Source organism: Astatotilapia calliptera, chromosome 23 (genome assembly GCF_900246225.1).
Source record: "Astatotilapia calliptera chromosome 23, fAstCal1.2, whole genome shotgun sequence".
NCBI classification, from domain to species: Eukaryota; Metazoa; Chordata; class Actinopteri; order Cichliformes; family Cichlidae; genus Astatotilapia; species Astatotilapia calliptera.
The window spans coordinates 37592958-37736768 of NC_039323.1; the positions used below are offsets into that span (position 1 = coordinate 37592958).

The following is a 143811-nucleotide window of genomic DNA, read 5'->3' on the forward strand; positions in this document are numbered from 1 at the left end:
GTTTTGTGTCTCTTTATGCTTTTGTTTTGTTTATTCTGAGTATGTATTCTGTTGTGATTTGCCATTTGTTAGGTTTCTGTTCTGTGCTTACCCTGGTCCCACTTCTGTGTTCTGTCTGTCTATGGTGTCACACTGTCTGTTTGTGAATCTGTCTGTTTAGTTCAGTGTCTTGTCTGGTTCTCTGTGTCTGAGTTTCCTGTTTTATTCTGAAGGTCCCCGTCTCATGTGAGTGTGTTCAGGTTACGTTTCCCCTAACCCGTCAGCTCTGACTTCTCCCAGCTGTGTTGCCCTCCTGTCTCTCGTCCCCTGATTACTGCTGTGTGTATTTAAACCCTGTGTGTTCTCCTGCTTGTTGCCGGTTCGTCTGTGTTCCATGGTGTTTTGTTCCCCTCTCTGCCCCATGTGTTCTCGGGTTTGTTATTTAGTTTTCCCAGTTTAGGTTTCTTTAGTTACTTGTCATCCCTCACTGCCTGTTTGCCATTACACCACCTTGTAAATAAATGTCACTCGAATCATCAGTCATCGCCTGCATTTTGGGTCCTCCTTTCCTCCAACACCACACGGCTCGCCTCGGCAGCCGTGACAGGAAGAGTGTCTGACAGTGTTACTAGCATATACAGGGAGTGCAGAATTATTAGGCAAGTTGTATTTTTGAGGAATAATTTTATTATTGAACAACAACCATGTTCTCAATGAACCCAAAAAACTCATTAATATCAAAGCTGAATGTTTTTGGAAGTAGTTTTTAGTTTGTTTTTAGTTTTAGCTATTTTAGGGGGATATCTGTGTGTGCAGGTGACTATTACTGTGCATAATTATTAGGCAACTTAACAAGAAACAAATATATACTCATTTCAATTATTTATTTTTACCAGAGAAAACAATATAATATCTCCACATTCACAAATATACATTTCTGACATTCAAAAACAAAACAAAAACAAATCAGCGACCAATATAGCCACCTTTCTTTGCAAGGACACTCAAAAGCCTGCCATCCATGGATTCTGTCAGTGTTTTGATCTGTTCACCATCAACATTGCGTGCAGCAGCAACCACAGCCTCCCAGACACTGTTCAGAGAGGTGTACTGTTTTCCCTCCTTGTAAATCTCACATTTGATGATGGACCACAGGTTCTCAATGGGGTTCAGATCAGGTGAACAAGGAGGCCATGTCATTAGTTTTTCTTCTTTTATACCCTTTCTTGCCAGCCACGCTGTGGCGTACTTGGACGCATGTGATGGAGCATTGTCCTGCATGAAAATCATGTTTTTCTTGAAGGATGCAGACTTCTTCCTGTACCACTGCTTGAAGAAGGTGTCTTCCAGAAACTAGCAGTAGGACTGGGAGTTGAGCTTGACTCCATCCTCAACCCGAAAAGGCCCCACAAGCTCATCTTTGATGATACCAGCCCAAACCAGTACTCCACCTCCACCTTGCTGGCGTCTGAGTCAGACTGGAGCTCTCTGCCCTTTACCAATCCAGCCACGGGCCCATCCATCTGGCCCATCAAGACTCACTCTCATTTCATCAGTCCATAAAACCTTAGAAAAACCAGTCTTGAGATATTTCTTGGCCCAGTCTTGACGTTTCAGCTTGTGTGTCTTGTTCAGTGGTGGTCGTCTTTCAGCCTTTCTTACCTTGGCCATGTCTCTGAGTATTGCACACCTTGTGCTTTTGGGCACTCCAGTGATGTTGCAGCTCTGAAATATGGCCAAACTGGTGGCAAGTGGCATCTTGGCAGCTGCATGCTTGACTTTTCTTAGTTCATGGGCAGTTATTTTGCGCCTTGGTTTTTCCACACGCTTCTTGCGACCCTGTTGACTATTTTGAATGAAAAGCTTGATTGTTCGATGATCACGCTTCAGAAGCTTTGCAATTTTGAGACTGCTGCATCCCTCTGCAAGATATCTCACTATTTTTGACTTTTCTGAGCCTGTCAAGTCCTTCTTTTGACCCATTTTGCCAAAGGAAAGGACGTTGCCTAATAATTATGCACACCTGATATAGGGTGTTGATGTCATTAGACCACACCCCTTCTCATTACAGAGATGCACATCACCTAATATGCTTAATTGGTAGTGGGCTTTCGAGCCTATACAGCTTGGAGTAAGACAACATGCATGAAGAGGATGATGTGGACAAAATAAGATAAGATAAGATAAGATAAGATAAGATAAGATAAGATAAGATAAGATAAGATAACCTTTATTAGTCCCACACGTGGGAAATTTGTTTTGTCACAGCAGGAAGTGGACAGTGCAAAAGTTATGAGGCAAAAATTAGAATACAATAAGAATAAATACAGTACACAACTGTACAGAATAGAATAAAATAAAATACTATATACAGTAGAATAAAATAAAATAAATATACAATAAGATAAAAATAGAATACAAATACAAATACTATATACAACTGAGTAAAAATACAACGATGACAGAAAGGATTATTGCACTTGGTATTATTGCATATGTATGGATGTGTGTGCTTGATCAGTTAAAGTCTTTATTATGGAGTCTGACAGCAGTGGGGAGGAAAGACCTGCGAAATCTCTCCGTCCCACACCGTGGGTGCCGCAGTCTCCCACTGAAGGAGCTGCTCAGTGCTGTCACAGTCTGCTGCATGGGGTGGGAGATGTTGTCCAACAGGGATGACAGCTTAGCCGCCGTTCTCCTGTCACTCACCACCTCCACTGGGTCCAGAGGGCATCCTAGAACAGAGCTGGCCCTTCGGATCACCCTGTTCAGTCTCTTCCTGTCCCCAGCAGAGATGCTGCCGCCCCAGCAGACCACACCATAAAAGATAGCAGAAGCCACAACAGAGTCATAGAAGGTCTTCAGGAGTGGGCCCTCCACTCCAAACGACCTGAGTCTCCGCAGCAGGTACAGCCTGCTCTGCCCTTTCCTGTAGAGGGCGTCTGAGTTATGAGTCCAGTCCAGTCTATTGTTCAGATGAACACCAAGGTACCTGTAGCTGTCCACAGCCTCAATGTCCATACCTTGGATGTTCAGTGGTTGCAGTGGAGAATGCTTGTGCCTGCGGAAGTCTACCACCAGTTCCTTGGTTTTACTGGCGTTGATCTGGAGGTAGTTCAGCTGGCACCAGTCCACAAAGTCTTGGGTCAGACCTCTGTACTCCTTGTCGTCCCCATCAGTGATGAGGCCGACTATTGCAGAGTCATCAGAGAACTTCTGCAGGAAGCACTGGGTGGAATTGTGGGAGAAGTCTGCAGTGTAGATGGTGAAGAGGAACGGAGCCAGAACCGTTCCCTGTGGGGCCCCCGTACTGCAGACGACCCTGTCCGACACACAGCCCTGAGTCCTCACATACTGTGGTCGGTCGGTGAGGTAGTCCAGGATCCAGGTAGTGAGGTGATGGTCCACTCCAGAGTTCACCAGCTTGTCCTTTAGAACCGAGGGAAGAATGGTGTTGAAGGCACTGGAGAAATCAAAGAACATGATTCTCACAGTGCTTCCAGCGGTCTCCAGGTGAGCGAGGGAACGATGTAGGAGGTGAATGACGGCATCATCCGCTCCAATGCCAGGCTGGTAGGCAAACTGAAGTGGGTCCAGTGATGAGCTTATTAGGCGCCGAAGCTGAGCCAGGACCAACCGCTCCAGGGTCTTCATCAGGTGGGATGTCAGAGCCACCGGCCTGTAGCTGTTGAGGTCCTTGGGGCGTGAAGTCTTTGGCACTGGTACAACACAGGAGGTTTTCCAGAGCTGTGGGACTCTTCCCAACCTCAGGCTCAGGTTGAAGAGGTGCTCCATCACCCCACACAGTTGGTCCGCACAGGACCTGACGACCCTCGAGCTGATGCCATCTGGACCCGCTGCCTTCTTGCCATTAATCCTCCTCAGTTCCCTCCTAACCTGGGTGGTTGAGAGAGACAGGCTGGAGCCTTGTGTTGAGTGTGTATTGGATGCTGCAGTTGGGGGTGGGGGGGAGTGAGCAGGGTGAATAGAGGAGGTGTGAAGTGTCTGAGGTGGAACAGCAGCAGTGGGGGTGGGTGAGTCTGCAGCCGATGTTGCAGACTGCCTCATGGCTGAGTCAAATCTGTTGAAGAAATGATTCAGTTCATTTGCCCATCTCACATCCCTCCCAGGCAGAGAGTTCTGCTGTTTGTGGCCCGAGATGGTTCTGAGGCCTCTCCAGACTTCACCAACGTTGTTTTGTTGAAGCTGGTTCTCCATCTTCTGCCTGTAGCTCTCCTTCCCATTCCTTATCAGTCCCCTCAGCTCTCTCTGCACCCTTTTCAACTCCTCTTTGTCTCTGGATTTGAAGGCCCTCCTCTTCTGCTTGAGGACGGTTTTAATTTCTGGGGTAATCCAAGGTTTGTTGTTGGAGAAACACCGTACAGTCCTGGTAGGTACGGTGTTATCCACACAGAAGTTTATATAGTCAGTAATGCATGTAGTAAGGCTGTCGATGTCCTCTCCGTGGTCATCACAAATCACCTCCCACACAGTCGACTCAAAACAATCCTTAAGAGCCTCCTCGCTCTCCTCTGACCATCTCTGTACTGTGCGGGTGGCTGGTGGCTCCCTGCGCACTAAGGGCTCATACACAGGGACAAGGTGCACCAGGTTGTGATCAGATCTGCCCAGGGGAGGGAGAGGTGATGAACTGTATGCCTCTTCTGCATTGGCATACAGTAAGTCCAGTGTTTTATTGACTCTGGTTGGGCAGGTCACATACTGGGTGAAGGTGGGCAGTGTGGAGTCCAGTGAGGCATGATTGAAGTCCCCTGATATTATGAGAAGGGCTCTCGGTGATTGTGTTTGCAGTCTGCTGACCACAGAGTGGAGAGAGTCACAGGCTGCATCCGCGTTGGCCGAGGGGGGGACATACGCTGTTATCGCGATAACATGCGAGAACTCCCGGGGCAGGTAGTACGGACGCATGCTAACGGCTAACAGCTCAATGTCTCTGCTGCAGAGTTGCTCTTTTACAGTGATGTGCCCAGGGTTACACCATCTGTCGTTCACAAAATACTCATTTGCCTAATAATTCTGCACTCCCTGTATAATACTTTATTTACCTTATATAGCAATAAGGAGGTCAAATACAGTGATAACGAGGTAAAATGAGGTCAGGTTATAAGGGTGCACAGTTCAGTTAAGTCCATAATATCACATGTTTTGCTATCTCATGTGTGTGTTATGGTTCCAATGTCCACTGGAAAAATTTCAGGCCATTTCCAAGCAGCCTGCCCTACATACATAATGTTGTTGATTGTTTTTCTGATTTTAGGGATTTTCATGCCATTTGGTCACTTTAGTGTCTGAAGTGGTTTGGTTTAAGGCCAAATAGCAGCCACGTAGTCTTCCTGTTTGTTGTATGTGCTAGTACATGTTCAGTTGATAACAGACTAAGTTAAGATGCTGACCTTTGCAAATGCTTCAAGTTTTTACTTATGTAAACATTTAGCTCGACGCCCTAGCCGCTAGCAGAGCTGTACACTTTAACACCAATTCACAGGAACACCTTGACATCAATTAAACCCTCTTATTATGTAAGGGGGAAAGCGCAGTTTATTTATTTCTGATTTCAGACAAAGTTATTTATATTATATACATGGTATATAATATAAATAACAATGGCTACATTGTATATTGCAGACTTTCCCAAATTGTGGGGCCCAGGGCCATTGCAGGGGGGGCGTGGTTTGAAAAGGAAAAAACAAAACAAAAAAACAACGCTTGGACACTGCTAGCACAGGGCTCCCACACAAACGCAAAGCAGGAGATGAAGCATCGCTGAATATGTTTCCAAACCAACTTCATTCTAAGCCAAAGACTAGAAAATATGGTGAAGCGAACATTTTTCTTGTAAAACAAAGGGGGGCCTAGCAAAAAAAGTTTGGGAACTACTGGTATATTGTATATACCTTACCTTATTTAATCCTTTTTCACATTCTGAGTCGAAAATGTGGCTGGATATTGGCTGAAGAGATCAAAACTGGCTTTTCAAGCAGTTTTTTGTGTAAAACCAGTTATCTGGAAGAGTGGGTCCCATTAGCTTACTTAATAATCGTCACAAAGTGTGAATACCTCTATGAAAAAACAGCTTTTTACACTTTATGCTCTACAGGCTTCAGTTAGCGTGTTAAATGTTAAAGTTCTTGAAAGCACTATTAGAAAAAGGCTGAACAACTATAGTTTGTGTAGAAGGTTTGACAGGAGAAAGCCTCTTCTCTTTAAAAAGAACATGGCTGCATGACTTGAGTTTACAAAGTTGCACCTGAACAAACCACAAGAATTCTTGAACAATGTCCTTTGGACAGACCAGAACAAAGTGGAGATGTTTTTTCATAATGCACAGCACCATTTTTAGCAAAAAACTAACAAATGCTATTGCCGCAAACAACACATTCCAGCTGCTACGCATGGTGGTGGAGGGGTGATGATTTGGGCTTGTTTTACAGCTGCAGGACCCTGAGCATCTTGCAGGCACTAAGTGGACCATGAACACCTTTCCTAAAGTGAAATGCAAGGCCATCTGTCTAACAGCTAAAGCTTGGACAAGCACAGCAACAGATCTACAACAGTATGACTGGAACAAAAGGGAACAAAATGTTGCAATGGTCCAGTCAAAGTCGAAGTTTCAATCTGGTTGAAATGTTGTGGTAGGACCTTAAAAGAGCTGCTCATATAAAAATGTCCACAACCCTCAATTAAATGATGCAATGTTGTAGAGAAGATTGGGCCAAAATTCCTCTGCAGTTATGTGAGAGACTGATAAAGTCATACAGGAAACAACTGCCTCATGTTTTTTGTTGTTATGTGGTTCTACAAGCTTTTGAATCATAGCATGATTTGAAGAAGCAATAGAATGGAATAGAAGCAATAGGCAGAAGCTGAGAAGGAAGGAGAGAGAAAGATCACAAAGGGGAGTTTTTATTAGACTCTGTTGGGCTTGTTTTGATGGGGCTAGTAAAAAGACAGACTGTCCATCAATCAGCATTTTTGTCCTTCTTGCTCTTCTAGAAAATCACAGAAGTGAAACAGAGGCCTTATCGTGGTTTTATAATCACATATGGCATGTGTGCACATGTGCATAACGTTTCCACAGTCCAGAGAAAGGCTTGTCAGACAGGCGAGGCTTGATGACAGAGTGTTCTTCCAACAAAGCCACCAATTAAGAATCACAACTTTAACTGCTCGACACATAAAAATGGATATCAGCGGTGTTATACAACGACCGATCCATGATTGAGTTACACATGAAGCCGGAGACACACAGCTGTGTAACACATCTGTGTTTACAGAAGCACAGACAGCCTGTGAGCACTGAGATTAGCAGGCTGTAGGAGGGAGATGAACATGCCACAACAGTTTGGGATGACGTGCTAATAAGCGACAGGAGCAACCATCCAATCTAATGCGGAAGTCCTCACAGAGAGAGTTTGAATTGTTGTTTGTCGCCTCTGCCTGGCTTCCTTTGTGTATCATTTCTGTTTTCACTTTTAACATATTATTCGCTGCAGCAAGACTTCTGACCAAAACATCTAAGTATTCACATGTGACACCGTTGTTAATACAGCTGCACTGGCTCCCCATTGAATTCAGTCCTTTCAAGATTCTCGTACTGACTTCTAGAGCTCTTCATGGACAAGCACCTGCCTACATCATTGAACTTCTTGTCCCCAGCAGGCTCTTAGGTCATGTAATCAGGGTCTACTTGTCATTCATCATACAAGGCTGAGAACTAAGGGAGACAGAGCTTTTGCCACTGTGGCTCCCAGACTGTGGAACTCTCTCCCACTGAGCTTAAGATCTCTGGACTCAGTAGCTTCTTTTAAAACACATCTTTTTAGAATTATGTGATCTTTTATCTAGAAAGGTGTTATATAAATAAAGTTTTACTTATTTACTATTTCTTTCAGTTCTTTGGAACAGTATTTTGTCCTAGCTACTGTTGACGTACTATTTGAATTAGTCATGACATATTTGTTTTGAGGTCCCTAAAATGACAGGTTTCCTCTGTGCATGCCAGACAACAGCATATTAACATGATGTACAGGTTTGGAGACATGCCGGGCTTCACTTGGCCAACTGACCTAGAACAGAGGCTAAAGATATGATTTGAGTGGAATAAATATCTTTTTTTTTTTTTGTGGAATGAAGAATCTCTATATACTTAACTTTGACATTTGTTTTATTAAAATTGATTCGGGATACATTCAATGATTGTGCAGTTTTTTTTGCAGATTCGTGGGGTAAGATTTGAACCCAGGCCGGCCGCCCACTCATCCCAGTGAGCTAATCCGGTGCTACGCTTTTGCAGTTTTAATTAGAATGTGTGACATGCAACAAACCGTCGATCAGATGAATTGTGCTGTGAACTAACAGTACCTTCGGCTTTACCTTCTGGATCCGCATGTTTACACCAGGTGGCCTTCCTGACGTAAAGCTGCCATTCCTCAGGGCTTGGGCCTGGCACTAGCTCATGATCCCCGAGACCTCACAGTTTCAGACCGGGGGATCTGTCACGTGTAGGGTAAATGTGTTAACCACTATAAACTGTAGTGTGAAGGAGTTAGTGTTTATTTTATGAGGAGTGTGACAAGCCACGCGGACTGGTTCTACTTCTGCTTTTTCCCAATCTTTGTTTAATCAGCCACTTACTCACCTCAGTATATTTACTCTGTGTCGTTTCCCCCTGTAGTCCCCAGATTGTCTATTTATCACTGACTTGTTGAGTAGTCCAGTAATTCCATGTGGTCATTAGGATTCTTCACCTCTGACTATTTCCTGTTCATGACCTCTATGTTTGCCTGAGCATTCTGGTGTTTTTGAGGTTTTGTATGTTTTCTTGTATTTCTGACTCATCCCTGCCTGTTCTAGTTGCCTCACCTGGCATAAGAACATCTTTCATTCATCTCTAGTTGGCTTCTAAATCCAAAATACACAAAACTAAAAATGTTTTTTCTTTCACACTGTAGTCTGTTATTTGAGTCTTTGCTATGGGCCTGGTCATAACCAACATTTTACTCCTTTACATATCATGATCTGATCTCAACCAGTTTACACCACAAAACACACCACAACAACAGCAAGTGAGAGACACAAACATATACCATGCATCACCTCTTCCTCATAACAGCTCTTAGCTGTGGCTGCTGGCAGGACTGTTTTTATTGTCGGTGGGGAGGAAACAATGCAACGTTTTGACAGTAAGTTAATATTGTCTCAGAGATAGTGAGAGAAGAGCTGAAAAAAGTGACTAGTCACAGAGACAAGTCGTTTGACTGCAACATTAAACAAGAGCAGCCTTTGACTCCAGTTCTCTACCAAGGTTGAAACTTTTACAGAAATTTACTTATAAATATGAAAGTTAGAAATTATAAACTACATATTCAATTCAATTCAATTTTATTTATATAGCGCCAAATCACAACAAAGGTCGCCTCAAGGCGCTTCATAGATACAGAGAAAAACCCAACAATCATATGACCCCCTATGAGCAAGCACTTTGGCGACAGTGACATAAAAACAATACTTTGTAAAAACCTAGACTGGATACAGACAAGATATACTGTAGATATCTATTAGAGATCATATGGCGTCCAACTTTGCCTAGTGACAATTCACAGGGGCCCCTCTAATCAGCATTTGTCAGTAACAGGTTATATGCAACTGTTGCTACATAGTGTAGTGGTTAACACATTCAGTTGGCAAGTGAAAGGTCTTTAATGTAATTCCAGCTGGATACAAATCCCCTGTGGTTTTGCATCAGGAAGGACATCGAGGTAAAACTCTGCCAAATCAAACATGTTGACGTACAAGTTGTGGTGACTCCTTATGACAAGGAAGCAGTCACAATAATTTTTTTTCTACCTTATATGTAATCTGAGAACAACAGTAGGTGAAACATTACCTTGTATATATCTGAAACCACCTTTATTTCAGGAACAATGCTCAACATCAAGACAGCTGTAGTCCCCAACTACTAACGAGGTGAGATTATCTGACTCCTGGCCACGTGCCCTCGACTTGGCCACATGTCAGCCAGCAGAGTGGGATATTAATTAAAGCTGAATTTCAAAGGAAAGGAAAGAAATAATATGATGCTCGTGGACATCACATGATTCAAGTGTTTCTCCTCCATTGTTAAGGCTTGACTAGTAGCTTTTAGCTATTTAGCGTTATATTTATTAGTATTTCCGCTCATCACTGTATTGCTTTTCGATATCCTCTTTCTCTTTTCAGTTTTCTTTTTGTCAGAAGTCTGAAGGAAAAAAATCATCTTACACAGAATCAGTGAGAGAGAATGGAGTTGAAGCTAGTTTCAGGGAGTTTTTTAAGTAACAGCAGTAAAGCTGCCTCCTTTAGTTAGTCCCTTGTCTCTCAGTCCGGCAGTTAGGTCCTATTTTGCATCCCACACAGCTGGCAGAGCAGGACATACCTGACAATTCATCACCTCTTCCTCATAACAATACAGTTTCATCAGTGATTTAATTTTGTCTCATAGCTAGTGAGTGACAAGCTGAAAAAGTGTCTAGTCATGGTGACAAGTCGTTTGAGAAAAGATGAAAAGCAATGGCATGCAAAATAAGAAAGAATACTCTGTAACATTAAACCAGAGCTGTTTGCGATTGCTTTCCTCTGCCAAGGCTGAAACTTCCCTCTAATATGCATTACTTGGACTTGTAGTTAGAACCTGGTCTAATGTCCATTTCTTGTGTTTCTTGGCCCAAACAAATACAAAAACAAAACAAACTCGTTGCTTTTCCTTAGTAGTTTTTTCTTAGCAGCTGTTTGACCATAGAGGCCTGATTCACACAGTGTCCTTTGAACAGTCGGTGTAGAGAAGCGTCTGGGCTCTGGGCTCTAATCTGAGGTGCTGCTAACTTGCGAGTTCTGAGGCTGCTGACTCAGATGAATTTATCCTCAGCAGCAGAGGTGACTCTTGGTCTTCCTTTCCTGAGAGTCCTCGTGTCATCCAGTTTCCACGTAGCAACTGCACTTGGGGACACATTCAGAGTTTCAGCTATTTTCTGAACTGACTGAGCTTCAGTTCTTAAAATATTGATGGTCTGTCGTTGCTCTTTACTTAGCTGATTGGTTCTTGCCATAATATGATTTCTAACAGCTGTCAAATAGAGCTGTCAGCTGTGTACCAACCTGACCAGTGTTGGGCAAGTAATCAGTTATAGTTATTTCTTCAAGTAACTGAGTTACAATATTATAAAAGTAACAATTACCATGAAAAGTAACTATTGTGTTACTTTAAAAATGTTTAAAGAACTTGAATCTCCTCTTAATGGAACTTGCTAAAATACTAAATTATAAATTACTAAACATACTTGAACATACTAAAATATATATTCAACTGTTTGTTATAAAACTGAATATATAGCTGAAGTAAATGGCCACAGAAGGAACTAACAGGAAACTATTAACTATTCAAATGTTGCTTTGTGATAATGTGAAATAAAACACCAATCAGATCAATTTTAATAATTGTAGATAGAATTAATTTTCTATTTGTAATAAATAATACAATAAAACATGTTGTTTTAGAACATTCGATATTATTGCACATCAACAGGATGCAACTGGCTATCAATGGTTGTTAAATTAAATTATGCTTTTAAGCAATGTAAACTGTCACAGCTTCAGACATCAGTGGCTGAACAAGGATTTTCTTCCACACAAAAGTAAAATAGCTGAAGTGATTTCAATGTAATACTGAGAAAGTACGTGCACTGTATAACATAACCAAGGTATAAAAATGTAAACAGGTAATACAAATGTAAACTCCATGGCTGTCGTTTGCCATTGGCAGTCCAACACAAGTCACACAAGTGTTGTTCTCACAGTAGATGTCTGTTAAAGTGACCTGTTTTAATGTCCTCTATTTTTTTTAATATAAAGAATTCTTATTTGTCACATCCCCAACCCTTTACAGCTATTCATTAAACCAGTGGTTATGTCTCAAAACAATGAGCTTCTCAAACTTCTCATCAGAGAGCCTGTTCCACTTTGGAGAGAAGACAAGCTTCCCAAGGCTAAACAGTCTCTCTGCCGAGGCACTGGAAAGCGTGGCTGCGCTGTATCTTAGTGAAATTTTCTTTATCAGTATCAAATAATATTATCTTTTACCAGTAGCAGAAGTGTCAGTCATCTCATCTTCAAAGGAAAAAAAGTCTCTGTGGCTGAGACTGTGCTAAGTTGGCGTGTTGAAACACCCTAAAGGTGGTTGAAAATGACCAAACTTCCAGATACAGATGGACAAACTGGTGATAGCTAGATATAGTGGTGGTGGACAAGAAGAGAAAGACGACCGTAATGATGAATGTAGCTACAGTATACCGAGTGACAGCAACATCTGGAAATGGTGACATGAGAAGAAATACCAAGGGATGAAGGACGAGCTAGAGAAGAGATGGGAAGATGTGGAAACTGAAAGCAACAGTGGTAACAGCTCTCAGGGCAGTAACGTCCAAACTGGGAGAGTGGCTCCAGCAGATTCCAGGATCTTTGTCCAGGAGACCGCAGTCCTAGGACCCTAACCCTATAGAGAAAAAGTTAAGCCACTTTACCTCAAGGTTTTAAAATACAGACCAATCTGAATTAAGCAAGTTTTGACCCTAGGTTTTTAATTTTGCTCGTTTGTGGTAGGAATAATGTTCTTTTCATTTAAAAAGTTCACTGCTGAGAAATAACACTGAACAGGTACACTTGCTCATCCTTAATTTGAAAAGTTAACTAAAAAAATCATAAAATCATCAAACAGAAAGCTAACTAACTCCTGGAGTCTCATTTTAATGTAAACCTGTCAAATTATCACCAAATATCTGATTCATCTCATATTACCCTGTATTATAAAAATTAATGGCATTACTTAGCAATACAAAAGACCCTTCCACTGACTGAAGAATGAACACATGTAGTTTCAAAAGGAATTAATGGAAATAAATTTACTTGCTGACATATAGATATGCCTTCACACAGGAAAAGCTCATGAAAATCTCTAAAGGGCTTAGAAAGTAATGCCGCACCCAAATCCACTGCAGCAAGTTCACACAAGACACAGATGTATAGGTCACATATACAGATCAACTCAAAATCATAACTCACAAAGCATACTGCAGTCTCGTTTATTAATATAAATCTATCAAATCACTCGTGATTTCAAGGAAGTTATAATGTGTCAAACAGAAGGAATTACGGCCATTTTTAGCTACAAAATGCCACAGGAAAAATATCGTTAGAGAAACCCATTTTATAAAAAAAACATGCGTTACTTAGGAATACAAAAGCCTCTTCAATTGAAATTGCACAATGAACATCATTGTGCAATTTCAAAAGGCTTTAATGGTATTAACCCTCTCAAGGCAGGCTTGCAGATTTGCAACAAGTAAAAATTAACAACCTGATTACCCCACATACATATTTTATGAGTTTTTTTTACTCAGAAGTACCACTGCAGGTAGTCTTTTGTGCATTAGCAACAAAAATTTAATTTGAGCCTGAGAGGGTTAAACATGCTTTCTGATATATCGTCTCCCCTTTGCACATGAAAAACTCACGAAAATCTTAAAGCCTGAGAAAACAGTGTGCCACTGTTTTTCCAGAACATCGAATCCAACACATACAAGACGAAGATCTATACGTCACATATACGCACCAGCGAAAAATCTTAAGGTCACAAAAAATACAGCTAACTAGCCGGTGCAGTCTCATATTTTACTATAAATCTATCAAATCATAATCACATAGCTCAAATTAAGTAGCAATCTAAAGGTCCAAAAGCGTAAATTTGCATTTAAGATTTCAAGGACGTGAAAATACCGTGCAGTGAAAGTTAACTACAAAATGCTACAGGCAAAATGTCGTTACGCAACCCTGTTTGAAAATATAAATGATGTTCCTTAGCAATACAAAAGACCCTTCCACTGACTGAAGAATGAGTGTCAATGCCTAGTTTCAAAGGGATTCATTACATTTAATTGCTGACATATTGCCACACCTTGACACATAAGAAGCTGATGAAAACCTCTAAGTCTTAGAAAACAGTGGCACACCCTAAAACCACTACATCAATTCCCATACATACATGACGCAGACGCATATGCAGATTATTTGTTCCAAGCCTTCTTCCCCCACAGTGACTGCTTCTCATCTGCTGCTCCACCTCCTGCACCTACACCTGTGATGTCCTCAGTATCCTCAGTGTACCGGAGGACAGGATGAGAGTTTAACTGTGAACTGGGAGCCTGCAAAACTCATATGGTGTTTCTACGTTTTGTGGCTCTTTATTCAGATTAATTGCTCAGGACAACGACAAACAGCAGAGGTCTAGTGCACCTGAATGATAGAAGCTCCGCCCACTTGATCCCTGAGTATATTTTGTCGCTCTCAGGCTGCTTTTTACGGTTCAGCACCTGGCAAGACTACAGAGAGACGAGTGTCAAGTTACAACCGGTAGGTACAAGACATTTATTCTCCTGTGCAGGTGTATCTGTGTGTGTGTGACTACATAGTTTCACTTGGAATAAATGATACTCTGATTTTGAAGCATTTTAAATATTGTGTTAGTTTTAGTCATGTTTTAAGGCACATCTCTAAGTCTTTGCGTATATCATATTTAAAAAAATTAGATGCAGAATAATTTAAAATGATGTTTAACGTGTGTTGAAAATTTGTTTGATTTAATCTCAGGTGAAGCAAGGATATTAAACCCAATATTTCCATTTCCATTTCCTTGTGATATGTAAAAGAAACAGTGCAGCCTTATGAAAAGAAAAAAAGCTGAGTCATTCTCAGCACAAAGGCATGCTTTGCATACCCCGTCTCTGTCTTATAACTTTGGATCACATGTCCTGATGTGGCTTTATACTAAAAGTGTTCATGAAAAAGTCTTTCATGGAGTGGCCACATGTAAAGCAGGTTGGTTTACACACATGCTTCCAGCACTCGGATTTTTCATGCTTCTTTTGTTGACGGCTTCCGTCTGCTGCTCAACCACAATCCCCACGCCCACATGACACAGCAAAATATCCAATTATAAGGTGTCAGATTCCCAGCAACAGTAATGTGATGGAATTATACAAAATCAGCACCTGAAGTTTGACGCAGATACAAAGAAACATCTTTGAAAAGAGGTTTGAGGGATTTTGATGCTATGCTAGTTAGCATGTTGTTTTTAACTCTGTGCTTTAACAAAGTTAAGCAGCTTAGCCATGCAAAGGGGTTTTAACACCTATAACTGATCTGTCTAACATCCATGTCACTGAGGTCTCACACTTCAGCATGTTAATGTTAAAAATTAACCCTCACCACCAGCCTCCCTCCCATAAAAAAGAAAGAAATAGCTGTTTCCACAATATTCAGCTTATTTGTATCTATCTAGGAGTCGGTTAACAACAGCAACAACATGCTATTGTTTTTCTGTTCAAACACTGCCATAAATGGCATGGCCACCTGCGTGGTCTATACATCAGTCTATAGAAGCACATCTCTGTGTGCTTCTATAGACTGATGTCATTTGCGTTAAAGTGTGTATGTTATTTGCAGCCCCTATTTAGCTGGATGGATTTTATAAAGCCTGCCAAAGGTGACCACAAGCCTTTCTTGTGATCCTACCACAGTGCTGAGGCAGCTACTTGGATTTGGCACATGTGGTTTTCTGTCATCACCATTTGGAACTTTGGCTTGCATTAAGTCCTTTTGATGTGTTGTTGGCAAGAAAATTAAAAAGAATAACTGAAACCAGTAATGCGGGTTGAGTCCAACCCACCCACCCACCCTGAACTGTATCAAACAATGGCCAAGATCCCCGTGGTTCAACTGGATGTCAATGACAGGAGGACAACACTGATGCTGTTACGTGTTTACGAACCTTGGCTCTGTTAAGAGTGACTTCTGTAACTAAAGGGAGGCTGTTATGCGTTGTTCTTAATCATGTCCCATCACAGAAATGTGGAAAATTTCAAACACGTCTAATATTGTGTAATATAGGTAGCTTTTTATTAGCATGTTAGTTTTTCATTTTGTCAATCGCGCCAATGAAGTGTGCTTGCCCAGTGTTTGCAACCATATGCTTTATTACAAGTAGTTGTAACAACCAACTGGTCACAAAGAGGCTGGTCATGCAACACCCTCCCAACCTCTGTGCAAACACTTTCTATTGTACGGTCCACATAGGAGGCAATCTGTCACCAAACAAAGCAACTCGACCTGAACGCACTCCCAGCCAGACATTGTCATATAATTGCCATCTTATTTATAAACCCAGACAGATTTCTAACACAGTGCAATTAGTCTGAGTCAGTCTGCACTGATAAGCACAACTCACGCGTCTTGGCTATAGGGCACTCAACTCAACTGCCTGCCAGCTGGTTGCATTCGGACTTTAATCTTATATAAAATAATATTTTACAGTTAAATTGTCCTGCATCAACTACATCACTATTTGTGGGGAAATTCTGGTTTCTGTTTCGAACTTTAGATATAACTACGTTCATCCAGATTTCTGAAATCTGTAAGTAGTTAATGTGAATTACTGTTTATGCAGATGGTAGCAGAATTGCAATTTTTGCTGATTTATCACAGTTAATTGCAGTATTATCACAAACAGATTGCAACCATCAACTTGAACCCTTTCAATTTCACACCAGTAGCAGACTGGCTCTACCTTATTGCCATTTTCCTTGCCATCTTTGAAAGAACCACTTGAAAGACAACGAGAATACAAGTTCATTGCATTCAGTGTCAGTAATTTTGGTCGTGCTGTGACCTCCGACCACTGTTTTCCTGACTATAGCATTAGGTTGTTGCGCCACATTCCCTCATGTGGCACTAAAGGGAACTATAGCTGCAACTATGATTTTAACCATCTCACGTCAGATCAACAACTTGCTCTAACAAACAAAATCAGCATGGCAATTGTCTCAAATGTTTCTGTCCAAACGCCTCCTCGCTCTGCCCTGTTTTCCTGTACTCTGGTTGGTCAGAGACTTAAAGGGCCTCTTCACAAACTTCCCAGTGCAGCAGTGTGGCACTCCAAACCCCTTGACCAAGGTGCTTAACCTCAATTAAGTCTCTTTGCGTCCAGGCGTATAAAACGGTCGTCGATGGAATTCAAACCCCTCGCCAAGTCAGCAAAGAAAAGAGTAATAAAATAATAAAAAATCAGGTTGCAATGGAAGCAATGGCCTGTGATGATATAATTACTTCGCTGGTACCCTGCAACTTTTCATGTGCACAATAGCGAAGACATGTCGGGTGCAAGTCACCAGGAATTAATCAAGCTATTAATTTTTTGCAGGCTTTAAATAGCAGCCTCCATCCAGTCAATTCATGAACCTGCCGCCAAAGTTAGATCCCCACAGAGTTTTCTTCATATCTTTAATTCTTCACAGGGATGGAAAATCCGGGCCTTTTCATTTGCTGTCAGTGGTGTCAGAAGGGGGGCTTATTATTTGATGTTTTGAGATAATCCATCGCTACATTCCTCTCTGGGGCAAACTCGGTCCAGAGTGTGAAGGTCTGGCAGCCTCAGCCAGATTAGATGGATTAATTACTCTATAGCTGACTTGGTGGCTGAAGGCTTTGCTTCCACACTCACATCTATCCTCCTTTTGCAAAGGAAAAATAAACAATAACCCATTACCTTCAAACTAGTTCAGCTGTATCACATGTTATCCAGGCATCTTGTATAAAGTGTAATGTATGATGTAGTGGCTACTCTGTCTTTGCTCCCTCAGTGTTGCATTTAGTTTCCTGGATGTCACACTGGCAAACCAAAGTGTTAAAATATTCAGTTTACACATAAAGCCTACTGTTCTGGATGCTTGAGGCCATTTAAAGTAAATAAGTCATTATGAGTCCAACATCCTGACTTATAAAAGTCCCATGATATGATCATTTAGCCCCTGGTTTCAGGCTCAGTGCACAACAGGAATCCGGGTTTGTTTAGCTCTCCTAGATTTCCCTGCGAGCCCAGTTCATCCCAGGCAAAGGGCTGGATGGGGGAAAGAGAGACAGGGTCGTACTCAGTTCTCTGTAAAATTATCCACACGAACAGCGAATTAATTAATCAAGTACCATTAAGGCGCTACCTCGAAGGCTTAGTGAGACTTCACATCTGCAAAACAGGTAAGCACAGCACGAGGAGGAAGTGATGTTTGCCTGAGAATCATATGTCAAAATTATTTTGGAAAGTCATTAACAAATGAATTTATCAACCTTTTTAGCAAATAACTGCTTTTAACTAGATGGCTTTATCTTGCTGAGGGCTTATTTGACTATTTGGGATATCATAGGTGTAGGTGTTCCCCTGCTGCTATTCAACTATTCTGGGGCTACATGCAACACTTTGAATTGTTTTTCTGGATAAAATGTCTGAAAATGTGGGCCACAATCCTCAGTTTTAGATGAAGCACACTCTCTCAGATCTGACTAAGGTTTGCAAATTAATGTCTAATTTTTACACAGTGGACTCAGTCTGAGTCAGTCTGCAGTAATGAGCACAACTTGCATCTCTTGGCAATAAGTCAACTGGTTGCCAACATGTGTTGTGTTTATACTCCCGTATAACTAGGAAATGCCTGTGTTATTTTGCTGGTATCTGTTCTGTAGCAACTACACCACTGTTCATGGAGAAATGTCAGATTTCTGCTTCAAATCTATGAGATTCTGGCTGGAATCTCAATGTCAAAAGTTAATGTGAATTTTTGTGTATGCGGGTGTCAACAGATGGCAACAGATTTGCAGTTTTGGAACTAATTGCCAATTTGACCCCGTCTGAAACTAATAGCTGACTGATAGCCAACTGCCTCTGTCAAGATGCACCAAAGTCCCTTTGAAGGCAGGAATTCACTGAGTGGTTACAGACCTGGTCCTCGTCTTTGACGTAGCCATTTCAGAGGCGACAAGATCAGAAGTCCATTGCACAAGTTAGTAATAATTTTGTCTCCAACCACTATTTCCCCCAACTTTACTGTAGCATTGACTGACTGCACAAATGTTCTTGTTTACTGTAGACGTTAAATAAAATGGTTAATTTAATCTAAAGGCTAATTAACTGTAAGTAAGTACTGCGGAAACCTCTGGTTCTAACGTTGTCTTGTTATTCCTAGCAATGATTCTTAAAATGTTAGCTGAAGAGAAATTGTTTGCATTTGAACCTCACAAAAACACCAAAATATATAAAAAATATTTCCAGAAGCAGTTATTTAAATCCAAGAGGCTCTTGATTACATATTTTCTGTCAGTGGAGTGTTGCTGCCAGTGGTGAAGCAGAGCCATCTCTGCATTGTTGCTTTTTTAAAGCCAGACCACATTTCAGCAGGTTTGAGAAAGAAGGTCAGACGGTATTATGAAGCAGAAGCTGGGATAATTTACATAAGAAGAAAAACAATATGGAAAAAATCTGCAGGTTGCATATGTTAAATCAGCTATAATAGCCACTGCTGTCAGTGATCCCAACTCTGGGCCCAATTGTTTTGTGCTGCTGTTTCGCACAACTGTCCTCTCAGACAAGAAACTCTCAGGAGACGGATACCCTCTCTACTTTTAAGGTTGGGCTTAAAACGTTCTTTTTTGATAAAGCTTATAGTTGGGTTGGATCAGGTGATCAGTTTTTTTAATCCTGTTCTTGGCAGCTTTTGCAAATACATTAATACAATGTCTAAGGCAGGACAGGCGGGGGAAAAAAGGGGGGAGCCAAGAAAAGCAAAATGTATTGCCAAGTGCCCCTGTGAGAAAACAAACACACAACACCTCAATTGCAAACATTCAAAAATGCATACATATGTTACATAAATCAACAGTCTCCTTGTGGTGCATGTGAGAGAGAGAGTGTGGAGTGTTTGTATGTGTGTGTCTTTATCACGAAATGCACTTGAAAATAAGGTTGGGAAGACACAATAACGCCCCCTAGGAGCCAGAGGCAGGTGGAATAGGATCTGGGAAAACCGGGCCATCCACAGCCCCCAAGAGTACTAATGACCTAAGACCACTACTCTCTGTGATGCCTGTGCACCCATCTCAGCAGAAGAAGGAGGGAGGCCCTAGATGGGGTGCCCACGTCCAAGGGGTGGGCATCCCAGAGGACCCCAGGTGATGGGCAACCAGCCCCGCTATAGGCCTGCCACCCTGGTAAAAGCCAAGATCATGGTCCCAGGGCTCCAGGCGCCCAAAAACTGCCCGGTGCCCAGCATAGCCACCCCCCGTCAACACGGAAGAGGTAAAGCCACCCTGGACCACCAGAGGACTGGGTCAACAACCACGCCAGAACATCCAGCCACGCATCCCAGTACCAACAAGTACCTGCATTCCACTGAGGGGGTAGCAGCACCCAGCGGGGAGTAGTGGGGAGGAACACCACCTAACACCAGTCATCCACTCAAGTGCAACAGACACACACAGCAAAGTGACAAGAAACACTGGCCTGGATCTGGGACAAGCTGCACCTAGCAACGGATACTCCCTCACCTGGACACCCCACCCAATGAGCCTGTGGGCAACAAGGAGCACCCAAGGCGCAGACTAGACTTCCCAGCTTCATGATTCATCAATTTTAAATAATAGCTTATACATTTTTGTATTGCAGATATTTAATAATTTTGTTATCCAGTATATTTCCAGACTCAGTTGATTGTGACTGAATTTTTCCTGTATGCATGATTTAAGTTGCTGATATTCAAAAGATGTGTTGTTGCTGATTCCTGCCTTGTATAACTTGCTTTAGGTTTTTTGTCCCTTTTAAATGCCATGATTAAAAATTTAGTATTTCCTTTTTCTGACAAATATCTGGAAGCGTTCAAATTTGGCCATGATAGGTCTGGGTCTGTTGATTTCCCAAACGATGGACACAATGGAAGCAGATGATTTTAATTCCATCCTCTGGGAGTTTCAAGTGGACGCAGTGCTCCAGGACAGATTTCAAAACACAGACTGGAATATGTTCACCCACACAGACCTGGACCAGTACGCCTCATCTGTACTGGATTACATCTCCAAAACCACAGACAGTGTCACCACCCAGAAACGGATCACCATGTACCCCAACCAGAAGCCTTGGATGAACCGGGATGTTCGTCTCCTCCTGAAGGCCCGCAACACCGCCTTTAGGTCAGGAGATGCACACGCCTACAGTACAGCCAGGGCTAATCTAAAGAAGGGCATCAAAAAAGCCAAACACCATTACAAAAAGAAGGTAGAAGAACACTTCTCTAACTCCAACCCCCGACGCATGTGGCAAGGACTCCAGACCATTACAGACTACAGGACCACCAAACCCTCCCCCGCATCCTCTGATGTCTCCTTCCTCAACGAGCTCAACAACTTTTATGCTCGTTTTGAGTGAGGGAACCCCACAACCACAACCAAAGCAGACATGACACCAGACCACCAACCTCTGACTCTCTCCCCCACCGATGTAGGAGCGGTGCTGAGCAGGATCAATGTCCACAAGGCTGCAGGTCCCGATGGCATCCCCGGGTGTGTTCTCAGAGCGTGTTCTGGGGAGCTTGCAGGAGTGCTGACAGACATATTCAACCTGTCCTTTGCCCACGCTGTGGTACCGGCCTGATTCAAATCCACCTCCATCGTCCCGATACCCAAAAACTCCAACCCATCTTGCCTCAATGACTACCGCCCAGTAGCACTCACCCCCATCATCACTAAGTGCTTAGAGCAGCTGGTCCTAGCACACTTCAAATCCTGTCTCCCCCCCACCCTGGACCCCCACCAATTCGCATACCGCCAGAACAGGAGCACAGAGGATGCAGTCTCCATCGCACTGCACTCTGTCCTCTCACACCTGGACAACAACAACACCTACGCCAGAATGCTGTTTATAGACTTCAGTTCAGCATTCAATACAATCCACCCCTCACAACTCATCAGGAAACTGACAGACCTGGGCATCAGTTCCCTCATCTGCAAATGGTTACTGGACTTCCTGACCAACTGCCCCCAACATGTCCGGCTGGATAACTGCTGCTCATCTACAATCAAGATGAACACTGGTGTACCACAAGGCTGTGTGATGAGCCCTTTCCTCTACTCCCTCTTCACCCACGACTGCAGACCTGCTGATGGTTCCAACACCATCATTAAGTTTGCAGATGACACCACGGTGATTGGCCTCATCAGTGACAACGATGAGGCCGCCTACAGGGAGGAGGTGGATCGTCTGGCTGAGTGGTGCGACACAAACAACCTACTGCTTAACACCGAGAAGACCAAGGAGCTCATCGTGGACTACAGGAGGAATGCTGACCCACATCCACCCATCCACATTAAGGGGACGGCTGTGGAGCATGTGAGCAGCTTCAAGTTCCTGGGAGTCCACATCTCCGAGGATCTCACCTGGACGACCAACTGCTCCAAGCTGGTCAAGAAGGCTCACCAGCGCCTCTTCTTCTTGACGACTCTGAGGAAGAACCACCTGTCCTCAGACATCCTGGTGAACTTCTATCGTTGCACCATCGAGAGCATCCTGACCAACTGTATAACAGTCTGGTACGGGAACTGCTCTGCCTCGGACCGGAAGGCGTTGCAGAGGGTCGTGAAAACTGCGCAGCGCATCGCCGGAGCACCACTTCCTGCCATGAAAGACATCTACAGGAAGCGGTGTCTGAAAAGGGCTGGGAAAATCATCAAAGACCCCAGTCACCCATCACATGGACTCTTCACCCTCCTGCCCTCTGGGAGGCGCTACAGGAGCCTCCGGACTAAGACCACCAGGTACCGGAACAGCTTCTTCCCCACAGCTGTCAGACTCCTAAACTCTGCCTCCTGACATCTGACCCACGTTAACACATGGACTGAACATACACACACACACAATGGACAACCGTACCCTCAAACACACAATAATAACATGGACTGAACCACCACTCACAACCACTAGCACTTTATATAGCCTCTGTAGGAATTATATCTCACTTATCTTAACTGCACTACTGTATAGCTCTGTGTAAATAATCATTCTGTACATTCGATAATTTTTAACCCTACAACTGTTTACAACTTGCATAGTTCCCATTTCTGTATAGCTGTATATCTCAGATTTCTGTAAAGTTATTTATTTCATATTCTGTATAGTTTTTCATATTTATATCCTGTTCATAGCCTGTACATAGCTTGTACTCACTACAGCCTGTACATACTTATAGTTATAGAATATTCACAACATACTTCATACCGTGTACATTATAACATACCATAATAGACCCATTTCTGTAATATACTCACATATCTATATTATTGCTAATATATATTGTAATATATCTATATCACTAAAGCACTTCTGGATGGATGCAAACTGCATTTCGTTGCCCTGTACCTGTGCATGTGCAATGACAATAAAGTTGAATTCTATTCTATTCTATCTGGGTGAAGTGACTCATAAGGATCTTCTTCTGCCTTTGCTGGTATTCCTTAAAGCACCAAGTTCTCCCTCATGCTGCGGGCCTGGAGCTTGATGACAGCTTCCTTGAGTTTTTCGTTTGCTTCTGAGAGTCGGGTCCCTCATTGAGGGATTTTCATTGACTCTTTGAGGGTGGCGTTTTGAGCGTGTTTCCAACTGCTGCTAGCTGAACTCAATGGACTCATGCAGATCCTGAAAATCTTTATGCAGGATTTCCAGGAGGGACAGGCGTGCGTCAAAACTGGACTATTTTTTTTATCTATGGACACCAAAATGTCAACTATGTCACTGTTTTGTGGAGAAGCTGGCTCCAGTGAGTCTTTGAGGTGGCTTAGTTTCGAGGACGGCTTTCCTTTGCTGCTGGAGGGAATCGGCGCCTTGTTATCTGGTTTCCCCATAACAACATGCTCAAAACACTCGTCAATATACTGCTGCAAACTGTCCAGGTCTTCTTTGCGATCCTCCGGAGTGGTAAAGTTGGTTAGAATGTGAGCATAGCTCTTCTCACTTACCTGACTCACTTATCTGTGACCCTTGCTTAGTTATACTGCAGTAGACCTAGATTACTGGGGACTTACCATGAAGGACTGAGTGTTTCTTCCTCTGTCAGCTCTTTTCACTTAGTATGAGTTTATACACCACTCGCCATTTAATCATTAGTTATTCTCAAACGGGCTCTCTTCTGCAGCCATGTGCTGTCTCTGGTCACAGCAGATGGTTGCCCCCATATGAGCTTGGTTCTGACAGAAGTTTCTTTCTGTTACAAGAGATGTTTTCCTTCCTGCTGTCACCAAGTGCTTGCTCATATAGGTCTGTCTGACTGTTGGGATTTCTCTAGTTTGTTGGGTCATCACCTTACAATATAAACCGCCTTATGGTGACTGTTGTTGGGATTTGGCGCTATATAAATAATTTGATTCTTAGAGGGAACTACTTTAAGCGCTTAGAAATCTCCAGGAACAATTATGAGCACCAAATAATCCAGCCCACCACCAACCTCAGAGGAACCCACTATAGTGTGGACATAAGGCCATATGTTACACTCAAATGATCCCTCTTTTATGAGGTGTGTTTTTAACACAGGTTAAAGAGGAAAGGGTATCAGCCACAGGAATGCTTACCTATTTAAAACATGGGGGAGCAGAAGATCTCGACCGCATCGAGTCCTTGAAAATTCCACTTTGACAGGGTTCAAATGAGGCGAGATCACCGTTTTAACTTCTTCCAGTGTGACTGACCTGAAGGTTAAAGCGTTTGTTAACGTGTCAGACTGGAATGCCTCGGAAAAATAGAATCACTCTCAAAAAAAAAGAATTACACTCACCTTTCTGGTCTGCTAGCTGGAAGACTGTAATCACATAGATGGACTTGTGTTGTAAAACATTCGGATTAAGAAAATGGATCAGTTACAAAGAAATTCTGTCAAGAAAAACCTCATTATTTTAACTAAATTTGGTTTATTAAATGTTTTGTAAGCTGTCAAAGTCAATCTGCATTGGTTTTATTTATGGAAGCAAGTGATTATATCTCGACTTTATTTGACCAATCAAGAGGCACAGTAGAGATGGTGCTATTCATGTCTGCAGGCAGGAAGTGTTCAGTATATATATACATTATAATATTATATATGAGATTTTATTTTTGATTTTGTGTAGCTTGTATCTACCTTTAGCCAAGGCTTTGTGAACATTAATCCTTTATCAGATCTACCAAAAATCCAATCTTAACCCTATTACATTACAAACATACAGCAAACTTAATAAGCTGTATTTATACCAACCATTTATAATAACCTAATTCAAGAGTTCTTCTAGAGTATGTTTGTAACTGTTTCTCTGAGCCAATGATGATCACACATAGTGTATTTGTACATCACCATGTGACCGACACCGTAATTTAGCTCCAGTGAATGAGCAGTCAGATATTAGTCAGATACCTGTATAGGGCACCTTTTGCAGGCACTACGTCAGCAGTGACTACAGCTGGGAAGCCCAGCGAATCTGACACCTTACATTATCAAAGGATCTCTGTTTACACTCACAATATGCGCATCAGTTACACACCCAACACAAACGTACCTGAAACTTCAATACCCATAATTCTTTTGTATTTGCCTGCCATGCAGTCCAAGTTTTGTTATTTGTCTTCTGTCAGTGTACGGGACATTTCCAGGCTGCAAGCTTTTCACACAGAGGTGTTTATTTGTGCTTTGCATGGAACTGTTGTGAGAAAAAAATCATCCTAAAATATTACTTTTTTCTTTCAGTCAATGCTCCCACTCACACCAGTTTAGGTATCTTTAATACCAGTAGCTACCTCTTTATATCTTTAACTTTTAGTTTTACATATCTAACACTGGCCCTGAATTAGGTCCCAAAATGTTTTAATTATTTTTTTAGTTGCTGTTTTTGTTGTTTTTGAAGTTGTTACCTGTGCTGCATGCGTGTAATATGAGCAACCACTTTACAGTACTTGTGAGTAACGTGAGCAACTGTCTCACTGTAATTATGATTGCATGTGTTTTGGACAGTTACCAGGTTTATATGAGTGCTCGGATTGTGTTCATAGGAAGGGCTCAAAGCAGACGGACCCGATAATCAAATTGTGTAATGTGAGCAACTACTTTCCTGTAAAGCCCAGGCTTGTGATGCGCATACACACACACTAACACACACACACACAAAGTGGCTGTGTATGGGTTCACTCTGACTGTGTTTAGTGGAAGGGCTCTAATCAGATGCCCCACAGTCACGATGAATCTGTGAATTTTTCATCCTTTCTTTAATCAGCCTTTTAAAAAAGCCTGGAAGTAAGCTGCAAGAGTTTCACAACGCCTACCACTGTACACTATATCAGTGACCTAGTGCCCTGGATACAAGACAGCAATAAAATGAGCTATAAAGCATTTAGAGCACAGCTATGCCTCTATGAGTTGCATACCTGGGCTCCACATTCTCAGAGGCCACAGGTTTGCCGGTGACTGTATTGAAGGACCCTTAACTTTGGGCTTTTATTTGTCCCCTTGGACGCAAAGAATCTGGAGGCTGTGTGAGGGGTGCAAGCATGTAGTTAAGGATTTTCTACATTGTGTATGATTGCCATGCTTTTTTTACCACTTCCTAACTCTTGACCTTTGACTTTGCAATTTTCTTCAGGGAATTTCTTTAACTAATGAGGGAGACTGAAGTAAACTGTCAGTGCATTATTGTGCTTTTTATGTTTTACTTTTTATAATTGTAGCTGAAAACACAGTGATTCTGAAACGGGGTTAAATGTTTGAGTAAGAACTTTATTAGGTGCACCTTGCTTGTACTTTATTGGACCGTCTGTTCCTTCAGAACAGCCTTAACTCCTCATGGCATAGATTCAACAAGCTGCTGGAATCATTCCTCAGGGATTTTGGCCCATTTTGGTATCATACCATCACACTATCATGATGCAGTTTTCTCAGCTGCACATCTGTGATGTGAATCTCTAGTTCTACAACATCCCAGAGGTGTTTTATTTGATTTAAATCTGGTGTCTGTGGAGGCTGTTTGAGTACAGAGAACTCATTGTCATTTTCAACAAACCAGTTTGAAATGATCGGAGCTTTGCAATAAGGTGTTTCTCTTGCTGGAAGCAGCCATCAGAAGATGGGTATACTGTGGTCATAATGGGATGAACATGGTCAGGAACAAGCAAGGTAGGCTGTGGCATTTTTAAAATGCTCACTTGGTACAGAGGGGCCAAGAAAATATCTCCACACCATTACACCACCAGCAGCCTGAACTGTTAATACAAGGCAGGATGGATCCATGTTTCATGTTGTTCACACTCTATCATCCAAATGTTGCAGCAGAAATGAAATATCATCAGAATCTGTTGCCCAATTTTGGTGAGCCCACTTAAGCTGTTGCCTCAGTTTCTTGTTCTCAGTGACCCAGTGTGGTTTTTGCTGCGGTGGCTGGGCAGATGGCACATTATGATGCTCTTCTCCATACACTGCTTGTAACGACAGGTAATTTGAGTCCTATCTGCTCAAAGCTGTCCGCACATGTACCTCTGACCTCCAGCATTTTCACCCAGAGAACTGCACTCCCTGAATGTTTCCTCTTTTTGACCATTTTGTAAAAACTCTAGAGTTGTTTGTGTGGGAAAATACCAGCAGATCAGCAGTTTCCAAATTACTCACCCTAGGCACCAACAACCACGCCACATTCGAAGACACTTAAATCACCTTTTTTCTCCATTCTGATGCTCAGGTTGAACTTCAGCACGTCTAGATGCCAAATTTCACTGATTTGCTGCAGTGTGATTGTCTGATCAGATATTTGCATTAACGAGTGACTGAACATGTGTACCTAACAAAGTGAGTGTAGCTGTATTTAGACAGCTTTATTTGGTTCATGTGGACAGTAGAGAACAGAAGACCTTCATATGTGTCTACTACTGTCTAATGATTAACCTTTATCAACATAATCATACAATTCCACAAGACGTAAACAAGATAAGATGTCCTGTTCTTGCCCTTAAATAACCTGGATTATTGCATTCAACAGCAACACTGGGAACAAAAAAAATGTGATGACTCAAACAACACATTTGTTACTGTTGTTGCACGTTACTAGGTGACTCTGTTATCTTGATCTGTTTTGAAATGCGTACATTTTTTTACTCCCACTTCAGAGTAAACCAAGCAGTGACTGTTCAGTAAACGTAAACTCTGTTTGCTAATCTGACCTTTAAAACACATATAATCTAAACCTTTGAAAAGTACACAGTCATGATCATTATGGCCACTCTAAAAGGTCTATGGATGTGATGTAGTCAGTTTGAAATGTAGTCTTCATATCTTGTGGTACGTTGATTGCATTCAGTCAAAATCACCTTGTATTCATTACGGCGTTCTATATTTGCAGTAATTAGTTAGTATAGGCTGTCTCATCTCAACTCCCAGTGTTGTAATAGGTATGCAGCATAATGGAGTCTTTCGTATTTCTACAAATTGGTAGAAAGTTTGTTAAGATTTGCCCGAGCTCAGTCAGGCTTTACATCAGGTAATGGAGAAGAATCCAGTCGTTCCACCATAATACGCAGAAACCCCCTTTAAAAGACCTGAAACAGACTTCTCCCCGTCAGCTGATTGAATCAGCTGATCTGACTTCCAGCAGATCCTTTCCCTGACTGACCGATGTTTGCTTTCATCAACGCTGCAACACTTCACAAGTTCCAGATGCAACTCTCTACTTTATTTCATCTCTTGGAAAAATTTCCTTTCAGCAAATGTCAAATTATTATATTGAGCTTGCACTCCTAAATTTATTCTTCAAACTCAATAAATATGAAGCAATAGTTTGGGGTAAAATGTAACTGAAATATATCAAATCAAAGGTGTATACGTTCAAATAATTCATCCTTAAGGCAAATGCTTGGTTTAAACTTAATATATACCAGTCAAGTAAATTCTATTTGACCAGATTTCATTAAATTATTACTTATGTTACAGAATTCCAGGGAAAATTCATAGCTAATTAAGTTACATACATCAAGTTAAAATCTTTTTGTCTCATCTGATTATTCTGCTTTTTTTAAATTACCCTCCTTTCTCAGGGATGGTGTTATCTGTCTTCATTTTCATCTTATTGACTTTCTCTTTGGTTCATAAAAGTGTCTGTATAAAAGTCCAGTGGCACTACTGTTTATTGTTCATAGTTCAGTCCCTAATTCACATCTTATTGTAGTCCATAGTTTTTAAACTTAAAGATGTGCGTATGTCCTCCATTTATAATATCCACCAATTCTGCATATGATTTATACACCTTGTGTAACCTAATATGTCTCAGGAGGCAAATGTTATTCTTTTGAATGAAAAAGCAAAAAAGACAGATATTTTTTCTAAGTGAGGCTATATTTGTTCAGCTGAGTGAGCAGTGAGCCAGTGATGCAGCCAATTAAATGTGCTGACAGCTACTTCAGGTACCCTACACTGTTAGGGTTAGTTTAAATTTTGACATCCAAATTCTGAATAAATTGAACTGCTTAGAAAATCCGACTGCACTCAGACTGCTAGAATGAAGTTGCTTAAAAATGCGATGGTGGACATTGTTGACTGCAGAAAGTATGTAATCGATGCTTCACCCCATGTGTTCTCATTCTTTTGCTTAGTAGACATGTACAGCAGATTGAAAAATACCACCTCATGAACAAGAATAGAGAATTTTAAAAGAATCAAGCTAATCAGTCACAACAGTAAAATGGCCTGTATTTGTATAGCGCTTTACTAGTCCCTAAGGACCCCAAAGCGCTTTACACATCCAGTCATCCATCCATTCACACACACATTCACACACTGGTGATGGCAAGCTACATTGTAGCCCCAGCCACCCTGGGGTGCACTGACAGAGGCGAGGCAACGGGTGAAGTGTCTTGCCCAAGGACACAACGACCGAGACTGTCCAAGCCGGGGCTCGAACTGGCAACCGTCCAATTACAAGGCGAACTCCCAACTCTTGAGCCACGATCGCCCACAGTGAAATGAATGAGTCCTGTCTACTCCATCCACTGTAACTCTAGCCTTTATTAAGCCCTTCAGGTTCTCTGAGGTCTAATTAATTATTGATAATCCAAAGACTGGCAATACGGCAACGCCCAAAATGAGGACATCGTGAATGCAGACTGACCGTTTACACTGCAACCCTCACTTTGTTTATTTAAATATAGCTAATTATATTAGCTAAGTTGGAATACTCAAAGTTTCCTTTTGTGCTTCTCTAATTGTTGAAAGTCTAAAACATATTCATATAGTAGAAAGTTAGTTTAGTTAGGTTAGTTTAACTTTGTGTATAGTATTCATATCAAGAAAACAAGAGCAAAGAAAAGCCTAAGTACTATCCCTGAATATTACAGTCCATGTGATATATGAAGGCAACATAACAATAATTTTACATTTGGCACACTATGCACATACTACACCTTTACAGGAGCAGGTAGAAGTTGAACACTTAGCAAGGTCTACTCTTTTTTTCATAAAAAAGGAGAAACCTAAGGAAGTTATAGAATAGGATGGAAAACACAGCCTCGACTGACACTGACTGTTTTCAAGAACAAACACTCACTGAACATCCCAGTGTTACCTGTGCTTCTTCCTCTTTTGGCCGCTCGCTTTAGAGGTTCTCACAGTGGTTGCTCCATCCCACCCTAACCCTAGCATCCTCCTCTGTCACACCAACCGTCTACATGTCCTCCCTCTGTGTTCTTCCTCTTTCTCTCCTCTATCAAAAGAGGTAATACAACTGATGAACCTTTCCTCTTTAAAAAATTCAGCCAGCTCTAATTATGACATCACTTAGGTAGGAATCTCCCTAAGCCCTACTGTGAGCGACAGCAAGTAGTACAGCGCGAGATAAGGGTGTGGCAGATGATAGATGTGGTGAAATCAGTGCATTGCCAGAAACCCTCATTGCTGCTATTTCAGCTTATGCCATCACACAGAATGCAAATTTCATCAAGGAAAGAAAAAGCAGCTACAGTGTGGAAGGATGTGGATAATAGCCGCTCATTTGACTAGTTTTGGTGCTGTTATCATTATTATGAATTGCATAACCCATTCTTATGCATCACTCAAATATTATGGATAAATAAAACTAAGTGACTTCTAAGGGTGATCACATCTAAATTTGAGGTGGGTGGCAGCAAAATGAAAGCCTGACATAATGAAGACACAATCACTACTATATGTTAAATAGCTTAATAAATGTTAGCTTTTTTAATGGCCTACAGGCAACACTACTAAGGATGTAACAGCAGGAAAGACCAGTTTTCTGACTGATACAGGTAGCAAAAGAACATAGTGGGAAACAGGTTTCTGAGAAACGACCTAACATGACTCATATTCATCAGAAAATAACCCAAAATACTTGGAGGAAAGAGCGGGTTTAGTACACGCGATAGATTCTTAAGGTTGATAAGGAAGTGGAGAGCAGGTACCCAATAACAGTGTTGTAAGTCTTTTGTTGTGCAACGCTAAATTACACTACTCATTACCCATGATGCTTTGTGTTTCATTTTGTAACCTGCATCTTGCGGGTTAACATCCCCTCGCCACACCAGACCCAAACATAGTGCCTGTATAAATTTGGATTGAGACGCTGCACCGGCCAGCAGTCTCTCACACAGCAGCTCGTGCCCGGAACAAACCATTTCCCTGCCGGTATACAGGGGTGGTCGCGGTATTAAGAAGTACTGGAAACGTAGAGGTAGGCAATATCACCGTGAATTCTCTGACACATTTTTAAAATTATATGTGAAATAACAAGCGAGCGTAACGACACATGTTCGGGGAAATAATTACAGCCATTATTCGTTGAGCATCCTGAGTGTTAATCCCGCCTCTAGCGCTCAGGTCCCCGCCGTTAGCTTAACCTCAGCATGGAACTGTTACACGGAAAGCATTCACTTCAAGGATAACCGAAGCTACACATGTGTTGTTACATTGTCAGCGTTTCTGCTTTTATGTTCGGTGTTATAAGCGGGCCAGTCATGGTGGAAGGTTAAAAAAAGAAGTGATTATAAAAGAAAAGATGCTGTGTTAGGTGTGTTTGTTATATCAGTATTTGGTGGTCACGTGGCCTGACAATGTTTATGAAAGGAAGAGTGGGATCTAGGTTACGCAAAGTAAACGAGGAAGTGTCTCCGACACGTTACGAAACCTTAGCTATTGTAACCCTCACTGCTTTTGCTGGGATTTAACAGTTAATTCATATTTAAGAAATGTTCTAAAGTTTAGAGGCTCTACTTCAATTAATACTACATGAAAGAATAATAAAGAATATCATCATAAACTCTGGTGAGTCACAATAGTCTGAATATCAGAGATTTTTAACATAACAAGGAGCAGAGTGTCTTATTGCTGCTGTAATGACTATATTAATTTACTAAAGGACAAATTAATAAAGAGTTTTACAAGTCAATGGATGGAGTTAAGGTAAAAGGTAGACATAGTTATTGAATGTTGGATGTCCTTCACCGTGTGTACATTTACAAAACACCTAAATGTATGAAGTAGTTCCCAGTTATGTTGAAACTGACACATTTAGTAAGGGGTAGTCCTGCAGTCCACAGATAAAGTACACACACCCACATTAGTTTGTCCTTGACACAAGCATCGTAGATAAGTGAGGCAGCCAAACCAACTGCCAGCAGACACACTCGGCTTCCTGTCGTTCAGGCTTGGCTGCGAAGATGTGAGATCTTTCGTGCCCCCTTCTTTTACTTTCTTGTACTTTATTTTTGCTCCAAATAGTCCGAACTAGTTGTGAGCTGTTATTTGCTTTCATCCTGATCGTCTCCGTTATCTTTTCCACCTTATTCAGGGTTGTGTTCGTATCACTGCCAGAACCTGCAATGCCCGATCAACTGCCTCCAAATCCTGCTGGGACACTGCTAAACAAGTTCCCCCAGGGGAGCCTGCCAATGGGAAAAGAAGCTACCAAAGACGGCCTACAAGCCAGAGGCCAGTGGGCCTCCAAGGCTGAGTTCCTCCTGGCCGTAGCCGGGCAGATCATCGGTCTGGGAAACGTCTGGAGGTTCCCTTACCTCTGCTACAAAAATGGTGGAGGTAAAGAGAGGAAGTAAAACTGGCATTGTCTAAAGTGTCTTTGTCTCTTTTTTCTCCTTTCCCTGTCCTATTTTTCCAGTCTCATTCTCAGAATCATTGTGACTTGAAATTAAGATTAAGCTGGTCTGGTTTGCTCCTTAAAAGCACCTTTTATGTTTGGCACAGGTGTGTTTTTTGTACCTTACCTGTTGTTCCTGGTGTTGTGCGGCATCCCCCTCTTCCTCCTGGAGACCTCACTGGGACAGTACACCAGCCTGGGAGGGGTCAGTGCCTGGAGGAATATGTGCCCATTATTTGGAGGTACTCTTATTTCCTTTTGTTTTATGTAGCCAACAGTAATATCAGCCAAAAAAAATTTCCTCATTACTTAATCAAATATGTATTATTGTTACTATTAGATGCATATCAAATTCAGTCTTCCAAAGACAAATGTCTGTATAACTGCATGCACGAGTTTGTGCTTGCACCTCTTTAAAATAGATGTGTGTGCGTCTTTTCAGTCCAGTATGTTTTATTTACACAGAACTATACAGTAGTGCAGTTAAGATAAGTGAGATATGTGGATACTTTCTACAGAGGCTATATAAAGTGCTAGTGGTTGTGAGTGGTGGTTCAGTCCATGTTATTATTGTGTGTTTGAGGGTACAGTTGTCCATTGTGTGTGTAGGTGGTTGTGGGTGTGTGTGTATGTTCAGTCCATGAGTTTAACGTGGGTCAGATGTCAGGAGGCAGAGTTCAGGAGTCTGACAGCTGTGGGGAAGAAGCTGTTCCGGTACCTGGTGGTCTTAGTCCGGAGGCTCCTGTAGCGCCTCCCAGAGGGCAGGAGGGTGAAGAGTCCATGTGATGGGTGTCTGGGGTCTTTGATGATTTTCCCAGCCCTTTTCAGACACCGCTTCCTATAGATGTCCTTTATGGCAGGAAGTGGTGCTCCGGCGATGCGCTGCACAGTTTTCACGACCGTCTGCAACGCCTTCCGGTCCGAGGTAGAGCAGTTCCCGTACCAGACTGTTATACAGTTGGTCAGGATGCTCTCGATGGTGCAGCGATAGAAGTTCACCAGGATGTCTGAGGACAGGTGGTTCTTCCTCAGAGTCCTCAAGAAGAAGAGGCGCTGGTGAGCCTTCTTGACCAGCTTGGAGCAGTTGGTCGTCCAGGTGAGATCCTCGGAGATGTGGACTCCCAGGAACTTGAAGCTGCTCACACGCTCCACAGCCGTCCGCTTAATGTGGATGGGTGGATGTGGGTCAGCATTCCTCCTGTAGTCCACGATGAGCTCCTTAGTCTTCTCGGTGTTAAGCAGCAGGTTGTCTCTGTCGCACCACTCAGCCAGACGATCCACCTCCTCCCTGTAGGCGGCCTCATCGTTGTCACTGATGAGGCCAATCACCGTGGCCTCATCAGTGCAAACTTAATGATGGTGTTGGAACCATCAGCAGGTCTGCAGTTGTGGGTGAAGAGGGAGTAGAGGAAAGGGCTCATCACACAGCCTTGTGGTACACCAGTGTTCATCGTGATTGTAGATGAGCAGCAGTTATCCAGCCGGACATGTTGGGGGCGGTTGGTCAGGAAGTCCAGTAACCATTTGCAGATGAGGGAACTGATGCCCAGGTCTGTCAGTTTCCTGATGAGTTGTGAGGGGTGGATTGTATTGAATGCTGAACTGAAGTCTATAAACAGCATTCTGGCGTAGGTGTTGTTGTTGTCCAGGTGTCCAGGCATCCTCTGTGCTCCTGTTCTGGCGGTATGCGAATTGGTGGGGGTCCAGGGTGAGGGGGGAGACAGGATTTGAAGTGTGCTAGGACCAGCTGCTCTAAGCACTTAGTGATGATGGGGGTGAGTGCTACTGGGCGGTGGTAATTGAGGCTAGATGGGTTGGAGTTTTTGGGTATCGGGACGATGGAGGTGAATTTGAAGCAGGCCGGTACCACAGCGTGGGCCAAGGACAGATTGAATATGTCTGTCAGCACTCCTGCAAGCTCCCCAGAACACGCTCTGAGAACACACCCGGGGATGCCATCTGGACCTGCAGCCTTGTGGACATTGATCCTGCTCAGCACCGCTCCTACATCGGTGGGGGAGAGAGTCAGAGGTTGGTGGTCTGGTGTCATGTCTGCTTTGGTTGTGGTTGTGGGGTTCCCTCACTCAAAATGAGCATAAAAGTTATTGAGCTCGTTGAGGAAGGAGACATCAGAGGATGCGGGGGAGGGTTTGGTGGTCCTGTAGTCTGTAATGGTCTGGAGTCCTTGCCACATGCGTCGGGGGTTGGAGTTAGAGAAGTGTTCTTCTACCTTCTTTTTGTAATGGTGTTTGGCTTTTTTGATGCCCTTCTTTAGATTAGTCCTGGCTGTGCTGTAGGCGTGTGCATCTCCTGACCTAAAGGCGGTGTTGCGGGCCTTCAGGAGGAGACGAACATCCCGGTTCATCCAAGGCTTCTGGTTGGGGTACATGGTGATCCGTTTCTGGGTGGTGACACTGTCTGTGGTTTTGGAGATGTAATCCAGTACAGATGAGGCGTACTGGTCCAGGTCTGTGTGGGTGAACATATTCCAGTCTGTGTTTTGAAATCTGTCCTGGAGCACTGCGTCTGTCCCCTCTGGCCACATTTCAATTGTCCTCACAGCAGGTTTCACACGTTGGATGAGTGGTGAATACCTAGGTGTGAGGAACGGGGAGAGATTGTCCGATTGTCCAATGTGGGGGAGGGGTGTGGCTTTGTAGGCTCCAGCCAGGTTGGAATACACATGGTCTAAAGTCTTGTCTCCTCTGGTGTGGCAGGAGACATGTTGGTGGAATTTGGGGAGGACTGTCTTTAAGTTGGTGTGGTTGAAGTCGCCAGCAACAATAAAAGCAGCCTCGGGGTGTTTATTCTGGTGTTTGTTAATGGCTGCAGAAAGTTCTTTCATGGCCAACCTAGCATTAGCGTCGGGGGGGATATACACTGCTGTGAGTATGATCGAAGTGAGTTCTCTGGGGAGATAATAAGGTCTGCATTTGACCATTAAAAACTCCGCATTAGGTGAGCAGTGACTCTCAGTAGTAGTGAAACAATGAGTGAAAAAGCAGCCAATGTCCAAGGAAAAACTTTGAAAGATCTTCAGAAAGTTTGGAGAACTATTGCTAAAGACCACTTTAAAAAAAATTACCAGAAAGTCTGACTCCTTGGAACCAACTTATAAAGAAGTTGAGGGGTAGCTCAAGATTTTTGCCCAGTGCTGTTTTCTGGTTTTACCCCTTGCCTTTTTTTCTCATTCTTCATCCATATTGGCACAAGCATTCAAAGCTCCCACGTTAATACAAAACCTGTACAAACAGTGTGTCTGCAATCAGAAAATGCCAGCTGTGTGCATGTGCAGTGGAGAGTGGAGCTCAGCTTGTGCTTTAAAACAGCTCAAGAGTGCAAAAGGCACCACGTTCCCTGCCGACCAAGAACAGCATGCAGTGTCTTGTTTTCTTTGTATCTCGCTGTCCAAGAGAAGAGTTTCAGATAAGTATTAACCAAACACACAATCACAACCCAACAAGTTCATCTTTCACCTTTAACACAGCAGTTGAAAAAAACCACGGGACAGATGGTGTGAGGGATAGAGCAAGTCTATGTTATATGAAGGGACCCTGTGATGAGACTGCTCTCATCTCCAGTGTCACATGGACACATCACGTTTTTCAAGGTGTAGTGTTGATCTTGTAAAGAACCATAACTAAACTCATTTTCTTTTTCTCCATAACCTACCCAAGCAGGTTTTAGTGCTGCGACCTTACCAAACACTAAGAGAAACTGCAAAAAATAAAAATATAATAATAATAATAATGCTTAACTGGACACGAGGCTTTTGTCATTCACAGCTTTGTGTTCAGCACTGCCAGTTGACACCTTGTGGGCATTTTTGTGACAGCAGAGGCTTCTTACAAAACAAAACAGTCATATATTTCTTTCTCAGATTTAGACAAGCCCCGGAGCTGTTTCTGTGTTTGCTCAACACTTTAGCAGGGTGTGCAACTTTGGCATGCATGGGGAAAAAAAACAAAAAATAGTTAACCTGCCACACAGATTCCAACCAGTAGTTAGCAAAGCAATGCAGCCCTGAGGGTAACTGCCATGTTTCTAGAGAAAGTGTGAAAGTTGCTGAAAGGGACAAAGAGCGTGTAGAAGAGACGAGACCCAAATGTTCCAGTTACGCTTGTTCATCTCAGCTAATGCTAGTAGCATGCTAGCTGCTGGACCGCCTCTGAAATTGGTGTATGTGTGTGTTTGTGTCAGTGGAGCTATGTTTGTTTTTTTTTATTTAATGAAAAATTATTCTTGTTCCAACATTTGCCACTCTGGCCCATATGGCCTGCAGATGCATGCGTGCACAAACAGACACACACACACACACATATCTGCGCACACTCTGTTTTTGTTGACAGCTAGCTGCATGAAGGCCATGTGTTTAGCACTGGAATAAACTCCTGCACTTCCTCGGGCACATGTCCTCGTACTTATTGCAAACTTGGACAAAGAAAAGCTTCTGTTGGAATTCCTCGCTGGTTTGTGCAGTTAGCGTGCCCGTCGTCAGATGCGGCCTGAATTTCATTAGCGGATACCACAGACAGCTATTTGTCTAGCCAAACAGCCTACACTTTGTAACCCACTCAGGGCCTCATAAGACTATCATTCATATCTAATGAAGATGTACTCAGTGTGGGCTGCAAGTCGAGTGTCTGAGTAACGGGATGCTTTCATCTCAAACTCAAGTGACTTGGAACTGATAACAGAGGGCGTGTTCATGGAGGCTTTGAAGCTCATTTATGCCACTCTTCATGCTCACATAACTCACCACACGTGTCCGCTTGTCTTCTCTGCAACTTGTTGTGTCTCCTTAGGTCTCGGCTACGCTAGCCAGGTGATGATCCTGCACGGCTGTGTTTACTACATAGTCATCCTGGCTTGGGCTCTCTTATACCTGTCCTACAGCTTCCAGGCGGAGCTGCCGTGGTCGCACTGTAACAACACGTGGAACACGAGTCAGTAAAAACAGGAAATCAGAAGCTGTCATCCTTGCAATTTGACGCTACCATGCAAAAGACTTTAAGAGGCAAACTGGGGTCTGTTGTGTGTGTCCTCCTGCAGAAGCGTGTTTCTCATATCACTCCTACAACCAAACGGCCAACGCGAGCAGCCTGCCGGAGAACGCCACTTCCCCTGTCATGGAGTTTTGGGAGTGAGTGTAACATCTTTAGAGTATTGATTATGAGGCTTGAAACAGTTTTGGTGCTAACACCTGCTGCGTGTGTTCTAAGGCGGGAGGTGCTCCGCCTGTCCAGCACTTTGGACGGGCTCGGCCCGATCAGCTGGAAGCTGGCTCTGTGTCTGGCCACCGTCTGGCTTATCTGCTACTTCTGCGTCTGGAAGGGAGTCAAGTCTACCGGAAAGGTGAGGAGTCGACACATCAGCTTCATCAAGTTCCCTCTCTGTCTCAGCTACATGTCTAAGCTGCCACCATAGACAGTGTAAAAGATGGATGCATCCATCTTTGGTGTAAGATGTGACGAGTGCACGCTCATTGACTAACAACTTGTGACCAACAAGTTTTGGGAGTCTGGCCGAAATGAGGGACTGAGCCCATAAGCTCAGCAGTAAAGTGTTCAGCAGTCATGTCAGAAAAGCGTTAGTCTTCTGTAGCACCAGAAAACTTTTAGGTAACCATACTGAATGCAAGTTTTTAGACATAGCATTAGCATCACAGTTCCATCTGTGGTTTCCAGGTGCTCACCCACATCAAGTGATAGAAACAAGTGTTTGAGCTCTTGCGAATGTTCCACTTCTGACACTTTTTCTAGTTTTAGTGTTTGAATTTTAAAGTCAGCATTTTGTGCCCACAAAAATGGATATCATGAGAACTGCTTTGACCTCTGTGTGAAAACTGTTTTTACAATCCCCCAGAGCACAGGGTCAGATAAATATAGGTGTCACTGGAGGTGGTCGCCTCTCGGTAACTATTTATATGGTGTGCAGCAGAGCCAGCGCTTGCTCACTTGTCAAAAACAGGGCTTCTCTGCTAAAATATGAAGAAACTAGGCCTGTCCTGAATACTACTTTATGTACTTTATGTACTATTTAAGAGTGAATATTGGTGGATGTTGTCCAGCATGGGTAGGGAAAAGGTTAGGGGATTTTATAACTCTGCCTGGCTGATTTTGGACATATTTCCAAATCAAAAGGTCGCTTAGAAAGAAAGGTAGAAGCAGGAGAATGTGTGTGACTTTCTCCCTCTTACACAGTGCATAGCCAACATGCATTTTTGAGAAGAAAAAAGTTTCCAAAGGAACTATGAAAAAGTAATAAAAAACCAAATGCCTACCTCATAAACAAAACATGCTTACATATAATTTAATGGCACCGATTTATTTATAAAATTTTAAAAATATCTACGGCAGGAGCATTTTTATGGTGACATAAAGTCTTTTAAACAGAACCTCGAGGAGCGGTAAAGTCCAAAACATAATTCTCCTTTCATGTAGCAGATGAGAAATAAGGGCCACGACACTGCAGCCACTTTGTCGGACTTATTTGCTGTGCCTCCGCCGCCGTCAGTCAACAGATTTTAAGACTCCAACTTTCCTTCTTGTAGTATTTTCTTTCTTTTTTTTTAAAGAACATCACAGTCACATCCTCCCTGTTTGTCTCTGCGACCACATCCCTGCACGCTCTTGTGTACATTCTAGGTGGTGTACCTGACGGCCACCTTTCCATATGTAATGCTGTTTGTGCTGCTGGTGCGTGGTGCCACCCTGCCCGGAGCCACCCAGGGAATCATCTACTACCTCAAACCCAACGTTACCCGCCTGGCTGACCCACAGGTACAGCAACACAAACGCGCACTCGCTTTATGTGTCCATAAACGGTGGCAGATTTTGAAAAGCATCACGTCGGAGGACATTTTTCTAGTCGTTCTTGCAGGTCATACGGCAGCTCCTACAGGTAGGAGAGCCGCGCTGTCAGGTGAGTAAATGTCAGATCTGCCATACAGCAGGAAGGAGATTGGATTATTGTTGTGAAGCTGAATGTAGTTTACAACGTGACATCTGATTTGTTGCTCTGTGCCGCATTTTCATCACTAGATCATTAGATCTTATTGTCGCTGTGGTTTTGCGCTCTATCAATTCAGAAGCGACTTTCAAACTCTTCTTCACTGGTGTGAAAAAGTGTTTGTTATTATCGTGTGGGTACGGTTTGACAGCATCAGTATCTATTTGTTTCTGTTAATTAGCCAAGTTTGTGTCATGTTACCTGTAAACTGTGTAATATAGAACATCTTGTACGGTGTACCTTTGACCCCAAAACAGCAGCCAAGGCTGATAAAGTATATCAGTCAGTTAGATATGAGCTTGTGGGCTAACATGTCCTTTCACTTTCTCCTCTCGCTCTCTGTTTCTCTTCCTTTCTGTAGGTATGGATGGATGCAGGTACCCAAATATTTTTCTCTTATGGAATCTGCTTGGGAAGTCTCACAGCTCTGGGCAGTTACAACAAATACAACAATGACTGCTATAAGTGAGACACTATGTCAGACACACACAGACATGTATGCATACAACCACGTAAAAACAGAGTCGGCCACACGGCTTCTCCTTCTTCCACTTGACTTGAGACAAACTGTAGTTGCTGAAATGTAAGATGTAAGCTCCCACTGGTCAGATGGCTTCCAGCAGGAATGGCTGGAATGGACAGAGAAAACACACTGATACAGCCACACCTTAAAGAAAAGCCCTCGCTGCCATGTTTCCCACACTGTAGGACTCCCACACACACACACACACACACACACACACACACACACACACACACACACACTCAGGAAGAGCCAAGCTCTTGACTCTTGGCTTGTATTTACAGTAACAGGACAGATCAAGTCCTCAGTGGGGTTGTGTTCTGTCTTTCAGTTTTCACAGGGTGTTTTTTGTGTTCAGCGCAGTGCTGTGCTAAACTCTTGAGACACCCTCTGTATATACTGCTTACCAGGAGCCAGACTGTTGTGCAGTTTTTTGAGTAATAGTTCTCCAGACTTCTGAAGGTCTTTCACGGTTCTTTCTTTGGACATTGGCTGCTTTTTCACCTACTTTCAGTCCAGTCCTAGTACCCGACCATTTTCACTATTAGACCTATTAGCCAAAAACTTCCATCTTCACATAAAGAATTAAGGTGGTCGTATCAAATATCGACTTTCAAGCTTGTCAGAATTGTACAAACTCCCTTTTTGTCTCATATCCTGGATTTTCATGTATGTTTGCATGATTTTACCACTCAAATATAAGGAAATGAGGGGTGGCTCAAGACTTTTGGGCAGCACTGTATTGAAATCTAATTAGTTAACTCAGATTAATTTTGTGTGTATTTATGTATTTTTCCAGGGACTCTTTTATGCTGTGCCTCCTGAACAGCGCCACCAGTTTCCTGGCAGGATTCGCCATCTTCTCGGTGCTGGGATTCATGGCTGAGGAACAAGGCGTGGACATAGGCACCGTAGCCCAATCAGGTGAGAGACTGTTTTCCTTCAGGACACAGAACTGTCAGCATAAGTCAGCAGACTTTGACTTTGTAGTGTTTTGTGCCACAGGCTAATTTAACTCTTAATTTAACTGTTAAAGCATGAGGAGGAAGTGTGAAACAATCAGAAGTGATAGTGATCCCAAACCAGATTTTATCAAGATGCCCTTGTGGTGAAAATAATAATGAAGCATAAAATTAGTCACACATACCAATCCGGTCTTTACGTCCGACGTCATTAGCCTGCTCCGGGTCCAAACTCTGCTTCAGGTCCCAAAGTCATAAGAACACTGCGGCGTCACTGAGAGTTACAAACTGTCTAAATTCTTTCATCTTCAATAAAATGATTAGTGTGGCTCCTCTATCAGGTGTAACAATGAAGTTTAACATCCAGGCATCCGTGAAAACAGAATTTATGAAGTTTAACGGAGTTAGCAGGGAGTTAGCTCGCTAGTTTCCATCTAAAGATGATATAGCATGTTCTGACTGAGGGATTTCTGAAAAATTCAAACGTACAGCTCTGCTATCACTTCCAGCATAAATGAAGACAGAAAACTAAACAGCAGTGACGTTTGTAGGGTTACTGAAGTTGGCCCAGCTGGTATTTAATGATGTGCTTCGTGGTGGCTACACAGACAACCCACCCATTAATAATCACTTGGCAACAGTGGGAAGGGAAAACTCTCTTTGAAGGAAGAAACTTCCGACAAAACCGAGCTCAGCTCTAAATGATAATGTGATAAAAATAGTAAATATTTTCCATTATTTTATGTCAGAAGAAACTTATATTAATTGTTTGTAATATCTTTGGTCTCATGGTCTTCTCAGGACCCGGGCTTGCCTTCATCGCCTACCCGAGAGCTGTAGCCATGATGCCAGTACCCCAACTCTGGGCTGTCTGCTTCTTCCTCATGATCATCATGCTGGGGTTGGACACACAGGTAGATGCAGACTAACACCCTCGACAAACTTTGAATTTCTCTCCACTGGCGTTGCGTTCGGTGTCATGGAAACACGCCGACATATGTGTCTCGTGCAGTTTGTGAGCCTGGAGGCCCTGATGACATCAGTGACTGACCTGTACCCTCACCTGATCAGACGAGGTCACCGCAGAGAGCTGCTGTTGCTGTTTGTCTGCATCGTCTGCTTCCTGGTTGGACTGGTCATGGTCACACCGGTAAGTCACACCGGTGGATGGATGTGTTGTGTTGGAGAAGTAGCCTGTTTTTAATGAGTCGTCTCTTCTGTGTGGTGCAGGGCGGTCTGTATGTGTTCCAGATCTATGACCATTTCTCCTGCAGTGGAGCCAGTCTGCTGCTTCTCTCCATCTTCCAGTCTCTGGCCATCGGCTGGGTCTACGGTACAAATCCCAACTCTAGCCTGCTCCTTGCCCTTTCATCACCTGTTTTCTGTCCTCATGATTCTTCCCTCCACTCTATATTTCCCATTCCTTTTTCTCTTCTTCCCCCTTTCCTTTTCCTTCCTTTTCTGATCATCTCCCTTTTTCCTCATCTCTTCTGTTTTGTGTGACCTTTTACTTCTTTTTTCCTTCTCCTTCCCTTTCCTCTCCTCCTTTTCCGTCTTTATCTAATCTCCTTGTCAATCTAATCATTCATTTCCTTTCAATTTTAATCTTTTCCTTGTCTTCCCCTTTTTTCTCCTCGCCACACTGCTCTTTCTGATCCTTCGCAAACTGACTCTTCCGGTGTAACATTTCATTTCCCTAACCCCTCTTCCCCTTTTTCTTTTAAATACTTTTTCAATGTTCTTATATTTTTTGCCATCCTATTTTCCTGGTTCTTTCCTTTATCTTGTTTCCACTCTTGTTTTGAATTCTCTTTTCTTTCCATTTTTTAGCTTATTTTCAATTTTCTTTGATTTTCTCTCTCTCCACTACTTTTTCCTGCTTTGGTCTCCTCTCTTCTTGTTTGATTTTTATTTGCTCTTTTCTTTTCTTTTTTTTAATGTAGCACTAAATTAATGGAAAAATAGTGTCCGAGTCATTTCTACTAGTCTGACTTTAATTAAATTCAGTTGGAGCTCAGGCAGTAGGATAATGAGATTATACATAATCTTAAGCTGGTTGCTGTTATATAGAAAATAAAAAGAACTTTTATCACTAATGAATATAAGTCCTCAAATCTGATAAACACACACACACACACACACAGTCTCGCTGTCCACTTCTTCCCCTCCTCCGGCATTCCACTTAGAGGCAGTAGACAGTATATTAACAGGGCTGCAGCTACCCACTGTTGTAGGGAGACTGGCTCCTAGCCAGGCCCCTGTCTGTCTCCTCCGGGCCCTAAATCAGCCTCCGGGCCCTGTCGCCTCTCAGTCTCAGTCTGCTGGCCCCAGGGAGCCCCCACTCCAGCCAGACATGGAGGTCTGAAGCATTCACAAAAACACTGTTTGTTTAAAAGTGCAATGGACGGAGTGTTTTATATGCATACATCAGGACAATGCAGTAAACGCTCAGTGAGGTTAGACAGTCGACTTTAAGTGTTAGAAAAAATATATGTTGCCATTTCATGAGATAAAAAATAGGCTGAATACTCCAGCAGAGAATGTGTTTGTAGGTGTGGGTGCTTATGAGGGCCAAAAAGCCTGTTTTTATGGCTCTCCTTGAGTTGAGGAGAAGGGTTTTAAGTGGACTGTGCGACACAGCGTTCACAACTCAGCTGCACCTTTTCCCCCTTTTTACGGCTGTGGGAATTTACAGTTTTTTAAGGACTCTGATGACCACTAACACTCCAAACTAGAGATGGCACGATACCACTTTTTTATGTCCGATACCGATATCATAAATTTGGATATCTGCCGATACCGATATGAATCCGATATGTTTTTTAATCAACAAAACTGTTTTTTAAAATATCTTGCTGCATTTTGCAAGTCTGCAAGTTCATACTCAAGTTTAAAACAACAACTACACTAAAGCTATTCTGTTATACCTGTATACAAAAAAAATATTTCATAGTTCAGCAATACTGATCAATCTAATAAACTTAGACCTACACCATCCTCCCTATTCTGGTATTTTAAAGAGTACTTAGCGTAAATATTAAGCAACCTAACTAATAGGGTTCCAACTCCCAGCAACAACAAAAATAAATAAATAAAAAATAGGGAACCACCCCTCACGCGCCACCTCATGATGCTTAATCGACGTAATCAACCTTAATTTGATGCAGTGTGAAAAAAATGCACAGAAATCAATTATTTTTCAAGAAATATTAAATAGATTCAACATCTTTCTTCAACAAAATTGCAGACTGCACAGATGGTACCTTCCCAAAGGAAAAAGTACTATAGCTTACTAGGGTATATATATTAGACTTAATAGTCACTATATACAGTAACTGACTTCTATTCATTTTACATCAAATTAAAACTTTGTGTGTCAGATAATTATTTATTAAAAGCTAGACATTTTAAATGAGAATAAGAAAGAAAAGTATGTCTTTGTGCCCCCTTTTCCCTGTTAATGCCCTATCGGCCCCCCTGGCTAAACTTTGCTAGATCCGCCCCTGCACAGTTACCAGCGTCAGCTACGTAGAAAAAGATCCTGGTGTAGAAAGTAATATTAAATAAATTCTAACAACAGCTGATCAAGCTTAAACGTGCTGCTGTTGTTCAGCCGCTGGTTTCCTCTTTCTGGTGCAAAGTGGACCAAAAACAAAGACGGACTCGCGACAGAAAAGCCGATCAGCTGATCATTAGCAGTTTCACGATTGAAGTAGCAGCCGGAGAGCGAGAGCCAGTCGCTCGTTAAGCTTAACGCAGGAATGCTTTACAAACATTCAGAGATGGACTTACACACTTGCTTTACTTCTCTCGGGGATAACTTTGTCGGAGATGAAATGCCGGGTTGCTAGCGAAGCTCCAAATGCTATCCAGACCACAGGTCCCGCATGCCACAGCCGCTCTATCACGTGATGCATACTGCTCCGACATGCTAACGTTCTGAGGTGAGTTATGGCGTGTTGCAAGTTTTGTGAGGTGCTTTCGTGATATTTAATGGATCGGATTACATTTTTTATTTTTCTCCGATATCCGATCCAGTCATTTAGGTCAGTATCGGACCGATACCGATACGTAATATCGGATCGGTCCATCTCTACTCTGAACTGAACTGAACTGAAAGAAAAGCTGCAGACAACTTCCTCATCCGACTCTCCCGAGATTCTCCAGCTTTCATGTGTCAAAATTGCTTTAAGGTTATTGAGTAAGTCATTACAGTGTGGTGGTTTGTCCTGTTTCTACCCCTCCCTGAGCCTGGTTCTACTGGAGATTTCTTCCTGTTAAAAGGGAGTTTTTCCTTCCCACTGTCGCCAAGTGCTTCCTTATCCGGTTGTTCAGTGATGACGCGACGAATCCTACTTCCGGGTCTAAAGTAGTCTGCGTTTAATATGGCTTTTGTGTTGTTAACATGTTTAATGTTATGTATTTTCTTCTATTTGATCTCAAAAAGCTCCTAAAACAGTCAGTGATCCCTGTTGACCTCCCTCGGCTTTTATTACCGCTAATCATTTATTTAAGCTCAGTTTTTAAAACCTTAGGATGTAACTACAGCCCAGCCCATGCAGCAGTATATGAATGACTAACCTCGTATTGTGGATGGATTATCTCAGTTGTTCTCCTGGCTGAAGTTTGGTCCTTTTACAGCATCCTGCCATGCAATTACATTTGTTTCTGACCACCGAGAAAACTCACGTTAACTTTTATCGAGTGGAAAAAAAAGTTAGCTTGTTTATATTATGCTAACATAGCTGTGTCGCTAGCGGTCACGTAGCACATCATTATATACCAGCTAACCAAACTTCAGTAACCCTACAAACGTCACTGCTGTTTAGTTTTCTGTCTTCATTTATGCTGGAAGTGATAAGAAAGCTGTACGTTTTAATTTGTTTCCAAAACCCCGCAGTCAGGACATGCTATATTGTATTTAGATAGAAGCTAGCGAGCTAACTCCCTGCTAACTTCTAACTCCATTAAATGTCATAAATTCCGTTTTCATGGATGCCTGGATGTTAAACTCAATTGTTACACCTGGTAGAGCAGAACGCTGATCATTTTATTAAAGATGAAAGACTTTAGACAGTTTTTCAACTCTCAGTAATGCCATAGTGATCGTTTGATATATGGACCTGCAGCGGAGTTTAGACCCAGACACGGCTAGTGACGTCAGACTTAACAACCGGATAGGGTGTCGTCTGATTGTTGGAGTTCCTTTTTAATATTGTAGATGTTTCTTTTCTTACAATATAAAGCGCCTTGAGGTTGTTGTGTTATATATTAATAAAACTGAATTAAGTTGCAGAGTATGTGACAGTTTGTGCTCCTCCTACTACCACTCCAGACAGAAAAGAAAAGAGCTGTAGGTACTGATAGCATTTTGCTCACTTTCTTAAGCCTGCCGAGAAAAGCACTAGTGTGGATTTCATGAGGGTTGGTAGTCAGACAGTTTGGTGTGTGTCCTCAGCTTGGCCAGTATATCACAAGATTACAACAAAATTCCACACAACTGCTCAAAAGGATAAAATAACATAATGGCATTTCATATCTGAAAGGTCAAAGGTCATTCACCGTGATGTCAGTGTATGAGCGTGGACAGGCTGTAAACAGCAGCTTGGCTGTTTGTCCTGTGCAGCAGCGATTTCAGTTATAATTTGTTTTTCTCTCCTTTTTTTTTTTGCTTGTATTTTCCGCTCTGGCGATGAATACCAGGAAGAAAAAATGTTCTCTAAGCACAGTTGGCCACCGTTGCCAAACCATGATGTGAACTGAACCACAACCAAACCTCACTGTGTTCTTGTTTTGGCCACAGGAGCAGAGCGCTTCAGCGCCAACATCAGGGATATGACCGGCTACAGCCCTCTTCCTTTTTTCAACCTGTGCTGGAAATACTTGACCCCGATCGTGTGCACTGTGAGTAACCTCCACCCGCTGACCTGCATTCCACTTTGTTATGAGCTGTTTGTTGTGAAGTAGGATGTCCATTAGCACAGGTGTGGGATTTCATACAGATTCCACCTTCCACCTCTCAGGAAAATATCAGGGTTCATCTGTGTGCCACTTGTTTGTCTCTCTATCAGTGAGGTTGGCTTTTTATTCCACCACCTCCAGAGCAGAAAATGAATCATGAGCTCCGTTGGCAGGACGCAAGAAGCACTGGATGCGAGCAGTTTCCAAAAGAGTTGAAACACTGTTTGACATGTAAATGGAAACTGAATGCAAATAATTTCAGGCTACATTCAACTGAAACAGAAGAAAGACAGCATGTCAAAAGTTATTTGGAAAAATGTAGTCTGCTTTTCAATTTGATGCCAGCAACACATTCAAGAAAGCTGCAGTTATGGACACACTTCCCGCTCCAGATACTCGTTTTTAGTTCCAGTCTTATTTAGTCAGACCATCCTTAAATCAGCTGTGGCCCAAAGACGGCAGCATCGCCTCTCTTGTTTGTAGAATTGTTTTGTTGTTGTTTGGTTGTGAGGGTTTCTAGATACTTTCTGAGGTTTAACTTGCAATTTTCAAGTATTTTTAAGCCCATGAAATGATTTCCACTACAGAATTGTGTCTTTTTTTAAATGCAGCACTGCCTTAAACCATAAAGATCGTTGGTTTTCAGCCTTGAGTCATTTAATGATAATCTGTTTGTTCTTTGAAATCTTATGTTGAGAAACTTCTTTGTTTCTTCACTTGTTAGGTTAAATATGGGGCTTCAGCGTTTTGGAGATCACTGCGTTCTGGTTTGATCCGTATTTTACGACCTTTCCCAGGGTCGTTGGGGTTTCTTTGTTTTTGTCCACGTAGTTGTAATTTAGTATAAAAATATAATCAGCAACTATTTAAATTCAAACACGTTTTGCACAGATGAAAATCTGGGAGAGGTACTGCATGTTTTTACTGTGCAGCAGAGGTGTTTTACTGCCTTTGGACAGAGCCAGACTCTTTCCCGGTCTCATATTTATTGAGAGCATTAGGAGACATCTCATCGACCGCATAACAGCGAATGAGTAAATAGCCACCTGTTCGTCTACATCCAGCTGCTATTAAAGGGCTCTCAGGGAGGGTATTTATCGCTGCTGCTGTTTAACTGGGAAACACTGATTTACCATTTTTGGCCTAAAATGTCTAAGCCTAAATGGTAAATGGACTGTATTTATATAGCGCTTTACTAGTCCCTAAGGACCCCAAAGTGCTTTACACAACCAGTCATCCACCCATTCACACACACATTCACACACTGGTGATGGCAAGCTACATTGTAGCCACAGCCACTTTGGGGCGCACTGACAGAGGCCTAGACCTTTAGTATTTACCCCGTCCTCCTTTCTCCCCTCTTCAGGCCACATTTATATTTTCCCTGGTGCGCTGGTCACCACTGAGCCTGGGGAAAGGACTGGTGGCTCCAGTATGGGCCACAACGCTGGGCTGGATCCTTACCCTCTCATCCGTTTCTCTGCTTCCCATCTGGGCCATCTACGCCCTGGTCACTACCCCGGGAACCCTGACACAGGTGATACAATGTGTTTTTCCTGCTGTTGGATGTGAAACTGTCTTGTGCCTTTAATGACGCTGATCCACAGTCAACTAACTGCAACCTTTCTATCCCGCAGCGCTTCCAAATCCTGTGCAGCCCCGTTGAAACCCCGTCACTGACCTTCCACCACCTCTCCAACCAGTCAGCGATCCCCTCCAGCCCCAGTCTGCCTCTCACTGAGAAGTCAAAGGCACCGTTAAAAGAAATCATCTAGGACAAGATGACCCGACAGACACTTGACAACAATGTAACAGTGGCTGCTGCTCGGTCAGTCGGGTGTGTCAGGGCAGAGGGTCAACTTTAGAGCTAATGCTGCTGGATACCAACAGAGGGGCTGGATCCTCATCAGTCTGTACTTGTTGACTAAATGTTGTAATCAGCTCAAAAGGTGATCCTTCAATTATGGGCTCTCTGAAGGGATTCAGAGGACATCCACATCATCTACAACGGCCTTCATCTACAGGAGCATTCAGATGATAAAGCTGATATATTTTCCACATATTTAACTTTAGAAGGTTATTTTGAATTAGTTCAGTGAAAACGTCAGTTAAAGTAAACAAAACTAAACAAGACCTACCTGAACGCACCATCTAGCTGCTATTGGAATAGTTTCTTCAGGTTGGAGCTTTCTACAGAGGGTCCAGCCCTGAACTGGGACACAGTTTGTTTAATCTTTTGCACCAGACCCACACCCTGCCTGCCAGAGCTGGTTATTGTAAAACAGCACACCCTTCTGGCTTTGAATCATGTTATCTCTTTACCTGCTTTTTTTCCTGTTGTCTCAGTTTATTCATGTAATTAAGGACCATATAATTATAGCTTCTGCTGGCTGTCTGCGCGCAGGACTAATGTTCCCTTTATTTGCCAGCAGTCATACATACATAGAGCTATACTCTCTATGAGAGCCTGAGAGATTACTGTTTGCGTTAGCATGACTGCTTTGCTTTGGAGTCCACTAAAAGAGTGCATCGATTCATTGGGGTGAAGGTATAAACTGAAATGACTCCATGAGTCAGGCGTGTTATGCAGTAATTTATAGGGATGGGTTGTTTTTTTTCTCAGGCTTCACCCTCTGTGATGGCAATATCATGGCATCTGAATGGATCATAACACGTCTTACCCTCAGACCAAGTAGAGAAGACATTCAGTCAAGTCCTTTTTATTGCTGCCAACGCACAAGTGCTTGAGATCAAGTGCAGCAATCGGTTTTTATCCATCACACGTCTTTGTTGTTAAAAAAGTTAATTACTGTTGTTTTTGTTTTGGGGGTTTTTGTTACTTCCTGTTGCAATTGTGCAGTTTTTATAAAGATTTGAGGCATTATTTAGACAGCTGTGCACTGCAGGGAAACATGCATACAGCCAGCATGCAGTAATGCAGTACTGCTGCTGCAACTGTTTTGTCAGAAAAATATATCTGACTTTATTTTTTAATTTTGTACATCACTTTTGAGTTGAAATGTTTTTAGTTCTCCGACCTCTTTATTGTGATTTTCTCTGCGGCTCTAACGTGTGAACGCAGTAGACTTCTTTGAAGACAGCGTGTAAATGATAGTAGAGATATGTTTACGACATAGAAAACTAACACCAGGAGTGCGATTAAGGAATGTGTCCTAGTTGAACAACTTCAGTTCCTTATGTTTGGACTTGAAATGTAAATCAAGAATATGTTTTAATTATTTACACTCTACTTTCCTTCCTGTTTTTTTTCTATCACCGTTCAGCCTAGTGGAGGCGACGTCTCCAGTAACTTAATGTGCTTTAGGACACAACCTGTTCTTCACTGGAAACGCTTCTTCTTGAGCAATTGTGATGTGTTCAAATGCAGTATGTTCGAAGATATAAAGAGACTCTTATGGAAACTTGAAACTGCTGTCATTCAAACCTGGATGTCTTTCTGATTGACTTCAGATTGATCCAAGTGTGTCATCATCTCTGTTTACAAGTGTATGCATGTGCCTCTTTATTTTGAAATCCTCCATCTGTACTGTTATTTTCTTTTCTAAATGACTATATATTAATATACATATATATATATAAACATTGTGGACATGAGCATTTGTGTCGACTGTTTAATTCAGCTCGTGTGACAAGCCGTGTGTGTGCGTGCAGGTGTGTCGCCGGGAGGCCCCGGGAGGCGTCGCGGTCTCCCTCAGTGGGGCGATAACAGATGCTGAGGCCACACCTGGCTTCTACAAGGAGGGTGGACGAGCGGAGGCGAAGAAGTGAGGAGAGAGGTGGAGGAAAAAGGAACAAATGCCGTGATTAGTGTTCTCCTCATCCTGATGCGAATTGCTGGTTTAACATCCGTGAAAGGATAGAAGTCAAGGAGAGATGGAGTGTGTGTGTGAGGAGGAGGAGGAGAGGGTGTCATGGAGACTAAAGAGGGAGGGAGAGCAGCAGCGGGTGGGGAGGAATTCAGACAGCAGCACTTAGACAGAGTCCGGCGGTTATGTAAAAGGCTCGGTTTGTCAATTAACTGTATTGGATTCCCTCCCCTCACAGCCACCAGAGGAAGCGGGTTGGTCCTCCACACACACGTGGCTCAGCACGAAGGGTTCACAAACACACACATCTCGTTTTGGTGACGTGCAAAACTGAATGCAGCCTCCTTCTTGCACATGTGATCCGGGTTACTATGTAACTGTGTGTGTGTGTGTGTGTGTGTGTGTGCAGGGAAAACGGGGGAGGGTTTATGTCCATATGGTTGCTTTGGCATACGTCTCTGTTTCACATGATGTGGATTAAAAATGATCCAGTGGGCTGAGTGTGTGAGATTCAAAAGAGGAGAGAGGAAGAGGGAGGGAGAGAAGAAGAGAGGAGGACGCTGCAAGGATGCGAGCCAAAGCATGTGTCTGTGCGTTGTTTCACTGAATGCTTTGAAAGATGCTGGAGAAAAGTTCGTTTCTGCTCAGGCTCACTGCCACCAGCTCGCAGCTGCAGCACTTTTTCATCACACGTATTTAAAAAATTTAAACATTTTGGCCACATTACTTCCCGGGACTAGATATCTGAAACCCTGCCCATGCACTTACAGGAAAAGTCACATCTCCGACACGTTGACTTGCAGATACACTGGAAATAGACAGCTCTCAGCCGCACGAGCACTGACGGTCCGGCTTGTATCAAAGATCCTATAGTCATGCACACACTTTTTGCCGCAATACTCTTGACAGCTTGGTGTAAAGTAGAAGCACTTGGAGGGGGAATCGAGATGAAACTTGAGGACAGGGAGGAGAGAAAGGGTGGGGGGGTTGCATAACAGCTGGGTGATTTGCACGTGAAGTTGAGCTTGATATTGGATCCGCTGAGCAGTGGTGGTGCTGTCTTCAGGTCTGTGGGACTCTATAGCACAGGCTTTAACACTCAGCAGCAGAGCCGTAACAAAGATATGAGGAGGTCACGAGCCCAAGTCCCCCACCCAGCCGCCCCCACTAAACACACAACTTTGCACACTTTGTAACAATTTGTGATTATTCTCTAAATATTTAAGTTAGTCATTTACAAGTTTTAGAAAGTAAAGCGCTCCTCCGTGTGGGATGTTTGGTTCAAATGTGGATCGTACCATGGCGGGATTTGACAGGGGGTGTTCCAGGGTTTATGGTGGCGGTGCACTGTGTTCCCATTTTGGGCCGAGTTTCCGCTGTCCACCCACACGACCCCCACCCCCATCACACAGCTGCGTGCCAGCCAGCACTGCCCACACCACTCAGTTGTCCAGCAAGCTTTTGGATTATGGCTCTTTAGGAGGGCTGACATGCTCTCTCACCGTCCGACGCAGCAAAGTTGAAATGTAATATCTGTTCTCAAGTTCTGCACAGAGAAGAAAGAAAAGTAGGAGGGGGGGGAGTGTATCCACGAAGAGAGGCCTTCCTCTTAGCACACAGACACACACTGACCTCCCCCTTCGCTGGTGTGTGAAGGTAATAGCTGTTAGGTGAGTCAGCGAATGAGCAGTGTCTTGGAAGACTTTTTTTTTCTTTTCTTTTCAGAAAAGCCACTCTCCTGTTTGGCTGCCCTCTGAGAGCATGTTTGTTTGTGCATGAGTGAGACGTGGTGACTTCAGCCCCAGCAAGAGGCTAAATCCCTCTCAGCACACAAGTATGACATCCCATTTGCAATACCACACACACACACACACACACACACTCCAGGCCCCTGAAAAGGTACAATAAATAATCAAGACAGGTCCTGGGGCAGTATCGGGCACAGCCACACACCTGCAGAGTCACACACACAACACACAACACACACACTTTTTTTCCTCTCCCACCACCTTTACATTCACAGAACCAGTTGGAGCAATACAGCACCTACTGTATGCACGCTCACAGATTTCCCTCCATTGCTTCCGTTTCCTCCTCAAACACACACACACAGCATTAAATGTTCTCACACCGGGAACAGTGAACTCCCAGAGTTCTTATTCAGGAGCGGCCATAAATTATCTATTCCGCTTTAAGTTTTTTGAAAGTCTCCTTTCAAATCCTGCCGCCCTTCAATTATTAAAGTAGTCAAAGTGGTAAAAGTGTTAAAAATAACAGGCTGGCATTTAATGGAGGGGTGTCGGAGTTCACTTTAAGGGGGGGGAGAAGCAACTTGGTTTTTTGTTTTTTGGGTGAAGTTTTTAATGTAAACTGGAAGTTGGTGTTGAAAACTTAAAACTGATGAATGCATAAGTTTTAGATTTTCATTATTTCTTCACAGCCACGAGTGACTTAAAGATAATAACTGCCTCCTCATTCCTTTGCTGAGGCAACAGAAAATCCTCCAGTGACAGCATTGTTACGGTTTCCCTCCTCTCCTCTCCTCCAGCACTTGACTTTACTCTGATTTGAGGAAGAGAGCGAGAGACAGAGAAAAGAGGAGGGGGGTGGAGGAATGGTGATTGAGCGCAAAGGGGGCAGGACTTTTTCCTCTCCGGGTCCTATTAAGAGCAAACTTTGTGTTTTTGTTCTCCAAGTTCAGCTCGGTGCTCTCCAGCCTGCGCACAGTTCCTCTCTGCTGCTCTTTTTTTCTTCCCTTTTCTGTTTTTTTCTGTTTTTTTCTTGGTTTTTTTTTTCTTCCTTTATGGTTTTATTTGCCTGCCTGTTGGTGAATGCTGTGTGCTTTTGGATGAGAGCTGTGGACACCGAGAGGATGCGCATTTTGGAGGAACAAGCACTCAAAGTTGTCTTCTCCTCTGGTCCAGGTTTGTTTTAGTGGATTCGTAGATGTTTGTCACGTTGGAATGAACAATGGTGCAGCTCCTGGGTGCTCTGACCGGGAGCATGCTCTGGTTTCGGCTACTGCTGCTGTGCGTCGTGGAGTTGGAGCTGGAAGCCGGGCTTGCCACTTTCCAGGGTTTCTATCTTCCACCTGCGAGCGGCTCGCCTCTGACACCTGCCCGGAGGACAGACGGGGTTGTGCGGACTATTGACCGGATTTACCACGGGGGAGGGAGGGTTGGCTACCTGGTGTACCTGGATGAGAGCCGCTTTCAGCTGGACATGGAACGAGACGAGTCGGTGCTGTCTCATCACTTCAGCCCCCAGTATGTGCTCGCCATGATGGGACAGAGCCCTGCGCCTCTGCAGAGGGAGTGCGTGTACCGCGGGACCGTGAACTCCAACCCGGAGTCCCTGGCCGTGTTCAACCTCTGCGGAGGAGGTCTCGAGGGCTTCTTCGCAGTGAAGGACGCGCGCTACACCGTCACCCCCATCGTCAGGGCAAAAGGACACGAGCATGACGTGCGCGCCCTGCAGGACAAGGATGCGGAGAGCGCGCTCCACGTGTTCACGCGCGAAAGTTTCAGCTTCGAGGAGATGAGCGAGGGCCGCGAGAGCTGCGGGACGCGCGACGGGCGCAAGAAACGCAAACGCCGGCGCAGAGGTCGCGGGAAGGGTAGACGGGAACGCGAGGGGCTCGCTTTGGAAGCCGAAGATGAGCGCGGGCGGAGATGGTGGAGCCGGCTCGCCACGACACCCTCCCCGGAGCCGGGCGCACGGCGCAGGAGGTCGGTGTCTCGCGCCAGGTACGTGGAGCTGCTCCTGGTGGCGGACGAGACCATGACTAAGAAGTATGGAAAGGACTTGAACCACTACTTGCTCACGTTGGCCTCCATCGCCTCTAAGCTGTACGGGCACGCCAGCATCGAGAACCCCATCCGGCTGTCGGTGGTCAAAGTGACCGCGGTGACCGACAAGGAGAAGGGATTGGAGGTGACCAAGAACGCGGCGGCGACGCTCAAGAGCTTCTGCAAGTGGCAGAACCAGCAGAACCCACTGGACGACGACCACCAGCACCACCACGACGCCGCCATCCTCTTCACCAGGCAGGTAAACAGACAGCCCCCTCCCTTATTTATTTATGTTTCTCTTTTTTATTTTACGCGCCTCCACCTGCCGCTTCTCCGCTTGCGCGCTCGCATAGAGACCGAGGCAGCTGTTGGAGTGTGACGACACAGTTTGTTTTGATTTCGATGGCGCACGCGGGGGCAGCTGGTTCACTATAACCAAGGAGCTCACACACGTCACATATTCGTCTTTGAACATGAAGAAATGTCACGTTATTCTGTGTTTTAATCGATTTCCCTAAATATAAACCCCGAAGGTCGAAACAGCAACGACAGTTTGCCCGCGTGTCTCTGTGTTCACACCCCTGTAGTGTTTATTTTCCTGCTCCTTGTGTTTTCCTCCCATCTTCTGTTCTGCTGAAACTCGCGTGCGTAAATCGAGCGCAGCGTGTGTGAAAACGGCCATAAAAACTGTATTTCCTGCCCCTGGTGTTTTTCTGGGCAGGCCCTTCTGTCTCCATCCCACCCACCCCCATCCTCTCATCCCGTAACCCTCCCAGTCCCCTGACAACCCCAAAAAGCCTCGCAGTCTGTGTGTCCCAGTGTTGGAGACTTGAAATCAGCTGCAGGGTGCAGAGCAGAACTATCCCTAAAAAAAATTTCTAAATTCCCCCTGAAGCAGCATTTAATTAGGTAGCTGTCCCAGATCCCCCCCCCCCTCTTTTTTTCTTCTTCTTCTTCTCTTTCTCTCATCACTACTGCCTGCACATTTCTTTCCCCAGTTACTTTTCCAGTGTCTGTCAGCTGGAGCCTGGGAGCTGTCAGAAAAACAAACACATCCACCCTGTGAGAAGCCCTGCGCTTTACTGAGACCACACTCTTCTATCCCTTCTTTCACCATCCCTTTCTCTCCTCCTACTCCTTCCCTAAATGTCTGGCCTGAAGCCGCAGGGCAGCAACAGCAGATCTGCATTTTTCACCTCTCCGGGTGTGGCTTTGTGGTGGTTTTAGCTGCAGTGTCAGATGGCTTCGCCTTGGATTGCGGTGGGTTTAAGTCATGCAAGGTCTTGTCATGGCTTGGGCTAAAAAAAGAAAGAAAATAGCATTGGTATTACTTCGGATCTCCTGCACAAGACAGCCGGTAGTGCATACCTGAGGTCAGCACAGCTGGCAGAGTGGCACAGTTTCTGTGCGCCAGCCACCTCGTGGCTCCTCTGCCACTACACCTGCAGGGGTGTGACTGAGAGAGAGCTCAGGCAGGAGGAAGTGGCATCCTTGGGCGCTTGGGTTTGGCAGGCTGGATGGGCACGGAAACACTAATCCAGATACTCAGGCAGACTCGGGACAGACAGGCAGACTCAGAATGAACAGGAATTTTTTATGAAACATGACAGGCCGTGTACTGTGACTTCTTTCCAGCTGTTCTGCTGCTTTGATCTCATTAAAATACCCATGCTCACACTGGCATAACACATCCATCAGAGTGTCAGTGTACTGGTTAAAGTCGCCTTTTCATCTCCAGCATGCTATAGATAAGATTACAGTCATGCACAGTTTGAAACTTCAGAGTTATATCATGTACATTCAGTCCATTTCTGTCCTCACAGGTTACAGTCCACATGAATGCACCTCCCAGGACTAATTATCAGACTTCAAGACAACAAAATTTCCCTTTTCAAGGGACGGAAAGGCACGTGTATGTTCCTAAAGAGCGAAAGGTCCATGTTTCCACAGTTTTTTCTAGAATTTAAAGTGCAATATTAAGAGAGAAACACAAAAGAAAAGCATATGTGTATACATATACATGTGTGTGTGTGTGTGTGTGTGTGTGTGTGTGTGTGTGTGTGTGTGTGTGTGTGTGTGTGTGTGTGTGTGTGTGTGTGTGTGTGTGTGTGTGTGTGTGTGTGTGTGTACATATATATTTATTTAAGTTTGAATCTTTATGTCATTCCATGTGATGTGAGATAAAGCTTTGAGTCAGTCTGTACTCCCTCCACTGTTCAAGTGACAAACCACTGTATACCTAAAGGTTCAATAACATAGTTCCAATATGATCCTCACTATATCACTCAGCACAATATTTTAGTGTCACCTCTCACGGCTCCTGCATTATTCACAAACCTGTCTCTGGGTCTCTTTCACACCCATCTCACCTTCACTGCTGAACCTGGAGGTCATACAGTGGATTCAGCCTCCCAGCGGTGCTTTTAATCATCCGTAACATAACGAAGTCCTCCGATGAACTTCATAAGGTGGGTTCTTGATTTCTATCTGTCTCACCTCTGCAGGACAAATGAGCCCAGTCGCTGCTAAATGCGGTTAATGTGTGCGGTGAGCATTAGCACAATCAGGTAATGCATGACCTAGCTTTTGGTGGGTCGTGATTTTAACAAGCCAAAGAGAAGTTTCTGGCTATTAGAGTTGTTATGGGACAGGTCGACAAGCAGGGCCACACTGCTGCAGAGGTGCTGCAAAGAGTGAAAAGATGCTGACATCATGAAAAATGTCTGCTTCGTGAGAAAGAATATTTTGCTGTCAATTGTTGCATAAGAATTGAGCTTAAGAGCAGCAAATTCTACACACAGAATGCAGCTATTAATGTTTCCACTAACTGAGGGGGTGCCAGCAAGAACATAACTTGATTGGCCTCAATTACTTCATACCTTGTTGCTTTTTGCCTTGAAAAAGAAGAACTATTTTCTCAGGAACAGAACTTGTAGGCCAAATGGAAACGTCACGGGGAAAGACAAGTTCGAATGTGGCTTTGACTGAGCTCAAAGTTCCTTGTAAGCTCCATCTCACCGAATGTCAGAGGTATCAAATAATAAGAGGACGCTGGTTTTCATGTGAAAATCTTTCATCTGTGTATTCAGAGTGAAACTGTGATGCAGAGCCCAATTATTGCCATCCGACAAAGTAGAGCCAAAGCTCACAGTGACCGCAGAGTCAGGCCGCTCCATTGTTCCCACACGAAAGGGCCAGATCGCACGGGGGCCCCTTTTGTGGTTGGGTCCAATTACTCCAACACCCAGTACCCGCAGTGTGCTGACCCGTGTGGCCGTGTCACCCAGTTCCACACATACCAGCACAAGAATAATACAACGGCTACATTGAACGGGACTTTGGACACTTTTGTGTGTGTTTGGCTGTGTTGTGTACAGTAGACAAAGCAGTACTATAAGGAAAGCATGAGCGCAAAACTGTGGATATACTGGCGTGCATACGTGTTCATGTTGCCATTTGGGGGGTGGGTTTCACTCACTTCAAACATTTGTAGCAATATTGCTCCCACCCTATGACCAACACTTGCCGACAGTGGGAAGGAAAAACTCTCTTTTCACAGGAACAAACCTCCAGCAGAACCAGGATCAGGGAGGGGCAGTCGTCTGTCACGGAGACAAGAAAAAAAAACACTGTGGAAGAGAGCCAGAGATTAATAACAACTAATGATTAAATGGAAAGTAGTGTATAAACAACAACAAGTTAGATAAATGCATATATTAGGGGAAAGTACTGTATGATAAATGTCTTAACAGCATTAATCCTCATGTGCCAGTGAGAAAGCTCGACGTAGAGACACATTACACCATCTATTCCCTCCACACGGTTGTAGTCATTTGCCCTCTGGCAGTATAAACATGTGTATAGTTTGGAGCCCCCCACCCCTTTCCTGTGCACTTGCCTCCACTCCTCTCCAGCGTCCATACATTGAAGTGTACATTTCCCAGCCCTCGCCCCCGTCACAGCCAGTTACTCTATTTGTTTTCAATGCTCTTGATATTTCACATGTGCTTTACTTCGTCTGGCATATGTTGACAACCTGCAGACAGCTTTTAGATTCCAAACTTTCGACCCCCTCGCAACCCCCCGCCCCCCATGTCTGTCTGTCGACATTACATAACTAGCCCAGGAGTTTGGTTTGTCCCATGCCAACAAACGAACCTCGCCCTCTTCACCCTCAAGATGCATCGGTGACTTTAAAACACACTCCTGTTTGCAGTCATTTCCTAAAGTTTCCTTTGATTCTGGACTAAAGGCCAATTCATGTGACACAACAAATTAAAAATAACTCCATTTATTCACTCCACCAAACTATTTATTTTCTCATTAACTGATAAGCAGTTTTTCTTTTGAACTGCACCAAGTGCAACTTAATCCGTCATGTGTGTTTCTTAACTCTTATCTGCCTCGCTGTTGTGTGCCACCTTCAAAAGCAGGGACTATGGCATCCTCATACTGGTTATTTAGTTCTTTAAAGTATAGAACTGAAGTGCTTCTGTTCTTTGATTTACTATGGTGTTCCCCAAGGATCATTACTGGGACCACTGTTGTTCAGTGTGCAAGTGCTGCCACATTGTCAAATCCATCTACACTGATGACACACAGACATTTCTAGTAGTTCTTCCTAGACTTTGAAAGTAAAGGTTTACTTGTAAGGAATCATTTGGGTGCATTTGAACATTCTTCAGTCAAAAGTTTTCAAGGATGTCTCCATTAATCTCAAGGTAATGGATCTAAATGGATCTAAAATCAGGTGATAAAAATGTAGCAACCGTTGAGATGAGTCTGTTTCTGATGGGATGTAAGAATTTTGGAGGCAAAGCCTTGCTAGATAGGTCATGCACATGTTTGGGGTAATTTTAGACATGCTAACAAGCTCATTACAAAGTATCTCAACTGCTTAGTTGAAAGTCTTTAATGTGGTTGCAAATCTTTTGTACTTAGCGCAAAGAACCATCAGCTAAGGCCGGGGTGAATGTCAGTTTTCAAAGGTGTTTGGTCATATGTTAAAGTGGACACTCCTTCCTTCTTATATTTTATTCTATTTTCAAGAAAATCTAAATACATAAGGACATTTTTTTTACTAATCATGAACATAATGACTGTAAAATAGTCTCATTTTGTGCATATCAAAGACTATAAAGAACAAGAGCAACCTATTAAATGGTTATTATTTACCTTTTGACGAATATGTGTCAGCTTTTGGTCAGCGTTACTCACTGGTGGCGAATCATTCGGAACCATTACGGTCAGTGTTTGTAATTAGGATTGCTGGAAATCAACCTGCAGCAGGTTTCACAAAGTGAGCTGAACTCTCTCTGCGAGAGGGACTGCAGAGAGGGACTGCTCTGTGTGTTTGGGTCTAGCCAACTGTTTGTTTAGCCTCGGCTTAGACTGCAAGTGGTCTTGTACCTCACACACACACAGAAACATACACACTGACACACTGCTCTGATCGCCTCTTGACCTTTGCAGCCAGCTTGCCACCTGTTCTCCTGTTATTTCTGCCAATATTGCCGTAACTCCTTGTCCTCTCAGTTCTTCTCCTTAATTTCCGGCAATCCTCCATCCTTTCCCAGCTGTGAGTGATTCTTGAACTTATTTTTCTTTACCCGCCCTGCTTTTCTTTTTCTCTGCATGTCTGCAGAGGCCTTCGAATGAAAGCGAGTTTAGGAAGTCTTGGCAGAGGGAAGAAGTAGAAAATATGCTCAGTTTTGGGGGGAATTTCCTGTATTATTCACTCGTCACTATTTATCAAACAGGAGATTCCAATTTTTCACCCGCTTGTTACACGGGGTTATATCAATGAAAGGCATGTACACAAAAAAAGGAGCGGAACAAAAACAGCTCTCACATTAATATCTGGGAGGGGATGAATGAATAAATAAATGAAATGGAAAAGGGGTGTAAAGCGCAGCAGGGTGAAAGAGTATGGGAAAAGGGGAGAAGAGAAAGCCAAAATATGAAGGCTAACTTCTCTATAAGTCCTCGGTTTCTGAGAAAAAAATAAACAAGCTTCCTTTTGTAGTTTTCAGGCCTTTCCACACACAGGCAGAAACTTCAGTTTTGCTCTAGTTAGCCGTCCGTGCAGTCAGAATCAGCCTTTGTTTGCTTCCTCTTTCATCCAGCAGCTAATTGGCAAAAGCACATGCGGTCTTCCTGTATCTGTGTGCATTGTGAATTTCCAGTAAAATGCTATATATGTTCCATGTCCTTAATTGTATGCACTTACAGCTATCTGAGTGTGTGTTTCTGTGCGAGCAGGTCCCACCCAGTCAGTCATGTGTGTGAGTGCAGAACACAAGGCAGTTTGTTCCAAACCGATCGGCCCGGAACGGGTAAACACCCTCCCCACAGAGCCTCTCACACACGACCCAGCAGGCCTGTCAGCACCATTTAACATGACAATTCATCCTCTCCATGGGACATGTGTGTGTCTGCGCGTGTGTGGAAATGCATGAATCTCAGTCTCCATATATGTATGTGCAACCATGTGCCGAACGCATATTTTTTAAGCATGTCCCGTTGGACTGGCTCATGTGCAGGCCTGCTTGTACTGATGGAACGGTACGATTTGCCGATTGATTTTAGCACTCAGTGCAGCCAGGCAGCGCCGCCTGAGGCATCATCTGCATGGACATGTGTGGGAATCAAAACAAAGATCAATACTGTGTACTCTGGCAAGGCAGACAGACAGATGGTGGAGGAGAGAGTGAGCAGGGAGAGCAAAAAAAGTGCGTATTAAAATCATTTTAGCTTGAAGAAAGGTGCCAAAGAACAATGACAGGCACATCTTTAATCTGGATCAGTCAGCACACTGGATTTAACAACAGCTTTTGAGAAATTAACATATTGGGTTGTGGTTAAAGACATTAGAAGTAAATTGTGAACAGCTGGGACTTACTGAAACTTTTGTGTGTTGTGTTGCAGATACATCCACCATAATTGGAAGTCACCTTGTACACTTGCACAATAATACCTTAACTATCCCATCTAGAGGTACAACCAGTATAGATGCCCTCTATCCAAGATGAGAAGCAGAAGTTCTTCTATACAGCCTTTGGTTCAAACAGGTAGCTGGTGACTGAAATGGGAAACGCAACGACACCTGTAGCTCTTGCCATAGACTGTAGATAAAAGATGGGAGTAGCAACTAGTATCTGAGCTTCTCATTTTGAAACCTTCAGCATTTTGCCTCCCGTCATGTTGGTGTAATGATTCACAATATTTGGACAAGAGGACAAAAGACTTCATAAACGGCCTACACCAAACAGCAATCCATATTATTTGTCAAATAATTCCAGTGAAAGCAAAATGGAAAATGCAACAACACCATAAACCAGGCCCAGCTCAGTGGCTAGCGGGCGCGAGGCCTTGCAGGTGACATTGGCCTGTGTCGACACACCATAAAAAATAGTTCAACCACGATACAGTTGTAGAGTTGGAAACTATCCACGATGAACAAAATCAAGCTGTAAATATGCTTTTATAGTCTTTATAGTGGGGTATTTTAACATGCAGTTGGCTTCATTCTGTAGCCCCATAGGTAGCGTGTTGGTTTTGGAAAGTGAAGAAGAGTGACGTAAAACCAAACAATCATATGACCTCCTATGAGCAAGCACTTTGGCGACAGTGGGAAGGAAAAACTCCCTTTTAACAGGAAGAAACCGCTGACAGAACCAGGCTCAGGGCGGGGCGGGGCCATCTGCTGCAGCCGGTTGGGGTGAGAGGAGGAAGATAAAAGACATGCCTTCTCTAAAATCTGAGCAATAAACTGTAATTCTGAGATGGGTTTGTTACTGGCAAGAGGAGAGAAGGGTCAACCTTGGGTTTTTTTGTTTTTTTGTAAAAGTGGTCGGAGGACAGCATTCCTAAAATAAGCAGGGACTTTGCTAGACACTGGTGAAGCGTTGATTACGGCGAGTACACGGGGACCAGTAGATTAAAAGGCAGTTTTGAACTCATGGAGCTTCCTCCTACATCACTCGTAATTTCTCCTCCCCCAGCATGAGAGGACTGGTCCCGGCAACAAGCCGACCATTTAGCTTCTTCAGCAAGTGGATGATTTCTATGCTGGAGCAGACTCGAGATCCAGAGTTTCGAAGTAGCTTTACCTATATTTCATTTAATTGTGATGAAATACAGATTATCTTAGACCTCATATCTTGAGATTGAGTATGAAGCCCATTATTTATTTGTTATTAGCTTTTGATTTAAATGTGCAGTATTTTTTTGTCCAGGACCTCTGTGGCCACCACTCCTGTGACACGCTGGGCATGGCGGACGTCGGCACCATCTGCTCTCCAGAGAGGAGCTGCGCCGTCATCGAGGACGACGGGCTTCACGCCGCATTTACCGTCGCCCATGAGATAGGTAGGCATGGATACACACACACAGCAACACAAAGATGTAAACAAGCCAGGGCTTGCACATGCACATCTGTCAGCACTCTGTCTTCCTCTCGCTGATTAATCTCACACCAGTGTTCCCTGATGTCATACCACTGATAACATTAGGTGTGTTTTCTTTTCTCATTCTTGCTGCGTGTGCAAATCTGAGACAAGTCCTTCAGGGGGAAAAACAAAAATGTCCTCTCTCGTTGTGACTCAGGTCACCTGCTTGGTTTGTCCCACGACGACTCCAAGTTCTGCGAAGAGCGCTTCGGAGTGAACAGCGACAAGCGGCTCATGTCCTCCATTCTCACCTCCATCGATGCCTCCAAACCCTGGAGCCGCTGCACCTCAGCAACCATCACCGACTTCTTCGACGACGGCAACGGTGAGCGTGGGAGAAGATGCACGACAGCAATGCTTGTAATTTCTTTCTAAAAGTGAGAACTTTTCCCAGGCTGCCACCTCCAAATTGCATCCATGTGAATTTGACTGGTGATAGCTATCACTGAGAGCTGTTTACTACCAAGCAAAGCAATAATCTCTATTAATAGAGGCTTATTTACAATCCTGTTAAGTTCTTTAAAGAGCAGTTGCAGTGCAGCCAAAGATCAGGATGAGTCATGCTTTGCATTCCAGTTTGATCAGGCAGTTTTATTCATGACAACCATAAAGCACCACAGTTTGCTGACTTTTTGCTCAGCGTTTCCATGGATTTCGGCGTATTTCATGTACCAACAGCATGATTTAAGGCTTGACAGCATGTGCTGCTGCTCCAGCACTTTTATTGAGTGATAGGTCATAATGGCCTAGTTTATCTGTCAACTGAAAGAAGCATTCGTACACCAGTGCACAAACAGTATGCACGGCACAGATCTTTAAAAACACCTCCTTCCTCCACAGCCGAATGCCTCCTCGACTCGCCCCGCCAGGCCCTCCTCGGCCCCGAGGAGCTCCCGGGGCAGAGCTACGACGCCGTACGCCAGTGTCGCCTGGCCTTCGGCCCTGAGTACACGGTGTGCCCGGGCATGGACGTATGTTCGCGGCTGTGGTGCGCAGTGATTCGCCAGGGACAGATGGTGTGCCTGACCAAGAAGCTGCCGGCAGTGGAGGGAACGCCCTGTGGGAAGGGTCGCATCTGCCTGCAGGGAAAGTGCGTGGACAAGACCCGCAAGAAGCACTACTCGGTAAGAGGGATGGATGGATGGTGTTGGAGTCTAAGGTAAAAGACGCAGAGACAGAAGGAATTTGTCAGGAGAGACAAAAGGGAGTCGATAGAAATAGAGTTCTTTTTATAGCTCGCAAGCTGATATTTTAGGATCTCATTCCCACATTGGACAAACTTGTTTGTAGGAGACAAAGAGAAAAAGTATACACTTCATATGTAGAGCACACAGGGGTGCTTTGGAGAGCGCATGGAAGTAGAAAGTCAGTAAAAAAAAATGAAAGCGAGCAAAAGATCAAATTCATTCTGTGGCTTCATTGTGTGGTCTGCTGTATTCAAGACACTGCTGATCTGTGCTATTTGTTCCGTCGGCCTTACTCAAACAGGCCCAAATTGAATTTGGCCTTTATGAGTTAAAGGATCCAATCTGTTCTTGGCAGACTGTCGACCCCGCGTGTGTGTGTGCATCAGGGGAGGAAAAGAGAGGGAATGTCCAAAAAAGAAAGATTGGGAGCAAGGAGAATATTTTCTCCTTTTGTGTTTGTTTGTCACATGACATTTGACGAGAGCGACTGGATCCTTGGCAGACGGCTGCACAGCTAGATGTGGCTCAAGTTCTGAGTCATTTCATTTTCACTGCTTATATGACGAGCAGTTTCCTGCTCGGAGCAAGCTTAAACCCACTCCCTGTATTTTAGACTTTGGGATCTTTTAACCTCTCCGTATTTCTTGAAGTATGATTGCAGATTGCATAGCTTTTACTGTGGAAAGAATTGGTTCAAGTGCCATAAAACTCTGCAGTGGAATTAAATGGAAAGCTATTTCCAAAGAAATAGGGGGATTACACGATCCAGTTTGTCTCATAAAATGCAAAGAGCTACTTATCCAGTTGTTTTTATCGCCAATGAATCATGTAAGGCTGGTTGGAAAGACACAAAAAAATAGTCATGTTACCTGAAGAATTTCATTCAGGCTGCTCCTCCGGGGAAGCATGTGAGCTCTGACCGCAGATAGAACCTCCTCTGCTGCACTAACGAGTGGCTTTTAAAAAGAGTTATTATCACATGACCATAGTCTCCAACCTTTTCCCGTCTCTTTTCCAAAGTGAACGTCACATTTTCCTTTATCGCAGATCTCTCTCCAAACAGCTTTTCCTATGACACGTGATTTGGCCGACTCCAGCTTCTAGCATGTTTGATAAGCACTAATTGTTCTCTCTCATCTCCTTTTTTTCCTTCATCTTTTATACCCTCTGATCTTTCCTCTGCTGTCATTTTTGCCTCTTTCATCTTCCCTCTCCTCTCTACTCCTTTCGCTCCTCTGCCAGGCGTCCAATCACGGTAGCTGGAGTTCTTGGGGTCCTTGGGGTCCGTGCTCCAGAACTTGTGGGGGTGGGGTGCAGTTTGCCCAGCGCCTTTGCAACAACCCACCACCACGGAACAACGGGCGCTACTGCACAGGAAAGAGGGCCATCTATCGGTCTTGCAGTGTAACACCGTGCCCAACACCAAGTGAGCGTGACAGCTTAAGAATGCATAAGCTATTAGTGCACATCTATTAGTACGTAGTCATTAATTTCAAACCTCTTTTTACTGCACTTTCCTGCAGACAAGAGTTTCCGCCAGGAGCAGTGTGAGGTGCGCAACGGTCCCCAGACAGATCCCAAAGGGGTGAAGACCTTCGTTGAGTGGGTGCCTAAGTACGCAGGAGTTCTGCCTAAAGATGTGTGCAAGCTAACTTGCAGAGCAAAAGGAACTGGATACTATGTGGTGTTCTCTCAAAGGGTGAGTTACTTAGACGACAGCGCTGTGTATTTAATGACGGGGAAGATGTACACGATTGATCACGATAGCGACTTTGTGTTTTCAGGTGGTAGATGGGACAGAGTGCCGTCCGTACAGCAGTTCGGTATGCGTGAAAGGGAAATGTGTGCGGACAGGATGCGATGGCATCATTGGCTCCAAGCTTCAGTTTGACAAGTGTGGTATATGTGGAGGTGATGGCACAGGATGCATACGTGTGGTGGGAAACTTCACCAAGAAGAGGTAAGGCAAAAGCATTGTATGCATTGTAGCTCCATTGCATACATGCATGAGCAGGACTGTTAGTAGCTGGTCAGTTTGTACATGGAAGATGTCAACAACTATGTCATATTGCTTCTTGTCATGATACGCTCTTGTCAGTATTTACATAACAGCATCACTACTTCATAACTGCTGATGGTGGCGCTGCAGGTAGAGCAAATCGATGTTAATTTGTAGTGAAGCAGTAAAATATTAGACATTCAATTGATTATCTAACTCAATGGACGAATTACAACTTCATAATTCTATTCACTAGCACTAACACCACAATACAATGAAAAATTCCTGATTTTTGGATTTTTTTGTGGTGTTTTCCTTTAGGTACACAGATATTGTGGTCCATCATAGATAACTGCCTTGCAGGTTATCAGTCTTGCAGAATCACTACATCGTGATACCTTTGGTGTATTGTTATAATATCGTACCGTGAATAACTATGCGATACCCAGGCCTAAATGTTAACTCTGATTATATCTAATTATCAGTTGGCTTAAGACTTTATTTTGTGTTGTGCTAATCCTACTATATGGCCGGCGTAACAGTATCTAGCGTGAAAAAAGCTCACGGACTTAGCTACAGTCATAGTACAAACAAAAATGTATCCGCACATGACTATTTAGGCAGATATCCGTTGACTGTTGCTCTTTAACTCCCTCTATTTGCATTTGTTATTAGTGTTGCTAAACAAGCCTAAATTTATTCTGATTCTATAGCATGTGACAGCAGGTCTAAACACTGAAAACGGCTTTTAGTTTTATAAGGACAAGATCATGTGTTATTTACTGAACTGACCCCTCTACTTTCTCTCATGCCAAACAGTAAGGGCTACACTGACGTAGTGAAGATCCCTGCAGGCTCTACTCACATCAAGGTTCGTCAGCACAAGGCCAAGGACCAGACCCGGTACACTGCCTACCTAGCTCTTCGACGGCCCAATGGAGACTACCTCCTAAATGGCAAGTTCATGATCTCCACCTCTGAGACAGTCATCCCACTCAACGGTTCTGTGCTCAACTACAGTGGGTGGAGCCAGAGGGAGGAATGGCTTCACAGTATGGGCCCCGGGGCTCTTCAAGAACCCTTGGTGGTTCAGATTCTAGCGACAGATGCCAAAAAGCCTCTGGATGTCCATTATAGCTTTTTCATGCCCCGTCGGACAAATCCACAGCCACGGTCACTTCCTCTCATCCCCAATCCAAAGTTAACTACAACACTGTTAACTACGACAAGAACCACCACCACTACCACTAGCAGTACCACTTTGTCTTCCTACGCTCCTCCTCTTCTTGTTCCAGGGCCATCCACAGCTCCAGGTCCCTCAACCCCGGCTCCAGGGCCACAGTGGGTAACGGGGCCGTGGATGACCTGCTCCAGGACTTGTGACACTGGCTGGCAGAGCCGGACAGTACAGTGTAAGGACCGGGATGGGAAACTGTCTAAAAGATGTGTGCTGGGTGCCCGCCCCTCAGCCTTCAGACACTGTCTGGTGAAGAAATGCTGAGGCGGCAAGAGGAAAGTGTCAATTGATTAAAGTCTCAAGTGCTGGATGTAGAACTACGAACCAATGAATTAAAAATGTCGAACCTTAAACAGGACAGTGAATGTTGTCAGATAGCACCCAGAATAGACCCAAAGAGACTCTGAGGCAGATCGGCATGGATGTACCTGACCATATGGCAGAGGAATTATCTGGAATAACAATAGCTATGCAGAATCGAGGACAGTTTTGATATGAGAGTGATGACTGTTGCCCTGCCATGGCTAAGTTGCATGCCACATGGACAAATAACTAACTGTCTTTACTTCAGTCTCCAAATTCTGGAGGCCTAGTGTGTGTTGCCCCGTAATGGCATGCGTGTCGTGTCTTCTTATGATTCCATGTGTTCATCTCACTGTGGGAATTTGGAAATCGTCTTTTGTCCTAAGACAAGAGCCCCAACCAAGGGAAGCCTTCGTTACTCATCTCATCATCAGTCACACAACTTTCACACCACATGTCATGAACCTAGATTGTCATCTCCTGTACATTCGACATTTTAGTGTCTCTCACAGAAGGCAGCCCTGACCGACAAAAAGGTCTCTTCCATTAAACAGGCTTCCATTCTGTTAAATAGTGGTCCATAGTCTTCCAATCAAAGGTTCTTTGCTTATAAAAATGTGACTGAAATGTCCATATTACTGTAGCTGCAGACAGATCACAGCTAGCCATATATTTGACTTCAGGCATTTGCGTCTTTCTTTGATAGATCCAACTGACAACCAAAAACACAACAGATAGCTCATGAATACAGTTTCCAGCTGAAGGTACATGGGGAGATTGGCTCGATGACCAAGAACAAACGTGAAAACCCAGACATCGATGATACATTGTGTTAAAGCTCTATATTTAATCAAATGTACCAAGGTCAAGACAACTTTTGAGTGATCACTTCACTCAGAATGAGCATAGGAAGAAAGTTTATCCTAAAGACACCAGTATTGATTCTACTGACTTTTACAACTACCCGTTCACTGCAACAGCAGCATAGCATCTTAAAAAAGAAGTTGAATAAGAGGCAAAGTGACCATGACACTCCTTAATATTTATGGAGAATGATAGTGACTCACAGGTCTGGGACAATGCTTGGTTTTAATGCCTGTGCAGTGTGTAAGTGTGAGCATGTTATGTGCCACTACCCAGTCCTGTGTTTTAAGCACATTGAGTATATACCGTGAACATGTTTTACTACGTCTTGAAACTTCTTCACTCTCAGCTCCACATATGTCAGTCATTATACTGGTGCTGAAAGGGTATTTTTTGTGTTAGTTAATGCCTGTTTGTCTGTTTATCTGTTTAGGAAATTATGCTAATATGACATTGTGTGCCCTGGATACTCGCAACGACAGCAAGAGAAATAGTAATGCAGTCATTATTGTCCTTTTGCAATTCAATTCTTTTTTTCATCACATTTTACTCTTTTGCTCATTTTACATGCTGTCCAAGTCATTTTTTCAGGACTGATGGGTGAAGTTGGCTATCATACAAAAATATATTGATGTCACAAAAAAGTCCTTTGGAACAAGGATTAAATTGTTCAATCTGATTGCTGGTTTTTAAAAGCTAATGTCTGACCTTTCGTCAGTAACCTTTTGCTCTTTGCACAAGTCTAAGGACCAGTCGGAGACTATCTGGCAACACCAGTTGCCAGTGAATGATATGTATTGTGTATGTACAGCTGGTGATTGGTTGTTGAAGGTTGCTAACAGTTGCTGTGAAATCAATTGCTAAAGCCGCTGTCAACTAGTTGCTGACTTGTTTGCAAACACTTGCAAACTATTTGCCAAGTAGTGAAACTGTGCAATGCAAAGCAAAAACAAAGACTGCTCACCTTCAAAGTCAAATTTGTGTTGGTTGTAGTGGTATGGCACAACTTTTACTGTAAAGGCAAACATTCTACCTTTTTGGTTTATACTGGTGTTTTTCTAAACTTCACGACAGCTCAGACAGTTTTTAAATTGACATTTTCCACAAAAACTACAGGCAAGTGCAGCAATTTGCTAGTGCCCAAGCAACGATAAGTGCCCTGTACAGTGCCCTCTTTGTGACCAACAGCCAGCAACCTCCAGCATCCACTTGCCAACGCATTTTCGCATCTTTCCTCTGTGCCCAGCGGTTGCCAAGGGGTTACTGACCAGTTTATAGGTCTATGTGTCTGAGGTCTTAGCTTGTCTGGTGTTTCCACCAAAAATATAAGTATAGTTTGATGACAGATTTTTTTTTAATTCAGCAAATGGTAGCATTTTATATGGAATCTAAGGAGCTTGTAAAGAAAAATGACTGGACTTCTTTAAGTTCTAAAAGATGTTTTATCTCTCATCCGAGAGGCTTCTTCAGTTCTTAGATCAAATGTTGGAGAGCTCCAGGTATTTAAGCCCTAGTGGGAGTAGTACCTTAAGAGGGTCGTCAACCCATATAAGTGGACGTCAAGGCGCCTGGGAATTTTTTTTTTAAATTTTATATTGACTCCAGGTTCAGCTGTCATTAATGTCATTGGAACTATTTTAACTAACTACCGTAGAAATTGTTATATGTTAGCTAGTAAACACTGATTGTACAAAAAGAAATTGTCATTGAATTGTAAAAAGAAAACAAAGACAAAACACTTGTCTTTTGTGAAATTACACACATAGGCATCTTTTAAACAGAGTAGCGCACAAAACTAGCATGGCTTGCTTTATGCTAATTGTAGATCAAAAATACATTCAAGAAAGATTAAAAATACACACACTGGCATTTCTAAAGTAAAAAAATATGTCATTATACCATTCTTATTCATGTTTTACATAAACTGGAGTGTAAAGTTGTATTCAAATTTGCCTATGTTTGCTGTCTGAATGCTAAACTACGCTAACAAGCTGTTCCAAGACGACTGATGCTTAGCACCTGGCAAATAGATATTAAAACAATTCATTTAGGCAAAACCTTGCTAGTTAATACTTAATCTACTGTAAGCTTTTGTTTAATTTAAATAGACCAACCCCTTAAAATATTCATTTTGGGGTAACACTATATGAACAGCATTAATGTTTCCATAAGAATTTAATACCGAGGACTTTAATTACCTCACTTATTGTTGATAATATTTAATCCCTATTATAACAAAGTAAAGTTAATTACATATCTAATGGGCTTAAAAAAAATACCTTCCTGTAATTGTATTAAAGTATCTGGCACCTATTGCATTTTCCTGTGTGACCAACCTCACCCATCTGGCATCTGTGCAGGAGAAAACAAAGCATGAGAAGAAGTTGCTGATATGACATGACCGAGGTCACTCTTAAAATGTTTTCTCTTTGCCGCTCAGACATTCACATTTATTTTCGCAATGTAGACAATGTTTGTACAATGCATAGATCATTCATATGTGTTAGTATTCAGCCATGTTGTAACAGTAATGTACACATGCAGTCACATTGAAACAATCCATCATTTGCACAGATTTCAGCCATAAACTTCGCAGACACAGACTCCACACACAACCCGACTCTGACTCCTGTGGGGAAAACCCCTCTCGCTGAATGACAGAAACACAGCACTGAACTTGTAATTTATTGTTTGTATAACTGGTATGTGTGAATAAAAAGCAATGAGATGAGTTTTATTTATTATAGTAATTTTGTATCAAATTACTATTTAACTTAGGAATATGACTGTGCAGAATCATTCCTTTGTAAGAATATAGTGTTTTCTTTTCTAGTCACCCACATGAATATATGTATATAAAATCTATATATTTAAAAGTCTTTGTGTCTGTGTCGTTTTTGTCATGGCATCAGTGTATATACCTGATGGTAGAGTCAATAACATATTGTCTTCCAATTACAGATTTAGTAAACTAGACTAAAAAATGTGCGAATGACAAATACTCTACTATAGATATTTGATCCATTTTAAGGACATACTACTCTGACCTCTGAAGCTGGACTGTTGTAAAGTAATTTAAGTAACCACTTCAGGTTTAAAACAAGAGCCATGATTCAGTTGTAGAAACCACATGGTTTTAGGACATGTCTAAAATCCATTGTTGAATACAGATTGTTAGTGCATCCAACCATGCAAGTTAAGCTTCTACCATGTAAAAATACATGTAGAAACACTCCCACTGTCTCTGGGCCTCAGTCGGTTTAGAAACAACCAAAGTGAATTAAAAATCTGTCCTGTTGATGGACAAGTAAAAACTTGACAGTCTTTCTAGAAATCACTGCGATCCTTCAGGTTTTATGTGAAAGGGAAGATTTGGCTCGTTACCAGTTTCTAGTTTATTACATTGCACACATAACTTGCACATCTGTGAAGGCACCATTAATGGTGGTTGATATATACAGGCTCTGAAATATTGTATCCCACTTCCAGATGACGTCTTTTGCAAGGAACACCCTGCTTACCTTGCAATGATGCCCAGAAATATTCTGCATATATTACACCATGGTTCAAAGGTACAATCAAGATCTGAACCCATTAAGTGCATCTGGCCCAAACTAACAGCTCGAATGAAGCATCATTTTCCTTTAAAACTAGAGAAACTGGTCTGAGCTTCTGAACACTTACACACAGATCTTAAAGTGGCCCAGAATGATCCATAAATCACTTTAAGTTAATTAAGATGTTGTGAGTTCAATTAATGAGCAATTCGATGTAAAATGTGGGCTAATGCATACTTTTGTGGAATGAGCTAATGTTTTGCATGTTACAGCATTGCATTGCTTCCTGCATGGTAAACTGGTTAGTTGGCAGTACCATATAGAGAAGATTATAGTGATGCTTAAGCTAGACTGCTACAGAGCAGGCTATCATGTTCATGGTCCAGGTTAGGTTATATTCGGGTAGCAGATTTCTATTTAATACGATGATGCTTAATTCTAACTTTAAATTAGCTTTAGACTAGCTTTATAATGTCCAGGGATTGAAGATCAGCCTTATAACTCTCCTGAAACTGAAAATCACATCTCATCTGCTTGTTGAATTCAACTGGCTAAATCCACAAAGAGCAGTGAATATAGAGTAGCAGCCCAGGTCAGCTGTACACAAAGAAAAATCTACTGGAACTAACAGAAGAAATGATTATGTGACTTATTTTTAAGTAATTATTTTCCCCAAGCACTGATGCACCACATCGGTCAGTCCCAGTATTTATGAATCATATTCCTGGCATCAAATTCAAAATGAGCATTTATTTTACAATAAACGATTATATCTCTCAGATTCATTTTTTTGTTTGTTTCTTTTCTTTCAATACTACTCAATAAAATATAGGATTTTGGTGAATTTGTTCATTTATTCACTTCTGACATCATTTCAAGCTACACTGTTAACTTTCCTACACTGCATCTGGCTTAAGTGGGCGAAAGCCCATCTGGATCACCAATTAATGCTGTTTCAGGTGAAAAGTTTCACACCTCACGTTTTTCCTTGAAAATCATTTATCTCCCGTTTCTATTGAACATTTATCATCTCATAAACTTTCTGTGTTGCATAATCAGCACCCTAAATCACAAACACCGTTCTCTACGCAGTACTTTCATATTGGTTTATGTGGGAAGGCTGCCCCCTCGCGTTCGGCAGCTCACCCCATTTCTGATGCAAGAGCACCACCTATCGGCCACGCTTATGGTTGCTCTATGGGGTCATGGAAAATTTCTCCAACTGCCTGGAGACATTCCTGAACAATTACCTGCCATCTACTGGAAGTAGCCGAAGTTACAGTTATTCTTTTTTTCGAACCTGTTGCTTTTAAGGTGGAATTCCACAATCTGTCCATTCACACTCATCACTGATGTTTGCTTCTATAAGTCAACAGTAACAACAAACAGAAAAAATAGATACAGAGAGAGAATAAGCAATGTAGGAGCTATCAAACTTGGTCCAAAACAATTAATTCAATCATTTCACACGTGTCTTTAAAGTCGTAACATTAATCTAACCTTAAAACATTTAAGGGTAATATCAGTATGTTTGCCTTTAAAAACTGCATAATTATTTTGATGATTTCTTTAAAAAGATGTATGCGGGCTATTTTCATTCATTTCTGACGTGTCTTGCAAGCACTGTAGATAACAGGAACCTTGCTTTGCCAGTTACTTTTTAATGAAACTCCAGCGTAAACTCTTCCTGTGTCTAAGAGGAGATCAGCAGTCGGTACGGGCGGGGGAAGGAGCCCGAGGGCTGGGGCTGTGCCTGCCGTGGCTGTAGTGCAGAAACAGCACAGTGGAGGAACCGCTCCACCTTAAGACCTCGGCGGCCCCTCTCTGCTCCCTCTCCCCGGGGAGCAGAGCGGTGGAACCTGGCCACGGCGCACCACAGCCGGCTTGGCACAGAAAAGGTGAGTACGGCTTCTGGAGTCCAGGCCAGCACGATATTGTTCCCATTCCCCAGCTTCCCTTCTTCAGCTGCAGTGACACTTCGCCATGCTAGAAACGGATTAACGTCTAATGAACGTTATACAGCTCTGAGAAAGTAGAACACCGCTTCTATAACAAAGCTTTATCAGGTATACACTAAAAGGGGCCTAAAGACGTTTCCAGTGAAATTCTTCGAAAGTCTATATTATAAGGTGAATGCTAATAAAACCCACATACAGCAATGATACCGTGAGGGGCTTTAAGAGTAACTGTTCTGACAGATAAGCACGGACCAAAGAAGAAAAGTTCCTCTGCCAAGAGCTCTCTCCTCCACAATGATTGATTATCATGGCAACGCTCCAGGTCGCTGGTGCGTTTTCGTTGCGCACGGGATTCGGCCCCACTCAGATCAAAGGGCCCTCAGGAAAGGGGTGGTCCCGGGATATGGGGATAAATAGGAGGGACCGGCTCAGTTCTGACAGAAGGCAGAACAGACCAGACGGTCCTGCAGAGCAAAGACTTGCCTCTGACCTGACAGCTAGATTTAGACACGGAGACATCTCAGTTTTAAAGAAAGAGATAGAGAGATAGAGGCGACCTGTTGGATTTTACTGCCGCAACCCTTATTGTCCTTTAATGAACGGACTTCTTTGCAACAGTTCAAATCTGCACATAACTTTTAAATTAGTTTTGCACTGGATTTGATTTTTTTCTTAGTTATTTGTTTAGATTTATATACGTGTGCGTAATATTGGGTTTTGGGGGTTTTGTGAGTTCAAAGACCTTTTTTTAGTTCATGGTGGATTTTTAAAGGATTTACTTCTTCATTGTAAAGACTTAACTCTCAGTTTATCTTTCCACTTGTCGGATTCCACAGTTCCATGATGTCGTTTTTACCCATTTCCATCAGTTTAATTGCCGCTCTGTGCGTCTGCGCAGCGCACGGTGCTTGGGAGCAGGGCACCGTTGTGCCGGTCAGGTTAGACCCGACGGCCCGGTCGGAGAGCGAAACCGAACCGTGGCGGACTCTTTCCGCGGAGGAGAGCGAGAAGGAGGCGGAAATGAGGGTGTACCGGTTGGACGTATTTGGCATGCAGCTGGTTTTGCGTCTAGAGCCTGACCAGACCTTTTTGGCGCCAGGTTTTGTCTTCCACATCGTGGGGACTCCAGTGTCTGAACCGACACCGAAACCCAATAGCGGAGCCGAGCCGGGTTGCTTCTACTCGGGCACGGTGAACGGGGATGAGCGCTCCGCCGCTGCGCTCAACCTGTGCCATGGACTCAGGGGCGGATTCTACTTCAAGGGCGAAGAGTACTTTATTCAGCCCCTTAACTCCACTGATTTCTTGGGCACGGACGAAGATGTGCATACGATTCACCGGAGAGGCCGGGCAGCTTCGGCTGAGGAGAGCACCTCCAAGTGCGGGGTCAACGAGGATGAGGAGAGGGTGCCAAAGAATCTGGGAAAAGCGGCCAGTCACGGAGCCCCTAACGCAGACCAGACAGGTAATGCTGTGCGCATTTTACACGCTGTTACTCATTTTTATGACGGACTTAGCTGAAATGCGGAGAGCAGCAACATAAAAGAAGCAAAGAAAACCCAACAAGGTTATTTATGTATTTTTAAAAACGAAAAGTATTCAGCTTTAAATATTAAAAAAGAGAGCAAAGATTAGATTTTATGTTAAACGTGTAAATGTAGCAAAAGTTAATGTGTCAGGGTTGCACAGCATGCGCGATGCACTCGACTACCTTTTGACAGCTCTGTCAGCGCACTGCCAGTGAGGAAGGGAGGGGAGGAAAGGTGGGGGTGGTGTGTGTGTGTGTGTGGGGGGGGGGGGGTTAAACTACTTTAAGAGGAAAGAAGAGGAGGAGTGTGGGTGAAGGGGGTTGGGGCCAGTCAGAGCCCGGTATCGCTGAGGCGTGTAAACTCGCCTCCTGGTACAACTCTCACCGGCAGACACTCTTCCCCCCACCCCACCCCCAGAAAGGATTTTCTCCCTTCGCTCTTTCTCTCTCTGGCATAATTTTCCACCAGAGAAGGTCAGTTTAAGAATGCGTGGACCCCGAGGAGGAGGAGCTGTTGGTGGTGTGACGCTGAGTCATGGCAGCCAGGCTGCTCCAGGCACATCCGGAGCTCTCCTGGGAGCCTCTATCCCTCTGAGAAGAAAAAAAAAATAACGGGTCCCTGTAGCTGCTATTTAGGACACTAACTGCCCTCTAGCATTTCTTATAATTGAAGTCATTCAGTTTATCTGGGGCAACTTGCACACTGCAGAACTCAGCAGCAAACGTTGGACTAACAGAATAAATGCTCATTAAACCTCTGCTCTCAGCTCACCACAGGGCCAGGCGTTTTGTTTCCACCCCTCGTTATCTGGAGATCATGCTGGTGGCTGACCAGTCTATGGCCGAGTTCCACGGCACGGGGCTCAAACCTTACCTCCTGAGCATTATGGCAGTGGCGTCCCGCCTTTACCGCCACCCTAGCATCCACAACTCAATCAGCCTGGCGGTGGTGAAGCTGCTGGTGGTGTACGAGGAGGAGCGAGGTCCTCAGGTGTCATCCAACGCTGCCATGACTCTCCGCAACTTCTGCAAGTGGCAGCGACAGCACAATCCTCCAAGCGACCGCCACCCGGAGCACTACGACACGGCTGTGCTCTTCACCAGGACGGTAAGTCAGAGTGTTGGTTTTATGGTAGAGCATATAATAGAACAGGTGTGAAGAAATGGGGAGTATTCACGATCTTGCTCTCCACTTTCTGCTTTGTTAGGACCTTTGCGGTGCCCACTCGTGTGACACTTTGGGCATGGCGGATGTTGGCACGGTGTGTGACCCGGACAGGAGCTGCTCGATTATTGAGGATGATGGACTCCAAGCAGCATTTACAGTGGCACACGAACTGGGTAAGTAAAAAAAAAAAAAGTTTGGCCATGATGTAAAATCTTTTTAATCACATGCATCACTTATTAAATAACTTATTTCATCTCCTCCTTCAGGCCACGTGTTTAACATGCCTCATGATGATGCCCAGCTGTGTTCTGGCATCAACGGTGCCCACTGGGGTTCCCACATGATGGCCTCCACCCTGTCTAACCTGGACCAGCAGCAGCCTTGGTCTCCTTGCTCCGCCCTAATGGTCACCACCTTCCTGGACAACGGCCATGGTCAGTGTCTGCTGGATAAGCCTGTTAAGCCCGAGCCACTGCCCCAGCCCCTGCCCGGGGCAGTCTATGATGCTGACCATCAGTGTAGCCTGACCTTTGATGAAGACTCCCAGCACTGCCCTGACCTGAGCACCACTTGTGCAGCTCTGTGGTGCACTGTGACTACATCCAATGGTTTGCTCGTGTGCCAAACCAAGAACTTCCCATGGGCTGATGGGACACCCTGCGGGCATGACAGCTACTGCTTGGCTGGGCACTGTCTCACTAAGAGCCAGGCCGCTAAACAACAGGTATGACCCAGACCTGATTTAAGCACTTTTTTTCTACATGCTGTTAGTCTGCTGGACCAATCGAGCTATAATTTTTAAATTGCCCTGATTTCAGACTCCTGTTAATGGTGGATGGGGTCCCTGGGGTCCCTGGGGCGACTGCTCTCGGACCTGTGGTGGAGGAGTGCAGTATTCCTTCCGTGCCTGTGATAACCCTGTGCCTGAGAATGGGGGAAAATACTGCGAGGGAAAGAGGATCCAGTACCGCTCATGCAACACAGAAGTGTGCCCAGACACCAATGGTAAGAAATTTTGGCGATTAAATAGAAATAATTCACTTCCCACTCGTTACCTGGGTGTGAATGCTGGCCTGCGGTTATACACTAGCACTAAAGCTGACTTATCCTTGTCTCTTTGTCAGGCCTGTCTTTCCGTGAGGAGCAGTGCTTGGCCCACAATGACATGTCAGCTCAAGTGTCACTGGGTTCAGGCGACGGCGTCGAGTGGGTCCCCAAGTACGCTGGAGTTTCACCTAAAGACCGCTGCAAGCTGGTGTGCAGGGCCAAGGGGACCGGATACTTCTTTGTCCTCAAGTCTAAGGTGAGAGTTTCTAAAGGCTACAAAAAACAATATTTATAGTGCACAAGTTCATTATTACCCTCAACAGTCCTCTAAGTCATGCAGACATCCAAGTGAAAGGATTAATCATTGCACTTTTTCCCCCCACCCTCTGGGTTTCAGTCTCAGCATGGAAAAGTCACCTTTTACCTTTTGAATCTTACAAAGCAAAACTTTAATGTCCCATTTGTGCTTCTCTGCTGACCCCAGGTGGCTGACGGCACACCATGCAGCCCTGATTCCACCTCAGTCTGCGTCCAGGGCCAGTGTGTGAAGGCTGGATGTGATCGTATCATTGGCTCCAACCGGCGCTTCGATAAGTGTGGCGTGTGTGGCGGAGATGGTTCGACCTGCAAGAAGGTGTCAGGCTCTATGGAGCGTGCCAGGTAGACATCTGAACTTAAAATATTCATCACTCTTGTATCAGATTCTTTTTTTAATATATATGTTGCTAAATTTACCCTCCATCTGTGTCTGTTTCAGGCCTGGTTACCAGGATGTTGTAACTATCCCTGCTGGTGCCACACACCTCGACATCAAGCAGCGTGCTCCAGCCAGTAGTCGTCACGATAACAGCTACTTGGCAGTGCGGCGCCAGGATGGAACCTATTTACTTAATGGTGATTACAAGCTGATGACCATGGAGACGGACATTCCCCTCCCAGGGGCACTCTTGCGCTACAGCGGCTCCTCAGCCACTCTGGAGCGCATCAGGAGCTTCTCCCCGCTCCCTGAGGCCCTCACAATCCAGGTGCTTTCCGTAGGGGAATCCCCGAGGCCCAGGGTTAAATACAGCTATTTTGCCCCTCGTCCCAATCATGCTGCTTCATCCTCCAACAACAACAACATTGGAGGCCGTCGGAAGTCTATCAATGCCATCCAAGAGGTGGGAGGAGCCGAGTGGACTCTGAGGGAGTGGGGTCCCTGTTCCCAGACCTGCGGAGAAGGTGTGCAACAGAGAGCGGTCGTGTGCCTGGACTCCCAGGGACATCCCTCTGGAGACTGCCCAGAGGAGCTTCGCCCTTTGGCCTCACGGTCCTGCGCCCTCCATTCCTGCCCCTCCTGGCTCCTTGGAAAATGGTCACCGTGCTCTAAGACCTGCGGCCGAGGTTTCCGTAAACGTGCGCTGCGCTGCATCGACCACAACGGGCGCACGCTAACCAACGACAGCTGTGACCCCAAAGACCGTCCGCGACCCCTGCTGGAGCTGTGCGATCAGAGTGCCTGCTGAGGACTGCATATGCAATCTAACCTTCTGTTACACCAGCACTCAGAAAGACAGCAGATTAAAAACTCTGATCTTTTCTGCCCACAGAGGCTAATGAATGTTTACATCCAGAGTGAGAGTGCTGCAGAATTCAGTGTGTCCACAATTGTCACTGTAACTATCAATATTTAGCCATTCCCTCCATCAATCCGGGGGTTAAATGTTGAACAGTAGGACTGAACATAGCTTGCTGCCTGTCTGTCCTCCTTGTAAAGCAGTGGCACATTTCATTTGCGTCCCATTGAGGGGAAGAACGCATGGACATTCCTGATTTCCCTAAAAGAGGATGCTGCTTATCATACCAATGTCACACCTGTGTGTGTGTGTGTGTGTTTGTGTGTGTGTCAGACAGTATGTGTGTGTCATAATTTTAATGCATGTATATAATGTTTGTCCAAGCTGGGCTGGACAGATAAATAATGGTTGGAATGGGGGAGGAGCTTAATCGCACAGTATATAAAGAGACAAAAGGAAGAGAATAGCTCATAATCTAACTGCTCACCCCATCAGGTATGGAAAATAAGATGGCTCATGGTCATGTCCAAACTTCAGTCTGCATTTATTTATCATAAACCTGAAGCACTTCATCTTCTTTTCTATTCTTTTGTTTTAGCCAGCGGCACATTGTAACACCCAGTTTCTCTGAATGCCTCAGTATAGTGTTTTTTAGCCATATCTTGCCCTCGTCTACACAGCCTTCCAAGAGGGAATTCCTCAAAGACCAAAGAGGTGTGTGTGTGTGTGTGTGTGTGTGTGTGTGTGTGGGTGAACATGCGTGTGCGTGGAGGCCTAAAGAGGGACGTGTCTCCTACTACTACTTCATAAGTAAGTCTCTCCTGCCTTCTGTGAAGACACCATGTTTTGTTTTGTTTTCCTTTTGTATAGAATATCCAAACTTTATTTATTTTTGTACAGCCTGTTAAATATAACCATGTGGCTTTTTAAAAAAATATTATTTTTTATTTGTTATTGAGGTCAAAGAAGGAAGTAGAATATATAGAGTATTTATACAGTGTTTTATATATATAAATGGTCCTAGGTTCATGAATAAAACATCGCATTAACTTGTGCAATTTATGTGTCCCGAGTTGTTTGTCTGACTCAAAGTTATGCATTATTAGCAGAGCCCAACGTTTATCAGCCGATATTAGCTATTTGCTGAGATCTCAGTACTGGAATTTATGATGGAGTAAAGAATAAACAAGAGAAACATCCTTTAGCCTTTTTGTACGTGTTGATATTGTTTTAATCTGACAATCGACTATTGTGCGGGCAACTTCCCAACCAGCTCATACAAGTAGAGTCAGGCACAGCATAAGCAAGTAATTCACAACTACATTCTTTTTAAACTGCATAGCCGTATTACCTCAATAAGGACTCTAAAATAACTAAACTTAACAAATGTTAGGGAAATTCCTCTATGTTTCGTATGACTGAAAGAAAAAATATCAGCTAATATGTATCAACTGCTTAAATCAATAAATATTGGTTGGTATCAGTATTGGTCTTAAAATCAGGCTATAACAAATTATAAAAGCAGGCTGTAGCTGCCAGCTGTTTGCTAGGCTCCATCTCCACTAAGTTGACAGGACCTCTCGATTGTGTTTATGGTGTCTGTGGCCCTATGAGCATTTTTAATGCATTTTGTATGACAAACAACATTCCTCCATGTGGGAAAGTCCATCCAAGACATCTGTGCGACAGTTGTGGTCAGTGAAAGCATGTTACCTCGCTAATCCAGTCTATTAGGGTCAGCTGATGCACTCCAATACACACATGCACCTTAAAAAATATCTAACTTTAAAATGAGACTTCACCGAGCCGCTACATTCATCTGTTACATACAGCCCATGGTTCCAGTGAGCTCTGGGGGCCTGTTTGACAACTTCTTCTTTATTATTTATTGATGGTTGGCAAACAGCAAAATGGAGTTTGACGACTTTTGATTTTTGTGTCTTTGTGTGTGATTCAGAGTTCATCCACTAGATGGGACTACATAAATTTTTTCTCCTCCACTATGACTCCATAAACCACTATATTCCATAACTAACCATATAGTGGTCTGTGTCTCAGAAACGTTTGGGTTGCAAAAGGAAAGAGGGAAGGGCTTTAGTCATTTGGGTGAACTGGCCCCTTTAAATAATGGTGTAACTGGACTGAAGACTGCAAAACAATCAGTTCATTAGCTGTTATCAGCCCAAATCTGTTTGAGCTGCTCACAAAACCTTTTTATATGCTCATTATTATCAGAATCAGAGTACTTTATTATTCTGTGAGGAAATTATATAATCACAGTTGCTCCCCGAGCTTCTGAAAAGACAGGGTGAAATATTTTTTCTCTGAAAAATTAAAATCAATGCCAGAGAAGCTTAAAATAATTATAGGAAAAAGTGAATTCCACAACAACTGCAGGACTGACATTTTAATAGTAAGACAGCAGGAATAAATAACAAACAGGAGAGGAGGCACACATTAGAGAACAGGTCACATGACATGATATCATTTTCTCTGCAATTTCTACTCGTAGTTTTAACTGAATAACAAATAACATGTATTTTAAAGTCACAGACAATGAAAACTAACAGAAATCTGTGCTGAATTTGTTATGTTGTAAGTTCAATTCACTTCAATCTGTATAGTGCCAAATAGAATGAAATGATGGCTTTCTCAAGGTGTTTCACTCTGTAAGGTAAGGTAACAAGCTTACAGTATTAAAAAGTAACCCCCAACAGACAAGCCCCTTTGAGCCGAGCACTAGGCCACAGTGGGGAGGAAGAAACCTCTGGCAGAACCAGGCTCAGTGAGTGGGGGCCATTTCACGACTGCTCCAAGGGTTTTCAAAAATAACTTGATCAATTAAAGAGCCATTATGATTTTAAAACTAGCTCATTTAAAGTCTCCAATTAGTTTTAAAGAATGTTTTCAGTGGATATCACAGTTTCCCTACATTTCAGAAACCTTATTTTGTCTGCTGGTGCAGTTGTTCCACCGAAACTTGTATTTTTCTTTCTTTTCTTATGTTAGTCTCAACATCATGGGCTCTTGCATTGCCAGTGCTTCACAGCATTGCAACAAAGAAGTGGATCGCAGATGATCATAAGCATATGATGCCAAATGAAGCTGTGCAGCAGGAGCACGCCACAGATGAATTACAGGAAGCTGTGAAACCAAATGACAGTGCATCACAGGTTGGAGATAGAAATGATGCAGATCATAGCTCACGTGGGTCTCAAGTGAGCCATCTTGAGACCCACATTACTACCAAATTAGTAGAGTTTCCTAAACTCGTGCTAAACAGGAAGCAGGAGCCATGCTGGAACGTGTCGCAGCGTTGAAGAAAAAGCAACAACTTGAGTTTGAGTTGGCCAGGATTAGGCAACATCTTGAGCTTGAAACAGCAAGAGTCAAAGCTGAAAAGGAAGAGTTAGAGCTGGAGACTGCATTAGCTGAAAGCCAAGCAAAGTTAAAGGTCCTTAAAGAATATGAAAGATCTGAAGATGGTCTGAGAAGTTATGTATCAATACAAAGATCGCAAGGTCGAGGAGTTAAAAAGGAAAGGGTTGGCATGATGCTCCCCACAACAAACTGATGTTATCACTGAGTTACTTGTGAAACAGCAGCAGCTGGCTCAGTAGCCAACAAAGGACAGTCCTGTTTTTAGAGGTGATGCACTAGCCTTCATAAGAGCCTCCGAGCATGCAGTAAAGCAAAAGACTGATAACAATCAAGATAAGTTGTATTTCTTGGAACAATTCACTGCTGGCGAACCACAGGAGCTAATTCACAGTTGTGTACACATGACTCCTAGCAAAGGTTACCGTGAGGCCAAACAGTTGCTACATAAGCACTATGGCGATGAGCTAAGGATCGCAAATGCATTCATTTAGAAAGCACTCAAATGGCCCCAAGTGAAAAATGATGACAGCAAAGCATTAAATGCTTATGCTATGTTTTTGACTGGATGTAGCAACATCATGAAGGATGTTGAATTTTTGGAAGAGATGGATAATCCTACCAATCTACGTACAGTGATATCCAAGCTGCCCTACAAAACCCAAAAACGGAGTGTTGAGGCATTTGAATTCCAAGAGAAAAGGGGTAAAAGAGAAAGATTTGCTGACTTCATGAACTTCATAGACCGCCAAGCTAAAATAGCTATGGATCCACTCTTTGGTAATATCCCAGACAACCATGTAATGACAAGTGGAAAGAGTGACCAAAGGGAAAGGTATCCAGCAAAGAAAGAGTTTCGGGGAAGCAATTTTGCCACCAACATTCCACTGAGAACAAAAGACCACAAGAAACAAACATTAAAACAGAAAACTTAATCAAAACAGTGAGTGCTTTTGAGAAGCCATGTTTGTACTGTCAGCAGCCTCACGCTCTTGTTTCTTGTGGCAAGATTAAGAATCAACCACACAAAGAACAAGTAGACTTGTGGAAGTCAAAAGGACTCTGTTTTGGATGTTTGGTTTCTGGGCGTCTCAGCAAGTTCTGCAAACGAAGAATGGAATGTAAAGAATGTTCACTAAAATCTAAAATGAGTGTTAAATACATAGAGACATACGCCTTTTTAGACCCGGGAAGCACGGCAACATTTTGCACTGAAGATCTGCAAAGGAAACTGAATGTTAAAGGAAAGCGTACACAGATACTCCTAAGTACCATGAGTCAAGAAAACCCAGGAGAACAGAAACTCATGAATAGTTTTGTTATATCAGACCTGGAAGTGTGTGGGTTGGAAGATTCCAAGTTCACTGACTTACCCAAGGTGTTTACTCACACTAGTATACCTGTGAGTAGTGGAAACATACCCAAACAGTCAGACATTCATAAATGGTCGTATCTACATGAAGTGAGGCTACCAGAGATAGAGGCTAATGTTGAGCTGCTTATATGAGTTAACTGTGCAAAAGCAATGGAGCCATGGCGTGTCATTAATGGACAAAATGGAGGTCCTTATGCAGTGAAGACTACCATTGGTTGGGTTGTGAACGGACCCATAAGCAAAGAACTAAACGGCACAGAAGACAAAGAACCACATTTCTCAGTAAGCAGAATCTCCTTGGTGGAAGTTGAGAAGCTTCTAGTCCAACAGTACAATATAGATTTTTCAGAACGTAATTATGATGACGAAGAGGAAATGTCACAAGAAGACAAAACAGTTTCTAAGATCAGTAGAAAAGACAACGACCTTTGAAAATGGACACTATAGCATTGGATTGCCGCTCAGGAATGAGAATATCCAAATGCCAGACAACCGTTGTGTTGCAGAACAGCGAATAGCATGTTTGCTCAGGAAGTTTAAGAAGAATCTTCAATTTTTTGAAGAGTACAAGGCTTTCGTGGAAAACATCATCACCAAGGGCTATGCAGTTCATGTGCCAGACCACCAGTTGAGCCATGATGACAACAGAGTGTTCTATATACCACACCATGGGGTGTATCACCCGAAGAAGAGAAACTTGCGAGTCGTGTTTGACTGTACGGCTTCATACCAGGATATGTCTCTAAACAAGGAGTTACTGCAGGGACCGGATCTGACTAACACACTGGTGGGTGTTCTTTTAAGATTCCATGAAGAACCAGTAGCGCTGATGGCAGACATTGAATCCATGTTTTACCAAGTCAATGTACCAGAACGAGATGCTGATCTTCTTCGTTTTCTTTGGTGGCCAGATGGCAAGCTGGATGAGCCCATGAAGAAATATAGGATAATGGTGCATCTCTTTGGAGCTACTTCCTCACCAAGTGTCACCTCATATGCACTAAGAAGAACGGCAGAAGATCACAAGGAAGAAGCGTCTCCAGAAGCTGTTTAGACAGTCCTGTGCAACTTCTACATAGATGACTGTCTGAAAGGTGTAGCTACAGAAGAAGCTGCAGTGAAATTAGTCAGTGATCTTCGTGCTTTGTGTACCAGTGGAGGGTTTACATTAACAAAGTGGACAAGTAACAGTAGGAAAGTGTTGATGTCAATTCCTGAAGAACACAGAGCCAACAAGGTGAAAGATCTGGATCTTAGGCATGACACTTTGCCAGCTGAGAGAACTCTCAGTGTACAGTGGGACATAGAAACAGATACCTTCACTTACACCATAAAGCTGCAAGACAAGCCAATAACCAGAAGAGGCATTTTGTCAGTCATTAATTCCATATGTGACCCTCTTGGCTTTTTAGCACCAGTCATCTTGCCTGCGAAACTTTTGTTGAAAGATCTCTGTAAAGAGCAGCATGGTTGGGACAAAGAGATCAACGAAAAGCATGCAAAATTTTGGAGAAAATGGCAAGAAGATGTTGTACTTCTCTCTAACTTCCATTTGAGTAGATGCCTAATGCCTACAGGTTTGGATGCACTGTTGTTGTGCAGTTGCACCATTTTTCCGATGCTTCAGATTATGCATGGAACTGTCTCCATCAACCTGTTGATGGAAAACAGACGAGGCAAGAGACATTGCGCTTTACTCATTGGGAAATCAAGAGTTTCTCCACTCAAGAAAATCACAATCCCCATGCTTGAGCTGACTGCAGCAGTGATTTCAGTGAGGATGGACAGATTACTGCGACAAGAGCTTCATGTTCCTCTGCAACAGTCAGTCTTCTGGACAGACAGTACAACTGTGCTTAGATACGTTGCCAGTGAAACATCTCGCTTCAAAACCTTTGTTCCAAATAGAGTTTCGCTGATTTGAGAAGCAACCAAACCATCGCAATGGAAGTATGTGACATCGGCAGAAAATCCTGCAGATCAAGCAAGCAGAGGCTTAATGGCAAAGGATCTGTTGGAAGGAGGTTCATGAATTCACAGGCCAAACTATCTTCTAGATGAAAATGAATGTCCAGAACAGCCAGTGAGAAAGAAGGAAAACCTTCAAAATGATCCAGAAGTCAAGACTTCAGCAAGTGTTAATATACACTTAAAGTTGAAGAAGGCATGGAACCAATGAACCGTGTGATTGACTACTATTCAGACTGGAATAAACGGAAAAGATCAGTGGCCTGGATGATGAAGCTAAGGGAGGGGCTGTGGATGTTAAAAGAAGAAAGTGAACATTTCTCAAAAATAATCCAGAAAAATGAAAATGATCCTGAAAAGCAAAAATTTAGGTTGCAGGTGCACATGGAGAAATTTAAATCTGCAATGGAAAGAAAGGCACTTGCTTTGGAGGATCTTGAGGCTGCCAAATCAGAAATTGTTCGCTTCACCCTACAGACAGGAGGACATCTTAGTTGTGGCAGTCAGTTGTTCAAATTAGACCCAGATCTTCGTGATGGGATGCTGAGAGTTGGTGGCAGACTCAATACATCGGGCTTGCCAGAAAATGCTAAGCAACCAACAAAATCTCTGAACTCATCTTGACAGACATCCATCAAAGAACTGGTCACTGCGGTCACAATTATGTGCTGGCGCAGCTGCGATGCAGATATTGGTTTCCACAAGCCAATTTGGCAGTTAGAAAGATAATCAACAAATGTCAAACTTGCCGTAGGATTTCTGGAAAGGTTGGTGAGCAGAAGATGGACACAGATTCCTGTATCAATGCGATTCGACGTTTCATTTGCAGAAGAGGTCAAGTCACCATAATGAGGTCAGATAATGTCACAAACTTTGTGGCAGCTGAAAGGGAGTTGAGGGAAGCCATTCAACGACTGGATAATGACAAAATAGAAAGAGTCCTACAACCAAAAGGTATAAAGTGGATTTTTATCAGCCCAGCTGCTTCACATAAAGGTGGGGTCTGGGAGAAACAAATTCAAACAGTGCGGCGACTTCTCACCGCTCTATTTTTTGCACCTGTACCGTTTGGTTCTTTAGTTGTCAGAATTGTTGTCTGAAGGCCAACAAAGATACCCAACGGTCCATTTGATCGACCTTTGTTGTTATTATTATATATTTAATTTTATTTTCAGTTGTTACAGACGGGACAGACATGGTTGGGGGATAGGAAAGGGAGAAAGAAAAATGAAGGAAAAGAGGGGAAGAGGGAGAGTGAGAAAGGGCACTTAAAAAGAAAAAAGAAATCTCCCGGATCACCTGTTGAGAGAGAAAAAAAAGAGAAAACAAGCACAAAAAGAGAGCAGCGCAATAAACACAACACCATCGCATTTATCTAGCCAAGTGTAAATAACAGTAAATACTAATATTGAATGTTGTTGTGCAGCATGCAGGGCCAACAGCGCACAGTGTGCTTTGAGGTAGCAGCCAAGAAAGGTGTGGTTTGTGTCTATGGACAGTGAACACCCGTGTGTACACCAGTGTGCACACCTGTGTGGATGAGCACGCTTGTATTCAAAAGGTTTCTCTATGTAACGATCTGCTAGAGCAGTGGTTCCCAAACTTTTTTCGCTAGGCCCCGCCTTTGTTTTACAAAAAAATCTTCGCGCCCCACCCCCTCCAACCACACACAGTCATATTTTGCTTTAAACTCCCATCCAGTTTATTTCACACCTTAAACATTTAGTAAACAATGAAACTAATAAAAGTAAACTGCAATAAATTACAGGCAGCAATAAAATAAACTACTAACTCTTACGCCACGTCCACACCTACATGGGTATTTTCGAAAATGCAGCTTTTTTTCTATGCGTTTGGACCTTTCGTCCACATGTAAACAGCGTTTCGATTATTAAATGTTATATTTTTTGTTTGTCAGGTGTCCTTTTTGAAGAAAACACATAGGAGCCACTTGAATGAATGTATATAAACACATTTACATGACGGAAAATTTCAAGGAAATAAAAATGCTCAAATTTGAAAGTTTATACAGTGAAGAAATTTAATTTTACGTTTTATAGCTGAAGGAAATGCCTGTAAATAGTACAGAGAATATACTGTTAATCTACAGAATTTTCCGTTTTATCATTTACGGAAAAGTCCTTCAACTTCCATAATAAAAAACTGAAATTGTACTGGCAGAAAATTACCAGGACATTTTTTTTTTGTTTTTCTATGGAATTCTTTTTTACAGTGTAGCTGTCTAGCTTGTCTGGGTTGCTCCACCAAATACGTGTATATATCTGCCCACTGGATATTTTGCCATCTACTAATGTCTTCCACTCAATCTGTAATATCACAAGGAAGTAATTTACTGGTCATCAAAGTTTATTTGCTCAGGTAGTTTTCCCCGTTTTGGGGGGGATAATTGGTTGATTATCTATCTACCTATTACACTCCACTATACTTCAGTTTCCAAATTACACATGCATCCATACCTACGTCATCAAATGTTAGTAAAACAATTTGCGTGCTTATATGAAATATCCTCCTCCCTCCTTTTGCGCCTGGGAAAATGAAGCTCGTATCACCACCAAAACACAGCACAAATCCTGCCAATGATTCCATTTTTTTTTTAAACTGCAGCAAAACCGCCATAAGTCCTTGGCGAAAAAGGTGAAAAATAGGGCTTTAGGATTGAGGGTGTAACTATTGCACCTATTGTAACTATTAAATATTGTGCACTTGTGCTTTAGATGGAGAAGTTGTACAGCGAGATATCCACAGGCAGGAGTGATTTCCTGTGTCATTCAGCGGTGTATTTGGGTAATCTCAGTCTATCGCCGTACGTGCTCCTGGGACTGGCCACTATGTCATGGAGTGGGTGGGGTGTATTCTCCGGCATTGCCATTAACCTGCCAGTTCAGGTTATTGTTTAATTTCTCATCTCTGTTCGCCTGTGTTTTTGTTTTGTGGTAGTTATCAGCCTAAAGAAACGCTTCTTTAGTTTTGTCTCCCGTGTGTTCTGCTTTTGGGTCCCCTCCTCAAACACACCAGCCATTCCAGCCATGACAACCTCTTAATTTCAAATTAATTAAACCAATTAAACCATATCCAAACTTTATTTATTTTGGACAGCCTGTATAATTATTTGACTTAATAAAATGTTATTTATACATTTTGTTATTAAAGTCAAAGAAGGAAGTGGAACACAAAGAGTATTTTTGCTGTGTTTTATATCTATTTGACCCTTAGTGACCTAAACAATCAGTGGCTTCTAACTGTAACCATCACATCTAAATGACAGTTGTACAGGGGGTTGCTAAAGACTCAGAGTTATCCATTATTAGTAGAGCCCAGCTTATATCAGTCAATGTTAGCTGTTTGCCAATATAACAGAACTGCCATTTATTATGAAAAGAAAGTTTAAGAAGCAAAGGAGAAGCAGCAGAAATACCCTTCAACTATGTTGTGAGTATTGATGTTGGATAATTCATCCATCATCTATTGTGTTGGCAACTTCCCAGCCAGTTGATCCAAGTGAGTAATCCACAACCTGATTATATTTAAAACTGCATTTCCATATTATCTTAGTAAGGACTCGCATGTATCTAGACTTAACAAACATTAGGGAAATTGTTTTATGTTTCATGTGTCAGAAAGAAAAAATACCGGTTAATATATTGGATTTTAAAAATCAGGAAATATTGGTATTGGTATCTGTCTTGAAGTCAAAGGAGCTTGCAAAGAAAAGCGTCTGGACTTCTTTAAGTTACTTGAAGACGTTTCACCTCTCATCCGAGAAGCTTCTTCAGTTCTAAGGTCAAATGGTGGAGAGTCCCAGATATAAACCTAGTGGGAGTGACCCCCCACAGAGGGACAAAAGGACCCCCTGATGATCCTCTAATCGCCTGAGCCAAGGTGTGAAACTGGGTGTGGGTCCCAATCAGCCAGAGTTTCGGGTGAGTTCATTGTGAAACCTGGCCCCACCTTATCATGCGAATTCCTGAGGTCAGATGGCCCAGGATGTGAGTGGGCGTTAAGGCGTCTGGGAAGGGACCTCAAAACTGGATTATAGATGGCAGAGAGTTGGTGTCGTAAACCACCGCCTCTGTTCAAAGATGGTCGCTCACAGTGGACATAGATGGCTTCTTTCACTCCTCTTTCAAACCATCTGTCCTCTCTGTCCAAAATGTGAACATTGGCATCCTCGAAAGAGTGTCCTTTATCCTTAAGATGCAGATGGACTGCTGAGTCTTGTCCTGTGGAGGTGGCTCTTCTATGTTGTGCCATGCGCTTGTGAAGTGGCTGTTTGGTCTCTCCAATGTAGAGGTCTGGGCATTCCTCGCTGCACTGTACAGTATACACCACATTGTTAAGTTTGTGTTTTGGCGTTTTGTCTTTCAGGTGAACCAGTTTCTGTCTGAGCGTGTTGCTGGGTCTGAAATGCACCGGGATGTCATGCTTGGAGAAAACTCTCCTGAGTTTCTCTGATACACTGGCTACATAGGGGATGACAATCATTGTCACGCTCAGACAAAAACTGGTTCACCCGAAAGACAAAACGCCAAAACACAGACTTAACAATGTGGTGTATGCTGTACAGTGCGCACACACACACACACACACACACACACACACACACACACACACACACACACACACACACACACACACACACCAGTAGGTGAATTATCTAAATTGGAAAAGTAAGTTGCAGTACACGAGTGAAAAGAACTCCTTGTTTGTGAGTAAGGTAAGGATGGGTCTGACATTATTCTGTTATTATTCCCATATATATCTGTTCAATTTCATACTTAGATGTAATATAACAAATGTTGTGCTGAGTACATTGACGTCACTCTGAATAAGCCGAGCACCTACCTTCCTCCTCTAAAATTGGTCTAATCAAAGTGAGGCGCTACTTCAGATCCGGCTTAAAAGCAGTCATTGTCATGTCGAGCTACAGTGCAGGAAGTGGAAAATACACTGTCCTTACTGTACGGTCCGGTATGACAGGAAATAACTTTTAGGAAGCCACTGACGTCTTTTTTGCCTCAATGAAAAGTTTGATTGCCACCTCGTCTCTCCTGAACTAGAAGCTGGAGCACATGTGGCACTTCCTGTTTGGCCCCGAGGAAGATGATTTCCCGCCCTGTCGGCTTCAGTGCAGCACAAAGGAAATGATTATCCCCTAATTATAGATGGTTGAGAAGAAAATTGTCTGTCTCTGTAATCTTGATAATAGCATAATGTGTCACCAGCCCAAACAACTGGTCACAGTGATGTTTTGACTTTTTTTTTCCCCTCTCAAATTACAGCTAATAGAAAATCACACAGTTATGGGGGAGATGTCACCTTCAGTGTGAATGTCTAAAATGAAAGCGATGCCTACTTTCTTCCTCTTCTTCTTCTTCTTTTTTTACCTGCTTGTTTTTACATGTCTTGCCGTCACATCATTACAGCTTAAAAGAAACATCTGGAAGGCATTATGAATCATCGCTGCTCGATGTGGGTGGCATTTCCGAGAACTAAATTACCTTCATCCTCTTGCCACCCTTGGTTGCTTGTAAAAGTTTGTTTAAATTATGGCAAATTTGATCCAGTTTTCCCAACTGCAGAGGAAACTGCATTCATATTTTGAGGATCTAAACCCATTACGGCCAAAAGAGGACTTCAGTAGGCCCGTGCAGTAAGTGCAATATGTGTGCAAGCACAGATATGAAAATGTTCATAGTCCTCTAGATAAATTCATGCAATAAACTCTACAGTTTAAGTCAAATTGTTACAGATTACTTCTGAAATCAGGACTGGAGTTTGCACATTTTTTCTTTGGCATGTAGTGATATGTTTCCATCCACGCCTTTTTTTTGTGACTTAATATATCAGCTATAAAAATGTCTGGAGTGTCTTGAATATATAATATGAAACTATTTTATTTCTGCTCTCTACATCCACTAACCAAAAAAAAAAAAGCATGCTTGAGGTTGGGGGTATATTAGTGTTCACATCCTGTCATGCCACTGCTAGCATCTGGCCACATGTCTCTTCGCACTGCTGCAGAGTGATGTGGATGGTGCGTAGTTTGGTGGAAAGGAAAACTGGATCTGAGGTTTCCATATGTATTTTTAACACATACGACCAGTGCCATTTAGCTCCATTGTATTCAAGTGTAGGGCGGCACGGTAGACCATCACCTCAAACTGGTACACATTTTAGATCAGGGGTGTCAAATGCAAGATTTGGCCCAGCACTCCAATCTGGCCCACTGAGGAGCTCTTGAAAACTTGATTTGGGACTTCTTCTTTTTTTTTCTACTGATAAAGGCCTCCCCAGTGGCCATTCATAGTACATCAAGGTGAGTTCAGGATTTCATTAGAAAGCTGAGACGTGCAGTTGATGTTGCACTTCTTTCTCTGTGGTGAAGTCAGCAGAAAAGGACAACTGTTGTGTCTGACCAAATTTCCTAGCACAGTGGGGGGTGCATGGGGGTGGTGGACTTACCCTTTTGGCTAAAGGTGCAATAATGTCCCTCCCCTATATATACTGCCTTTACTCTGCCATGTGATCAGATATATATAATCACTTAAATAAATAATAAATAATGTTTTCTGCTGTCATGGCCATAATTTTTCCTGCACACAATACTCAGAAGGCAGAGGCCTTGAAACACAGACCAGATTTAATCAGAATCAGAATCAGAAAGACTTTATTTATCCCCAGGGGGCAATTAACATACAATAGAGGTAGATAGAAGACAAGGGTAATAAGAACAGGCAATAAGAGTGAGATATACACAGAATATCCAGTATATACAGTTTTAAAATTAATGGTTCTCTGTACCTATAATGCGCCCCATACCCCTGAGTTTGAGGGGCTGTGCACCTTTTTGTGTTCCCCTGTCCCTGACACTGGTCTAAGCGTGTGTGATTCGTGTTGTTTGGCTTGCTGTAAAAAAAAATCCCCTGAGTGTTGTCAGGCAGGTGTGAAGCGGTGTATCGTGCCGCCGTGGGTCATTATCCTCTTTTATCTCAATAGAGGTCGTGATGTGACGGCAGCACGAGAAGCTGCGGCCTGAGATGAGTGGAGGACAAGCGTGTGCGCGAGCACGTCGAAACACGTGCACCTTTCTCTCTCCGCGCCAGGCTGACGGTCACAACGAAGATAAAACAGGAGCCCAGACAGTGCCTTCAAAGTAAAAGCACCAGTGGCTGTAAAATTCATTGTATACCAATATTTTAACTACATCTCATTCCTACTCAACTCTTACCACAGCGTGAACACCTGAGTTGCTATAGTTACCAGACATTTGAACCATAAACTACTAAAATTCAGTAGTGATGATTTGTATGGATACGTGCTATAGAGTCAAAACAAGTCTTAAAGTGCGTAGGTTGACAGTATAGGTCTATTTTCTATTAGTGGCACATGACTAGCACAGGGTTGGACCATGTTTTGTCTTTAGAACTGCCTTAATTGTTCATGAATCAAATCTCCAGTCTCCAAATCCCTAATGTGCCCGATTGAGTTGATACTTGGTGACTGCGGGGGTCAGTGAGTGCAGTGAACTCATTGCTCTCTTTAGGCCATTCTCTGTAAACCCTATAGAGGGTTGCATGGGAAAATCCCACCAGATCAGCAGTTTTTTAGAATATCATACAAAGCATGCAAATACCAACAACCCTGTCATGTTCAAAGTCACCTTTCTCAGTTTGAGCTTCAGCAGGTCATCTTTCAAAGTGAAAATTGCAGAAAATGTTGTTAATTATGGCAATATTTTCAATAAAATGCATGGCTATTCCTGGTTTGGTGATGCTAGCCTTAGACAGGAGTCAGAATTAACTGAAAATGAAAGTAATTATTAGAGGCATGTGAAATGATCCAAACATTGATAGTATTGATACCAATGCTGGTACTAGTATTGGATCGATACTATCGCGATAGGATCGATACTTTGTTTCTATCCTCTCAGTTCAGTATGAAGCGCACTGAATTGTGTTAAAATAGTTATTTTTTGTTGCAACATCCATCTTTTATTTATAGCCTATAGCACATTTAAATAACAGAGCGGACCCAAAGTGCTTCAGGGACAAGCGCATTTTAATTCCAGCTCTTTCAAAATACAAAAAAAGCTGAAAGTTGTGTTTTATTGTTGTAACTAATTATCATGGAAAATAATCATCTCATAAATCATGACACACTGCTCTCCCCTGCTTAAGCTGCCTTTATAAGTTAAAACTATGGGTATCGGTATTGATATCTGGAATACGGGCCTTGTATTGAACTGGTAACTAATTATAGAGCTAGAAAAAAGCTTGTATCATGAAGACAGAAAATAGGCCTAATAATGTTGTTTCACTCAAAAACAACAACAAAACTCAAAGGCTTTATGCCTTTATTCTGAAATCTTTAATTTTTTATATGATAGTACACTCAATGCATATGGAAAAAATAAGATATATTTCTTTTTGAAATGTATTTTTCTTAAGACCTCTCGAGCTAATTAATACTTTCGCGTGAAACGTTTTTAAATGATAAAAATCGTATTTTAATATTAACAACCACTTTCTGTTGTCTGGCAGAAGTGAGATAAAAGGGTGTCTTCCACTTGGGCTTATGGTTTTAGCTTGATTTTTTATATATATACTTCGGGTTAAGAAAAATCTAAATAAATAAACAAATAAAAATAAAAACCATCCATTAATTTTATTTTGAAAGTCTCGGCCAGAAGATTTTATATATAGCGCGTATCCCTCTGTAATTTGAGAAAAGGGGGGACGGCAGGAGGGAGGGCAGGACAATAAAAAAAAACAAAAAAAAACCTTGGCGATCAGTCGGAGGTGTGAGAACGAGACCCAGCAGGACAGGAAAAGACGCTCACACGTGGAGGAACAAACCGAGCGCTTAAACAAGTAGCCTACCCAACTAACTGCTGTCTGTTTCGGGGGGAATGAAGGGATAAGGCAATGCTACTGGGAGAGCCGTATAGGTGAGGAGACCAGGCAGTGTAAATGAGCGCTTTTTGTTATATTTTGTGATTGAGAAAGTAAGAGCAGAGAGGGAGGAAAGTGGGCACCCGGTGAGTGAAGATTATGGAAACCCTCTGGAGGAGGAGGACGCAGGCGGTGAGATGGAAGTGGAACTCGCTGCTGCTCTGTTTATTCACCGGTGAGTTTCTGCTTTAATCGTTTAAAACACTTTCATCTCCCAGTCACCTTTAAGGTGGCTGTAGTGGCTCTTCCAGCCGTACAAATAAGCCACTGGACAAGCGCAATGAAACGTTTGGAAAGGAAGGAAACGTGTTTAATATATAAGCACATTTGGGGGGATGGTTGTTTGTTTGTTTTTTGTAGAGATTTTCAAAATCCGAGAACAGTCAGGACTTGAAAACTGCTAAAACTTCTCATCTTGAGTTAAAGTGTGCCTTACAGGGCTGCTGTGGTTGGGGGCAGGGGAGAGGACTGGCTGGAGGGGTTGGTGTATGTATTTGAGAGAAGGAGCAAAAAAGAAAAGAGGTGGGGGTGAAGGACATGGTCCCATTGTCTCCCAGCGTGTGGAGAGACAGGAGCCAGGATCTCAAGAGGGACCACCCAGATTGAGCACACCAGAGGTCTGCAAAAAAACCAAAAATGGGACCTCCTATTGATTTGACATGGAAGTATTTGATTCAGGGAGGTAGTGTGTAATTAAAAGGATGTGTCACCACTGCAGAGACAGCATCTATTAAACTAAGATAAATAAATAAATAAAGGCTTAACTGATTTGGAAATCCACACTTTCACTGCACACGCCCCTGCCACCCCACCCTGCCCAATTTTCATATTGCGTTTTTATGACATACCTCCATCTGTAGTAATGTAAAGCCACCCCTCTCTCATCTACTTTCTTTGCCTCCGTTTGAACCCATGTGTGGAAATATGTGTGTATATTCCCCTTGGGCAAACACAGTCTGAGTGTGAGTGACTGCTGAGAGAAAGCAGAGCCGGGTGTACACACATGCTTGTTTTTTCTTCCTTTCTTTTCCTTTTTTTTTTCTGCATTGTCCTTCATCTGAATCACGTCCCCGGCGCGCTCTTGGTTGTGAAAGGCTCCCGACCTTCTGCGCGAAAAAGCTGCAAATATCGCAGAGAGCCTTCGGGACGAAAAGGGCTGGTGTCGTGACAGCAGGTTGAGACGAGTATACAGAGAGGCACAGCTGTGTGCACAATGCTTTTTAGCTGAGCCCTGGGAGGGGGGGGGGGGGGGGTTAATAAAGCACATTAGTCAAACACACACACTAAAAGAGATCCTGCCAGTGTCACTCACTCAAATGGGTGTTAAATTCTCGTTGTGGATCATGAATTGCGTCGGCGCAGAAGGAGAAAAGCACTGAAACCATCTTAATTTGATCCATCACGCATACACAAACACTTGTACTGTATCTTATTCTAATGGTCTCCCACTCAAAGGGTAATTAATTCAGCTGGTGGATTGCTGAGGCTCACGAGCGTGTGCTAATTTGAGAGCCACAGTCATGAGTTTAAGAGCTTGGGGAGGGGAAAAAAAAGGGTGACTGGACCTCCCATCCGAGAGGCTTCCTCAGTTCTAAAAACAAAAAAGGTGGAGAGACCTGCGTATTTAAACCCTAGTGGAGGTTGTCCCCTTTGGACACCCACTATTGATCATCACATCACAAGACTGCCATGAGCGTGACGACTGAGAGCCTAAACAGTTCTTGAGGACTCTTAAAGGTTGCCTGAACTCCAGCAATGTGGCTTTTCTCAAAGCTGAGGGGCTCGTAGGAAATAGGTACTTAAGGTAATAGCTAAAAAACAAATTTTAGAGGTTGAGACATCTTCGGTGAACTCCCCAAAACACTGGAGTCTAGGCTGCCTATAATAAGACCAATCTTTATGCTTCATTTGTACTAAATGCATTTTTCTAGCAATTTGCAGTCTCTGAGTCAGAGCCTGATGGTCCACAGAGATTTCAGTTTTCTTCTTGATTTTTTTATCAGTTTTGGTAAAGGCTCGGTTTTATCTCCCGGAGCCTGAATACAGTGGAAAAACAGCTGAGGTGGGGAAAAAAGGTTTGCAAGTGGCTTAAGTGTGTAAAAGATCTACTTCTATCCGGTCGAAGTCATGGCAGCCTCGACAGAAAGAGCTGCTAAGCTAGGGGCGTGCTATTATTACTGATAAACTGCATTGTTTGGTGCTTATTCTCAAATCTCTTGTTCAAGTGCAGAGCCAGTTCTGCTTCAGTTCCTTTTAAAAACCATCCCTCATTTGATCACTTCTGAGAACTGAGCCTTGTGTCCCTTAGTGGTTGCCTAGTGCCGCATTGCCTGGGTGTTGCATACCTGTACACAGGCTACACAATGGAACGCAGCATTGGAAGAAGTTTGTGTAATTTTGGTGGGAAGAAACCGAGAGTGGACTGAATATGGATCTGTGAAATCAGCTGTGAGCTCTCAAACAGAAAACCACAACAGCGGTTTCATCTTTCTTTCTTTTTTTAATACTGCACAATATAGGTGATTAATACAAAAATATTGCCTCACACAGTTTTGGGACAACAACTTTGTGGTGGTGCCGGTTCCAGATTAGGCACCAGACTACACCCAGAGTCAGTGGAGAAGAGTCGATGGTGTCCACCGTGTCCAAATGCCTCACCAAGATTTAATGCCAGATACTCTCCATGACGCAGCTCTTCCCATTTATCCAGGCTTGGGACTGGTGAAGTACCAAAAGGGATTGCCTGTATTTAAACCGTTGTAAATGACTTGTTGTCTTATAATATGTCAAACATAGATGTCATGAAGGATATCAAGTCATTTTAAGCTAATCAAAAGATTCTTGTCATCAGGTAGAAGCTGCAGAAACCACTGAATTGATTTTAATGTAGGTACAGTAACGCAGCGTCATAAAAACACTTACAAAATAGGTCATTTCTTTATTTTACATATAGTTTATTAACCAGTGGCTGGGTTATATTCAAGCCCATGGAATAAGCTTTAAAAACCTTAACCTTAAGACAAGGAAGGTTCTGGTATCCTAACACGATCTAAATTTAATATTACTGGTACGTCATCACATGAAAAGTGTTATGTTTTTTTGCTGTGTCACAGATTTGTCTGTCATCCTACATCAGCCTACAGTGTTTGATTCAGCCGGTGGGACACGTGGGCTGTTTTGCCACCTCGGTCCAGCCTGCGTGTGGGAAAATAAACCGTGCACATGTAGTTTTCAACGGTGAAACCCTGAACGGCACATGGCCTTGCTGTTCTATGCCATCAGGAGGTTCTTCTTTCATAGGCCATTGTGACATTTTTCTTTGTAATTGAAGACTGAATTAAAATGTTTTTTGTCCCCGCTGGCTGTTATTAAGAAACATTGTGATGGAGGCAAGCAGGGCTGGCTGAGTGCATTGAAACAAAACCCTAATGTGTGTGTTTCTCTTTTTCTTTTTCCCCTGAATGCTCCGCAGGTGCATTTAACGCAGGCAGTGCCTTTAAATCAGTCTTGAAATATAAATAGAAGCTGCCAGTTGGAGGTTGTGTACTTAGGGGTTAGTTCATAAGAGGTTTCATTATAGTGTTGAAGTTTTTTGTTTTTTTTTTCTTTTTCGTGATGGGAAAGGATCAAAAAGTGTTGGCAAGATCTGAATGAAGAAGTTTTTGAAGTGTACACTGGCAGCTTAACACCTTGACAATGCTCTGTGACTTTTTATTTCCACTATTTCATCGAAGCAACTATCTCTCAGGCTTCACCTTTTTGTCCACTCGCACTTCTTTGGCTCCACAAACCTATGACATCCTGCATTAGCAGTCTGTAACCAGTGTGTGGTTGCTTTTGTGTGTGTTACAGGTGGCAGCGAAGCCCAGTGTGAGGGCTGCGTAGAGTACTGCTGCGATGGGTCGCCGCCTTTCTGCTGTTCCTACTACGCCTATGTGGGAGACGTCCTCTCGTAAGTAGAGGTGGGGGATTAATCCAAATATCGATACTAATGGTATTGGTACTGGATCGATACTAGCCCAGCAGGATCGATACTTTGTATTTACTTGATATCGGATCGATACCACAATTTACAGTATCACGTCACCCCACATACACAGGAAGCAATCCAGAGATATCAAAGACAGTGTTTTTGTTGGAGTTTCCTCAAGTTTTAAGGTCCTGATTTCTGTAAAGGCAAAAATATCTAGCAGTGGTGTTAAGACTGCCATCATCCTTTCCCTTTTTGTGTCTAAATATAGCTGATAACAAAATGCAGGTGTAACCGCTGGCAAATCTGTTTGTCAGACTCTTTCATCATAAATGAAGGACTGACCCGAGGTCCCGGTGTAGCTGTCCAGCCTTTAACAGCCTTGGTTGCCGGGAAGCCGCAATTATATCCCATCAGTTCACGGTCACATTACATGTATTGTGTCGGATCCTACTGGAAATAAGAGAACGCATTATCCGATGTCTGTGTTTACTGTTTTGTTGTTTTAGTTTTTCTTTTCTTTTGCTGTCACCATAAAACTAAGAGTGGAAGGAAGAGCTTGATGTGCTTAGGTAGTTTGGTGCTAAAAGCGTAAAAAGGAGGTCAATGATTTAATCTGCTCAGAGTCAGTAAATGCTGGCTAAGAAAGCCCTCAGTATTTGAATCTCTGACTGGAATCTGTGGAGTGTGGAGGTTATTTAAAGGAGAGAGAATTCATTCAGGTCAGAGCTATTCAGAAGACATTCAGTTGATCTGCACAGCACAGCTGCTTTAGCGCATACAAGGGGACCTGAGGGCTTTTCCTATATTTTTATGGCCAGTTTTAAATCATGTCACTGCATGTGCAAATAGTCCCCGCAAGTGAAGGGCGGGCTTCAGACAAAAAATAATAATAATTGGCAGTTTTAAAAAAATATTTGGCTCCATGTGATGTCAGTGAGAGCAGATATCCCTAATATGGTCAGCCCAGTTCAGATCTTTTGTTAATGAGGGGCAGCCGATCAGAAGTACATTGGCTTAAAGTGAGGGTTTAACATGTCCCCTTTAGCTCTGCAATAGACTGGTGGCCTGCTCAGGCTGCATCCAAGCTCTCATTAGGCTCCAGCCCCCCGACAACCCTTAAGACAATGGAGGATGGATGTAGGTCTCCTTTAACATATCTTTCAGACCTTTAAAGTCTTAGCATGCCTTTTGTCCGGTCTTTCTCCCCTCACCTCCAACTCATCACGACAGATGGCTGTCCATCCCTGAGCCTAGCTTGTTGCAGGTTCCTGTTAAAATTGAGTTTTTTCTTTCCTGCTGTCACCAAGTGCTTGCACATAGGGGGTCATCTGATTTTTGTGGTTTTTCTAGTTTTTTTTTTTTTTTGTTTTTTTTTTTTATCTTCCAAGATAAAGCGCCTTGAGGCAACTGTTGTTCTTATTTGGTGCTATATAAATAAAACTGAATTGAAATTGAATTCATGGTAATTGTAAAAAAGTAACTGTATCCTTCATTTTTTTTTTCTTTTTTTTTTTTTCCTCCATCTTATGTGTATATTTGTACCAATTCTATCTGATAACCTTTTAAGGCTTGATTATATTCAGAATTTGCAAAGCAGCCTTGGCTGACATGTTGACTCATGCTGACCACGAAGATGTAACAAACCTGTCAGCGATGAGTCCTTTTTCTATTTTCCAGTGCCAGTTCACAAGATCTTCTGCAGTCACATGGTCACAGGCACACGCATATCACACACAGCTGAGTTACATCAGATGCTGCAGTTTATCTCCATGGCAGCACCTTAGAAATATTGGGTAGCATGTCTGTTGGAGACAGCTGCCTCCTTTCTCACGTGTGTGTGTGTGTGTGTTTTTTCCAGGGGCACTGCCATCTCTGGTATTGTTTTTGGTGTGGTGTTTTTGATGGGGGCCGTGGCAGCCTTATTCCTGTGCGTGTGCATGTGCATGAAGAACGGGCGTGGTGCACGGGTTGGCGTGTTCAGCACCTCCTATAACATCAGCACTGTGACCCAGGGCTATCCAGGTGGGACAATATACACAACCACACAACTTGATGTGTCCTATACCATGTCTATGTTATATATATTTTAAAATACATGAAGTTAATTGGATTTTAACTGCATACAAGGGGCAAGAGAATTAGATATTTACTCTTTAAGACAGAAAGATTTATCAATAGGTCAATATTGTCATCTATCATCATTTTCATCAAATGGTAGAAAGTAAAGCAGAGAGGAGAAACACCTTTCAACTATGTCACAAGTGTTGCTCTCAGGCGTGCTCTCCACCAGAGGGCAATGTTTGTGTATACCGGGAAAACAAACAGGCATTTGCTTAGGTAAATGTCAATTTGTGTCTGCACCTTCAGACTTGATATGAAGGATCATAATATTGTTTTATCAAAGTGAAAACGTAAAGGAAAGGGACATGTTATTAAAATGTCATCTTCTTCCTTCTCGCCTAAAGCTGCATCTCCAGAACTGAAATCATGTGCATAAACATGCTTATGTATTACAGATATTGTCACAATTACTTACTGTCAGCAGATTAGACATGTGACCCCTCCCTTCTCTGGACAGCTGACCACGAGCCGGTGTTGTGCCACTGCGGTTTTGTTGTCTTAGTACACCCAATACAGATGAACAGTGTTCAGACTTTTCGAGGTGACTCTGGGGTAAAAACGTAAAGTACTGCAAAATATTTAATTGATCGAATCTGTTTTGAAGTCATTGCTAAGTGTTGGTATTATTTAAATATGTTATTATATAGTTTGTACAAACAGTATTAGAAACATGCTGGCTGTCTGTGGCCATTATGGGGATCTAAAGTTAATGTGTTTGTAGTATAGCGGCCACCATAACTAGTATTATCTGCCTGTATTGGTAGCGGTAAGAAAACAGAGCTTAGTTGACTACAGTCTACTGACATCTAGTGGTGAGATTTTACACACGTCAGCATTAAATCATTAAATATTGGTATCGGTCTTAAAAATCCTATATCGATCAGGCTCTACTATTGTTGAACACTGATAGCTGTAACTATTTTTTTTTTAAACTAAAATCATTAATTAATGTTAATGATGGGTTTGGGGTTTCAAGCTAGTTAGTTGTGATCCTATTATACTACATGTGCTGTAGGCAGTGCTGAAAGCATATTGGAGTTGGAGCATTTCTTCTGGGCAAACTATTGCCTTTTTTACACCAAAATGGTATCCCTAGTCCCGTTCTGAGTTTGCTCCATATCAGAGCTGGTCTGCTTTTCAGCGTGATTAGCACGCAGCATTTGCACCCAGAATTGGGATATTTCCCATAAGAACAACATTAGGACGCATCTTGTGGGCTGCATCTGCCGGTTCTAGATTGGGCACCGGAACAATACTATATACAGAAGCACATGTGCACTTTTAGTGTTATAACTATTAAAGGGCAATACTGAACAATAATAAAAGCGGTACAACCAAGTTAATCAAACATTTTAAGGATATTTATTAGTTAATGCTGCTCAATTGTTTGTAACAAATCTTTCATATATGAATATATTATTAGTATTAGAAGTTTATTTATACTATAGTTTATCAGGAAGCAGTCTAAGTAATTCATTTGGGTCTACATGATGACTTACGCACAAATGAGGCTGCTACACTGATTTCGGTATGGTGAAACCTTATCTACTGGCCTCAGGCGACACCTGAAAATAAAATTGAAAAAGAAAAATGAAGGGGCATATTATGTTACAAGCTCCACCGGGACCACAAACAGATTTACCATGGCCACTATTTAATCATTATAGACAAATAAGTACTTTTCTTTAAATAGCTTTCATTATCTGCTAGATTCTATGCTTGTTTTTTCTCCCTGCTCTCAGCGCTCCACATCTGATACTCTGTTCCTGCTTAAGAGGGAGAAAATGGCAACAATGTTTCCACCTTGTTCTCACAAGGTACATTGTCTGCGCATCATAGTCTGTGTTCTATGATACTCTCCAGCCTAAGGAATGCTACTTTGTTTTGTTTTTGTTTTGTTTTTTTCCTTCTGGGGCTCATTATTTATTTATCATGTTTCATTCTTCTCTGCGTATCACCTTGATGGTACACTGGCCGAGAGCTCGCCGCGCTGCCCTGCAGCTCTGATCATGTTTCATGAATACAGCACAGTGCAATGTCAGTGCATGTACTGTATAATGAACGTACGCTTGTTTCTCCATTGGGTGTGAGGAGTATTTGCTGCTATTACTTGCTTACTCCAATCCCATAAGTGAGTCACTTTCGATTGATATTCATTTTTTTATTTATTTTCCCTATCAGCACTAGTCATTTTAAAATAAAGTCCTTACTCACCACTATGTGACTGTTTGCAAGCTCTAACCTCTTAACCCCTTTTCTGTTATATCTGCAGCTTTGTTGTTCTTGTGAATAATGCAAGTTCCCTCAGTGAAATTGATAGACGGGGTCAACTAAAGTGCCTTTTTACAGTATTTCCATTTCTTCCTTCATTCAGCATGGGCACCAAAGTATGTGGTTTCTCTATGTAGCCACTAGAGGGTGCAACTGTCGTGTGAAACCTGCAGTAAAATTGGGGCAGGCATCCTGAGCTTCAGTGGGCCTCATTCATATTGAATATGGAAGAAATGTGAAGCCTGCAATTATTACAGAATAACAGTTGTTTTTTGACCAGCCTGCTTACTGTCAATTTTGTTCTCACACACAGGTCCACCGCCTCCATACACCTACGACTGTGAGATGTACCCTCCATCCCTTCATCCCCCGCCCTACACCCCAACACAGCCTAGGTCAGCTAACTACTCCCCGCCGCCTCCTTACCCTGGATACACCCGAAAGTGAATCCCCGCTGCACTAAACATGCTGCCACGGCCCAGATTCGCAAACACAGAGACGGCTGTGCAAATCCGAACTCCGAAGCAGCGAGCTGGTGTTGCAATTTGGGTGTGACCACCAAAAATTTCCACACTGAAACACAAACCTAACTGGCAGGCCAGAGCACTCGGTTCAGCTTTCCTGTATTTCTGCTGCTCTGTAGTTGAGGACATGGCGGGGAAGTAATCATTTGACAAATGTGGGTCAAGCTGGCCAAAGAGCCTCAACTCATCTGATGATAGACTTAACAGTTAGCAGCCCTGCTGGCCTGCAGCTGGTACTTTTTTGCCCACTAATAACCGATATCCCTTATCCGTCCCCCACACCTGTGCACATTAAAAGCATTCAAATGATCATTTTGTCAGCACAGAGGGGAGAAAGCTCGTATCACTTGAGGCAAAGAGTCTTTCCTGGACACAGTGTAGACTTACAGAAAGATATCAAGCCCTCATGGGTTTTTCTTGTTTGTTTTAAATCTTGAGTTATGTCAGCGTCTGAAGTGTACATTGATAATGAAAGGCTGTTTTTAAATGCAGGTCTGGACCTGTCACATAAAGACTTGAATATAATTCATAATAATGCCCGTCTTAATGGCCTGGATGGCTTGTAAGGATTAATGAACTGTTTTGGTTTGTTTTGTTTTTTTTTTTGCTTTTTTGCTTTTATATTGTCTTACTTGAAAAAACATGTTATGAACTGTGGTCACACTGAAACAGAAACATGTCTTTCTGTTATGTTTTATGAAACTGTTGAACTGACACAGTAACGGATTCATGGTGGAATTACAGCTGAAGGCTGATTTAAAGATTTTAATCTAGAGTGACTTCAGCCATAGCACAATGAGGTCGCTTTGCCAGGCTGACTGTGAATGATGGAAAGGATTTAAACCATGTAATAAATATAGTGAGGTAAATAAAGTGCTTTGTTACTGTTTCCAATAACTGTTGTAAATAAAATGTGTTTAAAGTGTTAACTCCAGTATTCCTTTACACTATGATTAATAATACAACTTGTTTTATTGGGGTTTTTCTGTTTAATATGTTTTCCTAATAACAAAAACTCATAACAGGAATACAAATATTCACAATATAATCCAGTGACTCATAATAGCAGCATTAGTTACTCAATATAGTGAAGTAAGCTAGAAACAAGGCTAACATTAAAATAAACAGAATAATACTAATCATGACTAATACTGGGAGATTTATTTTTCTCAGTTAAACGTAATGCTTGGACTTTTTTTGTTTTGTTTTTTGCTCTAAAATAAAAAAGGGAACATGCGCGCGCAAGTAGGCTATGTGCGCGTGTGAGTAAACTCAACGTGCACGCCGGGAAGATAGCGCGTGAGTGTGTATGTGTGTGTGTTTAATCCCACTCTGCCGTGGTCAGGTGATCCGGCGCTGAGCAGCTGTACAGCCTCGGTATTGCTCACCATCAGACAACGGGAGACACCGGCGCTGAGCAGACTCGTTTTCTCGCCTGACGCAAAGCTTTAGAAAACGGTGCGGTATAACGCTAGCCTGTAGGAGCGTTGTTTTAGCGAAAAGGCATGGGGGACCGAGTAGCTTTACTGCTGCTGGTTTTAGCGGCTTCGGCTCTGGCTGTCGAGGTAAGAGAAAAGCTTCATTTTTTTCCCTATGTGTGAGAATTTGTAGCATTTAACCCCCTCCACCATATTGTTGGTGTCGGCTGAGTCAAGCGAGCTAGAGGTAGCTAAAAGGAGACCGGAAGTTGAACTGTTGTTCCTTCAAATGTAAAGCTTAGACTAGATTTGTTTAATTGTTTTTTTAAAAAAAGAAGGAATTGAATCTTTGTAGGTAAATGTATTGTGTCTACCGATCCATCAACAACAAGTTGTTATTTCTGTCCTATAAAACTGCTCCTAACACGGTGTGTTTGAATATAAATGCGCAGTTTGTTTTGTGTTGAAGGCTGTAACCGGAAGTGTAATGTAAAACAATCAAGCTAACTTGAATGCTAAACATGAATTCTTTTGGATTCCTAAATAAAGGCGACGTTAATATTTAGTACAATTTCGCGTATCCACTGGGCTATTTCGTTACAATGCTTCACTGTCTGTTGTTAACAAGTACAATTTGAAACAAATGATGTATTCACGTAGTTTAATTTAAATACCCTCGCTTTAAGTGTAATTTAATTTCATTTACTGAGTCTTTGTGACAAAGGAGACAAGCGCCGAAACCTTTGACTTAAACCTGTAGCCTATGTGTTTCCCTTTCCCCCCCCTCACTTTGCGTTAAAACTGAGAAACTGCTCGTTTTGCTGTGATTTAAAACGTTACAAACCGGTCAGGTTTGCCAGCGAACCATTTCCAGCCAGTGACACTGCGCAGATGGTTACGGAATCTGTTCCTGTCCAGTGGTCATCTGCGCTAATTCAATCTCGTTATACTAATCACGGTGAATAAACGTAAAAGCGTATTGTCTCATTTTCTATATCCCCGGGGCTAATTTATTGGCAGTGGGCGTGTTTTTTGTTTGTTTTGTAAGTGTAAGTAAAAACGTAATTCTCTCACGTTAATAATAATAAAAGCTTGGGATGACGGGGCTTTAAATACAATAAAAATGTAAAAATAAAATAGCGAATATGCGAGTTTCTGCGGGAAAACAAAACGCCACAAACGCCCTCCACGTATTAGATGGGCGAGAATAGAGAAGTAAGATGGCGGCGGTGCACTGCAGCATTTATCGAGGGGAAACTGGGAAGCCAACAGGAGCTTTGACTGGCATTGTTGCCTTTCATTGCTCTTTCTTTTTAAGCCATATAGGAGAGTTTAACATGCGAGCAGTAACACTGGTTATGTATTATCACGGAGCTCTACATAATCTCTGTTTATGGATTTTTTTTAAACAGGGTCTTTGCCAGGAACAGCGCTTTGTGACTGTCCACTGCGAAAATGCCTATTTTTACACGCCATCTACTCAATCCTGTGCTGATGCCTGTCTGATTTCAGACATGTTCAGTGGCCTACGCGTTACAAAAAAAAAAAAAAATCATCATTGTCGTCATTATTGTCTATTGTGGCTCTGTCATGACAGAATTACTCATTTCCTTGTCTCAAATAAATAAATCACAATCCCCTCCCTAACGATGAAATTTTCTGTTATTTTAATCGGTAATTTTCATGAGAATAAGAATGTATTAAAATCTTGCTTTTTATGATTTGCGCTGTGGCTTTGTTGTGAGAGAAATGACACATTCCCCTAGCCACATTGAATGTCCAATTGTGGAAGAGGAGGGATTGGGAGCTCTTAAACATGATAAATCGACTAATGGTGCCAGCAACCTGTTAGCCTGGGTCCTTCTTTGTATTAAGGATCAGTGTTTGAGGTGAAATTAGGCAGCTGATCTTTGTTGTTTCCTGTAAGCATACGCTGCAATCAGTGGACTTGAAATGGGGAGTTTGGACTTCTTTTTAAGCAAACCCTTGGCTTTGTTGATTATCCAAAGCTGAGGTCAGTCCAGACAATCCCTGGCCTTTGAGTCCTGTGTTTACATCAAAGACACAAGCATGAATAGAGCGAATTTACCCAAGATGAGATAAACGAGATAAGACTTGAAAACGAGATGTTATAAGTTTTTGATCTTGTTATGGCTTGCTTTTTCTCGGCCCTTGATGACTGGCACATACAAACGCTTCTAAACACTTAGCCCGAGGAAGCAGCTTTTCCTGACAGACCCGCCCTGTACACGCTGGCCGCAGTGTGGAGTGTGGGAGTTAGATGCCAGTCTTTGTCTGTTTCCAAATCCTTGGGAAATGGCTCTTGGATGGGTGCTGGTAGCCTGTTTGTGTGCACACTGCAGTGTTTCAGCCTGGGGGTGGACCAGCCCTCTCCCTTTATTAGCAAACCTTAATGCCATTATGCCTGTTGGCAGTGCCAGTGCTTCGCTCTCTGGCATGCTCTCCGCTGCTCACACTGCAGTTTGAGGTCTTTGAAGGAGAAATCCACTTGACACTAATGTGTCCTCTCTCATTTTCCATTTTCTTATTTTCCGCTTTCTTGAGCTCAATTTCACCTGCATGGCATCCACTTCTGTTCCAGTTTGAAGTTGATATTTTGCAGAAGGCCTTTTTGACAGCCCTCACAGAAGGAGGGGGTCGTTTTGTGTTTAACCCGGTGTCTCCAGCATATTTGTAGACTGAAAAGCAATTGCAAGTGAGTGAGTTTTAACTCTGAGAAATGTGCGTGATTGTCGACTGTCAAATTGGTCTGGGACTGACACCGAAAAACCTGCTGTAGTTTTTTTTTTTTTTTCTTTTTTTTTTTCCTTTGTATGTTAATCTAGAGCTTAGACAATTAGTCCATTAATTGATCAGTCATTCCATGGAAAGCATCAACTACTCGTAATTAATTAAAATCCTCTGTTTACAGCCTGTTTTACAATGAATCGTATTGATTTCTCATAAAGCTGTTATTTGTATACGAACCGGGATTACTCGATTTCATGAATAACCCTTCAAATTAATTACTCAGTACAGATGTGCACTCAAATCAGTGGTTTGGATGTTTTTGGAAACAAATACTTGAGCTCTTAAGTGATACATTGGCTCATTGCTAAGTGTAGTGACCAAAATAATCAGTTTAGATTTTTCAGTTCTTTTTAATCATCAAGAATTATTTAAGTGAACTGTCAAGCAATTGAAACTAGTGCTAGGCTGTCAGGCTGTAACTTTTTTTCCTGGATATTGTCATATGCCCTTCTTTTATCTGGCTTTAATCCCGCCTCTCCTACCAGCTGTGATAATATTTGGTTATGAAAAATACTGGTGCAAACAGCACATTGTCCATCCTGGTTGTGTCAACAATGACGACGTTGATACCGCAGCACTCCCAGTTAATGCCTCTCCCCTCCCCGTCTGACCAAGAGAAAAGAATTCCTGACCTTTTGTTTCTGTTGTGGTAAACTGGGATGACACCTATCTGCTTGTTGTCTTTTGTAGCTTTGTGTCTGTCTCCACCTAACAAAACCTGAGACAGCTCATAGGGGTTTTTCTTTCCAAGTAATGCGCTGTCCAAAACAGCAAACAGTGTTCATTTCCCATTGTATCAGAAATGGGTGCAGTTCACCAGTCACTCTGTCAAAAAATGGTCCTCATTGAATATAAGTGAATAGAGCTAAATGGCCAAGGCAATTACAGCTGAATGTAGACAAAGAAGCCCAGATTTTAGTAAATTAAGATGTGAAAGGAAAGTCAAACATGCCCAAAACACACCAGCACAATAAACCTTTAGATGAGTTGACTCAAAACTGAAAGTTAGACACGCATGCTATCAGGTGGCTTGTGGTGCTGTGACGTACCTAATACTTAAAGAGAAGTCTCTTACTGTGATCAGTTTTGCTTCTAATAAAGAAGACACTGTGAGACACTGTGAAACTGTAAGTTTAAGTATAGGAGGGTCTGTTTAGAAATGGTCTGCCTCAACCTTATTCCAGCGTTTTCCTCTCTAGGCTCCCTCCTTTTCAAAGCATGGTAGGAATCCGGTAGTGCAGAGGCCAGTAGCGAGGTCAAAGGCTTGCATTGTGTACTTCAGCCTGCTCTCTGAATGAAATATTGTGGACAACCACAAGAAGGTTCGAATAAATCCATCAAGTATCTGATGGTTGGACTTCCTTTGAAGTCTGCAAAGTATATCTCTGCAGGTGCATTAGTACTAGTAGTCTCAGGGTTTTTCCATCTAGTTTTAAGTTTAGGATTGAGTCAAGAACCTGCTACACTGACTGTAATGAAGAGTAGTACGAGGCATAAATTGCCAAGTTGTATAGGGGAGCTTTTGTTGGTTTTCTTTTTGGTTAATGTGCGGTTGTGTTAACCTGACAGTTTTTGATGACTCTTTCACACCACGGCGCCTTCATTTTCAAGACATTGTGTCTCGCTAATGCGATTCTGCAAGTCAGTCCTCCAGAAAAAGCCTTCGCCTCTTCTTCCTCCGCCTCTTTGTGTCTGGCTTATAATTAGCTCTAATAGGTCAACATGTACTTTATTCTCAGGTTGTCTTCAGGGAACATTCTTCCTCCTCCCTTTTTTTTCCCACTACACGGCAGCACCATTCATCACTATTCCACTGTTATTTCCATCTGTAAATATCAACGCGCCATGAAGACAAACTCTTCATTTCTCTGCTGCTGAGTAAGCAGCTGTTTGGTACAAAATCTGAATAATAAGCTGAGAAACAAGTCGCCCTGACCTGCACAATCATTCAGCAGCTGCGCAGAGTACATCCAGCACAGTAGTCATGCCACATCTGAAAGTGCATCCCTGCCATTTCAATGCGTCAAAGCTCCATCACGAGTGCAGCATCGGTTTGGCTGTGATTTGTTGTATGGAACTGGCTTTCCACTTAGATATGACCTGCAGTGTGATGATCTGACCAATGACAATCATGTTTTTCTTTTCTTTTTTTTACCGCACAAATGCAGCCCTATCAGAGCAGGATGGATGACTCTGCATGATAACTGAGTGTATAGTTTCACAGTGGTGTAACACATGGTGCTGCAGTCATTATGTTACTATATATGAAGTCCTTCATTATCATCATCATCATCATCACAACTATCATGACTCAGACAGGACTCAATGTGTTTGACAGGCTGCCTTGCTTGGAGGTTTGTAATGAACCAGAGAGGATCTTCTAAGCTAACCTCAATACTCGGAGGTCCAGCTCCCATTTTTGTGCTGGCGAGGTTTGACATTTGCTAAGGGGTCTTGACATATATACTGCAGCTCTATAAACTCAGGTTCATTAAACTAGAGTGCCAGTTTAATGGTACTTGTCTTTTCTACCCCACTATGAAGGATGGTGGGGTAGAAAACATCTGTCGCCAGAGACATTTTAAAAGAGACAATTCTGCAGAAGGTAGGTGGTGGAATAAAACCTTTTTGTGGTCTTGGTGACGATTTAAAATTAAAGTTAATTTAGACAATGCTTCAAAAAACTGTTCAGTTATGTGCCTGGAGGCCTTGGTAAGAAGCCTGCTGAGAAGAGAGACTTGCTTTGCTAGGACCAGGTTTGATTTGCAAGAAAGTCTTTGGTTTGCAAGAAAGGTTCTCGCTGCCTCTCTGCTTGCTCTCCTGTTTTCTTATTTGCCGACCATCCAAAAACATGCTGCACCATCACAAATCTGACGCATCACGATTACATTTCAACTTAAAAAGTAAATGTTCTTTAATCATGAACTTGCAGGGCACAGTCCAGAAATGGCATTATGCTTGTGGTGCTAATAGTTTTCTCCTTGCTGATGCTGTTGACAAAAAAGGTCAGAAACCTTTCGAACGCACAAATTAACAATCAAAAATTCAGGTTGCAGTGATTAAATATGTCCTTTGATAATTGTGGATTAAAGATTTGATTTTTGGCCTATGAACTGAATTTTAAATCATAATTAAATATGCATGCATCTTATTTCAGCTCCTGACAAGGTATACACAAGCAAACTAATGAACAGCAGAGGCTGAATCTTTAAAAGTAACCGTTCAAATGTTTCCCAGAGCCACAGTGCGGCTGGAGATGGAGTTTCCATCATTCTCGTATGCAGCTTTTTTTTTTTTTCTTTCTTTTCATTAAATGAATGTAGACTAAGAAAGTGCTTTGCCTCAGTATGTGTCTGATTACTGCAGAGGTTGTGGGCTTTTTCTAAGATGGGTGAATCTTCTAGGGAAAGTTCCTTCCTAAGGAATGGGGGGGGTTGTTCTGTTTTTGTTTTTGGTTTCACCATCTCTGTCGATGCATAAAAAGCCACAAGGGTCCTTGTTTTTAAAGCTTATATTTCATCACTTACAGAAATGATCTCATCCTCTCCTGTCTCGCTTCCCCCTTCGTCGTCTTGGGTGTTCATGGTTGCCATAGCAGTACAGCCTTCTCCCAAGTGCCTGGTATAATTAGGCTTTTCCATGTTATTCCCGCTGTTCTTCTTCTTACCCGTGTCTAGATTTTCATCACAAGAATTTGTCACTTTTTCTTTTATTCTGAAAAACCCGTGCTTTCCATGTGTTACTGGTGTGCTTGTACATGGAATGGGATGGAGATGCACAGATCAGAGGGTTTATGAATCTAGTACCTCTTCATGTCAGGCGGCACGCCATCAATTGTAGATGACAAGTGCTCTCGGAGTCCAACTGTGAAATTGGAACACTTGTTTCAAATGCCGTGTGTGTGTGTGTGTGTGTGTGTGTGTGTGTGTGTGTGTGTGTGTGTGTGTGTGTGTGTGTGTGTGTGTGTGTGTGTGAGAGCATGATTTGTGCTGTGTGCAAGCATAGTGGAGATTTGCACCAAAGAGCGAACGGGAATTCTTGACGGCATTGTGCTATTTCTGGATCCCTTTCCTGTTTGGACTCCATGATAGAAGCGGGCTTCCTGCATTTGTGCAGTAAACCGGACCGATGCAGAACAAGCCATGTGTGTTTGTGTTTTTGCGTGGATGGTGGGAAACCACTCATTAAAAAAATCCCAATTGTTTGAAATGACAATGACAAACCCTGAGCTGCTTTCATATCCGTTTGAGATTTTAGAAACAGAATTTGCCCACCTTGCTAAGCTGGTCAGTTTGTTGTCCTCTGCATGTAATGCAGTTAAGGTTAAAGCAGGAAAATAAGAACACTGTATAATACTAAAATCTACATTGCAAATACTGGTGTGGTGCTTTAGCATGTTTGTCCCCCCCCTTCATTTACCTCCTGTCTAGAGATCACCAAGACCCCAGGCTCCTCACTAGAACAAATAAGACATTTCTTTTTAGCTGTGATTTTTTTTTTTTTTTTTTTTTTTTTTTTTTTTTTTTTTTTTTGTCTCCCATCAATTTTGTGCCAGCTAAATATGTAAACATAATGTTAAGAGCTAAAAGAGACAGATAATTTCTGTTTCCCCAGGTACAAATCGGGGTGTTTTTTTGTTTTTAAAAAAAAAAAAAAAAACCCAAAGCAGAAGGACAATCAAATAATCAAATACTAAATGAGTATCGACAGCAGCCAGCTGAATTATTTTAAGCAGTGTCCTCTAAAATTGATGCTAATGAATACATTACGAAATGTTTTTTTCAATGGGTGGCACAGTGGTAGCGGTTTTGTCTGCATTGTCGTCTCACAGCAGGAAGGTCCTGGTTCAAATCCTGGCTCTACCCTGGCCTTTCATTTCTATGTGGTGTTTGCTTGTCCTCTAAGTGCTACCAGCGTCCTCCCACAGTCCAAAGACATTCATGTTAAGTTGATCCATAAATCTAAATTGGCTGTAGGTAGTTCAAGTCCTGAAAGTGTGTATATTGACTCTTTTTGGTTAAAAGTGCACAAGTTTTAGTGTAATATTCTTTGAGACTAAACAAACCCCAGCAATGCCCGTCTATTTCCATGCCCATCAGTTATAATTGGAAATTCTGTTTTTCCTTTGGTCCATTTGTGACCACAAGGCTTTAACTTGTTGTGGGTTGGTTGGTTTTGTAATTCTGGCCACTGACAAAAAAGCTGACATGGTGATAAAAGTCAATAACATTCAGAAATGTTTGCCCACATAATTAAACATTTTAATTACAAGAAGCTGTAAAAAATAAAATAAAATAAATTCCCACCGCAGTCCTGCAAAGAAGCGTTTGACAGAAATATTTAGTGTATTTGTGCATATTTCTGTTGAAGCAAAAGCGGTTTTGGTAATCTCTGATCTAAGTTTATAAATTAGTCACCGTATTTGTGTGTCTGTGGGCATCAGCGATCAGAGGTCCATCTGTTTATGTTGGCATGTCGCTGCAAAGTGACTCCTGCCTGAGTGGTGTTGAGGTCAGGGCCAGTTTACCAGGCCGGTACAATGGCTTAACGTTTAACACACAAACGCATGCACACGCAGTGATGTGCAAGTTACAGATCAACCAACCCACTTCCTTTCAAAGCTAAGTAACCAGATGATGAAATTCCTGCTCCCTGGCGACTTGGATAATGGTGTTGCCGCAGCCAGAGGGAGGTTATAACAAGCTGTTCCCCGGGGTTGAGACCAGCCTCTGTGTCCATGGTGATTATAACTAAGGAAACCAAAAGTCCTTCCATCACCTCTAGACAAATTAAATGGGCAGAAGTTAGATGTGTGTTTCTTACACACTTCTTAATCAGATTTTAAACAGATTTGTCTGAGATGCTAATTCCAGGGGAACCCCCCGAGACAAAGCTTAATCGCACTGAATATGAATGAAGATAATTCTTCAAACAAACTTAAATTCTCCTCTCAGACTGTTTGCAAACTTTTTAAGATGAGGACTGTGGGATAAGCCGCGAGTAAGGAAAAAAATAGATGGCATGCACATGAAGAGAACATATCAAGAACACCAGTTAGGGTGTCGTTGTGAAGGTCATCGACACAGACAGACGCGCTTAAAAGGAATTAGCCGTCAGTCTTGATCCGAGGAAACATTTGATTGTGTCAGTTTATTCTTTAAGCAGAAATCAGTAAGGAAATCTATATTTATCCCATACTGATGCACATCTATCGATATTTTTGTTTTTTTTGTTGTTTTGTTTTTTTTAAGCAATCCCTGAATGGACATGATGCACTGTTGTTGAGGTGCTCGGGTTTCATTAAAACCTGATTTAGCTCCATATGCCCCACCTGAAGCTATTGGAGGATGAGCTAAGCAATCATCCTGGTCCCAGATTTTTTTTTCCCTGTTATATATTTAGATCAGAGCTTCTGTCCTGAATAACCTAAAAATATTTGATGACAATGTTTATTTAGTTTTTTAGATCTACTCTGTAATTGAATTTCTGGTCGACAGGGAGGGTGAGGGGAGGGGAAGCAGGCCTGACTGCCCTGTAATTGGTGAAACACTATCCACTAGATGTGCTTCCCAAACATCAGGTACTGGTAATGTTATATACACACCAGTATGATGGGATGCCATTCTACACACACTTTAGGGCAGGTCAGAGGTGATCTGGGGGTTTGGGTAACATCAAGGCCAGCTTGTCGTGCCGATGCAGACTCGCACATACTGCAGCACTTCCATTACCTCGCCGGTCTTATTTAATTCAGTGATGCATCTTGTAAGCAAGCCACAGACAGCCGGGCTTCTGCTCGATTCCACCGCAGCTGATTGATTAATGACTGGAAGGAAAGCCATCTAAGTTTGCAGTGCATCACACGGCATCTAATCTGAATCTCAAATGCTGAAAGCTTCTGAGGTTAATGCAGCAAAGTCATTATTTGCATTGTTAAGCTGCCATTTCTCGTGTATCTAAGTAATTGTTAGGCATTTCTAAACACTCACCACTCGGTTGACGTTATCATTTGTCTGTGGAACATTATGTACCAGCTTGGACAATAATGCCTTGTTTTGTTTGCTGCTAGCCTGGACATATAAAACCAAAGATGCCTGTAAAAGATGCGTCCCAGAATGTGTGTGGGGCTCCTGCAACACATTGTGCACTCCAGGGAGTCTCCCCCTGGAGGGAGAGCTGATCTAAGACACCCTCCCTCTTATTCCCCCCCCCTCCTCCTTCCACCAGCCCCACCACCTTCACCCAACTCCCCATGGCAGGCCTGGGCCACACAGATAAGACTGCACAATTAATAGCGCTTCAGGACCAGTGCCCATGGGGGACACTTCAAAGATTGCGTTTGTGTGTGTCTTTTGGTGCGCTGGAATACATTAAACTATTTCCGTGAGTGAGCCGCGTGCATGAGAAAATGGATTTTTATTTGCATTTCGTATACATGTGATGTAATATTTCTTTCTCTGACACCAAAGGGGTAATAAACTTGTCCCTGCTTTTCTCTGCTATTAATGCAGATAATCACATCAGTGAATGCAGCAGTCACAGGCGGCTCTGAGACGGGAACGGTTGGGCAGTTTACCATAAAGCGGAAGAATTTATTTAAGAAGTTATGTCTTTATGACTCCCACGTGTGGAGTGGCGTGCAGTGGTATAGATCGCTGGGCATGTTTGGTCCTCTGAGAGTCGAGGAGCAGATAGTAGAGTTTACACCGAATTTGTTTTTTCAAGGTTGAACTAATTATTTCAAAAAGAATTTTTCTTTTAAAGGAGATTTAAAAACAAAACAAGATTTTGGGACATTTTTAAGACTGTATGGTGTTTTAAAGTAGCCTTATTACCATTTTCTATTTATTTTTTTTAATGTTTAAAAAAATAGACTCTGATTAGCCCATTGGGAAGTGAATACACTTATATATTACTTATACAATAAAGCATAAGTGTGTGTGTTTTTCTTATTTTACAGATGTCAGCATTTCCCTGTTAATTAAAAATGTCTGCTATGCTTTAATGAATAAAAATCCAATAAATAACCAGGGGCTTTTACCCAGATGTCTATCACATAATTTAAAAACTGCATTTTGTAGGGAAGTATCGTTATTTTCAAATAAAGTTTAACACTGGACCTTTTTAAAATTCAGATGTTTTACACTCATCATCCAACTATATTATTTTATGTTACAATAAATCATCATATATTGATCATTTCAGACAGAATGAGGAAGGAAAATGCTGGAATAAGACAGGGTTATGATGCAGATATTTACAGCATTATTATTATTATTATTTTATTTATTTTTTTTTTACAAGGATACAACAATTAGATAAAAATAATTCAAAAAGCTTTTAAAGTACATATTGTGCATTTAAGCCCCCTTTCCATTAGTACCTACTCAGATCAACTTGGCACGGTTTTGAGGGTTTTCCATTAGGTCGCAGTACCAGGTACTAAAATAGTACCTGCCCGGCCGGGGTTCCAAACGATCTGATCAGATACTAAACTGTGACATTGTCGGACTGCATGCCACCGATTGGCTGATCACTGGCGTCACTTGATGAGTCATGTGAGCATCTCGTTGAGGAAAAGCAAAACTGCCATTTTTGTAACCCGACAATAGGGCTGCCACAAACGATTATTTTGATAGTCGACGTAATCGTGACTAGTCGGCTAATCGTGGCAGCCCTACCCGACGTCTTGGTCCCAGCAGGTATATTGTTTCCTCTATGTCCACCTTTGTTGCAGCGTTCATGTTGCATGCTAATTACGCAACGGGACGCTCGGTAGCATTGCGGTGATGACAACCACGAATATCCTGGTCGTACTAGATTGTAATGGAAAACCATTCGAGTCAAGTTGTGGCGAGTCAATACGAGTAGGTACTAGTGGAAAAGGGGCTTTAGAGATGCTCTCCTGCAGACCTTGGTTGTAACTGTTACCTTCCCATCGACACCTGTCCAGCCATTCTTCACTTTCTGTGGGTGAAGAGGTCTTGGATATTTTCTCTCTTTTAGGGTCATTCTCTGTAAACCTTAGAGATAGTTCTGCATGAAAATCTCAGCAGATCAGCATTGTATGAAGTACTCAGACAACCAAGGCACATTCAAAATGAGTTAAATCACCTTCCTTCCCCATTCTAATGCTCAGTTTGAACTTGAGCGAGTCATCTTAACCATGTCTACATACCTAAAGGCACTGAGTTGCTGTCATGTGATTGGCTATTTAGATATTTGTGTTAATGAGTAGTTGAACAGCTGCACCTATTGTAGTGGTCAGTATAGACTAGGGGTGGGGGAAAAAATCGATACTGTGTAGTATCGTGATATTTTGTTTGCTAATAATGTATCGATACAGGGACAGCAGAAATCGATACTTTGTTACAAAAAAAGTTTTTGTGGACTGGAACTCTGACTTCAGAGCATGTTGATCCTTTTTCTGAGCAAGAATCCTGACATTCCTTCACTGTCCAAATGTGTTTAACTTGTTTTTTGGCAGCAATAAACATGACAGTTTACTTATTTTAATTTAAGACATGTTTTATTTTAATTAAGTTTAAAACTTTTTTATTTAATGTAAAATTATATTTTATTTTAATTTACTTTCAAGTTCTTCAGTTGCTGAATGGGCTGCATAGTTTTCATAAATTGCATAGTTCACAATAGCTATAATTGTACCAGATGGTTGCATTCAGTTAAGTTGGACTAGACTGTAATGCAAACCGTTCAAGTTTGTCAACAATAAAACTGACTGAAATGAGAGAGAGACTGAGTGCGAGACTTTGATATTAGATAAAATGAATATTGATAAAGTTTACCTTTATGTACAGAATCTGAATATTGCAAAATATTTAAAAAAATTGCAATAATATCGTATCGTACGCTAAGTATTGTGATAATATCGTATCGTGGGATGTATGGTGATTCCCACCTCTAGTATAGACATAAATTTGCAATAGACCTATGTAAGCATGACAGTCTTGTGGCAAGGTTCTCATTTGTTTTTAGTCTATAAAGGTTTATATAAAGTTTTAATTCTGCTTTTTTAATTCTCTTTTTCTAAAATGTGTGTGCTACTTTGAATTTCTGTAATAAATTAGGAGAAATAAGCAAGTCTTCCCAACTGAGAACCTGTAACTTTAATGTCTATTTCTGTTGGGGGGGGGGGGAAGGCTCAATCAGTTAAAACAAAAAAATTAAAAATTAAAAAGTAGCAGGTTTTCTGTTGATTTATAAAATGGCTCATCAGTAATTAGTTTTAGCACTAATCTAACTACTGATCTTTAAATCAAAAGTGGATGAACCAAAAAAAAAGACCACAACCAAATCAATTACCGTATTTTCACGACCATAAGGCGCACTTAAAAGTCTTAGATTTTCTTCAAAAAGTACGGCGCGCCCTATAGCGCAGTGCGCCCTGTGTGATGTAAGGAGGACGTAGTAGAGAACACCATGAGAACGCTAAAGGGTGAAGTGTGGGCGCAACCCTGAAAATGGCAAAGAGACACGCTTATGAAGCACAGTTTAAACTGAAGGCCATCAGCTACGCGGAGGAACATGGAAATCGAGCAGCGGCGAGAGAATTTAAGATTAACGAATCGATGGTTCGCAAATGGAGGAAGCTAGAAAACAAGCTCCGACAGGTCAAGAAAACGCAGCTGAGTTTCCGCGGACATAAGGCGAGGTGGCCCGAGTTGGAGGAAAGACTCGAGCGGTGGATCATCGAGCAAAGAACGAGCGGGAGAAGCGTTTCGACGGTCACCATTCGGCTAAAAGCAGTTTCACTTTCACTTTTTATGAAACGGTGCCATTTTTCCATCCGGACCAGGACTACGGTAGCGCAGCAACTTCCAGCGGATTATAAGGAAAAGCTGGCCATCTTCCGCTCCTACTGCAGCAAACACATCGGCGACAAAAACATCCAGCCCAGCCACATCACAAACATGGACGAGGTCCCGCTCACTTTTGACATCCCGGTGAGTCACACTGTGGAGAAGAAGGGGACCAGCACGGTAGCGATACGCACAACGGGGCACGAAAAGTCTTCTTTTACTGTTGTGCTTGGCTGCCATGCTAATGGACAGAAACTGCCGCCTATGGTGATTTTTAAGAGAAAGACTTTGCCTAAAGAGAAGTTTCCAGCAGGAATCATCATTAAGGCAAATGAAAAGGGCTGGATGGATGAGGAAATGATGAAAGGGTGGCTGAGGGAGGTGTATGTAAGGAGACCAGGTGGTTTTTTCCACGCATCACCATCGCTGTTGATCTGTGACTCTATGCGTGCCCATCTCACAGCCGATGTGAAAAAACTAGTGAAACAAAGGAACTGTGAGCTTGCTGTCATTCCGGGAGGCCTGACAAAGGAATTCCAACCACTGGACATCGGTGTGAACCGGCCGTTCAAAGTAAGGCTGCGAGCGGCCTGGGAGCGATGGATGACCGATGGAGACCACAGTTTCACCAAGAGTGGAAGGCAGCGCCGGGCGAGTTACGCCACAATTTGCGAATGGATTGTAGATGCTTGGGCTAACATGTCTGCTGGCACTGTTGTTCGAGCTTTCGCAAAAGCCGGCATCATTTCCGAGGAGCCGCACGGCACGGAAAGTGACTCTGACAGTGAAGAAAGTGAACCTGGCATGTTTGATGGAGATTTAGCGCAGCTGTTCAATTCAGACACAGAGGATGAGGACTTCGATGGGTTTGATTGATGATAAAAATGTGAGTACCAAACTTTGTTTTGCTCCTGCTTTATTTTTAAATATGCACACTTGTATGCTTGTGTGTTGTTGATGATGACCATTACTGGTAATAAAAATGTGAGTAAGGTACCGAACTCAGGTTTGCTCCCGCTTTATTTTTAAATACGCATACGGTACTTGTATGCGCCCTATGATCCAGTGCGCCTTATGTGTGTGTTAAATACAGTAATGGCACACATAACTGAGACTGCGCCTTTTAGTACAGTGCGTCTTATGGTCGTGAAAATACGGTATCCCTTAAAGCAGAACATTTGACAGTCACACGATGAGGACGACGATGATGATGATGAAGCAAAGATCACGTTGCATGAGTCTAAGATTTGTCAGATGTGATGGAAATGCATCCATGTGTGATTTTTACATCATAGCGTGACAGAAATGTGGGCCGGTTGAGGTGAAGCGCCGCACTGATCTTGTCACTCTCATCAGAACCCTCTGTGGGGTAGCACACCACTCTAGAAAATTGCAGCAGGAAATAATCTCACTTTAATTGCAAAACTAATATAAACTTGTATGTTATTGCATTACATTATTGGATTTTTTTTTTTTAGCTTGTTTTTTTTTTTTTTTTGTGCATTTCTTTTTACTGGAGGGTTAACAATGTCCTTTTTATACTTAGATTATCATGGTGATGTGCTTTTTAGGGCTCAGTAACGAGCTGTAACAACCTGAACAAAAGACTACACACAACTTAATGTTGCTGCGACCGCGCCCGGTAGCTCAGCTTTATATTTTCTCTACTCAGTTGCAGTAATTTTGTCGTTTTTTGCTGAGAAAAAGCACATGAGAAGATTTCGTCTTCTTTTTTTCTGGTATTTGTTTGACCTCTTAAACTGGAGCTCTCGAATTTCTTGCTCTCATTTTGATCATACAATAGGCTCCTTTCATCAGTTAATCTGATTAATAAAAGCAGCCTGAAGCTGAAAGCTGCTTTTTTTTTTTTTTTTTTTTTTTTCGATGGATCACTGCTTTAGTTGCATCACTTTTCAGGGAGAAATAGCATACCAAGCAGTATGTGACTGGATTTTCTGCTGACTTTAATTGAACTATCTTCACAGGGTCAATCTCCTTTCCCCTAGCTTATTCCCTGTTTTTGCCGTGATGCCTATCATGCCAGATTGAGACCAAAGGGGGATATTTCTCCTGGCCGTGCTGGCGTTCTAATCCTCAGTGCCCAGATTACTGCTCCCTCCCCTCTGTGCCAGTCTGACCGGCTGGCAGACTGGAAGGACTGTGAACTGGAGACGTGATAGGATAAAGACAGAGCGAATGAAGGAGATGAGGGAAGCCTGGTGTCTCCTCGTATAATGTGCAACACTTTGTTGCTGACGTGTGTCACCATTTTATTGTGACTGCCTTTTATTGAGTCCATCTGTTGCCTGCTCGGGGTAGATTCTAGCTCACAAGGTTGTCTCTGAAACCAGAAGACAACAACAAAATAAAAAAGAATGGCCTTTTTTATTCAGCCCATCTTTCATTTAGAGAGGATTTGTAAACTGGAAAATGTGTGCAAGTCATTATTTATGTAGCTACTAGAAGATTCAGCATGAGAAATTCAGTGGTTCTTTCTAAAGAACTGATGTAATCGACTACAAAATTCTTTTCATCTTCTAAGCTTTTCCTGACACCAAAGCTTCACATCTTATCATCTGTCTCTGGCCCTTCATTCTCGCATCCTTTCAGTTTTACTAAGAGCCTGACCTGCTCGAGCCTGAAGGCTTATTGTCCAATTCATCTGCCCTCCCATTTCTCTCTGTCTCTCGGTATTGTGGTTATTGTTCTTTCTCGCACTTGCTTCTCTCTCGATCATCCAGTGATTCTGATTTATAAGCTTGCTGCGAAGCCTTGGCCGACAACCCACTTCCCCTCCTCCTCCATCAACAGAAGACGGAGCGGTCGAGATATAGCAGCGGCGAATGAGAAGGAAGAGAGCATGATTAGCTGGGGTACGATTTGCCAACCAAAACAGTTCTACACACAGAATTTAAATGCCAGCAAGCAGTCGGCAGTAATTTCCCTACCTATGCCCCAAAGCAGAGAGGAAGTCGGGCTTTTTTTTTTCTTTTTCTTTTTTTTCCCCTTTTCTAGTACGCGGTAGAGTAAGGCCAGAGGGTGGAGAGATACGGTCAGAATTGAATTGGGCACCCAGAGTTTTAATTAAAAGATGGTGTATATGAACTACTTTTTAAAGAAAAGTTTCCATTCTTACTTTGCCCTGGGATTTTACTATTAGTGAACAGGGCGGACTGTGATCTGTGTCTGATGGCTCACAGATGGCAGTGTGGGAATCGAGCAGCAGACCCTTAAATAACCCTGGGTGGTGCAGATGGCTTAGTGTCAAGACCAATGGCCACCAGTGTTAAGCGTCATTTGTGGGAGATGAGGAGGGCTGCGGCTAATGGGGGACTTTACACCCTACTCCGTGTGTGGAGATGGGGATTTACTGACTTTGGCGCTACTACATGCTGCCACTTATGTTGATGAGTGGGGGATGTGAACTTTTAAAGGTGTGCATATTTGACCCATGTCAGTGTAACCTGAAAAGAGAGAGCGTGTGTGCGTGTGCGTGCGTGCTGTGGTTTCATTTCAAACACATTATTACACTGTTTTTATTAATTTGGTTTCTTTTTCATTGTGATGATAAAATGATGTTACTGTTAAGTTAAATGCCTCAAAACAAACGACATTGGACATTAGCCCATTGGTCTAAAATGCTAAAGCTTCAGTGCATTTAACAGCCATAAGACGCCATATTTGGACTGTAGACAGTATAAAACATGGATTAAGCCAATCTAGAAGTGCGTTAAAGCTGCATTCTGTCTGAAGGCCACCAGATGGCGATAGTTGTGGTTGCAAAAAGACTTGCGGTCCAATAGACGCCTATTTGAAAACCATTAAATTTTAGGAAAGCCCTTGCACCTCGGGTGGAGTTGCTCTCTTTGCATGCCCTTGTATTTTTCTATGTTTTATGTGTAAAACAGTTGACAAGAACAGGATGCTAATGATAAAATACATTGGTTAGCCTCATCTCACATGTTTGTAAGCAGCAAATAGTAACTTATAAACGCTCAGAATTTAAGATTGTTTATCATTAATTACAATGTGTAAGTGCGATCTTGCAGAAATGCTTCATCATTTTTGATCAAGATTATAAATTTCTACTTAATCCTGCTTTTTGTTTTCACAGTAATTGTATTTACTGAAATAAAAGGGCTGCAGATAAATAGGGGTAAAATCTAATTAGTTTTTCGCAATGAATGCGCTCTTTGAATGGCCCTTTAATGGTTTCAAGTCTATAATTGAGAACTACCAAGATATGTGATCGCCTTCATATGAATCTGATTAGTGTAAAGCAAAACACTCTGTTTATACTATTTGACAGATGGATTTACTACTGCTAGCACCTATGTATATAACAGTTTTCTTTTAACGGTACAAGTTTTTGTTTTGCTTTTTTAAAGAGCCAATTGAATACATTTCAGCTCGATATGTTTCAGATGTTCATTTCCCAGCTTCACAGCAGTAGTCCTCAGCTGCATTACAGCTTACAGGTAGATTTTTATTGCGTTTGTGTACCTGGCAAGCTTTCTTTTCTGCTTTACTTGGCTTTTCTGAGCGCCATCAGGTGAGAATAGAAAATGAAGTAACGGGTCCAGAGAGGGCTGCCATCTTCTCCTCCTGCCAAGTGTGTAAATACAATATGTGTGTAAATGGGACATAATGAAAGCTGATATAGTTCATCTCTGTGCCGATAAACCAGATACTCACTCGCTAAATTGATCCAAAGGTTTGAGTTTTCGGCTTTAAATTGAATCCAAATTGATGGCCCCCACCAGCCATTCTCATATTGGAAGAGAACTTTATGCCCCTGGCTGCTTGGAGAGAATCAAGTCTGGAGGGGGGAAAAAATATGCTATCCATCTCACAAAACAACATTTGTTTGCCTGCCAGTCCCTTCAAAACCATTAACAAGATTAGGGGAGCACACAATGGCAACAGCCCCCTCTCTCCTCTCTCTCTCTCTGTCTCCTTCCCCACCCTCCTGTATTCCCTCCCATTTTGTTCTAGCTCATTTGCCAGTACAATGCAGACATTCAGAGGTTTGTCTGCACCTCCTCTCCTAGGGGAGCTCCAGCACAAAACCTCCTTATGCGGGCAAGTCAGCAGTGGCACACGCAGAGGAGAGGCACGAATCGACAAACACCCAGGAGCGTAAATTAATACAAAAATTAATACAGTCATGCCAAAGGCAGACTTTCTCTCTTCCATACACGAACACGCACGGACACACACTCCCCGTGCCTGCAGCCAGCTTGTTCCCAGAGAAATGAGCCAAAAACAAATCAACAGAGGGTTATATAAACACTATACTGTCCTGGAAAAAAAGGCAAAAACATGAGCAGAGATATACCCGTGAATAGGGTATAGCACAGGGCAGTTGAGTGGGTGTATGTGCGCATGTGGCTGAGCATCATAGACAGCAGAGGGTGTATTAGATTGCCCCAGGCCTGTTGTCTGAGGTAATTTATTCTTGTAAAGATATTGATTTTTATTTTTCCCACCACCAAGTCCATCACTTTTGTTTCACTTATTTAGATCTGTTATTTTCATCGTTTCTGTTCAGCAGGATCTTTCTGAACAGTGAGCAATACTGCAGCAATAAGTGTTTGATTGCACTGTTAAGGGTTTTATGGCCATAAACCTACATTTTTGATGAAATCTGACGGGGGTACAGAAAAAACTTGCTCCAGCGCTCCCTTCACGAACATCTTATCTTCGGCTTTCCTCATTTCCCACTTCTCATCTTAAACCAGCTCGTCTCATCTTACTTTTCATCTAACGCACTAATCTCTTCTCCTCTCCCGACCCTCCTCTATCTGAGTAATAAAATTTAATTGCATCCGTCTCGCATTTTTCAGCACGAGTGCTCAAGGAGCTTTACGTGAGTTGTATATCTCATTAAATCTCTCACTCTCTGTTTTCCCCCTTCACCCCTGCCCCGCCCACCCGCAGGTGCCTACAGATGTTTCGATGGGCCTGTTGGCAGAGCCCCAGGTGGCCATGTTTTGTGGTAAACTCAACATGCACATCAACGTCCAGACTGGCAAGTGGGAGCCGGACCCCTCGGGCACAAAGAGCTGCATCGGTACCAAGGAGGGCATCCTGCAATACTGCCAGGAGGTAAAGTGTGTGTTTTTGTGGGGCGGAGGTTTCCTATTAATCAACTGATATAAATCTTTATTGTTTTAATTGTAATAAAAAGGCCCAAAGTGGGATACTAAAGACAGGGGGATACACACTGTGAATGTCAGGATAGTGTGATAGAGGGGAAAACGTCAACAGCTATGTGGTTATTTTGTTTTGAGTGGGGAATGAGTCTAGATGATGATCTTGGGATGTGGTGACGTGGGCGATTTTTAGTAGATTTTAACCATTAGATTGACCCTCTGAGAGCAACGTGTGTAACCTCTGTAGGGTCCAGATATCACCTCATGCTACCAGTAGTGACAGTGACCCCAGCCAAATGCAAAACTAGTGAACAAACAGTCAGAAAAGATGAGGAGGGAGAACATGTTAGCAGCCTGCACCAGTAAAACCATTCCTGTTTTAGTGGTTGTCTCATTGTTGCCTTGTCTAGGTGTTAGTTTCGTTAACACCAAAGATGAAACTGATGAACAGACCCCTTCTGCTACTTAACTGACCTGATCAATATCCCACAAGTTTAACTGGATTGATGCTGTAGAAGTGTAATAGAGAAGTGAATAGTGAACAGAGAAGTCTGTCACGAGTGGGCTACACAGTCGGCAAGCAGATTTGTTTTTAGTCACCAAAATCCCCAGTTTGGCAGGATGACATGATGCCAAAACTCTGCTCAGTAAACAAGCTGCTTAAGTCCATGTGACTTGGCTTGTAATTAGGCAGCTTGAAAGTGAACTAACCAAAAGTTTAACGTGAGACGGTGAGCTCTTTTTCGTTGCCGTTGCTGTGGCTGTTACATTTCACTGTGACTTTTCTGCAAACACAAAACAGGAGCTTTTCATCTGGATAATTACAGCAGTCTCACTTATCAGTGTGTAAATAATCTACGATAAAAGCAATTCACCTGATAAAAGGAGGTGAGCAGTCTCTGGGGGGGGGGGAAAAATTACAGCAAAGGAAAATAAATTTACCCTCCCATTGTTTACACTGATAACAAATCTTGTGATAAGAAACAAATGCTTGCCAAGTCCCAGCTTTTTATGCAGTTTGAACTGCTGATATTAAAGACAAAAAAGGGAAAAGATTGAGAACCTTCCTCTTATAAGCTGAACAGAGGAAAAAATACGACTTGTCTACGGTGACAAGGAACCAAGAAGGTTATGGAAAGACTTTTTTTTTTTTTTTTTTTTTCCCCCATCGCTTTTGTGAGAGGCGTGAAGGCAGAGAAAATAGAAGAGGAGGTGTCATGAAAAAGAACGAAGGGAGAGGGATGACATGCCAACTCAGAATATTGTGTAGAGGCAGATGTCACGCATGGCTGAGAATATAGAGGTAAACACAGCAGTCCTGGTAGGCAGGAACAGCATCGAGGAGCACTGCAGAGCTGTGAAGATTGTATCTCGGGGGGATGGAGAAAAAGCAAAACTATTCTGAAAGGAAAGGTGTGGTGGATTCTTTTTTTTTCTTTCTTTCTTTTTTAAAGGCAATTTAAAAAGGGAAGGATTGATAATCTTTAAAATAGATTAGCAAACGCTTAATGGCTGTAACTATGTGGCTAAGAAGGCATGACTAAAGATGAGCTCAGCATCATCAGTTTGAGCTCACTGTGGCCAAAAGTGTGACAAGCTGACTATTAAGTCATTCAAGCTAATGTTAGGAAAGCAGGTGACACGTCCCTGCTCAGTAGATATAGTGTCCCATTGTAAGACTTAATGTTGTGTGTACAGGTTTACCCTGAACTCCAGATTACCAACGTGGTGGAGGCCAATCAACCAGTCAGCATCCAGAACTGGTGCAAGAAGGGGCGCAAGCAGTGTCGCAGTCACATGCACATCGTGGTGCCTTACCGCTGCCTAGGTGAGTCCACTCAGTTTTCACACAATCTGCCAGATTTACTTAACACAAGCAACATGGTGTGTGAGCACAATCCCAAAGCAGCGCTCATAGGTGTGGTTAGTTACTTCTAAACCCAAATTCACTGTAATCCTCACAGTTTTCCTTGGGTAGGATATATGGTTTGATGCATGCAGATTGCATGGCAATGATGACTACATTATTGGGATCAAGACACATGAGGACAGGAGTCAGCTGCCACAAATCATCTTGATTTTTATATTTTTCCACGTAACGTCAGTTCTGCTTTCCTGTTGGCCGGTCATGGCAGCAGTCAGATTGTGAATAGGATCTGTCTTTGTTCACAAGACTGGTGCAGTGGCCAGCTTTGAACCTCCCACTTTAATGGTTTTAATGGGCAGAAGAGTTCCCCACTTTTTGTTTGATGTTGGTCCTCTCTTGTCTTATAGAGGCCAAAAATCTCTCGGTTTATATGAAGCTCTGATTTTACTCAAAAGAGCTTTTTATGAGATGAATCAGTGTTTGTTGAAATTTGTCTGCAGCCAGTCGGACACAAGATTCCGATTATGTGTTAAATCTAAACGTGTGTATGGTTTTTGCCGCAGTGGGAGAATTTGTGAGCGATGCTCTGCTTGTTCCTGATAAGTGCAAGTTCCTGCACCAGGAGCGCATGGATCAGTGTGAGAGCCACCTGCACTGGCACACTGTAGCCAAAGAGGTGTGTACACACTTGCACACATAACACACCCTCCTTTAATGACTTACACGAGCATGTACTGATCCGCTTTGTCTCGTCTCAGTCCTGCGGAGACCGCACCATGAACCTCCACGACTATGGGATGCTGCTGCCGTGCGGCATCGACCGCTTCCGAGGAGTGGAGTTTGTGTGCTGCCCCGCTGAGGCGGAGCGTGACGCCGATAGTGCTGAGCAGGATCCTGATGATTCTGATGTCTGGTGGGGCGGAGCGGAGACCGACTACTCTGACAACAGGTACGCACTCGCACAAATAAATGAGGCCAAGGCAGCAAAGAGCAGAGTGATGCCTCAGTGTTTAGGTGATCGGAGGCGAAGCCGATTTAATTTGTAGCTTTGCCACGTGGGCACAATTTCTCTTCTTGAAGGGAAGCTGCAAAATGGTTATATCATAGTCTCCGTTCTTCTGCCTCCCTCATCCTTCTCATCTACCTCCTCCTTCATTTTTTATCTCCTTTCCCCCATCCCACTTTTTTTCTTTTTTTTTCCACCATATGTCTCTTGACTCCCTCCTGCTTCACCATTTCCCCTTTTTCTTCTCTCCTTTTCTCCCAGTATGGTGCGTGAGCCAGAGCCAGTGGAGCAGCAAGAGGAAACAAAGCCATCTGTGGTAGACGAGGATGAGGACGAGGAGGAAGAGGTGGAAGAGGAGGAAGAGGAAGAGGATGAAGAAGAGGACGTGCTGGACAATGACCAGGATGGAGATGGAGAGGAAGATGAGGAGCTGGTGGACGACGAGGACGAAGAGGAAGACGATGACAATGATGACGACATCCTCGACTCGCTCATCGACGGTGAGCCGACTACCAACGTTGCCATGACGACAACCACCACCACCACCACAGAGTCTGTGGAGGAAGTTGTCAGGGGTGAGGATCATCAAGTGTTTTTGTTAGTCTGGTAAATAAAAGGCTGGAATATGTGAAACGTGCTTAATAGAGCCGTCAGGTGACTTGGAGATTTTGCATTTAGATTAATGTGGAACAATCGCACAACAAGCTAAACATGTTTTGATTTTTTTCTGTTTTTATTACCCTGCAAAAAATTTTTATGCTTTGCTGAACGCGATTGAACCTCGTGTTCTTCACCAATTAATTTCCTGCTGTCATTTTTCTCAGCGTGTTCATTTGTCATCTCACAGCTTTCATTAGCCACGTTTCACTAGAGTCAGAATTGGTTGTACAGCAATGTTTCTACATTAGCGTTAAATTGGTCTAAAGATTCAAACCCAGGCAGCATCAATAATGCGCAAAACTTAACTTTTTTTTTCCAGATGCTGTATTTATTTTTGTGTCCTTAAATTTAAATCTTTTTTTTTTTCTTTGCAAAGACATCAATCAACGATGACACTCCAGCATGATTAACTACAGAGGTTTTCTGGGAATTTGTGGTTGATAAGTGTGTGTACGTGTGTGTGTGTGTGTGTGTCCTCCAAGATGTGTGCTGGGCCAGTGCAGAGACAGGTCCATGCCGGGCGATGCTGCCCCGCTGGTACTTTGACCGCGAGGAAGGCCGCTGTGTTCAGTTTATCTACGGCGGCTGTGGAGGCAACAGGAATAACTTTGAGTCAGAGGCGTACTGCCTGTCTGTCTGCAGCAGTGTCAGTAAGTCCAGCCTAAGGCAGCGTCTCGCTGGCTCAATTGCCAGTTGTTTTGTCCACAACTCCTCACTCTTTTTTTACTCACCCGGTCTATCCCAGCTGTCTACTAGCCGCAAAACAGGTTTCCGAAGTTTCTTGCTCGCTGTGCCTCTCCTGCCTAACCGTTTCCTCACACTCTCCGTGTGTGTGTGTGTGTTTTTCCGTCAGGTAAATAAATATGTTTGCACCAAAAACTGACTCTACCTCTCCCGCACTTCTATTAAAAACACCTGCCTGACTGCCTGCACACTCACTCTTGCCTTTACTTTCACACCCACCGATGTCAGTGAGCAGGTTGGGTCCTTCTGGCGTGTCACGCCGAGCGTTTTGTGTGGGTGCACCTGTGCTTTAAAGCATTTCTATTTTCCAATACATTTAACTTTGGAACAGGTTGAACGTAGTTTTGTTTTGAAAGCTGTTAAGAGCTGGACATGCCTATTTTTTATTTTTATTTTAGCAGACAGCGCTGGAGCGAGGTGCCAACGCCTAAAAGCTCCAGTAACTGGTTAGATACACAGGGCTTATTTTCATGGACAGTTTGCTCCATGAACTAAATGGCATGCTTTATATTGCAAGAGCTGCACTGCTCTCCCCCTATGAAGCCTGTAGGATAACCAGTATAATTTCTATAATTACAGCTATTTCATGGCCATCATCTTATATATGACACTGCAGCATGAATACGATGCATAAAATCATCCAGGCACAAATAAATTTTGCAATAATCCTCACTCCGTTGCTTGTTACGCCCTCGCGTCCCTGATGTGGTGTGGGCTTGCTTACATTATTTCGTCCTCATCGCTGAGGAAAAAAGTTAAAGTTAATTCAGTCAATTCACCGAAATCAGATGTCAAATTACCCTTGTGCAATTTTGCAGAATGTGACACATTCCCCAGGTAGAGGTAAGGGGAAAAACTCATCAATGCAACATTACACGCTCACAGAGCATACCTGCCTCCCATCTCCACATTGTGATGATTGATTATCAGTGGTATCGCTGAAAATGGGGATGATTGCTCAATTATTTATTCTATATTTTGCTCCCACCTTGATGATACGTTGAATCGTCAGAGGTTTTTAATGGAAACTTGAAACTTGGGGGAGGAAAATTATTTATTTTCTGATTTATGTATTTTTCAGCGCCTCTGTGTTTGGTTAGACGCAATCACTGAGTCACAAACTGATTGGATTTCAAATGGTAACTCAGCCCTGGATTGCCAAATTACTTCCCCCTTGTTGTTGTTTACAGGTGTGCGTTTGTGTGTGTGACAGCGTGACATTGATTTCGCTTTTTCACTGTGTAAGGGTCAATGACCTTGCTCAATATGTGTGTTGGTGGTTGTGTGCATGTGTGCCCTGCGGCATTCTCTCTTTCTCCCCGTATTGTGATCTAATATAATCGATCATGTGTGTGAGTTCAGGATTTCTGCTCTGCTCTGAGCATGGTTTAGGTAAGAAAATGATGCACTGTAACCTTTGCCCTGAAGTCACACACATACACAGGCTCCCCACTTGGATGTTTTCTTAATGAATTCATTCACATGCAGACTCGGTGAGGCTGACATCGTGAGTTCTCTGCAGGGGACTGCAGGAAAACAATTACACCAACGCTACTGCACTGACAGATCAGTTTTTAGCGAGACATATAAATCCTAGCGTGCATGTTCCTGACATCTTTGCTCTATTCAGTCATCTCCTTTGTTACAATGCTTGGGTAACAATGCTTATAGTCCTGTCTACAAAAGAGCCTATTGTGTAGTGAGAAGTGGGTATTTTTGAAATGGCTCATATTGAAATTGGTTAGTTTCCCGTCCTTTCTTTTTTTTTTTTTTTTTTTTTTCCCTCCTTCTTCTTATCAGCCCTTTAGTGCAGTGCATTGATTTATTACTTGTCCAGGTAATGGAAACTAGCTATTGTAAGAGGCTTTATTTGGAAAGCACTTCATATTTTTGTGCAGCTATGAGATCAGTTAGCAAGGAAAACAAGGATAGAAATCAGGACTTAGCTGTTGAGTTTATAATGAGCAGTAAATCGATGCCATTATTAACATTATTATTATTATTAATTTATACCCCGCTGTAGCCTTTACAGCGCAGGAAAAGGCCACACCAATAAAGTGGAGCAAACGAAGACTAATTAAAGGGAAAAGATCACATTGTTATGATTACCGCAAAAACAAAGAATGCTGTAGAATCACTGCAGACGTGGATTATATCTAAAGAGTGAATTACTGGATCGCCACCCTAAATAACATCAAGGAACATTAAAGGGACATTTCATCCTGCATTCACACACAAATACATTAGAATGATGATTTGAACTGAATCAGTGGGGAACTGCTTTACAGGGACGTCTCCAAGCCTCTAATCCTGACATTTGGCCATCATAACAAACCCTCACCTCTACTCTAATTCAAAATTCAGCCTTAAAACCAAGATTTAATTCTTAAAACAGGTCTTAGAAAAGCTAAAATCTGGTCAAAAAGTGTAAACCTTCACAACATTACATCACTATGATGCGCCAAAGCTCTTACAAATACAGCCGGATAAGTACAAGGGTATGTGACAAATGACTTCACTCCCGAGCTGTCGTCTGTTCGGAGCGGCACGTTTGCTTGTATGTGATGCATTTAGTGGAGATCTGTAGCTGTAATAAAAAATAACCTTGGCTATACTCTCGCTGAATGGACTTGATTCTAGTCTGTTTTAAAGGCAAGAGAGAAAAGTGCTTTTTGTAATTTGGGTGAACGAGGCCTTTAAAGGATTTGCGAGACCAGAGGCTAAGAAAACGCTCTGCTCAGGGTCAGACTGAATAACATCTCCCTGTTGTCTTTTCTCGCGCGCGCGCGCGCGTGTGTGTGTGTGTGTGTGTGTGTGTGTGTGTGTGTGTGTGTGTGTGTGTGTGTCTTGCGCAGTCATGTGCTCGCCTCAGACGTAACCAATTTCACATGATGCGCGACCTTCATGCGATCACACCGTCTCGTGCACTCAGATTCTCACACAAACCAACAACCGCTCTCGATGGCGCGTTTGTGAGAGATAATCAACTTTCCACTGATTAAATCCAGGTTTCACGCAATAACTGATCCAATTTATTTTCTTGTTGGTAAGACTATCACAATTTAGTGCGCGCCTCTGAGCCCACAGGATAAATTCCAGCATCTGTGGTTTGGCAGGAGAGCTCCATCACGCTCTGAATGAAGTTATATAAATGAGAGGGGTTTTGTTTCTCTTCTAGAAAGCACTGCGGGTCATCTGAGGGGCTCGCTCTTTCCCTTTCGAAGGGGGCTGCTTCCAGCTACAGCTGCTATCTTATATTCTTTCCCTCTTGAGCTCTCACTAACCCTATTAACCCTTTCTGAACTTGAGTGTTTGTGTGTGCTGAGACAGCTCTGCCAAATGAAAGTGTGCAGCAGCAGTGAGAAGCGTCGCTTAAAGTCTTTTTTTCCTTCATCTCAAATTCCACGCAGTTCCCACAGCAACGCCCAGCTCCTCCGATGCAGTGGACCACTACCTGGAGACGCCCGCTGACGAGAATGAACATGCACACTTCCAGAAGGCCAAAGAGAGTCTGGAGGCCAAGCACCGTGAGAGAATGTCCCAGGTACTCTGAGACTGGAATTTATTTATTTTCCTCATTAGACATTCATTTTAATAAATGTGATGTGCAGGGAAAACAGAGTATCAGGACAAAGATTTCACAGAATAGAAAATGGCAAGAGAAGGTATGTCAAGTAAAACAAGTAGGTGCGTTTGTTAATCCCTCCTGAGTGAGCCGACTGAGCCATTTCAACTTTAATTGTTTTCTTTAATCAACCGGCGGAGAGCCAGATGGCCCGCCACGATGCGACAGCTTCCAGAGTTCCAGACGAGAGAGGCATCGTTTCATATATGCTCACACTTTGGTTGGTAAAGGGCTGAATAGGATTGGATAATCCCCCAAATAAGTCAGAGAGGGCAAAACAGATGTAGGATTTGCAATAATCGTTCTGGAGGGGATGTAACTGACCAAAAAAGGGGGAAACAAACTGTTTTTCATCCTCACCACACCGGTCTTTAAGCAAGCATCCACACCCTGTGATTTTTATCAGGGGAAACTCCTTCCTGCTGATATTCTGAGCACCGATATCGCACTTTTTTTTTTTTTTTCTTTCTTTGACACCTGTGAGAAGTAAAACCTCACTTGCATGTGAAGGATAAAAAGATGACAGTAGATTGACAGTTTGTTTTATTAATTTTATTTCATCTTTCCCTCCTTTGTTTGCCTTCAGGTGATGAAGGAGTGGGAAGAGGCCGAGCGGGAAGCCAAGACTCTTCCACGTGCTGAAAAGAAGGCCGTGATTCAGGTAAGGCGAGCATGTTCTGCCTGTGTGCTGTGTCATCGCCCCCCTCCTCCTCCTCTGATGCACACTTGGTAATTTCCTTTGTGTGTTTATAGCGTTTCCAAGAGAAGGTAGAAGCACTGGAGCAAGAGGCAGCCAGCGAGCGCCAGCAGCTGGTGGAGACTCACATGGCCCGGGTGGAGGCTCTGCTGAACGACCGCCGCCGCCTGGCTCTGGAGAGCTACCTGACTGCATTGCAGCAGGATCCACCCCGGGTAAGCGGCACGCACAGCTCAGCAGTGCTCTCCTGCTCGTATTAAAGCCACTTTGTAATAAACTGTGTGTCTTGTGGAAAAATGAACCATCTCCAGGTTGCTTTTTAACACTCCCGGCTCTTCATCTCTGCATCTCTCGTTCTGTTTTCTTTTGAAGTACGGCTCCCTTTTATCTGACCTGCTGCATAAATAAATCCCCCCGCATGTTTTCTGTTTTGCTAGACCTCTGTGTTTTGTTACAGTGCAACTGCACATTGCCAGTTTTTATGGAGGCTTTCAAAATTAGATTTCTAAAAACAGAATCAAAATGAAATTTTTAAAAGGCTAGGCTTGAAGTGACTGATTTCCTTCTGCTTCCTCTGCTCTTAACCAGCTGTCTTGTTTCCGCTGTCTCTTGCAGCCCCGTCATGTTTTCAGCCTGCTGAAGAAGTACGTGCGCGCTGAGCAGAAGGACAGGCAACACACCCTCAAACACTTCGAGCACGTCCGCATGGTGGATCCCAAGAAGGCCGCCCAGATTAGACCTCAGGTAGCATCAAACACGCTGAAAAATGATTGGACTTCTTTATTGTTTTTAGTGTAAAGTGTTGATTTTGTGCTTCCTGCTCTTTCAGTTGAATGTTTTTTGTTTTTGTTTTTTTCTCTGGGAAACATAAAAAAACATCATATTTGATATGTTTAAAAGGTGCTGACCCACCTGCGCGTTATTGAGGAGCGCATGAACCAGTCTCTCGGACTCCTCTACAAAGTGCCCGGTGTGGCTGATGATATCCAGGACCAAGTCGGTGAGTTCCTCCACTGAAGACTCACTGAACTTCCACTATCAGCCATTTAAAATCAGCACAAGGAAACACAATGCAGACCAGGCAAATGTGATGGAACTACAGGGAGTGACGCTGACGTACATTTAACCGAGACTCAGTGGAGATGACCCGTGGGTGGGAGAAAGGCAGGGGAAGACGCACTGGTCTGATTACATGTAATAGAGATTGAATGCTCTAAATTCCAGCCTGCAAAACGCTTTTATTTTTTTATTTTTCCCCTCTCTCTGATGAGGGCATTGGAGCCATTTGGCCTAATTCTTCTGTTAGGAGTCAAATGAAACTGTTCGCTGGGAAGATAAATCCCCCTCCCTCCCCTCCCCCTCCTCTCCATTTGCTAGGTTTCTGTGGGTTTTTGGGTTTATTGGAGTTGTGTGCGTCATGTGGCCATCTGTGTCTCTATCTTGGAGACACAGTCTGTCACAGTCTGTACCGCCCGGCAAAAAAAACGGGAACAAACACACAGAAGAGAAACCCCTCACTCAGCCTTTGCTAAACATCAGGTCTGTTAAAGGAAGATTTCTCCTTCTGAGGCGGTCTCTCCCTTCTGACACAGAAACATTTGCGTAGGTAGACCGTGTGAGATTTCATATTTAAAGAATCATTTAGCAAACAAATTAGTCTCCTCTTTAATTCTAACTGGCATCGGAAATATTCTCACCATATTGTGTTGAAACAACAATAGAGTCACATGACAAGTGAATAAATGATGCTGCTTCCTTTCTTGTTTCCACCTCCTGTTTCTCTCCCCTCTTGACTCCTGACCTCTATCCTTCCTTCCTTCCTTCCTTCCTGTCTTCCTGCCTCCCTCCTGGTTGTGTTCACACAGAGCTCCTGCAGAGGGAGCAGGCAGAGATGGCTCAGCAGCTGGCTAACCTGCAGACAGACGTAAGGGTGAGCTATGGAAATGACGCCCTGATGCCCGACCAGGAGCTGGGAGATGGCCAGACCGACCTGTTGCCGCAGGAAGACACTCTGGGACTGGCTGGAGTCGGCTTCATTCACCCTGAGAGCTTCAACCAGCCCAATACCGACAACCAGGGTACTTTCTGAAGCACCGCATTGTCATAACGAGTGGTAGCTCTAGTAGCTAACAAATTAGCCTCCAAAATGCATCACAATGATATTCTAGCTCCTTTTTTTAGGTTGGACAACGACTGAAAAGTGAAATCTCTCTGTGCCTTCCCCTTTTAGTTGAGCCAGTAGACTCCCGCCCCAATCTCGACGGAGGCATTCCAACACGACCAGGTTGGTGCTTTTGTTTAACAATGACCAGTAGTGATGTGTTCAGATGACAGATCAAGAGTCATTTTAGGTGGAAGCCGACAGCAACGTGTCAACAGTGTGTTAGGAAAAATCCAGCTATCCTCTGTCCCCTCTAGTGTAAAGGTAGCATAAGGTGTAAACAGCTGATTCAATTACAAATGTGCAGTATGGTCTTTAAAGACCATGGAGGACTAGTAATGTTACCAATTTATAATAACTCATGCAGGCTCTTTGTAGCTCATCATTTCAACTACTTTGATGCTTTTTTAACTTTCTGAATCAGCGATGCCAAACTCATTTTACATCGTGAACCACATGCAGCCCACTTTGATCTTCAGTGAGCCGGACCAGCAAAATTCCTCTTTCTGTCAGTGTGAAGGAATTTAGCTGCACAGCAGACAGCTGCTGACGCCCCGGCTCTAAATGATGTGTTGTAACTAAAATGGTAACGTTTGATAACATTAGTGAATATTTTTAGGTGTGACTAATTTACAGTGTGTATTAGAAAGGGATGTGAGCATCTGTAGTTTGATATTAATGTTATTCAGTACATAATGATTCCCTCGGGCCTGTAAGCCATTTCCAGCTTGGGTATAAATCATAAAGTGCTTTAGGTCATGTGATTTGGTGCATGCGAGTGCTGAGCTGAAGTGGTTTTGAGGCTAGCAGAAAATATTTGCTCAGGTTATACAAGATTCTGAGATTGTTTTGAAGTACACTGTAGAAGTAAAGGCACCACAGCATGTTCTCCTCAGAGTCAATATTTGCACACAGCCGGCTCCACTTGACCTCCATTGAGGTGCAGGTGTGGCTGTTAAGAGATTGGTGGTGCAGCTGCACGCGGTCTATGCATCCTGCGTATGCCGTGCTCTTTTCTATTCGTACTGCTGGTGCAGTCGGCTCTCCGCTATCCAGTGTGCTTCAGTCAGAGCTTTTTATTTCAGCAGGAGAACGAGAGAGTGGCTTAATGTCACCATCTATAATAGATTGTACTTTTTCTTCCCTCGCCAGTGACTGGAATGAAGATGGAAGCTATTCCTGAGATGCGGATGGAGACTGAGGACAGACAGAGTACAGAGTACGAAGTTCGCCACCAGAAACTGGTGAGCAAAGGCGGAGCCGTGCAGATATGCAGACTTGTTTGGGATTCGCTGATCTGAATATTCAGGCTGCTTAATAAGCCCACAGAAATAGACGCAGGCATGCGCACACACATAAAAATGCATATTACTCACACATGCGGGTTTTGCACTCTGCCCCCTTCTCCTCCACGCACATACACATATGCTCCACTTTGTCCTCCTGGTAAACTTCCCAAGGTTGTCACCATGGAGACAGGTGCCCATGGAGACATCCGTGATAATGCGTGCGTCACACTCGATGTGCTCCTCTCTGAAAAATAAATAAATGAATCCTGTGCCCTCTGATCGGGGAAGTTTGATGCTGTTAATATCGCTAAGTTCTGCACGCACTCATTAATCTCATTCAGTGTTGTAATCCCAGAACAAAAAAACCCCCCTCAATCCATCCTCAGTCAAATCCAAATCCACGTACCTTATTCCTCTCACCTAAAGGCTTCAAATCCCTTAATCCCTACATTTTATTACATATCACATTTTTGGCATTCACAGTGAGCAGTCAGTGTGTCAGGCTGCCTCTTTAACTCGTCTCCTTAATTTGATATTCACAGTAGCAAAATTTTGTGCCGGTTGAGGAGGTTTCTGTCCCGTTATCCCTGCTGAAGATATCAGGAGGTGTTTTTATTTTCTTTTTTTCTTTCCCATTCAGTGAAGGTTCTATTTATCATTGTAAAATGTGAAAAATGAGTCCCACCGAGCACCCGTTATTCTGTGACAGATGTGCTGAAGCTCTCATTTTGTTTGGTTATTTATTTTTTTAATAGTTTTGTGTTGGAGCTGAGTCATTGTGCATCAGTGCTGTGCTCTGCTTTCAACCCATTATTACTTTTCTATCCATTTGCTTGCTTTGCTTATAAACAACCAAAGTAATGTGAGTGTTAAAAATCTCAAATTGGAAGTTAATGACCTTAAACCAAAGACGACTTATAAAAGACGGCACAAGTAACACGATGGGAATTCCTGTTTTGGAGCGACCAGGGTGCAAAATTACCCGCTGTTTTTAATAAGAGGTTTGGTTAGAAATCTGCATCCTTAAACTGCACAGGTCCATCACACAGGCACAGATATATGGCAGTTTGTGCTGGAGAACTATGAGGGGACTGTTAGTTCAGGTGACTGTACAGAAATTATTTATGTGATAAATCCAAAAGGCACCAACACCACAAATGTGGTCAGAAGGTTCAGTTCAGTGACTCGCAAGCAGTTATGCTACAGCTACTTGTCAAAGTGGACACACCTCTAATAATGGGTGACTTGGCGTTACGGAAAATCCAGTTGTCCCTGTAGGGCACTCTGTAAATTTCTTGATCGCTGTGATGATGCGTTTGAAATGCCAAAAACGACAACAACCAGCTAATCTAAGGAGACTACATATGAGTAATCCATGACCAGCTGTGACAGTAGAATAAGATTACGTTTAAAATGGACTGACGTGCTATCTCAGTAAGAAACCATAAATAACTACACACAACACATCATGTTTTTTGTGGCTTAAAGCAAAGAAATATCGACCAGTATATCAGATTTTTTAATCACCAGGCATCAGCATTGGTCCTATAATAGATTGGCTCTGTCGCTACCAATCATTTTAACACAGTAGTTTACAGTGATATACTCACTCTTGGAATCAGCCTCAAGTGACCATTCAAAGAATTGCATGTATCCATAAATCTGCAAATTCTGTGTGATGTAGCATAACTTAAGCAGCAAGGAAGGTGATAAGTAAATAGCATTAGCAGACAATTGAAGTTCTTTTTAAGCATACTTTATTGCTAGCATCTCCCTTTTACCATAAAACAATCAATCAGGCATACAAAAATCCCACTGGCAAGACTTTGCCCACACCTGACCTCGTTAGTCCCTACCATTGAAACAAAATAGGTCAAACCAAATAATACAATTCTAAACAAAGAACAGGAATAAAGTCATGCATGAAACTGACAAACTCATTTACTCAACTAAATGGTTTTTAAAGTAAAACACTGCATACAATATAACTCAAAAGGCTACTTTAAAGAAAACAAACAGTACTATACAAAATGAAAAACCCTCCATTTGGTTACACCCAGTGATGCAATCATTGACCTCATGACCCTATATAAACAGGAAGTAGTGGGCGGCCCTTCCCATACACCTGTCTCACATATAGGACCTGAATGCACAACATGGACACCATGGTAAGTATAACCAAAGAAACATAATTTAACAGACATGTGCCTGTAAACAGAAGAAAATTCAGATGATCTGATGGTTAGTAGTGTTTGCTTTAAAACACATGCATGGATGTAAAGGATGTAACTACTGCTACCACAAACAAAACCCAGGATAGTGTGTGTTAAGAGAAGTTACACCAGCAATGTCTAAATTAAAGCATTATGGCTGACTGTAAAAATAACAGAACACAAAATAACAATATATGCAAGTGACAAATGGCAAATTAATTCTGTCCTAGCCACTTTGTCACACTCTGACAGAAGTTAGTTTTCGTGTGTGTGTGTGTGTGTGTGTGTGTGTGTGTGTGTGTGTGTGTGTGTGTTTTTAAGTGTTCTGTTGGTGCTGCGTCATTGCATTGATGCTTTTTTTTTTTTTTTTATGCTGTGCTATTCTTTCTGTAAATCACTCGACATCCGCAGTAAGAAAATATTTCCATCCAAAAAAAGCTGCCCACATCAAGTCGTCTTCACTTTTTTTTTGTGTGTGCGTGTGTGTATTGTCTTTGTTCCCGAGCAGCTATTCTCAAGCTAAATTTGACTCCGTAATGACAAAAATGACAAGAAGAGGTAGGAGATGTAATTAAACCCAGCAAGCACAGCAAAAGATGTGAGGAAACGAAGCGAGTGCTGACCTCGAGAATATCGCTTAAATTCACACAATCTGTTGTGTGTTGTGCCACTGACTGATCACCTGACCGCTCGGCACCCACAGGTCTTCTTTGCAGAGGATGTGGGCTCCAACAAGGGCGCCATCATCGGCCTGATGGTCGGAGGCGTCGTCATAGCAACCGTGATCGTCATCACCCTGGTGATGCTGAGAAAGAAACAGTACACCTCCATCCACCACGGAGTCATCGAGGTGAGAAACAGCTGACCCGCGCGTTCGTCGGTGTGGCGTGTGAGGAGGATGCTGTGCATGCACTGGCGCTTTTAAGCCATTTGTGCAGCACCACGTAGAAACAAAGTATCCAGATTTTTGTGTCGCTGATAAAGGCTTTAAAATGTGCTGCACGAATGCTAAGCTGTGCAAAAAAATTAGTTTTAATTATATCTGCTTGGTAAATATAATTGGATTAAAGCCTGTTACCGATTAATTTCCTGCTTTTCTTTTTTTAATTATCTGTGTTTATCATTTCAGAACTTTCATTAGATGTTTAATTAAAAAAAATACGATAGCCAGCGCAGCCTGGTTACTCTTAATGTTTTCCCAGAAGCAGTAAAAAGGTCTTAAAATGTAAATTGTGTTTACATTACGCCACAGGACCTATTTTGCTTGTAACCTCCCTCCCCTTCTGTCTCCCCCACCCCTTGGCTCTCCTCCAGGTGGATGCTGCCGTCACCCCCGAGGAGCGCCACCTGTCAAAGATGCAGCAGAATGGTTACGAGAACCCAACCTACAAGTTCTTCGAGCAGATGCAGAACTGAGGAGGATATCACATGTACACATACGTAAACACACACAAAAAAACAACAACAAATGCACACAAACCATTCTCATCCCACACATCGTCACCTCCCCTTACCTTCCCTCCTCTTCCCTTCCCCAGCCCTCCCTTCAACCAAAAGACGGATCTTTAAGTGACTGAAATAGTCAGTTACGAGCACAAGGAGCGACTGTAGCATGGGTCTTTTTTTTTTTTTTTTTCTTTCTCTTCTCTCTCTCTTTTTTTCTTACACTGCGGCCAAGCCACTCTGCACCAAGTTTGTTCACTTTACTGGAGCAAGACGCCTTTTTAATTAAAGGAAGGAGTTTTTATACGTTGCTCCATCAGGGCCTGCTGATGTATGGAGGGGAAAGAAAAACCTTAAAACAAGCAAAGCCCCTGCCCGGTGCATGGAAACAAACCCGTTCTCTTGGGGAAGACGAGCACACGTTCGCTCTCTCTCAACACTGATTCAGGGCCAGTGTGTAGTTGGGTTTATTATGTTTATTTTTAGGCTCGGGTCGCTTTTAGGTGTGGACTTTGTAAGCAGATCCGACCGCTGATCAGTAGGGTGTTTAGACGCATGCTGGCCACGGCCTTTGTTATTAAAATAATTTAAAAAATTGTTGCATGCAGAATCATCAGAATCGAGCAGTTTCCTCTGAATCGTTTTTGTTTTTGCGTATTCGTAATGATTATATGATTTTGGAAATATAGCAGCACCATGATTTTTACGAGGCCCAGTGTTTTCCTCGCCTACTGCACCACTACTGCACACTCTCTACAGTCTACACTGGAGTATAAATGAGCCTCCTCTCCCTCCCTACTCCTTGGATCCTTCCCTTCCTCCCTCCCTTCATCCTCTCCCTTAATTTTTTTGTTTTTTTTGTTTTGTGCATTCATACAACAGCTGGGCTGTGTTAAGTCACACAAGGCTCTTAAGGATATCTGAAGATGCTGATTCTGATGATGATGGTGAATATGTTGATGATTATGACGACGGTAGTAATCATGTATTCTGAATGAGCTGTTTTTATTTTAAAGTTGTTTTTTTTCTCTCTTTATCGTTTTCCAGTTTTGTTTTTCAAAAAAGACCGAAAACGGAGGAAAAAAAAAAAAGATGTAAAGTCCTTTTTTTAAATTACGTGTAATGTTACAGAAGTAATTCTGAAGTCTTAGCTGTTCCTATGTAGTGCATGACAACAATGACAACAGGATTTGGAAGTTTCAAGAAAATAAAAAGGGGGGAAAAAACAAAACACCACCACATGGAGATCTTACAGCTGCTCTCTCTCGAGATCATTTCTCACTTATAGATTGTCATTCTAGCAAGATTGTACATTTAGTATGTTCTCGTGATCACGTGACTTTAAAAACAATGATGAAAAATATATATAAATCTAGATGAACGGGCTCTGCTTTGATATCATGTAAAGAAAAAAAACACATTTAAAAGATATGTTTTTGTTTTTTGTTTGTTTTTTTTCCTCCTCCTTCTTTTGCCGTTTAAGTGTGATCCTCATACATATATATATATATATATTTTTTTTTTAATCCTGCTACTTTCCAGAAGCTGCAGGAGAGGGAGCCGGCTTCATCTCTGTATATTATTCTCGTTCACTGAAGTATATTGTGTTAAATGCTTCGGAAATCACTCCTCTTGGTTTCTTGATCATTTCATGCTAGGTTTTTTTTAATAAGGGCATCGTATGTCAGTTAGAGTGTATGTTGTTTGGGGAAGGCGGGGGGTGGGGGTGAAGGCGGGGAAACACGTGAGGAGTCTGTTATGGAGGTTAAGATCATCTCGGCGTGTACGTGTTTTCATTTTTAGTCTGGTGGTTCATCCAGTTGTAAGCCGACGCAGTCTCTTTTGTTTGGTTTTGTTTTTTCTTCTGCGGATAGAACAGGTGGAGTTCTGAGAAGAGGAGGTGGTGGAGGTAGAGAGGAAATGACTTGCAGTTCCGGTTGGATAGCCAGGCAGGCAGTCTGTGTGTGTGTGTGTGTGTGTGTATATATAATGGATTTTCACCCCCCCCACCTCGGCACCTCCCTCCTCTTTCGACTTCCCTTTCCTTCAGGCATGCTGCTCACCTCTCTGCCATCATCTCACACTTGACTCCTGAAAGGCAGCGTTGATGATGATGATGATGATGATGATGATGATGGGATTTACCATCAAGAGCTGACGGCAAATCCGGGGGCTTGGGGTGGGGGGGCAAAGCAGCGATCCAATGTTGGTCAGAGGTAGGCAAGAAGCCCCTGTTCAGCATTATCAGGTCAGCTCATGCTTGACGGGTGGTCACCGTGTTAGCACTGTGTGGAAGGAGACTCACTGTGGCCTCTCGCTGAGATCCGTGAGGAAATG

The 143811-nt window shown here is 42.8% G+C and overlaps 5 protein-coding genes across 11 annotated transcripts; all 5 read left to right on the forward strand.

Moving 5' to 3' along the window:
* The first annotated feature begins 14407 nt into the window (after positions 1-14407).
* LOC113016194 (sodium- and chloride-dependent GABA transporter 2-like) lies at positions 14408-51076 on the forward strand. 6 transcript variants are annotated; one of them, XM_026158831.1, is made up of 15 exons: positions 14408-14439; positions 32752-32996; positions 33162-33296; positions 37860-38000; positions 38107-38197; positions 38277-38409; positions 39702-39836; positions 40427-40530; positions 41388-41512; positions 42352-42464; positions 42563-42700; positions 42781-42883; positions 47354-47454; positions 48878-49048; positions 49149-51076. In XM_026158831.1, the coding sequence occupies exons 2-15, from the start codon at positions 32783-32785 to the stop codon at positions 49284-49286; spliced, it is 1842 nt and encodes a 613-aa protein (XP_026014616.1). In that variant the 5' UTR covers positions 14408-14439; positions 32752-32782; the 3' UTR covers positions 49287-51076. The 6 variants fall into 6 exon arrangements, with proteins under 6 accessions (XP_026014616.1, XP_026014615.1, XP_026014613.1 ...); XM_026158830.1 differs by lacking the exon at positions 14408-14439 and adding an exon at positions 18004-18114; XM_026158828.1 differs by lacking the exon at positions 14408-14439 and adding an exon at positions 31461-31635.
* Positions 51077-54049: 2973 nt separating this feature from the next.
* Positions 54050-71900, forward strand: adamts5 (ADAM metallopeptidase with thrombospondin type 1 motif, 5 (aggrecanase-2)). The gene is made up of 8 exons (XM_026158618.1): positions 54050-55388; positions 63367-63499; positions 63737-63904; positions 64420-64703; positions 66009-66192; positions 66290-66465; positions 66551-66726; positions 67585-71900. The coding sequence occupies exons 1-8, from the start codon at positions 54309-54311 to the stop codon at positions 68264-68266; spliced, it is 2883 nt and encodes a 960-aa protein (XP_026014403.1). The 5' UTR covers positions 54050-54308; the 3' UTR covers positions 68267-71900.
* Positions 71901-75138: 3238 nt separating this feature from the next.
* On the forward strand, positions 75139-80951 carry adamts1 (ADAM metallopeptidase with thrombospondin type 1 motif, 1). Its single transcript, XM_026158619.1, has 8 exons — positions 75139-76149; positions 76980-77320; positions 77421-77553; positions 77647-78104; positions 78199-78385; positions 78505-78683; positions 78912-79087; positions 79185-80951. Exons 1-8 carry the CDS (start codon positions 75525-75527, stop codon positions 79930-79932), a joined length of 2847 nt encoding a protein of 948 aa, XP_026014404.1. The 5' UTR covers positions 75139-75524; the 3' UTR covers positions 79933-80951.
* A 14476-nt stretch (positions 80952-95427) lies between these two features.
* On the forward strand, positions 95428-105494 carry cyyr1 (cysteine/tyrosine-rich 1). The gene is made up of 4 exons (XM_026159013.1): positions 95428-95851; positions 99529-99628; positions 101508-101671; positions 104355-105494. The coding sequence occupies exons 1-4, from the start codon at positions 95776-95778 to the stop codon at positions 104486-104488; spliced, it is 474 nt and encodes a 157-aa protein (XP_026014798.1). The 5' UTR covers positions 95428-95775; the 3' UTR covers positions 104489-105494.
* A 384-nt stretch (positions 105495-105878) lies between these two features.
* appa (amyloid beta (A4) precursor protein a) lies at positions 105879-142521 on the forward strand. Of its 2 annotated transcripts, XM_026157783.1 has the most exons (17): positions 105879-106130; positions 125555-125722; positions 127468-127597; positions 128200-128312; positions 128395-128585; positions 128904-129217; positions 129785-129952; positions 133457-133590; positions 134258-134332; positions 134425-134583; positions 134984-135112; positions 135269-135368; positions 136234-136446; positions 136599-136652; positions 137682-137773; positions 140735-140881; positions 141346-142521. In XM_026157783.1, exons 1-17 carry the CDS (start codon positions 106071-106073, stop codon positions 141445-141447), a joined length of 2349 nt encoding a protein of 782 aa, XP_026013568.1. In that variant the 5' UTR covers positions 105879-106070; the 3' UTR covers positions 141448-142521. The 2 variants fall into 2 exon arrangements, with proteins under 2 accessions (XP_026013568.1, XP_026013569.1); XM_026157784.1 differs by lacking the exon at positions 129785-129952 and having other exon boundaries at positions 105881-106130.
* Positions 142522-143811: the final 1290 nt, after the last annotated feature.

Excerpts from the sequence above, each read along its gene's own strand:
- adamts1 (XM_026158619.1), top strand. The coding sequence starts at position 75,525 with ATGATGTCGTTTTTACCCATTTCCATCAGTTTAATTGCCGCTCTGTGC. Across the intron at positions 78,105-78,198 it reads GCCAGGCCGCTAAACAACAG|ACTCCTGTTAATGGTGGATG; the intron begins GTATGACCCAGA and ends CCCTGATTTCAG. Across the intron at positions 78,386-78,504 it reads AGTGTGCCCAGACACCAATG|GCCTGTCTTTCCGTGAGGAG; the intron begins GTAAGAAATTTT and ends TCTCTTTGTCAG.
- adamts5 (XM_026158618.1), top strand. The coding sequence starts at position 54,309 with ATGGTGCAGCTCCTGGGTGCTCTGACCGGGAGCATGCTCTGGTTTCGG. Across the intron at positions 63,500-63,736 it reads TACCGTCGCCCATGAGATAG|GTCACCTGCTTGGTTTGTCC; the intron begins GTAGGCATGGAT and ends GTTGTGACTCAG. Across the intron at positions 66,193-66,289 it reads AACACCGTGCCCAACACCAA|ACAAGAGTTTCCGCCAGGAG; the intron begins GTGAGCGTGACA and ends ACTTTCCTGCAG.
- LOC113016194 (XM_026158827.1), top strand. Across the intron at positions 42,701-42,780 it reads GACTGGTCATGGTCACACCG|GGCGGTCTGTATGTGTTCCA; the intron begins GTAAGTCACACC and ends TGTGTGGTGCAG. Across the intron at positions 42,884-47,353 it reads GGCCATCGGCTGGGTCTACG|GAGCAGAGCGCTTCAGCGCC; the intron begins GTACAAATCCCA and ends TTTTGGCCACAG.
- appa (XM_026157783.1), top strand. The coding sequence starts at position 106,071 with ATGGGGGACCGAGTAGCTTTACTGCTGCTGGTTTTAGCGGCTTCGGCT. Across the intron at positions 128,313-128,394 it reads GGCACACTGTAGCCAAAGAG|TCCTGCGGAGACCGCACCAT; the intron begins GTGTGTACACAC and ends GTCTCGTCTCAG. Across the intron at positions 136,653-137,681 it reads AGGCATTCCAACACGACCAG|TGACTGGAATGAAGATGGAA; the intron begins GTTGGTGCTTTT and ends TTCCCTCGCCAG.
- cyyr1 (XM_026159013.1), top strand. The coding sequence starts at position 95,776 with ATGGAAACCCTCTGGAGGAGGAGGACGCAGGCGGTGAGATGGAAGTGG. Across the intron at positions 99,629-101,507 it reads TATGTGGGAGACGTCCTCTC|GGGCACTGCCATCTCTGGTA; the intron begins GTAAGTAGAGGT and ends TGTTTTTTCCAG. Across the intron at positions 101,672-104,354 it reads TGTGACCCAGGGCTATCCAG|GTCCACCGCCTCCATACACC; the intron begins GTGGGACAATAT and ends TCTCACACACAG.